We start from the raw sequence: 120,607 nt of genomic DNA, 5'->3' as shown, positions 1-120,607 counted from the left end.
TTTAACTTACTTCCTCACTTGAGCCATATTCCCTAACATGTTTCCTGTCCAAGGGGATGCACAGAGCCATTCTGCGATATCTGAGAGAAACAAGGAAATAGTGCCTTGAGAAGTGGTGACAGAAAAAAATGCGTGCACAACCACACTGGACGTTTTGGAAGTAGCTGTCAGCCTCACAGGGGTCTTCAAATGCCTGGTCAACTTGAACATGTTCTTTCAGTTTACTGGGAAAGCGTATTAATATAAACCTTTAATTTTTTCCTGTTTCTCTGCCTCACTTCTAAGCAGTCTCCTTAGACAGCAAATAGTGGATGAGATTTAGAAGCAAAAAAAGCATTTCACTTTGGAGAAAGATCCAAGAGTACTCAGAAAATTAAAGGACTTAACCTCATAGAAAAAGCTTTACACAAGTAGGATATAATCATCCTGAAAAGACTACAGTCTCTTTTTTGTATGCTCCAAAGAGATGGTTTGCAGAATAGTTCAGTCCAAAGAATTTTTTTTTTACATTGTTAAATTAATTATATGACAATTTGCTATAACGTATCATATTTCACAAGGAGTTCATTTCAGCAGCACAGAGATACTCTGACAACTTGTAGTAGGTGGTGTTAGAGGAACCCATGCTGCTGCCATTTGAGTAATTGAACTGGATGAAATATAGTCCTTCACCTTGTAGGAACAAGCTGCTCCTTGAAACACTGCAGTTTAAGATTTGACTGCTGCTGCCCTTTTTAATAGGTGCTGTGTGTTTCTGCCAAAAATTGCAGTCTAATAATTGTGGTATAGAAGTAATTTTGTCTTTGAGGGTCTTGGAATATTTTTGCTTGTTTTTCCCTTCATGTTCCACTTATCCCATTTGACAGAGAAGAATGTCTGAATTTTTAATGTTTTTACTTGCAGAACTGAGCATATGTGTAGATGTAGAGAGCTTCTTTGCAAGGCATGCTTCTATTTTCCATCATGTCTAGAATGTGCCTCCTCCTCTACTAATACCTCTTTTTCCTTAGGAAAGTGATGAAATACTTAAAAGTAACCCTCCTTTTTTCTACTAAAAACTTGAAACTTTGCTATGCTACTGGGCTGAATCTAGTGTGATGCATATAAGTCAGTTCTGACTGTTCTCTGGAAGGCTGAAAGAATTTATTTTTCAATCTGTTTCCTGCAGCTGCAAAGTTACTGTTTATTCCTCTACCTTTGAACTGTTTTTCAAAACAGAATGACAAATAAGTTCTTTGGGGAATGCTTTAAGGGACTTGTCAACGTGTATCTGTATAATCAAATTTTGGTCAGCAGATTGTTAAAACTCTTGGTTAAAAAAGAGGCTGGTTACAAGTTTGTTTAATTAAAAAACAGAACAAACTAGCCAACCAAAACTAAACCCCACAACCCACCTCACCCCAACCTTTGTAAGAATGAGGGTTAGTATAGTTCATTACTGCTTAAACACAAAGTTTCTTAGAGCAGTGACACATGACAATTTTATTTTTCAGTCTGTCGGACTTGGATATGGCTTAAGAGTTTCTCTAGTTGATGGTATATTGAAGTATAGAGAAGAAATTATTAGTTGTAAGTAATGACAGTGATGCAATTCTTTTGCCTGGCTGTGACAAGAGAACAATAAATCTCAGCCATCTGTCATATTTAAGGTACCAAAATAGCTGTATCTGTTAAGCACATATCTGCTGCTAACAGTCACTCCTGGTTTAGCTTTACTTCTTCCTGTAAAGCAATTGGTCAGCAGATGTCAATGTACACACAAACACTGGGAAAATACAGCATGCATCTCAAGAAGAGATTAAACTGTGTTGCAGTCATGTTACTCTAATGACTACAAGGTACTGTTGGATGAATATAGTGAGCAGCTTAGGAAAAACTACTGTGCTTCAACTTTGAGTTTGAGATTAATGTAAGTCCCAGTAAGTTTGCAAAGAAAGGAATTCACTTCTCTCCAGGACTGTCATTGATACATGATAGTGTTGATATGAATCATATGTAGTACCAGGGTTTAGGATTGGCAAGAGGATATTAACATGAAAGTGCTTTTAAAGGAAAAAGGAGAGGAATGTCTGTGCTTAAGAATATCAAAGAATGAATACAAATACTCAGAGGTAAAAAGCCCTGAGTTGATATATACAATACTGGGCAGTTGAGCCTATGGGAAATGAGCTCTCAGCTCTGGTTAAACTTGTGTGAAAGCAGTCCCTTAGGGTATGAGCATCCTTTGGGCCCAACCCAGAATCTGTAGCCCTAGTACACTTATGTCATTAAGATTATTCTTGCGCAACTTTCAAATAACGTTTTCCTTTTTTCTGAGCTGTCACTGGCATATATGCAGATACATAGTCCTATTAAAAAAATATATATATACACATGTAGCTATGCCATATTGAAAGAAATGCAACTGACTCATTGTCATTGGATCAACAATTGAATGTGAAACATGGTAATCTTTACATTTCAGTCACTGAGTAACAGGCTTTCAGTAACACACAGAGCAAGAAGTTTGTACATGGAGGCAGGAACCTTCAGTCTTTGGGAAAAGTAACAACTGTTACACTTTCACTCTGTTACTTAGAATTTAATTTGAAATACCTTGTATCTTCAGCAACCCTTTATTTGCAAATACCTTTTGCAAATACCATGAATGTTGAAGATAGCTGCATCTTCAGAGCAGCTTACATACTGCATCACAACTAATGGCAGTGTTATGTGTGAGACAAACTAACCCATAGTAAATTGAATAAAGTTTTTGCTGTCCCTGTTTAGAGTAAATAGTGTGAATATTTTAATCTGTGTTCTGCTGTCTCTACGATGAGTCACAGCTAGTTAATAAGACTCAATGAGATCTTGTCTGCTTTTAGCAATAGTAGTTCCTCCGTGCAGATTTGTACAGCAGTTACTCTTTGAAGGAAAGATACTGAATTTTGTGTAATGTAATCAAATCAGCAGGATAGCTTTGCCAAAAAAGTAAAAATACCAGCAGGGTACAGATTTTTTTAAGTTGACATCCAGGAATTCTGTACTTGTTAGTGGTTTGGTTATTTTTCTGTTAATGTGTGGATTGTGTGCTTGTTTTTAGAGCCTTCTGGACTTGAGATAGAGTTTAATAGGGAGCTGTTTGAAGACAGACTTTCCAGCTGCCTTTCTCCGACTCATTTATCACAGTCCAACACTTGACAAGGTTCTTTGAGATATCCCGTGGATGGAGGGTGTCATGTTTAATACCAAATTTACTTAATTGAAGATGGTTCACGTCACATGGCATTTCTGGTTTGAAGTGATATAAAGTATACTGAAAACACACACAAATATAAATTACACTTAATATAAATAGCAATTGCAGTACACAGTTCAATCCCAATACCAATGTGATTCCCATTACTAGTTCCTATGACATATATATTCCCTGTCACCATACCAGGTGTCCCCAAGTGTTGGGAAGGAATGGGAGGGCTGATGTCAGTTCAAGCCCACTGGTCTCTTTGAAATTATTTTGTCAGTTTTCTAGGTCTTATATCCTATATTTTTTGTTCTCCCCAGGCTGGTCTGGTGTTCACTTTCTAAAGAACTCTAGGACCTATACCACTGGTTGATCCACATAACTGTTAATAGCCATTTGTTTAAAACAAGGGCCAGCCTCTGGTCCCCTTTGTATTGAGATAAAATCATCTTTGCAACTGCTGTTGTCCATTACATCTGCATCAGTCCTTGAGGTTCACAAGCACATTACCCTTGTCTGTCTCCTCTTGATCTTACTCCAATTTTGGGGCTTACTGTTCAGTCAAATCCATGTGAAACCAACCTCAAAAACAGAAGTGAGAGAAAAAAATCCAAACACCTCTTTCTCAACAAACTCTTAGTGAACTAGGCTTAAAGCATGCAGTTTCTAACACTGGATTTGAGTATGTCTAAACAGTGCACCCTTCTTGCTACAGCATGTTTTTGCCTACTCTTGATAGGCTATGTAGAAACTAATGCAAAGGAGGCTAACTAAAACCAAATCAGTTATCCAGAACTACTGTAAACAGATTATTCTTGTAAATGGATTGAAGCTGGGCCACTGTTCAGTTTTTCTCTGAGTTTTAGTCCTCTGCCCTCCTCTGCCCAGTGCCAGTACACTTTAAATTGCTAATGATATGGTAGGGCTTAACTGTGTTTTCCTGTAGACACCACATGTATAAACTGATGTTTCTCCAGGCCAAACCCATCATTCACTCTCTTCAGGTAACTGTTTTGTCAGGAAAAGGTGGTTTAAACATTCATATAAGTCTAGAAAGGATCACCTTACAACGGAAGAACACAGACTTTCCAACCAGAAAAATGTATCTTTGGAGGAAGTGTAAGTTTACTTGCTTGTCAAACAGGCTTTGCTTGGTGTCTGCACATTCTGCATTTTCTAATGTAGATAATAATAATAATAAATATTTGAGTAGGTCAATAGTTTTTGCTCTTGTATTTGGATTTTTTAGGAGACTATACCACCACCACCAATGCTTATGCAAAAATAAGTGTTTCTGAAAATTTAGTTTTTACTTCTATGAAACCTTCAGTTTCATGGGAAGTATCAAACCAAATAGTATTTATAATGCAGGTTTCCAAAAATTAGTACTGTATTAGCACAGAGTAAGAAAAAAATATAGCTAGAACCCCACTGTTCATCTGACCATGCTTTTTTACTGTGTAACAATATCCCAACAATTCAAGTACAATTCCTGTTTTCTGAAGTGCATTTCCTGAGATGTAGAGCCAGAAATTCTTTATTTTTGAAATTTAAAAAGTATGTGTTTAAGAATCTGTGCTTTAATTAAAGATTTTCAGGCAACAGAGTGTGTTGTATTATTTTACAGTGTGTATGAGTCAGTCTGAGACAGATGTGATGGTTTTGTGACGGTTTTGTGACGTACTTTTTCTAGAGTGATGGAAATAAACAGAAAACAAACTTCTGATAATTTTTAATTTTACAGAATTCATGTTTACAGTTCTCCACTACTTAGTATTTTGTATAAAATCAAATGCAAAATGCAGTATTTTCAAATGAGACACAAATGCATATTGAACTAATTAATATTACAAGGTAATATGAACCTTTATCTTAAAAATACCTTCAGCAAAATAAACTTCCATTCTGTCACTCCAAGTTAAAAAAATATGATTAGAAATATACAATTTAAAAATAATCAGGATGCACAGTACTGATTAGTCAAAAAATTTTAGACTTTGATAGTCTACATGAGTTTACACAAAACAGTCTGCAAATGGTTAATATAAAAACTGCAGTGCAACAAACTGGTGAACATTTATCTTTTTCTCCCTACTTTAACACATGAGTCTCTAAAAATCTTTTCTTGTTGTTATTTTAAATCAGCAGCACTTCCTCTGCTGTCATACTGAGGCAAAAAGACAGGGTTAATATTTGAGTTAAGGTATTGATGCTATAATGGAAAGTAGCTATTTGACTGAAGATATGACAGCTTTTGAGTATGTAGCATACTTTTGGATAAGAGATAAAGGGAGAATTCATCCAGCATGTATTTGAAAGGGGAAAGAATTTGAGGAAAAACTCCTTATTGATGACAGCAGAAATAACTTCCCTCAGCTGCTCTCTGGTACAATGGTGGTGCAGCCACCACCACATTCCATTTTGGCACATAATACTTCAAAAAAGATTTAGAAACCAAGGACTCCCACTCTTCATTCTTGTACCTAAGACAACTTTGGTATGGTGTAATAAAAATTTTAGGCAAAGTACTAAAAATTCCTAACAGCAAACTAAGCAGTAAAATTAGATGGGATACAATGAGGTAATGAGGTCATTTTCCATATAAGGCTGTTTGGAAATTCAAATGTAAAATCCCTTTGACATTTATGTATTTTTCAATAAGATACTGGGTGGTGGAAGGGGTATCCTGAAATGCATTGATGCCAAACATGCAATTTTGGTTTAGCTAGAGTTGCTATTGTGTACATTTGTGCACTAGTGTGCAAATTTATTTCTGATGAACTTATAAGTGCTAATAACTCTGCTGGCTGCTTTAAAACAGGCATATTCTAGTTTGGAATTTGGAATGGGTGGGAAATAGACCCATTATTTTTAAGCTAAAAACAAAGATGCCAGAAGAAGCTCACCTGAGAGAAAGGCAAAGCCAAACACAGTAAATATTATTAAATCTCTCATTTTGATGCTCACTTCAGTAGTTTCATCCCTTCTGCCTTCCAAGATAGGAATTTTCTTCAAAAATAAACAAATATTCATATTTGCACAATATACCTGCCATTCTGGTTACCTGTACTTCAGCTCCTGGACAAGTAGCTTACTAAAAAACCCTAACCAACCAACAAAAAACCCCAAAATACAAACCTCTGAACCCCAAGAAATTTTAATTGCCTTATCAGAATGAGTCTCCCTTCTTCAAGACGCTTTTCACTAGAATAAAATGGTGGCAACTCTGAAGTTTAAGAGAAAACAAAATATTTGTAGTCTAGGCCTCAATGGTATTTTATTTTGTGCAATACTTTTTCAGTTTTCTTTATATTCATATTTGCACATTTTGACTATCCAAACAAATGGATGCTACTTGTAAGCTTATTTATGCTTCACATCCTGCTTCCTCTCCAGCTCATGATGCTCTTGCTACAAAATGCTTCCAAACCACTGTGTGATTATTCATATTGGCATTTAAAAATCACCAGCCTAACAGAAATATTTTTATCTAAAAGGATGTAGATTCGACCTAGTCATTGAACACTTACATTCAGAAAAATAAAATTCTCCCTATTGCAGAGGTAATCTTATCTTTAAAAAATTCAGTTATTCCTTCACTACATTTCAGATCTCTCAATTTCTTCTCCTTTGTACTCTAAGAGTCATTAAATGAACAGATAACTGAATCATATTTAAGGCTATATGGTAACAGTCCTCATCTGAGGGATATGCAGCTACAAACATCAGTTGGCAGACAAGGGTACATCAGTCTTGTAACCTCATAATATGAAAAAAGGTAGGAAAAACCCACTGCCAGTGTTTGAAGACTGTCTTGTAGTGGATGATAATGTCAGTCTCATAGACTCCTCTAAAAATGACACTGCTTTTTAACAGAGTTAACCTGTAGTTCTTAAAGTGTTAATTAGATGTCAACAATTCTACCTGCCCCTAAGTTCCTCTACCAATCTCAGTTGTAAGGCAAGCTTACTTTCCCTTTTTTTATGTGCTGCACTTATTAAGTGCCTCTAAGCTAAAAACGAGTGATATTCACATGTTACCAAGCATGTCAATAAAATCTGGGGGAAATTCTTACTATTTATATATAGTAATCTTAAATTTCACCTAAAAGGCTTGATGATAGGAATGGAAACAGTAATGACATTTTGATACAACAGCACTGCTTTAAATGGTAAACTGTTTTTTCTCCCCTTTAAAATCATACCAGATTTAAAGCAATTATAACTAGTTAAAAGAGTTACTGGTTGTGAACAACTAAAAATTTGTCACTATTAAAAACAAGTTAATCAGTTATAGTTAGTTTTTCCTAGGTAAACAAACCATACAACCTCTGAAAATAAAGCACTCTTTGGTAGACAATAGTTACTTAGTGTACTGAATACTGCAGCTTCATAAAAAAACTTCATACAAAATAAGAAAACAGCCAGTGAACACAAGAGAGTACCAATACTACAGTAAGAAATAAAGCTTTTGTTGTTGATTCTCAGTCTCAAGTGAAGACTTCAGCCCAGTCTGAATGGAAAATACAGATTTATGTATTCCAAAGCTCCCACTATCTTTTTGTTTCTGGTGGTCAGCAGCTAAGTGATTGCCATCACAACTTATACACATGCATCATACATACTAGCAAGCCCTCTTACAATAGAGAGCTTAGGTATTTACACCTGAGTCTAAACGTACACAGATTTTGTTGGTTTTGTTTGAGGAAGTGTTAGCATGGTAGAAAAATGTCTACCAAGCATGTTCACAGTTAATTTTATTCTACAAGTATGGAAGAGATTCTTCTATTTCATTTTTTGCTGAAAAATGGAGCCAAAGTAATCTTCCTTGAACTGCATGAAGTTCCCTCTGGTAATATCCCCCTCACTCCTGAATATCCTCTTCAACATTCGTGGCTTATTTGAAATTCAACGCCATACTGGTCTAGTCCTTTTGATGGATTGGCTGCTGAAATAAAACATGTTTGAATGAAAAAGTTAAATATTACTCACTATGTATTTCAAGCAAACATTTCTGGCAAGGTAAAATAGGCAAAGGATACTTCAAAGAAAGAAGCAGAAAGAAAAGTCACTGCATTTAAGAATATAGCAATACTGGGGTTTTCAAGAAAGCACAGACTGGTCTGATCACAGATAATACACAGACAGTTCCATTCCACAGAGAAATGCAACAGAGGATTCAAAGTACCATAATTTTATCAAATGCATTTGCTGTAAAGCATTCTTTTTCTTTCCTTCTGAGATAACAACCGTAGGAAAAGTATAAAGAACAGTAAAGAAACATTAGTATTTTTTTAAACCTAGATTTACACATTACATGTAGAAAAGCTCTGAAATGCTGCAGGTAGTTTTCAGTATTTGAAAAAAGGGTGCAGAAGGCTGCTTTTTATATAATACTGAGCAAAGCAAAAGCATATGAGATTTTTACAGTGTATTCCTCTCTGTTAGCTTTTGTGATATTCCTGTCTGGTTAAAATAAGAAATCTATACAATACAGTTTTCACATATTTTCACTCATACTCCTGATTAATTTTTTTTAGTACCTTGATTGGCATTCCCCCTTAAGCACCTTTACCCATCAAAATGCCTCTACCACTCAAGACTTCATTTCTAATCAACTACTTAATATAAATATAATCCTAAATCTGTTCGCTGTGGTTAAGATGGAAAAGATGGTTTAATTTGTGTCTTAGTATGATTCAGTTGGTTTGAATGTGAAGTATCCACCCTGTTAGAACACAAACAAGAAATCTAACTGGCAAATTTACAAGAAAGACATCTTAACTGGAGAAAAAAGGGCATTGACAGAGAAACACTGGATAACGATCTACTGATGTGATTTCCTGCAGCTCGATGACAGTATTATTTCAATCACTAGATACATATTATTCTGTCAGTACTTTCTTTCATAGTGACAGCTGACATCTAGAGATGTTCCACAAAGGAAATGCAGCCAATGTTATGAATAGGATTGAAATTCCCAAAGTTCTCTTTGCAAAGCCAGAATAGAGTGTTTAACTGTTAATAACTGCTTTAGCTGAAACTCCTTCTGGAGGCAATCCATGATAGTGTCTCCAAAAAGCTGAAGGATGAAATGCCAAAAGAATTCCCCGGTCTCTGCAGATTATACTGCATTAGGCTGGGTCACAAATGTGATCCATCTACAGAAAGCATTGACTAAAGTGATATAAAACAAGAACAAATGAGATTAATGTAAAATGGCACAAGATGACTCCACTGGAATATATCATAGAAGAAAATGAAAGAATAATGATACATAGTAATGCCAGAAGTTCAGTGAAGTAAGTGAGGTCTTGACAAAGACAGATGTTGCTTAGGGCATGATGCCAATTTTGTAATAATAATTATTCTCTACCCTGCAATCCACTTAATCTGGAAGAGGTCAATGAATGTGAGCATTATGAGGTAATGCAAACTGTACATGCTTCAAGAAATGAAAATAAATTTTGATGAAAAAAAAGGCATCTTAAAAAACCATGAGTGAGATTTTTCCAAATGCTACAGGAAAAACGAAAGGACACCTATGAGATTAACAACCAGGCACTGCATTCCAAGTCCATTAAATTGTATGGTCGTACCAAAATACCTTTTGGTGGGACCAGACCCAATTAGCCCTCTGAGATTACAAGATAATTAAGAACTCCAGAATTGTGACATAACTAAGATGAATTTGATTACTGGATGGAAGTATAAAGTGTCTGAAATTCTCTGACCTCAAAAGGTAGAAGAAAAGAAACAGTATATGGAATTAAATATTTGGGATAGCAAGTTTTAGAAAATCCATTAAAATATGAAGGAAGCAGTTTATGAACTTTGAAATAAACCTCATCCTTGCCCTCAGAGTCATAAATCTGGCAATACACCTAAAGGACTTGTTTCAAAATAAATGAAGTGTTCTGTGAACTCTTGTTTTAGAGATTTTGTTTCCTCCTCAGATAGGTAATTCTCATCTCACACAACATATAGATCAACCTGGAGAAGTGTTCTCCAGGAAAATCTCTGTCTAAATTACACATGTGCATGTATACAGCTACAAAGCCCTGCAAGCAGATTGAAACTGGGAGAGGCATCAAGAATAAAACAGCAGGCAAAATCCCATCAATTCTGTTTGGACCAAAGCTGACATGGTAAAAATTAGGCAAAATGGAGAAAAAAACCAAAAGAACCAAAAGGAAAAATATTCTTCATTTTAAATAAAACATACATTTCAGGAAAAGAGATTATTTTTTAACATATTGTTCAGTAAATCAAAGCAAAGTCACAGCTAAAAGTTGCCTGAATAGAATTTACTGCAGTCTACTATTAAGAACTATCTCCATCGTTTGACAGAGTGAATTTTTTAATAACTTCTGTTAACTTTAAGGTAACAGGATGAAGAAGGAGAAGGGAGAAAAAGCTGCAGAAGAACTTGGAATTTTCAGCAATATTTATAAACCAAGCTACATAACATAAAAAGTAAACCTTTCACTCTTCTCAACAAAAGAAAGTCTCTTTAGGACCTGACAAACCCATTCTAAACTTTTTCACTATGAGCACAAGACAAATTCCAGTCTATTGTAAACACTGGAAATTGTTTGGATAGTTTTAAGCTACACTCTCAGGCCCATTTTTGATGACCTGGAGAGTTGACACAGAGGGGCATGATCACATGGAAACACAAAGAAACACAGCAGTAGTGTGGTCATATGCTTTTGGGCCCCAAAGCACTTTCAATCTTGCATAAATCCATTTGAATTTATAATTTCATTAAGCTTTACCAAACAGGTTCTGTTCACATTATCAGCCATAATCTCAGTGAAAAACCCCATACTAGTACACACATGCATTTTATACACTTTACTTTTCTGTTACTACTGCATTTCAGTTGTCCATCAAATTTCTCATAGTTTTGACTTCATGCACTTATATTTTACTTAATGCTGTGAACTACTTTTCCATCTCTTACTCCAGACAGAGGGGTTTTCATGTTACCAGGATCCCTCATCTTCAGTAATTCTGACTCACATTAGGAATTCCAATATAATATTCTCAAAGCTGAAAGACTGAGCAACATAAATTACCTAAGATGTAAGGTTCCAGATAGGCTCTGTACATGACATAAACCATGGAATTGTTTCTCACTTCCCATTGCTAGGAGAAAGAGTTGAACTGTGGCAAAGTTACTGCCAGCAATGGAAACAGCAGTATTTGCCTGCAGAACAGTTACTGGATCTGTAAAGAGGGTAACTCTCACCTGTTTAAATTGTTTTTTCTTGCAGCAGACCTGGTAGTTCTTTTAGTAATGTCTGTACTGTCAGAAATGCTAGGTTCAGAGGTTTTATTTTTCTGAACACTGGACTGCAGAATTACTCTGTAAAGAGTAGGAAAAAAAGAAAGATTATATAACGAGAAAGTTTCTAGAAAACATTGAAAATAGGGTATTAACAGTTTCAACAGAGCTAACGAGTAGCTGGCTTTTCAAAAACCATTATGCAAAGCAAACTCTTCTGCCTGAAACACATCCTTCTCTTTTGTAACATCCCTGTTATAGTAATGTGAGTTGTTCTTATTAGGAGCATAGCAGCTTCCTTTGTTGGCTGATTTTGTTGGGTTTTTTTGCTTCTAAGGAATGGAATAAATTAATGGTTTTGAATTTCCTGTTAGATTTTTGAAAGACAAAAATTAAGAAATTGCGTTTTAAATTGCTGCATCAAATAAAAAAATCATATGAATATGTGACAAAAACAATCATTGCTTTTCAGGCTGATGCAGAATTCAGAAAAATAGTCAAGTAAGTAATTCAATTTACGAAGATCACAGTCTAAATCTGCAATTCACCATGAGATAGTCACTTCAAATGGGAAAATCATTGCGTATGTTGGCACTTTGTGCTCAGAGTGACTTACTACACCATACTCAAATCTCAGCTTTACATGCTGGTTGTGCTCAAATGCTTCTCTAGATTACTCTAGAGAACTGACTATTTCTTCGACAGGCAGATAAATCCTAGTGTTGCTTACATTAATAAGAAAGGAATTCCAGATTGTGCAATGCAAACAACTATTTTTATCCACCAGACAACTGGTTCACAAGGCAACCATGTCTTCTGTATTCCTAAATACTTGTAGTGCAAATATGATATATGGAGGAAAAAAGTGACAATTGGTCAAAGGAGTCCATGGATATCTATTTAGTGCACCACTTCATGCATCTATTTTCTAGTCATTCCATTTGTGCAAGGTTTCAAATGCAAAAGTATGCATTATTTTAGAGATTTAGAGCTAAGAGGAACTTAGCTATTATTATTTACTCCCCTGCTATTATTAGACTCTAATTTTTAGTGGCTTCAGTGAGTATAGTTGTGTCAGCAGACTATATTAGACTGGAAATCAAATTCTTCTTTAAGTTGTATAAATTACAGTCTGGTTGTTTAATACTCAGAAGAAACTATTTTCAAGGAATCCTAGATATGAACATAGAATATTAATTTCTGGAGAAAGTATGAAAGAAATGGGAGAAAATATATTTTTGTATACTCACATAACATATTCACCAGTAACAGAAATGGAACACATGCCCTATGCTTTTATTGTTTTACATGGGTTTGATTCCACAATTAGAATATGCATTGGAGATAAAACAATTTCATCTAAAATATATTCTTTATGCAGCAAAACTGATCAGCAACCTGATTTTTACCATACACTTCTTGACTGTTTAGGAAACAAATTACTATACAACCACAAAGTTGAAGTATTTTTAAATTCTACTTAAATAAGTCTGTCTCAGTATTTTAGCCTTGCAAAATATTGTCACAATGCACAATATTTCAAACTAAACAGTCAGTTCCCCTGAGATAAGATACAAGATTGAAATGGCAAGTTCTACCAAAATAAAAAGGAAACTCTACTGTAAACACAGCACATTCAAAGCTGAAGGAATTAATTATACAAGAGGCAGAAGAAAACCCAAGCCAGATACCTTCAACACCATATCATCCTACTTTAGACAACACAAATTCTTCTAATGAAAATATATCTCCCTTGCATGCCCAAGGTGAAAATGTTCAAAACCTGAAAGTTCACCTTACAATTTCTATTCTGATTGTAAAACACTTCTTTTAAGTTCCAATATTAAAATTCTGTTTTCAGTGCCACAGTCTACCACACATTCAAAAAAGCACTGAAAATTCCACCAGTGGTGAAAGAAGACTTGCATTATACCTTTCATCTGTGCTGTTAACAGCTTCTAGGAATGAATGAAAAAGTACAAAGTCAGCTTAGCCTCAAAACATTTAGTCCCTGAAATATAAGCATGGCCAAATCATGGCACATACTGGTTTACTAGTGATCATGCAGACAGAAATATGGAAAAATCATGTTTTCTCCTTAAATATATACATTTGGGGTGTCTCTGTATAAAACACATGTAATGTACATGTAAAACAAAAGTTACTCAAATATAATATTTAGAATCTTTCTCTCATAAATGCCCATTTTTTCTAGATATCAGAAACTCAGAAAACAAGTCAATATACTGATGCCAAAGGGGTATTCTGATTTTTCATCTTTATAGATTTTAGAAGTATTTGTAACTGTAGCAAACATAGTGTCATATTTGTAACAGCTTATGTTCATTGTTTATACATCCTAACCCTACCACAGATTAGTAGCTCAAATTCTTTTAGCTATTTAGGCTCTCTTCAAGGTAAAAGAGCTGAAGACTATCAGAAAGGCCTGCAAAACAAGACCAAACATAAACCAACAACCTTGAGTCTAAGAACACTGGAAAAACTCCAAAGCCCGAGGATGAAGAGAATGAAGAACAGAGGGGCCCAGTGACCCCAGCCCCAAAATCCTGGGGGATGGCACAGGGATGGGACTGGGGCTGGACTGAGAGATGTGTAAACTGGGGATTGGGTGAGCAATATTATAAAAACCATAGAAATCAGTGTTCTAGGAAGAAGGGGGCAGCACAAAGATGTCATCATGTATTCCTAAAAGCCCCAAGCCTGGCCATTAAAGAATGTACCTTTTTATCTTATCCCACATTAACTTGGCTCGGAGTCCTGTTTTTGGGGGTACTCATGGCAACATACAATGGCTTAAACTCATATACATATCTATCATGTACTGAAATATGAGCCAGCAGTGTACCCTTGTGGCCAAGGGTATCCTGGGATGCACTGCCAGAAGGTTCAGGGAGGTGATCCTGTCCCTGTACTCAGCACTACTGAGGCCACATCTGGAGTGCTGTGGCCAGTTCTGGGCTCCTCAGTACAAGAGAGACATGGAGCTCCTGGAGTGAGTCTAGTGGAGGGATATGAAGATGATTATGGGACTGAAACACTTCTCTTATGAGGGAAGGCCAAGGGAGCGGGGCCTGTTCATCAAGAGATTACTAAGAGGGCATCCTGTCAATGTACACAAGTATCTGAGGGGAGGGTGCCAAGAGGATGGAGCCAGGCTCTTCTCAGTGGGTACCAAGAAACAGGACAAGAGGCAGCATGCAAAAAGTGATGCACAGAAGTTCCACCCAAACATGAGGAAAAACCTCTTTGTTGTGTGGATGACCAAGCATTGAACAAATTGCTCAGAGAGGTTTTGGAGTCTCCGTCACTGGAGATAATAAAGAACTGTCTGGACACAATCCTGTGCAATGTGCCCTGGGATGACCCTGCTCAGAGCAGGGAGGTTGGACCAGGTGACCCAGAGTGGTCCCTTCCAACATTACTTGTTTTGTGATTCTGTGAAACACTATGAATTATTAAGATACTATTTTGCACAAATATTCATCTTTTCAACGTATCATAGGTAGGTCTTACTTCTCACAGAATTCCATTTTATCTGTTCAAAACAAAGAAAATAAAAAACATTCTAAATGGAAATATGACTTATAATAAAAACAGTTACCATAAAACCAAACCAACCACAATAACATCCTCTTAAGTTTGCAGTATTTGCCAAAGGCTAGGGAGAAAAGCAGATGGCTTATGGGATCAGTGGAGATCCAGCTGTGAGCATGGTAGAACCTGGTCTGCTCTTCATTTGATGTCATTTTTACATCTCAGATATACACAACTTCTTAGGACTACCAAAGAGTAAAGAATTGAAACCTCTGTGACTAAAACATTTGGTAAAAGATCAAACAGACACTTTTTAAATAGACTGCAATTATAGACTTCCAAGGCTCATAGCATCTCAAGGAAAACAGAGGAGGTTCCATTCACACACTCATCTGACACAGTGTTGCAAATAAACACCAACAGCTGTCTTCCAGACCCACAACTGTCAGCTTAGAAGTAATAACAATGCCATCACAGTTTTTATTAGAATGCTACTGTATACATGTTAAAGAAAAGAAATTAGTGTATGGAATTTTTACTTAGCACAATTAGACTAGCAGCCCCACTTGATAGTAGATTAAATAGATACATTTTGGAATGCATGTGAGATGAGGCCATGGTAGAAGAAATCCTCCCAAAATCTCAGCACCGAAAAACCCACTTCTCTAATATAGTTTGGGGTATAAGATGTCAGGACACCTACCTTATTGCTTCAGAAGTGTTCATGTAAAATAAATAGCACGCCATGCAACTTCCAGAAACACCATCAGAAAGCACATCTGATGTACACAAAGGTTTCCCAACTCAATGGGTATGATTTAAAATTTGGAAAAAAAAAAAAAGAAAGAACATTTTCTAAAGACTGGCTGCCAGATGCTGTAATAGCCACACTACTAAACATGCACTGTAATCATTTTTCACGTCCAGTTAGTCTATGATGTGAACATCACTGGGTAGCTCTGATCCTAAATACCCCAAATAGCAGACTAGTTTATGCACTGGTTTTTTATTCAAGATAATACATCGGCTTTCAAACAAATCAAACCCTGTTTCAATGGAACAATGTTTGGGTCAGTAGTAGCATCTTTTAAGTAATTCACATTTTTTTCCACCATTTAACTCAGAGCAAAGGTGGAACAAAGGTACATCACCAGGACACAAAAGTCCATACCACACAACCCAAGACAAAATCCACAAAACTTGAAATGCAAGCAAGGTGATACATATGGGAGAGAAATCAATCTACACAAGATATTTTAAAAGAAAAGTGATTACAATATCCTAAGGAGGGATGAGGGAAAGAGAGGGTACACAGCTGCATGCCTTCTCTGTCCTGCAACACGCATTTTAGTCTTGCCAACGCAACCAGTCTTTCAAGGTCTGTCAAGTGCAATACTGCTTTTTCCTTCATCACCTCATGACTTTTAAGAAAAAAAAAGAGAGATCTCTACCACTCTTCTAGGTCATCAACAGGCAACAAGTGACTGATACTCTTCAGCCTACAGGGCTCCAGCCAAAGGACTGCCAGGCTAGCCCAGAGAGATTCATAATCCCAACTGGTAATTCAATCCCTTAAAACACAGGGGACACTAGCTATAGAATGGAAAGTTAGCCTAGCTTTTAAGAAGCTTGAATGTTTTCTCTTCCTTGACTTAAATCAACATTGTATGACTGTTAATCCTGAATATGAAGTAGCAGCAGCAGTAAACTAATTGCTTGCATCACATTTACCAACATCAGTCTTTTCTCTTTCCCTCTGATCAAGGGAGTGTTTAGACAGAACACAGAAACAACAGAAAAAAGAAAGGATGACAGTTGAGTGAAACTGATCTTACAGTAGAGCAAAATAAAGTACAGATTGTTTCATCTCTTTAACCCGTGTTCTAAGTTTGGCTTTTAGATCTGAAGTAGGACTTTCAGAGACCACTGAGACAAGAAATAGTGCTACATTTGGTGTAAAACTTTGAAAACAAGACTCTTATTTAAGTGTGTTATTTGACAAAGTTAGGGTTGAAAAATACAGTTTAAGTGATCTTTACTTCTTTTCTTTTTTTTTTCCTCCAAAAGAGCAGATTAAGATTACCTCAACCAAGGCTAACAGAATAACTAAACTGTACACAAGTCCCCCAGTTTTCATTCTTCAGTTATTAGGTCACTTACTTTAGCAGAAAGAGTCCCACACATTTTAGACGTGCAGACAAAAAGTTGCAAAGGTAAGGATGGCAGAAATTCTGACTTCATATTCTGCCGGGAGAAAATGCCTATTCTTACTTGGTACTCTTATGTAAAACACTTTCTGACTACTTTTTTTGAGAACACCAAGATTTCAAGAAGTCATCCAAAGTAACCATTCCACTTTGAGGGTGGTGGTGACAGAAGAGCTCCAGGGAGACTCAGAAGCAGGTGAAAACTTCATTTGGGTTTCCTGGCAGTTCTGCATGCTGATGAAGTTTATGTTTGGCCAAAAGATGTAAAAGTTGTCATTTGATGAACCAAGGCACAGCAAGCACTGCAGCCACTCTGACACAAGCAGAGTGTATAAAGACTGAAAAATGTGTTCAAGGAACTGGTATGTTAGGAATGCTTTTTTTAGCTCCCAAGTAACTGAATAAAGGGATTTAAGTAGTCTCATAAAGCTCTATAAAATAACTGAGAACAAAAGTAGATGAAACCAGACTGGCTGGGAAAACAAAAGAGCCTTGACCCAACACTGCAATCTGCCCTGTCTTCTGTTACGTTAAAAGAAAAAAGAAGTCGTGTTTTATGCCATGGCATATAATGTTCAATCTCTTTGCAGAACAAAGACCTACTGACATTTCTAACGAATTTCTAATTTCTAGCACTTCATGGGAATAAAACCATCCTTTGAGAACTAATCTCCTTTGCAAGTTCACAAATTTTGAAGGAAAACTGAAGCTAACATCTTGATCTGCAATACGCAAAGGGTAGGATATATTTTAAAGCAGTATTTCTTCCTTTTTACAGATAGTTTCGCTTATGTAGTTTTGCATATTTGCAGAAGCATGCAGAGAAGAAAGCTTTCAAAATCATAGATTATTCTAAGAGTTCTGCACCTTTTTTATTGCGAGCCAGCCATAAAAATCACTCAGTTATTCCAAAAAATAAATACGAAAATGTAACAAAGCGAGAGCAGTGAAATTTACTCTTGCAACAAAGCCAGTAAGAAACATGACATGAAAACATGCATTTATGAGACATACTAGACAGAAAGTGTGAGCTGTTGTAGAGAAATGGAATGAGACACTTACACAGTGGCTCTCTCTCAGGGGGTCCTGATGGTTACTATGTTCTTAAACCATCTAGACAGAATAGCAGGCTGGGCAGAAGGGAGCCACATACAATCCACCAGATGACAATGCTACACAGTGTAGACACCAGCATAGCTAGGAGCCATCTAAAAAAGGGGTTGGAGGGGGAGGAAAAGATGAACAAAATTCAAAAGCAAAAGCTACTGGTGCATTTTAGCTTGTTTCAAGTTCCTCAAATGCATACTGCTCTACAACCTTTGCCAAGCATTTTCTTACTTACTATGAATAACAATCCATGCAGCTGTAAATTGCCAAATGTAATATCCACGTTTTTCTGGAATCAAAGTAAATCTTCTGAAATCCTCACTAAAGTCATTTATTCCAAAGGAAGTCTGTATCATTCGTGACAATACGTGCATGCAGGAGCAAATACACCTCTGATCACTTGATGTCATCACTTACGCAGTTTGATCAATGTGTATTCATATATCCTACTTCACTATCATACATTTTAGTACTAAAACATTAGATCAGAGCCAGGCAAGTTTGCAGACACAAACATTATGCAAATATTCAGATGATGGTATACTACCTTCCTGTGTTCAAAGAAGCAAAGCCAATTCTAATATATAATCCTTTTCCAAAAGTGTAGAATATTGCTAATTAGAATATATACAATGTATCCATTCATCAAAGCATAAAGAGTTTATACAAGCAACTTCAGTATACATTCTATAAATCCCTTGTGATTTCTTTTTAAGTAATGCCTCTACTTTTCAAAGACTGTAACTGTCCCAGCTTCCAATGCTCATATTTTGACCTCCATTTTTTTTCTGTCAAATAAAACTACTTAGATGATGCAGAATCCTATTTTTGTTTGCTTACATAAAAGTATTCAACTTCACTGCAAGACTAATTATTTTTAACAGTCTGAATGAAAAAGGAAAGAGACTGACATCTCTTCTAGTAGGGAAAATTGACTCAAGTAAGGTAGCCAAATATTCCTAGTGACAAAGTAACATGAAGAATGTATGAAGTTACAGATGCATTTTTCACCAAATTATTTCAGTACAAGTTGCAAACCATACAAAAAAACTCATGGGAACAGGATGAGGTAAATTCAAACTCCCTTAGCCACAATGCAGACTATAAAAAACAGCTGTAAGCTCTGGGCCAATTCTTTTAATTCTACACAAGTACAAGCTAACTAGTTTTAATCAGAGCAGCATGTTGTAGAACGCTTCATGAATGGAATAATATTTTAATAGCTGATGGCTTTTCTGCATATTAAGACAATGGCTCTGAATAGATTATCACACAGTCTACATTCATTCTATGGAACATACAATAAATAAGATCTTTCACAACCTTAATTACATGACTTAAAGTATCTTTTATATATAAAAACATCATGAAGTGTCAGCTGGGTACAGGCTTTGTTCCGAGTATGGTGTTTCTTATATGATTGCCTGTGTAAACGATAAACATGAACAAAAGAGTATTTTAGAACAAAAGCAGAAATCATACATAGTGTGAAGGTTGACAAGAAATATTCCTTTGGCTTCAGCACATCTTACTATGCACCTCTTACTTTTTCTAAAAATCTGATGATACTGGTGATCTTAAAAAGAAGACAGAAAAAAAAATGCCAGCAGGTACCAGCATCTTGCCCTACACAAGGACAGCACAACAAAAGCCAAGTTGACTGTGGTCTGTGATTCTGGTGCTGTGTCATTTGCAAAAATCTGACTGATAAGAGTCACCATTCCTATCCTAGCAATCAAATGAGATTCAGCTATGTTGTGCAAGCCTTGCATTCTCTTGCAGTTTATTTAAGAGCAGACAAAAAGTGCTTCTACTTACAGTTGTTACAAGTGACAACAGATGCACATTTTCTTTTATAGGTGGTGTTTCAGGATTTGTCTAAAATAAAGAGACTACTATACCAGGTTCCCTGACAGAAATGCACTTATTTTGAAATTATTTACTGAAACAGTGCTACTCTGCCTTCCAGATTGACCAGATATTATTCAAAAGCCCACAGGATTTGGGGGAAGTTCTTTTCCAAGAAAGAGAAAACCATGGGAAGCTAAAAATCCTTCCTTCAATTTTTCTTTAGGTGCTGACTTTACTTCAGCACATAACTTACTTGATCCGATCAAACACAACTCCACGCAATCATATTCTTCCATTTTTATACTTCTACAGGAAAGACAAGAGAATCTTTGTGATAAAACTAAAAGGAAAACATTCAGAGGTACTGTGGGAGCTCATAAAGTGCAGACTACCAGAGTCAAAATATATGCAGAAAACTAGAAATCTAGTAATGCAGTTCTTTAACCAAGCTCTCCTGCCTCCTCAGCACCAAGCCTTCAGAAAAACGATGAATCTTGTGCTTCTTTTAAGGGAGTAAAAGCAGCCTTGGCTACTAACATTTGGGGGAATGGGAAGTATGCATAAAGAAGAGAATAAAAGCTTTTCTGGCATTTTATACATTCAGAAACTGACTTACGCTAATGGAGATGCAGTTGGAGCTTTTGCTTGCCTTCTGCTTTTCAGAGCACGAAGCTTATCTCCTTGTGTTAAACAGTTTGTTTCATCATCATCACTGTACTGGATAAGTGGAGCGAAGAAAAAGGGATACACCAAGATTAAAATACAGACACCTCGATAGGTAAGAATTAACCTTATCTTAAATCTTAAAATTAACAGGAAAAAGTCAAAGGAAATTCACTCGCATAAATACAGTTCTGTTCCTTCCAGTTTCCTGTTTGCTGCTTTTGAAGCTGTAAACCATTAAGTGGTGTCATAAATTACATGCATCAGAATAGTGTCTACTTTTAAACAGTGGAAACAACATACTATCAAATCTTTGCTTAGGTACAGAGCAATCTTTGCTAAACACAGCATTTCACCTCTTCACTTGCCTTTTTAAAATAGCAGTACAATCTTTTTCAAAAGGCATTATCAAAAGGTATTACAGAAGTTCCAAACACTTAGAAACTAAAAAGAGTAAACCTCCTTTCATCCCTTCCCTTTAAACACATACATAGAAGCAACAGGCAATCCAGAACGAAATCACAGTGGTTTTGATTGCAGATTGTGAGAACTTTTTTATTATTTTTACCTAATTACTAAAAACTAAACGATAATGATGCTCTTACTTCACCTGTGTTCTGAACTTCATTTTTCATAGTTGCTGTCTATACTTTTCCCTCCCCATATCCCTTTATACAAAAAGGGTGAACAGAAAAAGAATCTGATTAACATAGTGTCAGTGTACCCGCAATAGGTTAGTTCAGAACTTGAGAGATTCTCAACAGTTCCAGCTTTTACAAGAGCACAATATTTGGATGGTTACCAGTTCAATGTCCTTTTGGATGGTTCTCCTGTTTCTCGTGTTATTAATTGAAATATCATCTACTCCTGACAGAATTCTCGTTACAGCAATTTTATGGTTTCCTTTCAACTTTGCACGGAAAATATCCCCTTCTGTCCAAAGCTCTGCCTGTTTGCTATCATAACATGGAAAAAAAGGCCCAAAACACAACAAATTAACACTGAAGATTATTAAGTATACAACAGAAGAAGAAGAAAAAGACATCTAGATTAATTTTTGGAAATAATTTACAGTCAATCTACTTACTCCATCAAGAAATGTTGTTGTGGTCCAATCACAGAACCAGGTCTATTTATTCTAATCCAGGCAATAGTTTCAGCAGCTGTCATCCGATAATGCTTCATGATATAACAGGCAATAAGTGTGCCAGTTCGTCCAAGACCAGCTGTGTAAGATAAAAGAATGGTTTCTTTTATACCACTGCCTTCATCTGGAAATCTGCTATAACTGCATACTTGTTCCTTGCCTAGTGTTTAAGCAAACCTGTACTTATTAAACTTGGTTAACTGCAACTTCCACTCTGGTATTTTTTTCATATACAAAGTTACTAACATTCTGTTTATGTTTTTTAAGTGAGATAACCTTCCAAAGCCAGCAACTTTACACATACCTATAAATCTTATCTATCTTTACTTACCTATCTATGAACATGTAGGTATGAGAATGTTTCTATACATGGGATAAAACAGCTGGCTTGTTTTTCAGAATTCTCACAGCACCTTCTTGCAAACTGAACATACATTGTACCGAAACCAGCTGCTCTTCCAGTCCCTCCTCTAATTAGCTCTCAATAAAAAGACAAATTTTGCAATAAGCAAGTTTAGGTACTAGCTGGCACAGGCAAGAAGTACTCCAGAATGAGAAACCTTCTTTGCAATGGCTCTCAAAACAGTTCTATTTACCTTGGGAAACATGACAGGAAAGGAGGACAGCTCCAGCTAAGTGGCAACTCTCCTCAATCACTTACTCTAACTGTCAAAACACATAGCAACTTCCCTCATTTAACAACTGAGTAACCACCACCAGTGTAAAATCTTTTGTATACCCCTTCAGCCATGACAACCATACAGCACTTTCCATGACTTGCCCAGCTTTAACAGGTTACATCATTCTACTCTTTCTCTGGAGCACGCTGAGGAACATAAAGTAATCTAGACACCATTAGTATATCAAAGAACACCTTAATTTGAATGAAAACAAAGCACTTGTGCCATTGATACTCAATAGTCTGGAATAACCAACTAAGTGATATGCCTGAATTTATCACCTCCATGAAGAATAAGAGTACGCACTTTTTTATCAACAGTCAAGATGCTGATTTTAACAAATCTCACTTCCCAGTATAATTCTGTTAAATGCTGCAAATGGATCTAGGAACAAAAAAGCAGTCTTTGCAGGTCCAAAGCAAACAAGTTAAGAAAAGGCCCTTCTCCTTCAATAACAGCATTATCAGGTCTGCTAGTGAGTCAAAGTTGTGAAGACGAAATGCTTGATAAGACTATGAAAGATGGTGTGGGAAGGGAAACAGACTGCCTGTAGAATCACAGAAAACTGAATGGTTACATCAGCTACATTGGGCATGCTCTGAAAATCCTGGCAGTCTAACTCTGGAGGAACAGATACTCAAGATACTCAGAGCATGCCCAATGTAACTTGTGTACAGAGTTTCTGAGGGATGCTGACTTCAGTGGTTCTGGAAGAACACTCCTAATTTTTTATGAATCTCATGAAAAAGCTGCACTGATATTTTTAAAAGTTTGTAATTTGTATACTTAATCATGTATTTTCACAAAGACCTACAAACCTTGCCCAGAATTCAAACTTCTGCTCAAAAGCATTCTTTGACAGTGCTAATGCTTTCTAGCAGGAAAAGCTGCTAATATTGGAAAGCTCACTTTCTTCAGCCTCGTATTTGGGAATGGCTGGGAAGAATTTTCTGGAACTTAAAAAATTAGATGAAGTACTAAATAGAATTGTACAAGTAATTTGTATGGAAAAGTTGCAGACTGGCAGAAATGTTAATAACCAGATGAAATAGAATTATAGTGCAAAATACCTCAGGAACAGTAACTATAAGCATCAGTTGTAATACAAATTGGTTTTTACACTATACCTTTGCAATGAACAGCTATAACACCTTCAGCATTTTCACAAATATTTAGAAATGTTTTAACTATAGTATCACTAGGTGTGCTTCCATCAGCAAAGAAGAGGTCAAAATGCTCAAATCCAGCATCTGTAAATCGTTTTGCATCATACAGTTTTTTGTTGAGGCGTATTATAGTGGTGACCTTATGTTGCCTGAAGTATGGGAAATAGGCCTCTGGAGCATGGTGCGGGTAGCCTGTTTGAGAAAAGAAGGGAAAAAAAAGAAGTGAGTAAGGCTCAAACTGCAGAAATAAAAAAAGACTAAAAAACAAGAGATGAAAACACTTTCAAAATAGAACTCATGTTCAACGTAAAGAAACAGACTAACTGAAAATGGAATTTTAACATAATCGCCTTGGTCAGACACAATTAAACCAAGCATTAAAATTTTACTGTCAGAGTTCTTATAAAAGGAAAAGAGCCAAGGAAAAAACACACTGTTTGAGGAACAATTTTTAAAGCTTGTTCTTACTGATAACAATCAACTAAGAAACAGTGGGCTTGTGTCCTCCACCTCCTTTTTTAACCATACCATTTTCAATTTTACTCCTTGAATGAGGTCCACTGAAGGCAATGAATTTGTTTGGTATTATCCAGTTAAAATCTCCATTTTCTGCTCTCTGTCAAGAGAAAATGCTTGGTTTATCATTATCCCTGTATTTTCAGGCTTTTCCTTATTGTTTCAAAATACATGCTAGATAGAATTGATGCACAATTTTTGTCAAAGGAAGCTATGTCAGTTGCCTGCTTTCTTTTTCATCATGAGGACAACTGATGCACTGAACCTCACTTTTCTTGCCTGTGGTTCTCACCTTTCTAAAGCAGAGTTTTAGAACAATACAACTGATGCCTTTCAGATGAAGGGCAACTTCCAGTTTTTAATTTTGTATAGGTTTTTAAATTATGGCATTGGTCTTACCTCTGTTCACAATTTAAATAATGATTCTTTAGGTTCTAAGAACACTTAATTTTGTCTTTACACATCACTGGAAACTTTGCACTTCTGAAACTGTATGTAATCAAGAGCTGTGGTCCTTCACTGTCACAATTGATTCCTATGCTCCACAGTGAATTTTATGTGCTTGGAGTTTCCCAGTCCTGTTTCCTTCTTTACCTCAAAGAATGTTAGTGTACCTTTGCCATGTGTTCACAGATACACACTTTGATTGGGCTCCAGCACTCATTAAGACTTGGGCTTGTACAACCTCTAGTTTTTTACCAAGATGGCTCAAGAATATGCATGACCTCTAAAAGGTGTCCAAATTCAAAATCCTGATAAATTTCCTGTCGTTAATAACAGAAAAAAATATTTACTTCCATTTTGGTTTCTGCTTTCCTCTATGACTGAGCTAACTATGCTTAAATCTGAACTTTAATATTCTCTCTGACACACACCTTTATTTAACTATCATTGTTTAAAGAGATAAAACAGAACTGAAAATTAACACTACAAAAAAAAGCACAAATTACAAACAATCATTTTAGCACTAGTAACAGCAAACACATAAAAAGATTGATAGTGAACACTTACTTCATAATGCTCATATTCATTTACATCAAATGTACTAAAATCCAGGAAACCATATTGCAAAGCCTAAAATTCAGAACACAGCTTTTAACAAAGATGGCTCTTTAATGATGACAGTTTATTACTCTTTTTGGTTACTGAAAATCTGTGAATACCCATTCTATTCCTTCAAATAGATTTCTTCATATAATTGAAGAAATACAGATCGATTCAGTCTTGGTTCAAAACAGATTTGTAAATTTCAACACAAGTGAAGTAAGATAAGTAAATCAACTTTTTTCTGTTTTCACTGAATCACTACAAAATCCCAGATTACTCAGTCTTTTTATTACTGCTAAGTGCACCAAATTAAAAATTAAGGGAAACTAATTGGCAAAGAGTATCCGTTGAAGTTAAGAATACATCCCAAAGTAAAAAAAAATGTAATCATTTGGGTAACTGATAGTTTATCCACTTGTTAAATCAGGAGGCACAAACAGATAATCCCATTATCTCCAGATATTTGAACTACTACATTATAGTCTTAACTTTCACTGCATGATCTTCTGTTGTTTTCTTTGCTGTTCAACAGCAAGAACAGCAGTGTGCCATTTGTGGCATATGAGCAGCCTTCAAAATATTCAAAAAAGCTGAAAGTCACAAATCTGCAAGAAGCTGACTTAAACAGTAGAAACTCCAGTATTTGGCAGAGATATCCATAATACAGGAGACAGTAGTAGGGTGGAGAGCTGCAGAATTTCCCATTTCACTACTCATATAGACTAAAAAGAACACATTTAGATTCCCCTGTCCTTCAATACCACGTTACTTCACCATTGCATTGCTTTAAAAAAACTAGATTATGATAATCTGTTCTTAAAGTAAGCACCTATCTCCTAGCCTTTGTTCTATTCGTGTTACTAAAGCAAAACTTGAAACCATTACCATGTGTTGCAAATGCCTAAAGCATATGATTAGCAAATTCAAAAGAACTTTCAAAGGTTATATTCAGCCTAAAACTTAACACCAGCGGGGCATGGGCATATAATAAACCTAAGACACAACTCTTAGGGATTAGAGGTGTGAATTACTGTCCTGAAAGATTATATAAACAAATTTCAAAATCTCCTCTGACATTGGTCAACTTCTGTGGATGCTGTGTCTGGTTTTGTTACAACGCATAATAAGGTTGGCAACAATCAGAAAATCTGCTACTTCACAGCTCTAACTGATCCTAAACCTTCTTCTCCTGATGGGCAATAATTTAACCTTTTGAAATATGAAAAATATTAGTTTACTGACCTTGCTTATTGCATGAAAACAGTCCAGCAATGTCAGATGAAAACTGCAAGTACCAAAGGAAGCATCCCTATAAGAAAAGATAACCAAACCACTAATTATTCCATTTTAATCCAAGTGAAAGCAACAGAAGATACTTCTCAAAAACACCTTTAAAAATTGTTTCAAGATAATGACTTATAGTGAAATAATTATGTCAAATGATTACTTCATTTCCCTCACCTTGCATCTTATAAGAATAATAAAATATAAAATCAGTTATGTTAACAGTTACTAGGGTAAGATTACTCCAGTTACAGTTTTAGTAAAGCTGACATTTTCAATTTCTGACATGAACACTGAAACTGGCATATTTTGGTATTTATTAACAACAGACAACAGAAACTCCTTGTGGCAAAAGCTAATTCTTAAATAATTACCATATGCTAACACACATTCTTTGCATATTTTCCTCCAAAGCACACTTTCAAAAAAGTAAAACTTTAATACTATGCTCCATTTAAAAGAAGAAAAAGACTGTGCACATCCATTCTTTGTATATATGAACAGCATCTTCTTACTAGAACTGCCAAGATAAACATTGGTGAAGGTACAATAAAAGACTTTCCATAAGATATATAAGTAGATGGTAATTAGACAAGAGGAGAAACTGGGTTCATTAAAATCCCTTCTTTCAACTACAACTTTTTTAAATTTTGTTGATCCAAAAATGGCATGTTCTTAGTACATGACCATCATTAGATTCTGTAAACACCTCAGAGCTAGAATTCTACAAGAATACCATAGTCAAGTAAATAAATAAATTAAACTGAATCTACATCAGATAGCATTGTATCTTGGCAGAACATGTCTTTTGAGACCATGCAGATCATATCAGGAGACAACTGCTAATGTTTCTAACAGGAAAAAAAGGTATCATTATGTTCAAATTTCAACTGAGAGGATGACAACTTTGCACTTGTTGAATGCACACAGCAATCTGCAGATACTGCCTTGTGCATAAAGTGTGGTATTTAGTATTACAAGACATTTGTGGCGAATGACAGATATTTTGATGTGTTTAACTATCAACTACTGGCACAAAATCAGACTGCCAAATGAGAAGCAATGCAGATCAAAAAGTTCAATGAGAATGCATACAAAGCAGTGTGGCTCCTTCATCTTGTGCCAGTACAGTTCAGTATCAGCTCCTAACACCACTATTCACTGAGTACTTAAAGTTCAGACAGTGAGTGTGTCCCATACAAAAACTTCAGCAGAAAAAACCTCCAACACAAAGTAATACTGGAAAATGCTACATTCTTCTTCAAAATTTTTCCTGCCAGGCTTTGTTTGGTGCTCCTTCAGCTGTCAGCAGGTGACTCAGAGGGGAGTTGGAGGTGTGGCTTGCTCGTTAGCAGGAGAGTGAGAAGGCTTTCAAAACATCTCTAGGGAGCACGAGCGACCTGGAGCGCGGCGAACAGGAGCGGGCAAACAGGGGCGTGGCACATCAGTGAGGACGTGGTACAGCAGTTTGAACAGGCAGGACATAAGCCTAGGTGGTTTTGGGGCTTTTTTGTTTGTTTGTTTTTGGCTTTTTGTTTCTCTTTTCTACCTTTCCCCACAGCTCAAGGCAGTCATGCCTCCCAAAAAAATGAAAGCTGTTGCTCCTGTTACCAGTAGAGGGGTGTCAATACAGACAGAACCCTCTAAAAAGGATGCAGCCACTCAGGCCTCTGGCTGCATAGACTGTTTGAGCCTGGACGTACTACCAGAGGACAGTGTGAGAAGCACCTGCATACGATGTCAGCAGGTGAACGATTTGCTGTGTCTGGTGGCAGACCTAAAGGAAGAGGTGGATAGGCTCAGAAATATAAGGGAGAGTGAAAGGGAAATTGACTGGTGGAGTCACACCCTTTCCACTCCTAAGGAAGCCCAGCAGGAGGTGGTGAAGCCCAGCCCCTCCTGCCATCAGGCAGACAGAACAGACCATAGGGATGGGGACGAATGGAAACAGGTGCCTGGCTGTAGAGGAAAAAACACCCCCTCTCGACCTCTTTCACCTGCCAGGGTGCCCTTAAAAAACAGGTATATGGCCCTGGACTCGGACAGTCTGTTGGAGGACAGTCAGGAGGAGGATCTGTCTACAAGGTCTTCTGGTTACCCCCAGCCTACCAGACGGGTTACAACTACAGGTAAGAGGAAAAAGAGAAGGGTTGTTGTAATCGGTGACTCCCTTTTGAGGGGAACTGAGGGCTCTATATGTCGGCCAGACCCATCCCACAGGGAAGTCTGCTGCCTTCCCGGGTGAGGGATATTACCAAAAGACTTCCTAAGCTTATCCAACCCTCAGACTATTACCCGCTGTTGGTTGTCCAGGTTGGAAGTGATGACATTAATAAAAGGAGTACCAGGGTAATTAAAAAAGATTTCAAGGCACTGACCCAACCACTTCATGGAACAGGAGCACAGGTAGTAATTGCCTCAGTTCCTGTGCTAGCTGGGATGAATGAGGAGAGGTTTAGGAAAGCCCAGCTTACCAATAGGTGGCTTAGGGGATGGTGCTACCGTCAAAATTTTGGGTTTTTTGATCATGGGGCAAACTCCGTGTTGCCCAGTCTCATCAAAGCAGATGGGCTTCACTTATCTAGGGAGGGCAAAAGAACTGTAGCCCATAAGTTGGCAGGGTTAGTTAGGAGGGCTTTAAACTAGGTTTGAAGGGGGAAGGGACGGCAACTGGGCTCTCCAGAGATAGGCCTAAGGGCCTAGAGCCCGAGTTGAGAATGAAATCAATGGCCCAGCTGAAGTGCATGTACACCAATGCACACAGTATGGGAAACAAACAAGAGGAGCTGGAAGCCATAGTGCAGCAGGAAAACTATGACATAGTTGCTGTCACAGAAACGTGGTGGGATGACTCACATGACTACAGTGCTGCTATGGGGGGCTACAAGCTCTTCAGAAAGGACAGGCAGGGAAGGAGAGGTGGAGGGGTGGCTTTATATGTTAGAGAGTCTCTTGACTCTGTTGAAGTTGAGGTCAGCAGTGACAAGGTTGAGTGCCTCTGGACCAGAATCAGGGGCAAGGCCAACAAGGCTGACACCCTTGTGGGTGTCTGTTACAGACCGCCCAACCAGGATGATGGAGATGAATTATTCTACAAGCAGCTGGTGGATGTCTCAAAATCTCCAGCCCTTGTTCTTGTGGGTGACTTTAACCTGCCAGATATCTGCTGGGAGCTTCATACTGCAGAGAAGAGGCAGTCAAGGAGGTTCCTGGAGTGTGTAGAGGACAATTTCCTTCATCAACTGGTAAATGAGCCTACCAGGGGGAAGGCCCCACTAGACCTACTGTTTACAAACAGAGAGGGGCTGGTAGATGATGTAGTGGTCGGAGGCCGCCTGGGGCACAGTGACCATGAAATAATAGAATTTTCAGTCCTCAGGGATGTAAGGAGAGCCACCATTAAACCCTCTGCTTTGAACTTCCAGAGGGCAGATTTTGGCCTATTCAAAAAACTGATTCAGAGCATACCCTGGAAAACAACCCTTAAAGGCAAGGGGGTCCAGGAGGGATGGACATCTTTTAAGAAGGAAATTTTGAGTGCACAGCAACAGGCTGTCCCAGTGTGCCCAAAGGCCAGCTGGAGGGGAAGACGGCCAGCTTGGTTAAATAGGGAGATTCTGAAAGAAATCAGGGATAAAAAGAAAGTTTGCAGACTATGGAAAAAAGGGCTGGCTACTTATGAAGAATTTACAGATAGAGCTAGGTCATGCAGGAAAAAAATTAGGGAAAGAAAAGTGGAATTTGAAGTAAATTTGGCTAATTCAGTTAGGGATAACAAATAATCCTTTTATAAATACATTAATAACAAAAGGAGGGCAAGGAAAACCTCCATTCTCTGTTGGACTTGGAGGGAAATACAGTTAAAGAAGATGAGGAGAAGGCTGAGGTACTTAACACCTACTTTGCCTCAGTTTTCACCAGTAAGACAGGTGGCCCTCAAGACAACTGGCCTCTGGAGCTGGTAGACAGGGAGAGGGAGCTGAATAGCCCTCCTGTATTCCAGGAGGTAATAGTGACTGACTTACTGAGCCAGCTGGATCCTAACAAGTCTATGGGAGCAGATAGGATCCATCCTAGGGTGATGAGGGAGATGTCAGAAGAGCTTGCCAAACTGCTCTCCATCACCTTCCAACAGTCCTGGCTCTCTGGGGAGGTCCCAGATGATTGGAGGTTGGCAAATGTCACCCCAATCCACAAAAAGGGCTGCAAGCAGGACCCAGGCAACTACAGGCCTGTCAGCCTGACCTCCGTGCCTGGCAGGGTTATGGAGCAGTTCATCCTGAGTGCAATCACACAGCACCTTCAGGGTGGACAAGGGATCAGACCCAGTCAAACAGGGGTTTAGGAGAGGCAGGTCCTGTCTGACCAACCTGATCTCTTTCTACGATCAGGTGACCCACCTGGTGGATGAGGGGAAGGTTGTGGATGTGTCTATCTGGACTTCAGCAAGGCCTTTGACACTGTCTCCCATAATATACTCCTGGAAAAGCTGGTAGCCCATGGCCTGGACAAGTGTACCCTCTCCTGGATTAAGAGCTGGCTGGAAGGTCGGGCCCAGAGAGTGCTGGTGAACGGAGCTGCATCCAGCTGGTGGCCGGTCACCAGTGGTGTTCCCCAGGGGTCTGTGTTGGGTCCAGTCCTGTTTAACATCTTTATTGATGATTTAGATGAGGGGATTGAGTCCATCATCAGCAAATTTGCTGATGACACCAAGTTGGGAGGGAGTGTTGACCTGCTGGAAGGCAGGAGGGCTCTGCAGAGGGATCTGGATAGACTTGAGAGATGGGCTGATTCCAATGGGATGAAGTTCAACAAGGCCAAGTGCCGGGTCCTGCACTTTGGCCACAACAACCCCCTGCAGCGCTCCAGGCTGGGCACAGAGTGGCTGGAGAGCAGCCAGGCAGAGGGACCTTGGAGTACTAATTGACAGGAAGCTCAACATGAGCCAACAGTGTGCTCAGGTGGACAAGGAGGCCAAAGGGATCCTGTCCTGTATCGAAAATAGTGTGGCCAGCAGGACCAGGGCAGTGACCCTTCCCCTGTACTCTGCGTTGGTGAGGCCACACCTTGAGTACTGTGTTCAGTTCTGGACCCCTCAGTTCAGAAAGGATATTGAGGTGCTGGAGCGGGGCCAGAGAAGAGCAACAAGGTTGGTGAAGGGACTGGAGCACAAGCCCTATGGGGAGAGGCTGAGGGAGCTGGGGTTGCTTAGTCTGGAGAAGAGGAGGCTCAGAGGTGACCTCATCACTGTCTAGAACTACCTGAAGGGAAGTTCTGGCCAGGTGGGGGTTGGTCTCTTCTCCCAGGCACTCAGCAATAGGACAAGGGGGCACGGGCTTAAGCTCTGCCAGGGGAAATTTAAGTTGGAGATCAGAAAAAAATTCTTTACAGAGAGAGTAATCAGGCATTGGAATGGGCTGCCCAGAGAGGTGGTAGATTCACCATCCCTAGAGATTTTTAAACACAGATTGGCTGTGGCACTGAGTGCCATGATCTGGTAAATGAACTAGAGTTGGACCAAGGGTTGGACTCCATGATCTTGGAGGTCTTTTCCAACCCAATAGATTCTATGATTCTATTCTATGAAAATATCAAGGTACAGAAGGCTCTATCAGGTGGTTATTTACCTGAAAGGAAGATATGAAACGCTTCCTGCCAATACAAGCCTGTATACATCTTCTGGGGATTCTCTCAGGTATATTATCTGATTTCGGAAAAAGATAGAAAAGGAAAAAGATTATTTTAAGACTGGTATCAGTAACTTCAACTCACTTGCCTATTACAGAAGACATAATTATCACAGAGTTCAAAAGTGCTGGAAAAGAACATCAAGAACAAATGTTTCCAAGTATGCAACAATAAAACTAACAAAAACAATATAAATCATGTCAATCTAGAGGAATATGTATTTTAAAATGAGGTTTATGGATTTGTGCAGAAGTTGTTCCACTATAGGCAACAGTGAAAATGCTTCCACCGTTCTGCATTCTTAATGTTTCTGTGCAACTCTGCTGGACTTTTTTTTTAAGATTTTAAGACGTAAATCAAAACAGAAAACCCCTGAGAGATAACAGCAAAGCTATGAATCATCTGATACACAGTCTGTACACTCATCAGACAAGACTAAAACAGTAATTTATGTATGTTTTGATCTTCCTACAGCAGAATATTTGCATTAGTCCAAATTCTTTACTTCCTCCTTTGCAGTGGTGAGGCAGTATCCAGTAATTAAATCCAGATGCCATAAAATACATTAAAAAAGTAAATAAAAAGTAAACAAAAAAGAAATCTGTAGCTTCAGAAGCAAAGGACTAAGAACTGAATGAACTAACATACTTGAGGCACTACATATCAAACTTTCTACTGTCAGAAACACTCAGAAAAGAATTCACAAAAGACCAACTTATGAGAAATATCCATATGGTCTTCCAACATAACACGTCTGATCTCTCCTGGATGGTCTTCAACACTAAGGTCTCCTTTAAGAATACCTAAACTCCTCCTTTTATATATCTCTTCTTCAAATACCACCAAATACCACCCTCAGCATAGCCAGGAGGTAACAAATGTTAATAACTAGCTGTCATTAACAGGTCAATATTCAGTAATTTGAAGTTAATACTTTCTCTTTAAAATTGTATTAACTAAGCTTTAATACACACAGAAAGTTGAAGGGCTTTTTCAATAGCCTTATTTACTTATTTTATATTAATGACCCTTTTCCTTAGTGTTTATTTGAAAGTAAAAATCCTCATGAGTATTAATTAAACATCCCTCAAAAATCTAAGTGTGGCATATTTGCTTTCTATTGCTTTGGCCATTTTTTTCTCTTAAAAGTTGCCATTGTCCTTCAAATGTCTTTGATGCTCTGCAAAGTCAGTTTGAACAAATGGCTTAGCACACCTTAAACATTCTCTCTACAAACAGACACACACACACACACACACACACACACACAGAAGACAAGAGATGGAATACACATTGCTAAAAAACTCAACAAACAAACCAATCTTGAAGCATACCCTAAAAAGAGAGCTAAAACAGACATGGCAACAGGTGACTCTCTTGATTTTCCTCTGATTCGATTATTGTGTTAAGTATTTTCTCAGCATTCTTCCTTTGAAATTAGCAAAACAAACAAACAAAAAATCTTTCTTGATAAGCAGTTAAGTAATGAGCACTCCATGGTTTGTGTGTGTGTGTGTGTGTGTGTGTGTGTGTGTGCACTTTCACTGGGGAAAGGTGACTCCTGCATTTATATTTGAAAGCATACACCCAAACCAGAAAGATTAAAACCCCCCAGATACAACTGAACCTCTAATCCTCAGACACAAAAGTTAATTTTCTATTCTGCAGGCATATTCATTGCCTGATTTGGGTATAAAGGTTATCTTCCAAGAAATTTCAAACAGTGTGCTTTAACACAATCCTAATTTGCAGCACAGTGAACACATATTGCTAGCAACCATATAAATCTAGCCCTTCTTGTTTATCAGGAAAAGAGTCCTGTCCCCAAGAAACTTAGAAACCACAGACATGAAATGGCATTAGCAAACAGATGGTAATTAAATAGCAGAAAGAGAGTTTGTAACCAGAAATGAGTCACCTGGAAAAAACTTGGGATTAAAGAATCACACAATAAACTAGCTTGGAAAAGACCTCTGAGATCACCGAGTCCAACTTTTGACCAAACACCACCTTGTCAACTACACCAAACGCCACACCCAGTCTTTCCTTGAATGCCTCCATTGAGGGTGACTCCATCGCCTTCCTGAGCAGCCCATTCAAAAGCCCAGTCCTCTCTTCTGTGAAGAAATTCATTCTAATGTCCTACTGGATTTCAGTGCTGTCAGGTTGGGTAATATATACAGTACTAGTTGTACCTCTGGCAAATAGAAATGCAACTGATAGCTAATTCTGTAAGAGCTTGTAGGCCAGAAAGGAAAGGATTTCTCCCATATCTCAGCTGAGTTTTTATCAGCTTCTTAAAGAGAACAAGATCACTACAGAAGCATTTGTTCACAAGCAAAACAGTTGCAAGAGACAAGTATTTCCACTATACGAAGTGTTGTATTAAAGTAAGTCTAAATAACGTTGCACTATACTGAAACATTTTAGTCCTCAAGCACAATCCTACTTCTGAAATTACATTACCAGTGAAGCTACTAGAAACACCACTTTAACCTGTGCATGCACATGTATATGTGCCCATGTGTATGGACTTTTCTTAACCTAGCTATATATGAAAACTTGCTACATAAAAGGCCACTTAAAAAACCTAACCTGATTTTGCAAAGTGAAAATAAATAGTACTTCCTCTACAAATGAAGGAAAATACAGTATATTTACTGAAGAAGGAAACTCTTAAATTTCTCAAAATTTTCTGAAACAAAGAGGGATGCTGCTACACTTCAGGAGTCAAATTACTACACACAAAAGATACAATATGTCAACAGTTGTAGAAACAGAAGTTGATTAAATGATCAGATGGTGTAATTGGTGAAAAGTGGTTTATAAAAAATTAGGTTAGTATGAAGATAGCTGGACATGTGCATGTGGAGTGCTTCAGAAGGAAAGAATGACATTCAGCCTCTGTGCATAATGGGAAAGACCATAAACAAATAGTTACTTCACAAGAAAAGTATGCTGGCAGTAACATAACACAAGAAGTTGTGACAGTCAAAGAGGAGACAGGATCAGTTTCTGTCACAGCCCAAGAGAGCACCCAGCTAGAAATCCTGGATGCCAGGAAGACTGGACGAAGGCTGAACATGGGTGGGGTCTGGGTTCAGGTTGCAGATGAACCAAATTCCAGATAAGGAAACAGGTAAGACTGAAGGAGGAGGGAAGGAGTAGCAGAGCTCAGAGAAACAATAGACGTCAGGGCAGCAGAGGCCATATCTGCATTAGGAAATGGTGTGCACCAGCAGAAAAGCATTTGGAGACTAAGAACCAGCACTGAAGATCTGACATCTGTGCTGTGTAATTCTAGCAGCTCTTAAGCTTTACTGCTAGTTTTAGTCTGGTCCTTTGGATTGAATGCCCATTACCAGCTGGGATTGCTCCTAGACTGCTCCATGAAGTGAATCAAAATGCAGTTGGTAGGGTTTAAGGAAAGATTCCCTTCAAAAAACTACTTCTGACACATCTTATATAAAACTACAGATAGTACTGTTTCTGATCAGCAGGAGGTCACTGAAGCCTTAAAGATTAATAATTCCACTGGAGTGATGTGGGTGAACAAATGACTAAAGAAAGATGGCAAATGGGAGAGAAAAAGTAGCAGTGATCAAAGACCTGAAGCAGACAGAAGTGTTGAAAGAGAGAACTTTCTAAGGCAGCAAGCAGAATGGAGTTTCAGAAAGGAAGAGAATGAGAATGTTCATCTGATAAACAGGAAAACAAAGAAGTATTTGTAAACTCATGAGGTATACACTGGGGGAAAGAGGGGAAATGGGAAATGACAAACTCTAGAAATCAAAATATGCAAGAGCTGAAACTAGTTTGTCCTGATGTTTCTGCTGCACTTTCTAAGATGACAAGAACTTTCACAAATAAAGTTGTTTTCTTAGGTTAATGCAAATAAAGCAATCAACATGAACTACTATTAAAAAGATAAAAATACTTAAGTGAATTTCAAGCAATGAGATAAACTGTTATTTAGCAGAAGTGGCATTCTGTGGAATACTTTTAGTCCATTTTTGTACATACAAATGAAGAAAAATCTATTAGAATTTCACACTTATTTCCCAAGTGCCTCCTTTCCTGCAGATCAGGGAAGTCTTAAAAAACAAACAAACAAACCAAGTAAAAATTAAAGACAATGTAGAAGGCCTGAAATACATCATCCACAAGTTCAATTGCTTTTAGAATTTTTCCACAATCATATATAAGTGTAGATGGGTGTACATACATATCTGCATTCACACAAATACACACAGAAAAACTGAAAATCATTTACAGATCTTCTCTTTAAGTACCTTTCAGGAAAATTGTTACTGTAAGGAACTGATGTCTTTTTAGTCAAACATCCTGTTTAATCACAATGTGTAGTCACTTCTCTATACACAGTTTAGCAATTCACTTATTTCTGCATACAATTGAGTATCTTACTGAGCTTCAAAATACAGCCAGAAATTTCATATTAGCAGTTGAACCACTAACATTGCTCTAAGTACCCTATTCATTTAGGACATCTGTTTCTAATTAAGGGACTACAGGCAGTTCTGTCAATGGTCAAGAACCATGCATGCATTCACTACTGGAAAGGTGCACTCAAGCACTCCTCCTGCTGATACTGCTGTGCAGTCAAACAGCCACTTGAAGTTCACTGAATGAAAAAGAAGGATTTTCAGGATTAGGCAACCCATTCTTTATTTGTGATCATTTAAAATCAATCACAGAATAAGAGCTTTTAACATGCCATGTTTTTGTCTGATTCATATTAGTGATTTCAAACCAGACTTATTTTTTAAGCAACTGTTTACTAGGTTAGGTTTACCATCATGAGAATGGTATTCCCAAGACCATTTGTGCTGGAAAAGAACATAAGCCTCTGGTTGAAAAAGGCATATTAACTTTCAATACATGGATTGTCAAGTGAAATAGAAAAACATGTTTGATAATAATAATCTAGGACATAACTTTTTGCCTTTTCAGGAAAATTAAATAGGCTATTGAAATATGCTTTACTGTTAGAAACTATATTAACTGAAGTCTGGAAATAGCACTTCAAATTCATGTCTGTGATGTACTCAGCATAATCAAGTTTACCCACCTGCTTACCTTCATCTACAAAATCTACTTAAGGCTGCTACCTAAAACATAGATTTTACCCACCTTAAAAGTCAGAAAATAATCAGATAATTCATTTTAAACTGCTTACAAACAAATTTTAATTGATACAGCTGTGCTTCAAAACTGTCACTCATCCAAGATAGCCTGAATTGCTGTAAACAGCAAATAACCACAACCCACCCGTTCTGAACAAATGCAAGTAACTTGTGTGTGTGATCAGACTCAAACACAAGCTCATGCAAATGTTGTTACAACTTTAAAGTACTAAATATTTTTTTCATTAAACCTCCACTGGATATACTAGTCAGTTAATATGAAAAAATTCTAGCAATATTCCTTAGGAAAAAAGCGAGATGTTGTAAAATTAAAACAGAAGTATATTAGAATAAAAAGCTTCCTGTATTCATTTGTGGTGCACATGTACACAGGATGCATGTGTCCAACAGTCCCGTCATTAGCAGAAACAGTCATTAAGCAGATAAAAGTGGCAGAGAGGGAAAAACTGCTGGTCTCTGGCAACTCTGTTTCTCATAAACAAAACCAAGCAACCTCAAATTACCTTTCAAACAGCAGAGATGAGGTATAGAAAACCCTATTAGCTCTGAACTGATTGTGTTGGGCACATCAGTACTTCACAATGGCAAAGAAAGCAAGTGAAGGACCCAAAAGAACAACTCTTCTTCTCCTATGGAGACAAGAAGTTGATTGGAATATCCTAAAGAAGAACCTACAAACAGCAGGAAAACCTGCTGCCCTGAAGACTAATCATGATTTCCCAAATACATTTCAGAGAAGGTAGATTTTCAGAGGACACCAACACAGAGACAGCCAAGACCCCAGGCAATTTAAATGAAAGGTCAGTACTTTGTCCACCTTGTCTCTGCCACTTGCTTATCGAGCACCTCTCACCAAAACGCAGCTGAGGGTGAACATGGTTTACCCACCACCTGCAATTTGAATGCTGCCACAATCACTTATTTACCACCACTCAAACTGGAATGCTGAACAGGTTTATCTCAGGCTTAGCCAAAGATAACTCTGCAAGTGCCACAGTAAGAACGGAGCAGTTCAACACCACATCCATGAGTGCCAATTGTTTCTCCAGCCTCCAGCTTCTACCCAGCACTAGGCCCACAGCTAGGAAGGACACCAACAAACTGAAAAGGCAAAAAACCAATACTGTGGATTAGAATGGATGAAGGAAACACTGCTTACCCTGAAGAAAGAAGATGAGAAAATAGACAAAGTACAGAGATGAGTCCTGGAGAAGGTGACCTGAATTACAGCAGTTCATGGGGCGGTACCCTGGGAGGGTCACCCTTCAAGTACATAATTAGTGCCAGGCCTGAGAAAAAAAACACTGTTACTAAGTCAGTGTAGCCAAGGGGAGAGGAGGGAGCTTGGGAATTGGGTGGACAGGGCACAGAAGGTACATTTTCTTTCTTAATATAGAAGGAGCAATGATGGAAGAAGCAGACTTTCCTCACCCACAGTCAAGTCCTGGCGAAAATCAAGAGAAGCCACTGTAGATACCAACTCAGAAGATCACTGCTGCTTTGGACTGTGGTAAGGCCTGAACAGTGCAGATAGCTTTCAAGGAAAAGATTTTTCTTTAAAAGGTGAAGAACAAAGGCTTCCCGCCACCCCCACCCTTCTTTCCCTTTTCCCCGTCCACCCAAACAAAGTGTAAACATTCATTCCCAACACACTGAATTCTGGCTACCCTTTGTGTGGCTGAATGTGTGGCTGCTAATTTTTTGCTAATCTACACAGAAGAATATTATTCCCATTATGCAGTATGTCATCTGTAAAAATGAAACAAAATATAGAATTAAAGTGGATGGAAGCTGAACAATAAAGGGATCAAGGTCTATTTTTTTTAAGATTTACTCTAAAAAAATATTTTATTCTGAAACTACATATGTAACAATGTATTCGTAAACTTTGCTCTTCACTTTTAAGGCCCCGTTATACTGAAAAGCTTGAGTTAGGCTGTGCTGTCGCACAAAGTACACCTGGAAGAAAGCAGCAGATGCAGGAGAGGGGAGAAAGTACATAGTGTGGAGAGTTCATAAACTATCTCTACTGAAGAGGGAAGAATGCAAGTTAGATGAAGGGGAAGAGCAGAACCATTAAAACACACCAACTTTGAAGACAAGATTCAGAACAGACTTTGCTAGAAAATGAGAACACTTATAGATTGCCCTTACTAGATTGCAGTTAATACTTTTATAATTCCCTTGGTAGTCCAAATGAGCATATCCCCTCATCAAAGATATAAACATGCATATATATTTAAACAAAAGATGTTGCATGATAAATCATGCTAATATATTCCAGTTTCTTGAAGCAGAATTTAAATAATATTCTGTTTAGGAATACAAATCTAAGGTCAACAAGCCCTTAAAATTACATATTCAGAAGCTGAATGTTTAAGAGGACATAGAAATCCCAGAGGAGAACTAGTTATATACAGTTCATTATAGTTTTATAGTTTAAGTGCTACTGTTTAAAAGAAAAAAAAAATCTCCATACCAGAAATCCCACACACTTACCATGCCTGTGCTGTTCTGAAAAACCTGGCAGTCTGTTATTCCTAACAAATAAGTTGTGGCATCAGCATCTACAGAGCTCCTTGAACTCAAACCTGCTTAAGTTCTCAAATGCCTTACAACACATGAAGACAAGCACTATGTTCATGACTAACTCTGCAAAGGCCACATTCCCTTTCTACTTTCATGCTCATCCCTGAACTAACCTGAACACCCCAAACCTAATGCACTGTCACACAGCTCCTCAATATAAGTTAAACTGTTTAAATCATAACCTACTATAAAGCTAAAACACAAGAATCAAACAAGCATACACATTCAATCCATACAAAACAAAATACAAGGTCAACCTACAACTTAGTAAGATCAGAAATTAAATTATGACAATCAGCTCAAGCAATTAAGAGCATCACCAACCTGACACAACCTGACTTAACTAAAATTTAAAAAAAAAGAGTTTTAAAGATTTGACCAATAGCTGGATGAATGTTCTTCATCAAAAAGCAAGGTATTCTGTAATGAAAAAGGTGGATGCTGAAGTCTACATATATTTTAAATAAAGAAGGCCTCAATAAGACCCTTTCAGTCAGGAAATATACTTACAGACACATTTATCATGCATTCTGAACAGATCCTGTATCATTGCTTGCCCCAGAGTCAATAATCTAATTCTCTGTAGAAAGCAGAAATATGGGACAAGTATGTTTGAACACTTGAGCAATGGGCACTGTAATTAAGCCTGCCTCTTCATGAAAGATCATCAAAGGGTGCCAAAGAAGAAGTAAGTCCCAGAGGCATAGCCTTTCTTCTGTGATCTTTCTTCAGTGGAATCCCTCCCACATGAAATTGGGAAGCAACTCAACCTTACTGTAAAGAAAAAGCAGTACCAAAGCCAAAGTCTATTGCACTGGAAAGAAAATCATCATCTAGCTAGAGCTAACTCATCATCTAAGACTCGCAAATGTGCAAGACAAACATGCCCACATTCAAAGACATGACTGATACTCTGTGCTTCACTTTGCTCTGGGCCTTCAAGGGAAGCAGCTGAAATACTCAGTGTATATAATGCAGTAACTTAAGCTGGGGGTTTTGACTAGCCTCTTTCTGCCACGTGCCATCTGTTTGCAACTAGCCTTCCCACATGCACTGGCTAGTCAGTCATGATCTCCTGTCCTACTTCAGCTGGATCTGTGTGAATATCCTTTCTTTACTCTGCAACCCTCATTTCCTTCATTGCAGTTTTCTGAAGCAAAAATTGCCTACTCCTCTATACAAGAGACTCCATTTTTAATTACTGTGCTTTGGATTCTCATACTCCATATATATTAATCCTAGAGTTTTACTCAAGTCTGCTCACGCTTTCCCCTTCAACTGCATGTTGTTATTGTAACATGGCAGGGCTACTGGATGATCAAAAGTAAGATTTGTGTTAGGTTTTTGTATACTTTTCCATAGTTAACCACAGTATTTTCTGGGTAGATTGTTTTGCTGTGAGTTAATTTTTTGTACCAAAATTCTACTCAAAATGTCATCTGCTGTGCTGCACAGTATTAGTACATATATCAGAATAGAAGTGAAAAAGGGAAAAAACAAAACCCACTTCTTTTCAAATAATGGTTGATAACTGAAGCCAGTCCTCTCTCACTTTCCGGGCCTCCATTATGATCAAGTAATTAGGAAGCAGTTTCCATAAAAGCTGCAGCTGTTTGTCTGCATAATCCTTTTAACTGCAAACAAGCTTAGTAACTCATGTTACCAGCTTCCATGTGGTTTAAGACTGCAAAGGTCTACAGCAACATTTCTAAGTACCTGTGTTTCAAATACCAAGAGTGACACATTTTGAAATCTAGTTCTCAATTTGTAATAAATGCTGTAAAATATAGACAACAGAGAAACCCCAGGGAGCAGCAAATGGACATCTTGCATGATGCAGAGAGGCAGCAAACAGACTGCCTGCATCACAGAAAGTACCAGCCTTGCATCCCAATAACAGGAATGACCTAAGGCTACATGAACTTTGACCCCCTGAATCTCCAACATCAAAAAGCACATACTGTCTCATTTCATTTTATCACTCAGCAAACAAGAGAAACAGTTACAATTAAGGTGTGTTACAAGTCAGAATGTGACTATGGTACACTACATCTTTCACTCTGAAGCATTCAGCATTTTATTCCTTGACTACACTTTTGTATACCAAACACATGTAGTCCTAATGTAAAGCCAGTCCTTTTTTCCTCTGCAACCACAGACTTGGCTTAGTACCTTTCCAGCCACCCTGTATACTCTCATGCTTCATATAAGCTCTAAGCCCATCACACATTCTCACCACTTCTGCTAGGTTAACTGAAGAGATCTTCTTATATTAAAAGAGAAGGAGCTGGGGAAGGAAACGTTTATTTAAACAAGCGTGCAGTGGCAGACGATACACTGTACTTGGTGCAAGATACTAATTTTCTATTTTAAGAAGGAATAACAGTTTGTGTGGTTGGAGGAAAGGTAAAACTTCAAGCAGCAGTCATTTTTTGGAAATGAAATTTTTTTTTCAGTGATGTTCTTATTTCTGAGGAACACAGAGAGCAGTTGGGAAGAAAAAACCTGAAATCATATAACTTCACTCACATACCTGCTGGACTTTAGGAGCTCTGTAGTACATTACTATAATATGCATTAGTAAGATGATTTTCAAGAGAAAAGAATTGTTTTTATCTTGCTGATTTAAAAATTGAGTAAGAAAAAATTAACACAGCAACTAATGTAAAAATTTAAATACTTACTGCGTAGCAGCCTATGAGGAATGCAGCATTTGCTTGCTTTTTCTGATCAAAGCCAGTATAATGAATTATTTTCTTCCTTATCAACGAAAATGACTGTATCAAGAAACAAACAAGACTATGAGTTTGCATTTTAGACCTTTTAGCCCTTCTTTTATAAAATTAGAGGAATTCAAGAGTTTGATTACCTGCTTTCAGCCACCTGTATTCAGAGAACAAACATACAGTAGACTAGGTGGCCAGAAGCTTTGGAAAAATGTCTTGCATCCCCACCTAGATTGTTCCAGTATTTTCCCAATATCCAGCCTAAAGAGTTTTTGCTACAAACTACAGTGATTTTCTCTTTTTTTCTTAAATGTATTTAGTATTTCCGACTTCAAGCCTTAGTAACAGATAGCCTATTATGAGAAGTAAATAGAAATTGGCATTCTCAAAAACATCACAGGTATATTAGTTACACTAATTTAAAAAACACAATTTAGACTTTTTCACTCTTAAAGAAAACCTTACTCTATACAAATCCACTTGTATTTATTTCAGAAACTTGCTTAGATTAAAATATTTTGAAAGTTTTTCTAAACTTTTTCATAAATAGCTTTTTAAAATATCATCTTGGTTTGGCATATAGTTTCTCCAGTTCACTTAGAAACTGGGTGGAATGCCATTTTCAATAGAACAGACAGACACATCTGTGGTCGCAGTTCTCCCCTAACTGGCCCTTGAAACAAATTCTGATCTGCTTCAAACTGCACACTTTGACCAACTGCTAAGATATCATCTCAGTTTAGGTATTTAAATAGCAACATTGCTTGCTCAGATACTATTCAATGCACTCAAGACAAAAATATCCCAGACCACTAGCAGAAATATGTTCTCAATCCTAACATGCCTGTCCAGTATCAAACCCAAGATACTGAGAAGGATTATCATACATCCTGTTGCTTCAGAGCATTCTGTAGACAAAAATCAGAGAATCTCATCTCTGGCAAACCTGTTTGCAGTATCACAGGGATGAAGCAAGATTGAATTATAAAAACTATTATCAGTGACAGCAAGCAAAGAATGAAAAAAAATACACTCACTCTATAATGTTCTGTGTATTTTCCAATTTTGACAATTCAGTGGCATCTTAAAGATCTAAGTAGTTTTGAAGAGGCAAACCATGATTCATATTAATGCAAGTAAGTTTTATCTGCCTAACGGATTTTACGCTCCAACATCTATTAGAGGTCAACTAACTTGCTGTCATTCATGTTTATTATTATTCTAGAGAGTAAGGAGTCCCTGTTTTAAAGACACCATGCTCAGTCAAGAGTCCAATCCCCAAAATTACTGATCATCCTTAAGAGAAAATAATCTGCAGTAGCAGAACAGCAGTCTCCTTCAGGAAAATGCCATCAATGCTACTGAAGATCAGTTTTGCTTCTTACTAAAGAGATGTCAGCATCAGAAGAGAAGACCAAGTCAAACAAAAACCATCTCAAATAAAACCATATTGCATTGCACCCTCAAGATCACTCAATATTGGCAGATTGCCTAGAAGACTGAATTTCAGGAGGGGAGCTTTCCATTTACACATAGAGCAACTCATCTTTTAGAAGCTTAACATTAGTTATCACCACAGTGGTGCATCTTCTGGTTCCTAAAAGTAACTGGGGTTTCCCTTCTGATCCTCCTCCTCCCTAAATTCACCTTGATAAACACTGGCATTCATATTCAGAACTCAGCTGGATTAGGAATCCAGGAAAGCACCCCAAAACTTTTGCCCATTTGTTTTTGTTCTTTAAAAAGTCAGTACCATTGAAAAAAACCCCAAGTGTTACCTTTAATTTCTTATTTAGCTTGCAGCAGTATCTGTAGACCATTGCCAGATTGAGTGGTCCAAAGTCTGCATAGAAGCTAGTAGAAGAAAAGGGAAAATTTGTATATGAACACTTTAAATGCTTTTCTTTAAAATAAAATGGAGAAAACAAGGAGTAATACACGATATATATCATTCTAAAAATAAGCATGCCTTCTTAGATACGTACATACATACAAACACATACATACTATTTTGTTGGAGGAAACAATTTTGTCATCTTTAAATATGGACTAAAACTTTGTTTTCCACACAGCAGCATTCAAAACCAAACTGGAATACTCAAGGTTCAAGGAACCTACTTCTCACTACTGTATCACTCTATGACAAAACTGTTTAAACTCTATTTTAAGAGTAACTCATAAGTTTTACTTTTTAAAAAAAGGCAATTGATAGCACTAGAGAAAGGTCAACACAGAGAATAAAGACTGATTAGTACTTTAAAAACCCTTGGTCAAAAACATTTAAAGAATCAGCAGCGTACCACATCATGTAAAAGGCAAACGCTCTTCACTACAGGGGAAATAATATATCTATTGTCAGTTCATAAAGCCTTGAATTGATCTTGCCAGTTTCTTCTTACTGTAAGAAGTTCAGACATTCCACTTTATACATGAGCAACCAAAGACATGCCCTTCAGTCTGGCAGTTTAATGTGCACTTCTGAGCGTATATGCTTGCATCTCATTCCTGTGTCTTCTGACACAATTGGGTACAATGAAAGGTCCTGCTTTGAAAATGTATTTAAATAAACTCTGATTGTAAGGCAAGAAACCATTCTAAGGCATATAAATCATCATGGCAGATAAGTCTAAGAAGACCAAACTCATGTAATTAATTCTACTATGGGAATGGTGTATTTCCCTCCGCTCAGTTTAAAAACAGAATGCCAATTACACTGGCTCCTCACTGCTGTTGTTCTGACTAATTTATTTCTGAAAAAAACATGAAAGAAATAAGTCTGTACTTACTTCTCATATACAAGTTCATCATCTATGCAGAAATAATGGGTATTTGCAGCTCCACTCTTTGGTTTTTGGCAGAGAATTGCAAAATAAAGGCGATCTGAAATACAAGAAAATTTGAAGCTTTCATAAGCACCTACTTTTCTGCTGAAAGTCTGTAGTATTATGTATCAAGAGTACTACTTTAAATGGTTTGGAATGAAGAAAATCTTCAAGTATTATCAAACTAGGTATTATTATTTCTGCAGTGTTAAACAAACAAGGCACACAAAGACTGAGGTTTTTTGCTCAGCAGTGTTCCCAGAATCCGCAGCTCTTTAGTGTTCTCTCCCAAAATATGTACTGTTTGATGACTTTGCAAAATAGCAAAGTCACAGCACCCCCATACACAGCAGAAATCTCCTTTGGCAGGTGGTTGCATTCCAAATACCAACACACACACACCTCACCCCGCTAAACTAAACCACAAATCCCTCTGCACCTCTGAGCACCTACATTAAACTAAATGATGAGGTGCACTCACACCACAACACTGCCTTCTGTGAAACCATGATTTTGACAGTAGTGGCATCCAATTAAAGGCTGCAAATGACAGACTTGGGAGGCATGTGAGGGGTCACCCCACTGCTGCACACAGGGGCACCCGTCAAGGCAAAACCCAGACATCTAGATCTGCATCCCCTTCATCTCCCCAGCTGCCCCTTCAAAGCCTGCATGCCTGCCAGCACAAGGCATCTTGCCCTGGCTTTCTTTGTTAAGCTGCAGGGGAAAAATACCAGTGGTATTCACATAGATATAAATTACTTTTATGGCCAGGGAAGCTGAAGCCCCAGTGAACTTTAAACACTGACTGTGCTGCTGCTAATAAATTCCTGTGCTTGCAGTAATTGGTCAATAAAGTTGAGGATTGCAGCACTACAGAAATACTTGCCTTCTTTCTGCTGAAAAAATATAATCATAATTGGATTAAAATTCAGACTAAAAAAGAAAGCTCTTTTTACTTTTCTTTGCCAACTAGTTGCTTAGAACAGATATATTATTTAAATATCAAAACAGATCACCTGCATGTAAATGTATTATTTCAAAAGATGACTTGTGATAAAGACTGTATCTCCTTTTTTAGACAGCAGGAAACAAAAATTACTTTAATCTTCAAAACATCCTCCATGGCCAGCACTTAGAAATCATTACTTGTATCCTGAAAACAAGTATGCCATGAGAAGGAGTTTCCATGTCTATATTTCAACAGTCATATGCTCAGTGTTCACCCATATACAGCAGTATCTCAAGGGATGAAGGCAGACAAGACCACCAAAAAGTGTATGTTTGCTAAATGCTCATTTCAATTGCCTGATATGAATGCTTTGGCCTAAACATTTACAGGTCAGGTGCAACCAGTGGGATGTGTAGTAAGGCACCTACTTCCTTACTGTCTCGGCAGAAGCAGGGCACCAAATTTGATTACTTGATTTCTAACAGTCCCACCTTGTAAGCACAGCAGCTGCTGTACTGGACTGAGAGTGCATTGCCTGTTCTGTGCCTCACAGAGTTTACCACAGCATCGCCTGAAAACAAGCTAAAGGACTAAATTTACAGTCATGCTGTGCGTTTTTAAGAAGTGAGTAAACTGAGCCACAAAGTGAAATACGCAGGGAGAAGCAAGTGCACTGATACCCCCAAAATATGCAAAATACACTGTGGTGAAAAGTGCTTCACAGCAAGGCAGTGCTGGGGGTGGGCTTTGGGGTAGAGGGAGTCCCAGCTTTCCACAACTCTCCTGCATCTGTCCCAACCACTGTGTTAATTGCTGAATCAAGGTGGATTTGCATGAATTAGAAACTGGAGCAGGTATCCATGTGCAATATTTAAAAAAAGGGAAAAAAGGGTAGAAAAACAGGAAAATAAGAACAAGAAAAAAGAAAAAAAGAAAAAAAAAGGAAAGAAGAAAAGAGGAAATAAAGGAAAAAGAAATAAAAAGCTGCTTTGCTGATTTACTTCCCTCTGGTCTGAGAGCATGAGTTTATGTGTGTGTGTGGGGGGAGAACTGAGGGCAAGGGAGGAAGCAGAAAGAACTGAAAGGATCTGGTATCTAGGGATTGTGTTTAAACTGGCATTGCTAGATTAAACACGTCATTACAGCCCCAGGCTACAATTTCACACCACTTCTAAACGGATTTAATGGCTAGCTGCCACCAGGTTTCTTACAAGGAAAAAATCTTGTGAGTTAGCTCACTAAACCAGCCTGCTGGGGGTTAACAGTTGGAATACAGAGCCAAAACTTTTCCCTTCATAGCATCTGTCTTTTAGTGCCAGTCTAATTATTGAGTAGATTGAGCTCTCCCTCTTTATGGCACACAGTCAGAGCATCAAAGTCTCGGCAGAATGGCTGTAGTACTCAAACTGACATGCTACCTTCTTACACTCCAGCTTTCTCCCAGAAGCTTTACACAGCTTGTGAAATCATAAAAGCACTACACAAAGAGTAATGCAAAATCCTCGAACACAAAGGGAGGACCAAAATGAAAATAAATTTAATTTTCACAGGTCATATATCTAAAATAATTTAGCATTTTGCTCTTAAATAGAATTTGGAATAACAGAGTCATTTGAATCCTCAGTGTTCCTACTTGTACTGAAATTCTTCTGCAGCTTCTGCAAAAATGTCCAACAAAAACAAGAATTCCCATCTTGAGCAAGGGGTGTGTATGTGGCCTTTTGAATTGCTGTTGGCATTCAGTTTCTGCAATGGTATCTCTGGATCATGTTAATATTCTTAAAACACCTGACAGAAACTTGAGTTTAATGAATTTACAGAAGTACTTCAGAAAAAGAGCAATGTGTGCCAAATGCCCACATCCTGACAAGTTGTCCGTTCTTGTGCACTGCTAACAATTGCTCCCTATTATGTAAACAGCAGGCTCCATCTTCTTAACATGTTTCCTATGGGGAGATTTTAGAAATGAGCTAGACAGAGAAGTAATTTCCTATAAGTGTATTTACCTCTCTACTGACTTACCAGTCTGGCATCTGACAAATGCTGTATTACTCACCCTCTGTTTTTACCTGCTTTTTTCCAAATGCGTTCTCAGTTCTGTTTAGTCAAGGATTAGTGTGCTGATTTTTTTAACAGGAATTAAAAGAGAAAGTAGAATTCCTTCATTAAGGATCTGATGGCAGGATTGAAGGTTTATACATAAAATACACTCCAGCACTGATGAATTGATTTCACTAGGACTCCACAAAGTTTTGGACTTCCTGAAACAAGGTTTCCTTTTTATTATGTTTATGTTTCCTTTGCTAATTTTAGCTTTTTGGTATTTCATTTACTTTTAGTGCACTTGAGGACTTCCTAATTCCTGAAAATTTCAGATAAAAAACCATCCTCTGACTATCAGACCAGAGCAGTCCTTTCTAATCATCAGTAGGGCTCACTGCCTTACAGGCAGCATCTGCACTGCAATGAGGAGATATGGCTGCAGCGTGTTACATATACTTGAAATACATTTAATTTCATTAGCCTAATAGAACAAAACAGTTAAAATACATAAATACTGATGCCACTGCTGGCAATTAATTTCAGTAAGTGTCCAATGTACAAAAAAATGAGCCTACATACCCCTAACAGAGGACTAGGTTACCACAGCTGGCACCTAAACCAGTGAGACTAAAGCTAGCACAGCGTGTCTACGTCTACACAAGCTGATTGTAGTGTAGAAAACTGAGAGATACTTCAAAATCATGCTATTCTGAAATTTAACACATAAAAATAATCTCCCCCTCCTTTTACTCTCAATTACCCTCAATTAGCAAGCTTCTCAGGTTCTGCTGCAAAGGATTTTAATAAAGACATTTCAGCTATTCAAGAATTACAGTTGGACTTGATGATCTTAAGGGTCTCTGCCAACCTAAACGACTCCATGACTAAGAGACAACTAAATACTAAACAGACACTAGTGGCAGGACAAGTCTGCATATCATCAGCAAAGATTATTTCATAAAAAAAGAAATTCTACAGCTCTACTGTTAAACAGATGACTTAGATGAAAAATTCAGAGACTGACAGTACACCAAAACCTAACATCACTCTATTATGAATTACCAGGAATGTAAACAAAGAGTTATTTACTATAGTAAGAGGAATGTATTTCTAAATCTAGAGTTGGTATATGGAATTTTGTTGTTTGACCTAAAAGTCAAGACATGAAAGAAATATGAGAAAATATGAAAGACAAAGTTCTTTAAGATGTTTCTTTTAGTCTTTCTATCTTTGAAAAGATTAATTCAATCATCACTATGACATTTCAAATTTAGGTGATGACAGAGTTGGCAATTAGAACAACTACCTGAAATCTCTGCAAAAGAAAATGAAAGTACACTGAAAAGCCAAAAGAACTTTTTATTTAACAGAAAACTAGGAAATAATTACTTTCAGGGCTATGTCATGAGTGATCAGCAACACCAACTAAAATAGTCCTTGCACTCTGATGCCTTTGACTGACACACATTCATGCACTCTCAGTTCTGCATTAGACACTAAAAGCCTTAAAACATGTATTTAAAATCCTAACTTTGAGAAAGACTCACAAGAAAGTGAGGTCATATTGATAAAAGAGTAAACAGCTTTTGTACCAAGACAGTTGCAAAATAAAAACTAACTGAATGTGTTAATAGTCAAAACATTGTAAGCCTAAAAAGACACTTGTTAGAAGTGTCCCTGGCATTCAAATGAAAAAATAGTTTTCTACGTAGTACAAAAAGTTTACAATAACATGCCAGTGATAGTGGAAAAAGAAAACTCAATGGTTTGAAAAAAACCCCAACCTACCCAACACAACACTAAAAAAAACAACTCACCTATCAATGAATATATTATAAATTGAGTGATATTTCACTGTCAGCTCCAAGTGACAGTGTAAGCAAAATGAGTCACGATGGAGAAAAAATACAGGCATATACAGTGCATCTTAGAGGATCCTTTAAGATATTAGTGCCTCACTGTAAACAAACTAGATATGCATTCAGCAGGAAGGCTAACAAATGTCAAGAAATGTCCCATGACTGTATATTACTTAAAATGTTATTCCATATGTAGTTATTGAAGTTAATTCATTTTAGAATTAGGTACTGAAAAAAGGTGAGAGAGAAACACACACCTTTTGCCTGAGGTTTATGCATTATAATTCCACCTCTTCTTTAAAATGTTATTTATAAAATCGGAGCAATAACAAAGAAAAGCAGTCAAGGAAAGGAAATGAACAGCTTTCAAGCATCTCACAGGGAGTTATTACATTTTCTTTAGATCCTATAAATTACTTCTCTCAGAGATCAGAAAGATATGGGAATACATTTCTAATAAACAGAAGAAATGTATTCAGTTCCAGCAAAGTAAATTAATACCAGAAAGCCTCATGCATTAGTTGGCAAAGAGAAAATGATAAAGCTCCCATGCAGCTTAACAGCCTAAACAATTTTTAAAATAGTAGTTTTCTTGAACTAGTCTTACTAGTAAACAAAAATATTCTGATTATTCTGATTAATAATTATTCTGATATATGGCTGACAAATACAATTGATTAGAAAATAAAGAAATGTAATAATTACTGAAAGCATTTTCACTATAAAATTCATGCAGATAATGAATTAGAAACTTTGCTGTTTATGAATGAAACACCACACAAGAGAATTTACAGCAATTGGAGTTTATGTTCTGCTCATATCTTTTGCAAAGATGAAAAGGAGGGTAGCCTGCAATGTTCTTAATAACTCTGGCTCTATTTCTGTAAGCAGATAAGCTCACACAGACCTCTCAGCCTTTACAGTGGTTCAAATATTTGCCCGTATATCCTTTTTTAAGAATAAGACCTTATGCTTTAATCGGTCTCCAGTCCACAACTATTGTCTAATTTCTCAGAACTGCATTATGAGAAGGCAAAACTGACAGTTCAAGACAAAATAAAATATTAAACATAGTAATCCAGTGCATTTTGATCACACTTGATACAACAGGCACAGCTGCACATGGTGAAATCCCACTGAAAAAACATGAGTAAAAGCCTAGGTGCTCTACTGTATTTGAATGGGTGAGCATTTCTTTGAGGGAGAAAATGCAGTAATTTAATGGGTCTGTTGATGCCAGACACACAGTATCAGAGCCAAGCAGCTGCTGCATGAGAATGGTTAGAGACCTATTGGCTGGAGATGGGAGCTGGACAGGACTGCATGGTAATCCGGGTAATGAAATTACTTGATATCACAAACTCATCCTCTGTCAAATGAGAGGTTTCTACATTCAACCTTAGAAATGTACCATCATAATTCCCTATACAAATGGTTGCTGTTACAGTAAAAAATACACATATGGAGTTATTGTAGCCTTAGATTTCTTCAAGATAAGTAAATCCTCATGCTTCTCTGTGAAGAATACACATAAAATGCTGTATTTTAGGCTGGAGTATTTAGGATTTTACTCCCCAACAGTATTAAAGCTTTTTAAACAGCAGAATTTGGTATGCTTTGGGAGTTTACATTCTTCCTACACCGCTATACCCAATTTTCAAAACAAGACCTTATGATTTTCTCAACATACTGTTACATAGGAGACATACTAGTTAATTTAAGGAACCCCATTTCTTGGCACAGAAAGAAAAGGTACACTGGTGACTTTTCTCCATGCTTGCTCTTTACATTTTTGTTTGCTCTGTCCACAGGTATTTCCCATGTCCCTCACACAGACGTACTGAGAGATTTCTTACTTTTTATACTACCATTCTCAGATCGTGCCACAGGATTAAAGAATTATTTTTTTTTGTTATTGTTGCTTTTAGACAAACTAAACTCAAGGTCATCTTTTAGCTGGGGAACTCAAATATGAATACAGATTTACGTCGGCTATGATCCAACCAGCCTCTTAAAAGAGGGAGGTTCCTGTGCCAAAACAGCACGGCTCGGCGCACAGGGTCACGAAAAGGAGGGACGACACTGAGCAAACCTTCCTGCACAAGCTGCTGGCACTCGAGTGTCACGAAGAGGTGCGACGTTCGCCCGTTATTCTACCCGTTAGCCAGCAAGCACGTCCCCAGTGCAAAGATAATACATAAATATAAATTTATATGGAACTGTACATATATATGTATTATACCCAATACACGGAAAAATGTGTTACTTTTTTTTCCACCCCACAACGTGTTGAACGGACAGAAACGTGTTTATCGTTGTTTCCCGTTTACTCTCACAGGCAGAGAAAACTGCAGCACAAGGCAATCGGCACTCGGTATGGCTCGAGGGTTCTAAGGGCACTACCAAGATTATTTATCCCGCTGGACGAGCGGCGCAGTTTTTAAGGGCAGTCCGCCGTGTGACAGGCCAGAGATCCCGGCTCGGGGACTGAGGTGGCAAACGGGAAGTTTTCCTGTCCCGCGGCCGCGCCTCCCCCCCGGGGCGGGACGGGACACTGGGACGGGACACTGGGACGGGACACTGGGACGGGACACTGGGACGGGACACTGGGACGGGACACTGGGACGGGACACTGGGACGGGACACTGGGACGGGACACTGGGACGGGACACTGGGACGGGACACTGGGACGGGACACTGGGACGCCCCCGCCCCCGCGTCCCCGGCACGCCGCCCTCACCCGCGATCCTCAGGCAGGTCTCCGGCCCGGGCGGGGGCTGCTGCCGCCGGGGAACCTCGGCCCCCGCCGCCCGCACCGCCGCGCCCCGAGTCCTCTTCAGCGCGGGCGGCGCCGGGGCTGCGCGGCGCCGCGCCTCGGCCCAGCTCTTCCGCTTCATGGCGCAGGCGGCCGCGCCGCTTCGGATGCCCTCATGCCGCCGGGGCCGGGCGGCCGAAGACAGAGCGCGGCTGCGAGGGCGGCGGCGGCTGACGCGGCCCCGCCGACACCGCCCCCTCCCGCCGCACCTCCGGTCCCCCCGGCGGCGCCCGCGCGCCCCCGGCAGCCGCCCCTGATTGGGGCCGCGCCGTGTGGCGTCACCGGCGCGGAGCGGCGGGCGGGTGACGTCATAGCGGCCGCGGGAGCAGGTGGGCCGGGGCTGCGCCCTCCCCTCGGCGCTGACGTGGCGCCGACTGTGCCCGCCGAGGGACACGCAGCTCCGGCCCGGCGGGACCTCGCCCGCGGCGTGAGCCCGGCCCCGCCCGGGTGTAAAGCTGCCGCCTCTGGGAATGAGCGTGTTCCTTGCGTTTCGTGGGGCATCGAAGCCATCCCGACTTTTATCAAGAGAGTCCCAAGGAGATGGTATTGTGTGAGGCCAACAGAAACCAGTCCAGTACATCCGGACTTCTGATGTGAACATTAAATGCATTTATCCGGAGAGTTAAAATAACCGAGTTTGAATCTGCTTCTTAGACACAGCAATACAACACACAATTATTTCAAATAGGTGTTGCAATAAATCAAGCTAGTTAGGTAGAACAACTTCTCAAAACTGCTTCCTTCCCATCTTTGTCTAATTGGCCAAGATGAAAGCCTTTGTGAAGTATTCTGCCATCCACAGAGTGTGATCAGTATTTATCGTCGACTGGTTTCCACTTTTCACTGTCACAATTTTTTGAAACATTCTTTCTAAAGAACACCAGAGACCTAACATTCTGCTGACACTTTGAAAACCAATTCTTCCAACTTTTAAGTGTGGCCATCATTGTTCCAATTCGTTAGGCATGTGAGAGTCGGTGTCTCCCAGGGGCCAGGGAACTCTGTGAAGCTGTAGCCAGATCAAAATGCAGGGCCTCTGCCCTTATTAGGGCTGCTCTTCTACTAAATCTTCCTCTCTGTCTTCCTCTCTGTTTTATCTGCCCTTTGCAAGTCTTTCTGAAGCTGTGATTTTGCTGGGATAACACACGGGCTGTGCAGGATGATTCCTGTCCGTATTGAAATGGTCAGCGTGCGTGACTTCAGCCTACAAGCTGTCAAATTACGTTCCAATCCCTTTTAATAGTCCACAGTTCTTTTAGCTATAATTTTCTTAAATGTATTTATTAGCACCAATAAAACTGTCACCATTGTGTATTATTTTAATTCTACTAAAAGCAGAACAACCAGGAAAACAAAAAGTGAAAGGATTGCAAAACAAAAGTGGAACTAGTAGAGTCAGTGCCCTTGGCTGTGATTATCAGGTGAATAAAACAGAGTGGAAGCACTACAAATAAACTGAGTATTCACTATTCATTATCTTTAAAAACACTATTTCTCTGTTTACTATCTTTGTTTTACAAACATGAGACCAGTTTACCAGCTTTCTTTCGGCTGTTGTTTAAGTAACATAGAGGCAGATGCATTCCAGAGATTCTGACATACTGAAAATACCAGTGAACTGGGGGAGTGCTGGTGGTGGGTGGGGGCAGGTCTTATTTGTGAATGTAGGAGCAGTGGGTTCATGAAAAGCGAACTTCACTCCCTTGTAAGCCTCAACTGCCTGTCCCAGTCTGTCATGTGAAGTTCTGAGGAATCCTCTGGTCAGCCCCGAAATCACGTGGGTTCAGAGTCAGCACATGACTGCCTACCTTCAGCCCTGTGCTGAATGCTGTTTGGTCAAAGCAGGGAACTGAGACAGTATTTTTTAATTTATAGTATCTTCTAAACACATTGCATTGAAATGTGCATGTAATTAATAACTTTCTAAGACATAGTACCTTTAATAAAATTGCATTGCTCAGGATCATTATTTTGTATCAGTATCAGTATTATTATTTTGAGGCAAGCTTTTTCTTTCTCATCAAGGAACACCACCTTTAATTCCAGGTACTCTTAATGGTGTAGAGCTTTCCGGAGCTTGGTCTGGGCCCGCCAGTAACTTCAGTGGATGCAGGACCAAAAACCACTTCACAGAATGCCATTTTACAATTGCATTAAAGCTTAAAAGGGAATTTTCAGTTGAGATGCGTATGCATGATAGCATTTTACAGTGAAGGCTGAAGATCAGAAACTGCAGAGGAGGATATGCTCCTCTATAAATCTCAGACAATTTTTTTTTCTTCACATTGCTAAAAAGAAGTGGGTCATGGATGAAAGGAGGTACATCTGCTTTAATGAAAGCAATCGACTCTGAACATAAACATGTCTAGAAAAATGGGTAATATGAAATCTGACAGAACTGCAAGCCAAAATGCTGCTGTCCTTAGTTCAGTTGTCTAAGACACAAACAACTAAGGACAAGTTATTCTGAGACTTCTTGCTCTGAGAGAAAGCACACACATATAAAGGGAGAACATTCTGCAGTAAATCTTCCTAGGAAAGCAAGTAATTGACTACAGCTTACTCCAAAACCAATAATCTGGTCAGATACATGTTTAAGACACCCCACCTAGTCTTACAGACCCATATTTTTGTATGACACAAAAGAATTGCAGACAATACATGATGTATTTAAAATATTTATTCAAAACGATGAAATTTATTTCATAATGTCTGCCACTGTCAGATGCAAAAGTGTGTACAAGCTTAAGTCCCAGTGTTCAAAACTGTGACATTTCAGGGTATATTTTAATACAAAATTGTCATATGGTGCTGGAAGCTTTAACACAGTGCTGAGAATGGATTGAAAGCCAGTGCTGATCTGCTGAAGGCAAGAATCCCATGTTCTTTCAGAGCAAAATTAGATTTTTTTAGTTTGGTGCACCTTGAACAATAATTTTTAAAATGCATTAGCAAGATTGTTTGAACAGACAATAACAAGCTCCAGGATTTTTTGCAATCAGCCTCAGTTGTGTTTTAGTTTTTTATTGTTTTACGCAATGGGCATAGCACTTTAGTGTCCATCTTCAGTTCCATGTGTTTTATTCCGTGCTGATTTTCTAGATTAGGTTTCAGATGTTCCAAAAAGACACAACGGTACTGATGCTTGTTGGAATTTACTGGAGAATTGTTCTTGTGGAGCACAAATTAAAAAAAGCATATATTATGTCTGCGTCATATGTCAATAATCTGGGGTTGATTTGAGAAATTCACTGTTTTAACTCCTGCCAGCTGCAAAACTGTATTAATGGGAACATGATCCAGCCTGTTTTTATCAAGGTGCAAAAAATGAACTTCACTGCCTGGAATGGAAGGAGAGTAAAATGTAAATTACTGAGTAAAATATTTATTTATTCAAAGATGTAAGTGAATCAAAGCAGCATTCTGACTTCCTCCTAGTTTTTGTACAAATGTGTGCTAGTTCTACAGACTGCAGAATATACTGTATTTTAAGTAATGACAAATGGTTTTTAAATTATGTTAAAGCAAGAAATACTGAGGCACATAACTAATTGAAATCTGCTGTAGCATGATGTTTCCTAATAAATGTGATGACTGTCATGTGGCAGCTCCCCCTTCATGCACTACTCCTCTGCTAAACAACATTAAATGCCTCGAATCAAATGGGAAAGCAGACTGCAGCTAAACACCATGATGTCAAAAAACCCCTCCAAATTTTGATGCAGTTGTGCCATCAGCACTTCAATCAATTTCTGCAGGACCGTGATGAGCTTTGTGCCTCTGTGGGAGATGGGACTACTCAATGACACTTTGCAGATTCCTTCATGAAACAAAAATCACACAATTCAATACAAGTGTGTCTTCTTGGGATCCACAGGGACAGCTGGTGAGACCGCAGCAAACAGCTGAAGGAGACAGCTGTAACTTTCACACAAAACAAAGAAGCTCACCTGGGCCTATAATCAAAGCTCCTCCCTGCTGAGCAGGGTCTCCTTGGAAATCAAAAGCCGGGCCAGTCATTGCTCTCCATACACTCCTAATGCTTCCCAGAAGTGTGTTTGATTTCACATGAGGGCTCTGCACTAAACAAAACCACAAAATACTTGTTATCTATAAATACTTAAGTGTGTAAGAGAAATAGCATTGAACAGCTGCTATAAACAGTTTAGAAATTCCTGATTACCAGTGTTTTCACGAAGTATAGCCTACAAGAGACAGTCTAGTGGGCAAATCACTTTCTATTTACATTGTGATCATACTATCTTATCAGAGTATTCATGTTTTGTTTGTGTAAATCCAAATAAGGTGAGAAAATTATTCTTACCTGATACGTTACTACCTTCGCCTCTTTTCATGCCAAGCCTTTTATAAATTTCCCTTTGTGGATCTACATACATTTCATGTGTATACCCAGTTAAAGTGCAAAAGGGCTGCAAAATATACACATATACAGACACACATACACACACACAAAAAACCAACAAAACTGTTTTTAAGGTTAAAGCAGTAACTGGTTAGGGTCTGCTGACAACAGAAAAAATACTAACACCCTGCAAGGTCCACCCTCCCCCTTCTTATTTGAAAACTGTCTATTTGTCATGTTAAATTAAAGAGTGAACATTTTTAGCTTCAAAGTTTTCATTAAAACAAAGCTTACAGTGGAATTAAGAAAAGCTGTTTTGTTATCAAGCCTGGGTGGTTTTTAAACTGAAAGTTTCAGTTATTTGCTTTACTCACATATTGTTACTAGAATTGCCTGATAAATACTATCCTTTTTTTCCTGCGGTTGCAAAAGACAATCTTTTCACTTAAGGCAAATTCCTCGATATAGACTGTTAAGACACAAGAGAGGATATCCTGTCTTTAATGAATAATTTATTTACCTTGATGTGATGGTAAGATGACTGTCCAATAACTATAAGCCTCACATTTGCTTCCTAGAACAGAACAAGGGTATTGAAGTCATAAAGTGGAACCTGATGTTTCTGCATGACTTCAAAGCATTAGCAGAATCTGGTATGCTGATTTAAGGATTACAGTGCACTGAGTTAAAATTATTTGATATTAAGATCACTAACATGTTTGGAAATGGCACCTTTGTCTATCACCCACAGTTAGCACCTACAATAATTTATTAAGTGATAAGTTATTTTTAAAGATAACGTTTAAATTACAGATGTGTAAACTTTGAGCTTCCTGTAGCATTGGTAGCATTGTCTTTTCAATTGATTGCAACACACTATGATTTTGGAATCATAGTTGCACTTACGTCTAAGGAAGCAGCACACAAATACTGGTGCCCAAACATCTGTGATTTACATACACAGACATACACTAATAGATATAACTTGCATTTGCATGTACTGCTGTCATTTGCAGGTGCAACATTAGGCCTGAGTCTAAAATAGAGGTCAAAACTTAAGTTCATTTAGAGGCCAGTAAAAACATTTAATAAAATACAAGGTTTTATTAGGCGTAATCTGGCCTTTCCCATAGAGAATCATTTCGCATATAGAATAATTTTGCTTGTTATGAAAAGAAGGCCCCCTAAAACCAAAATACACTAAGAAAAGCAAGGACAGATTTTGATTCTCTGTCTAATTAAGTCAAATTAATAAAATGTCATTCTGAGTAACACCGATTAAACAGTCCAGAAATACCTGTCCTGAGAAGGGAAGCTGCCAAAGAAATTGCCCCTTTTTATCCTCAAGTTCCTAATCCATCTCAGATGGACTTAGGTGGACTTGCTGTCTGCAATCACCTGAGCCTCTGTCATTGGCTATACTGCTGTTGGAAGTAAAATATGACAGAATTTCTATCAGCACTCTAGAAGAGACAGATAGGCCTTTCACATTTAGCAGGAGATCACTGTCTTCTCTGGTGTCTCCTACCACCCAACAAATACCTGTCCATAGCAAACCTGGTCTACTCTATTTGCTTCTGTCACTGTGTCATTCCTGTTTGTGCAGCTGCCTGGAAAACAGGTCACACTCCTAATGCAGCTTACAAGTAACCATAGAAAAAGATAGTGGTTTTAATCCAGATGAATTTTCTGATCTTATTCCACTCACAACCATCAGTCAGCCCTGCCAGCATAATGGAAAGGGCAGTAGTTAGTAGTCAGCAGAAGACAACTGTCCAGGGCACTACTAATTCCAGAAAAAATGCCTGTCAGATGTTGTCTCACTGTTCTGAACACAGCAGTAGAAAAGAGCACCAAGTTAACAGGGCAGGGAGAAATAATGCTGCTGCAACAGAGCGTGTAGTGCCATAAATCGTCTCCTGTGTCTCCTAGGCAGATTCATTATTGCTATTGTAGCGAACAATGAAAGTGCTTCTTCTGAGACATTTTTTATTCCTAGAAGCCTCATGCAAGCCTGTAGCTGGACATAACAAATCGGCTCCATTGCAGTGACCCCACATACATATTAAGGGCAGAATACTTACTTGTAAAAATGCCTTGGGGACTTTTGCCAGATCTTCTACATATTCCTTACAGGTATAACACAAAAAACTCTGCAACACAGCCAATTGGATGTGTTAGAAACACACATGATTGCACTGCAATGAAGTGACAGATTACTGGCTTCGGGGAAACCATGCTTTGGAGGTGAACGTGAAACAGGAATGGGAACGATTCCAGTTTCTTAGCTGCCACCAAATTTGAATTAGGATACTTTTTTATCCAAACCTGAACAGGGACATTGGGCCTAGGGCCTTGCTCATACTTTTATCTCTAGATATTTCAGGCATGTGATAGCTGGCTCACCAGCTGGGAATCGGTGAACACGATACTTGTTTCCTTTCTGGTAAATTGCGTATCACTTTACCAAAGCACGGGGGATGCCAGGAGCAGCACCGATCTGCTTTCAGCCCCGCCAGTGCGCCCTCCCCGCCCTCCGCGGCCCAGGAGCCGGTCGGGGCCCCCGCACGGCCCCCGCTCACCCGCACGAACACCACGATGGCTTTCTGCTCCCCGTACAGCGCCTGGAAGGGCAGGCTCCTGCCGTCCGCGTCCAGCACGGGGCAGCGGGCGGCCTCCCGCAGCTCCCCCGGCTCCGGCCGCCGCCCGCAGCCCCGCGTCCGCCCCACCTGCTGCGTGACCGGGAGCGCCGGCCCGGCCATGGGAGCAGGGGGAAAGAAAGGCGGAGCCGGGGCGGAAAGCCGCGGGGAGGGGTGTGCGACGGCCGCGAAGGAGCGTCGCGGCACTTTCTCGTTCATGGGAGCGATCCCGTGCGGGTTCAGGAGAAGCGAGAGAGTTGGGATAGAAAGTGGGAGAAACCTGCAACCCCAAACCCGCTGCGCCTCCGTCAGTCACAGCCAGAATACAGTTTGTCCCTGGAAAACACAGAAAAGTCACACGGAGCCTCCCAGGAACATTGTGACAGCAGGAGCAGTGACATAGCCATACCTCCTCGAGGTCAGGGTTCGCCTTGCGAGAGGCCGCGGCATTGCAGAGCGCTGAAAGCGACGTAGAAAACTTTCGAGGAGCTGTCGAGCTGCTGTATCAGACAAAAAACCGCACCAGACCCGGTTTCCTTATTCAAGCAAAAGCAGAACTACACGGTACTTTTGACAGCTGAATAGCAGAGGATACAGAGCAGTGCAAATGCTCATGTGCATGCATCGTGGGCATGCAGAAGTGAGTGAACAGTTCTTAAAATAAGAAAAACACTAGGTCATTGAAGAGTATCGTAGTCTCTTGGATTATTGCGTTACGTGAAAGCTTATGAGGATGACAGCACTTTTCTTAGTAGGCAGGGAAAAGTATGAATCAGAGAGAATAGGACAGAGAGAATCTCCATAAGTTTTTCGGCTTTGTGACTCTAATAGTTCCAAAGTCATTCTTGGCAAACTGTCCCAGTGTCTATATGTCAATGGTATTCAAACTGCTATCTCCTCTGCTTTGGGTTAAGCCCACTGCTTTTGTCTTACCAGGAGCACATATAACAAGGTTGAGTCTTACAGTTTAGTATGTCCTCACAAGGACTTTGATTTAAAAGGTGATGAATTCAAATTGGTAAAAAGTAGTAAAGAAGTTGTGGAAATTGTGAAAAAATTCTGCTAGATACAGTTGGATCCAATGATTTTAAAAGTCTTTTACAGCCTATATGATTCTGTGATTCTGAAAGAATTTGGGCAGTATTAATTCCCTGTTGTTTTCATCAGGCTTCTTTCTTCACTTTACAGTTATATATTATACTGTCCAACAGATTTTGTTCACTAGCAGTCCATAAACCAAACTGTGGGCTGTGCAGCAGTGCTCTGCAGGCCCTTCAGCATCACTGATGGGAATGTACTGCCTACCCTTGAGTACTGCAGGACATAGCAAAGCAGAGAGAACTGACAACTTTTGACAGTTTTTGCTCTTCATCTTGAAGCTGAAGTGAACAGGCCATAACCTCATTATGTTATGGCTGCACTAAAACTTTTCAGCAGCATTGGGCAGGGCTCAGCAGCACAGGTCAGTACTTGATCATCAGTAGACCTTGGACCAGAGCCCTTGCCATTGCAGCTGGAAACCAGAGCCTGCAGAAGAGGCAAACATACCACTGTAGGGAATCTGCTGCCAAAGCCTCTGAGTGGGAGCACAGATAGGGATGAAACTGCTGATGAAAAGAAAACTCAGAGGACACTGCCCTGGGTCAGCCTGCACATAGCTGACCTTATGCCTAGCATCTATACAGCTTGTTCTTTCTTGAGTTGATATGAAATCTCTTGCGGAGCCCAGCCTGTCTGGGGAAGCTGGTAATCATTTCCACTAAGCTAATCAAGGCTGCCTGGCGACCTTGCTTTATTTATTCTATTTGGCCTCCATAAACCAGCTGAAGCAGCATATCCTTAACACCTGGTTTCAGCTGCATACAATTGAGGAACAGCAACTTTCTGCTGAGGATATTTGTCAAAGCATTCTCTAGAACCCTCAAACAGCATGTTTCTAACTTTTTATGGAGATTGAGTTGCTACAATAAAATTTGCTGCCACCCTCAGTTTTACGGAGAAAGAATAGAGGCAAAGGCAGTTGTGCACAGACATATTCTCTTAAAGAGGAGACACTAAAAATTAGCAGTCACTTTTTGAAAGCTGAAGCTTAAAGCGTTTCATTAATATACACTTAACAGAAATAGAGATTTAAACTCCACTGACTTAAATGGGAAGAGAGAATCTATATCTGTTGATATTCTGAACAGTACTGATTGTGTAAGAGTGGAGGCTATAAAACCATGTAATTCTTCAGTATGTACTGGGAATAGGGACTCTTCCCTCTTTTCTTTATCACTCACAAATATAGAAATGTGGATAACTTAAAAACCAGACTTGTCAGAGTGATGTATTTTTCATTATCTTAAGGAGAATCAATTAGCAAATTTGCATTATTAATCATGATTTGAGATGCAGGTCACTGTCTTCAGTGAAATTTACAGTTGTAGAGTGAAACTTAGCTAATATTTAATTAATCAAGAGTTGGATTACTTTGTGCTGTGAGTAAGAAATTCAAATTCCTACCATTTCATGAAGGAGAGCAATAATTACGTAAGGATGTCAGTTAATTTATTTGTTCTGTATTGACTAGCGAAACAAAATACCAGCTGTAATTATGCAACTTTAATTCCTTTATTTACAACAGCTGACCAAAATATCTGAAAGAGCCATGTGACCTGTATCAAAACCATAAATGCTTTCTAAAGGATATGGTGTTTATTTGTAAAGCAGCACGTTATTATCAATTTACTGCACAACGTACTATTTAGGACAAGAATATTTGTTCTTCTTGTTTATCTAGGTATTGTTTAGCTAGAGATAATGTGGTTATTACTTATCAGCTAAAAATAAATTAGTGTTTACAATTCCAGGGTAAAAATAATTATGAAAGTGCTAGCTAAGAACGAGTTGTTTTCAAAGTGTTGCTGTAATTAAAAAGGATTAAAAATGTGTACTGTTCCGTAGATAAAACAGATTCTTCTCTGTGAGGGTGAGAGAAGTGTCCCAGAGAAGCTGTGGACTCTCTGTCCCTGACAGTGTTCAAGGCCAGGTTGGATGGGGCTCTGAGCAACCTGGTCTAATGGAAAATGTCCCTGCCCTTGTTAGGGGACTTGGAACTAGATGATCTTTAAGGTCTCTTCAACCCAAACCATTCTATGATTCTATAAGAGCTTTTTCTTTTATGTCTGGCTTTCATTTTTTCCTTAGTGTCACAATATTCTGGGAGTATGACAGATCTTATGCTGTACTTAGGCATAGTGTCATGACAGTGATTTTTCTGATCAGCAAGGAATGTAATTTGCAGCCTTGAAAGTAATTTTGCAGATGCTGGGTTCTCCTCCATTTTTTCTACCTAGTGTGTGTTCCCTGTGTCCTGATGTTGTTTCTCTTTATTTTTTCTTCCTTTTTTTTTTTGCTTCCTGATTTTTATTTTTGTGTGTGTTTTTGTTTTTGTTTTGTTTGATTTGGGGGTTTGTTTGTTGATTTAGGATTTTTGTTTGGTTCCTTTGGTTTTTTGTTTTTGTGTTGGTTTTTTTCCTGTAGGAGGAGATATTACCATTTCATAACATGCATCTGTTTTGCTTTTTCACTCCCTTTTAAAATTTTTCAAGATTATTTACCAGATTAAGGCTGGAATTTATCAAATCAAGACCAGCCTGGTGGCAGTATCAGAGTATCAGTATGTGTGGCACGTGGATTAACTGTTGTCTCACAACACAAATAATGGAAAGGTAATTAACAATCTATGCTAATAATTTAGAGATTATAATGACAAGTGGAGAAAAAATATTTCTCCTGTTATGTTTGACATATTTAAATTTGTAATGCAAACCCTACACAGAGAGCAGAAGTTACAAATTTTACTACACAACAAAGTAACAGTGCCTACATTTTAGTTAATACAGCCTCAAGGCAGAAAGAGAACTTCTAATGTATTCAATAAGAACTTCCTGTATCCAATCTATTTCTGTTCTGTAGCTACCTACTCTGTGTGCTGCAAATGAGAAACAGAGATGACCATCTATATCTCAGGAATAGTAAATTATATGTGAAGACACTGTTTATGTGGTCTAAGTGCCACTAGTTTGAATCTTCTTTTAAAAAAACTAAGAGGAAGCAAAAGACTACTTAAATTGATGGGGCATGGTCAAAAAACAAATAAAAGATATGCTGCAATCCAGACTGGCCAAACAGAATTGTCTTGTATCTTGTTAACAATAAGACTCTTAGAAAGTAAGCTAGTTATCATTAGTATAAACCAGATCAGAGGATTAAGAAGTAAAAGATGTGAGGAAGAGCTGAGGTGATCTCATAAATTGTCATGCTGAATTATGCCTTGTTATTCAGCATTCTTGCCCTGATGTCTTTCAAGGTAAACAAAAACTTGCTTGAAAATTTTAGATAGTGTTTCTTTTCTTTTTTTCTTTTCTTTTCTTTTCTTTTCTTTTCTTTTCTTTTCTTTTCTTTTCTTTTCTTTTCTTTTCTTTTCTTTTCTTTTCTTTTCTTTTCTTTTCTTTTCTTTTCCTCCTTTCCTTTCCTTTCCTTTCCTTTCCTTTCCTTTCCTTTCCTTTCCTTTCCTTTCCTTTCCTTTCCTTTCCTTTCCTTTCCTTTCCTTTCCTTTCCTTTCCTTTCCTTTCCTTTCCTTTCCTTTCCTTTCCTTTCCTTTCCTTTCCTTTCCTTTCCTTTCCTTTCTTTCCTTTCCTTTCCTTTCCTTTCCTTTCCTTTCCTTTCCTTTCCTTTCCTTTCCATTTCTTTTCCTTTCTTTTTATTTCTCCCTCTCCCCTCCCTCCAGTATTCCACTGGTTTTTGCCTATGCAGGAAAAGCATACTGTGAGAAGGTATAGCAGAGCAGAGCAGTTAGGAGGTATAGTAGAGCAGAGTTGTTCCCAGCTACTATTTCTATTTTATGTGTTCATAGAGGGCTTAGTTGTGGATTCAGTTCAAATGACTCTTTTATGTTGGCAACAATTAAGAATTCCCTTCCTGAAACCAGTGGATGGTGTAATATTTTTGGTGGAGACTAATAGCTTGAGTTAATTTTAGCACACACTTGAAACAGACCTCATTTATTTCCTGGTATACAATTAAGGGTAGCATCACTAACATCAGATATCTCTTGGGCCTCTTTGCTAGAGGGATCAATTAGGAACCCAGGGCAATTCTCAAAAAGTGGTAGATTTGTTTTTTTTTTTTTTTGGAAGCTTGTCTAACTGCTTGTATCCTGAGGACTACAAATCCATGTCCCATAGAATCATAGAATCGATTGGGTTGGAAAAGACCTCCAAGATCATCGAGTCCAACCCTTGGTCCAACTCCAGTCCATTTACCAGATCATGGCACCCAGCGCCACGGCCAGTCTGTGTTTAAAAATCTCTAGGGATGGTGAATCCACCACCTCTCTGGGCAGCCCATTCCAATGCCTGATTACTCTCTCTGGAAAGAATTTTTTTCTGATATCCAACTTAAATTTCCCCTGGCAGAGCTTAAGCCCATGCCCCCTTGTCCTATTGCTGAGTGCCTGCGAGAACAGACCAGCCCCCACCTGGCTATAACTTCCCTTCAGGTAGTTCTAGACAGTGCTGAGGTCACCTCTGAGCCTCCTCTTCTCCAGGCTGAACACCCCCAGCTCCCTCAGCCTCTCCCCATAGGACTTGTGCTCCAGTCCCTTCACCAGCCTTGTTGCTCTTCTCTGGACTCGCTCCAGCACCTCAATATCCTTTCTGAACTGAGGGGCCCAGAACTGAACACAGTACTCAAGGTGTGGCCTCACCAATGCAGAGTACAGGGGAAGGGTCACTGCCCTGGGCCTGCTGGCCATGCTATTTTTGATACAGGCCAGGATCCCCTTGGCCTTCTTGGCCACCTGGGCACACTGTTGGCTCATGTTGAGCTTGCTGTCAATTAGTACTCCAGGGTCCCTTTCTGCCTGGCTGCTCTCCAGCCACTCTGTGCCCAGCCTGTAGCGCTGCAGGGGGTTGTTGTGGCCAAAGTGCAGGACCCGGCACTTGGCCTTGTTGAACTTCATCCCATTGGAATCAGCCCATCTCTCAAGTCTATCCAGACCCCTCTGCAGAGCCCTCCTGCCTTCCAGCAGGTTGACATTCCCTCCCAACTTGGTGTCATCAGCAAATTTGCTGATGATGGACTCAATCCCCTCATCTAAATCATCAATAAAGATGTTAAACAGGACTGGACCCAACACAGACCCCTGGGGAACACCACTGGTGACTGGCCACCAGCTGGATGCAGCTCCATTCACCAGCACTCTCTGGGCCCGACCCTCCAGCCAGCTCTTATTCCAGGAGAGGGTACACTTGTCCAGGCCATGGGCTACCAGCTTTTCCAGGAGTATATTATGGGAGACAGTGTCAAAGGCCTTGCTGAAGTCCAGATAGACACATCCAGAGCCTTCCCCTCATCCACCAGGTGGGTCACTTGATCGTAAAAAGAGATCAGGTTGGTCAGACAGGACCTGCCCCTCCTAAACCCCTGCTGGCTGGGTCTAATCCCTCGTCCACCCTGAAGGTGCTGTGTGATTGCACTCAGGATGAACTGCTCCATAACCCTGCCAGGCACAGAGGTCAGGCTGACAGGCCTGGAGTTGCCTGGGTCCTGCTTGCAGCCCTTTTTGTGGATTGGGGTGACATTCGCCACCCTCCAATCATCTGGGACCTCCCTAAGGAGACAGGACTGTTGGAAGATGATGGAGAGCAGTTTGGCAAGCTCTTCTGCCAGCTCCCTCATCACCCTGGGATGGATCCCATCTGGTCCCATAGACTTGTGAGGATCCAGCTGGCTCAGTAAGTCAGTAACTATATCCTCCTGGAATACAGGAGGGCTATTCAGCTCCCTCTCCCTGTCCACCAGCTCCAGAGGCCAGTTGTCTTGAGGGCCACCTGTCTTACTGGTGAAAACTGAGGCAAAGTAGGTGTTAAGTACCTCAGCCTTCTCCTCATCTTCCTTAACTATAATTCCTTCCAAGTCCAACAGAAAATGGAGGTTTTCCTTGCCCCTCCTTTTGTTATTAATGTATTTATAAAAGGACTTTTTGTTATCCCTTACTGAAATAGCCAAATTTACTTCAAATTCCACTTTTCTTTCCCTAATTTTTTTCCTGCATGACCTAGCTCTATCTGTAAATTCTTCATAAGTAGCCAGCCCTTTTTTCCATAGTCTGTAAACTTTCTTTTTATCCCTGATTTCTTGCAGAATCTCCCTATTTAACCAAGCTGGCCGTCTTCCCCTCCGGCTGGCCTTTGGGCACACTGGGACAGCCTGTTGCTGTGCACTCAAAATTTCCTTCTTAAAAGATGTCCATCCCTCCTGGACCCCCTTGCCTTTAAGGGTTGTTTCCCAGGGTATGCTCTGAATCAGTTTTTTGAATAGGCCAAAATCTGCTCTCTGGAAGTCCAGAGTAGAGGTTTTAATGTTGGCTCTCCTTACATCCCTGAGGACTGAAAATTCTATTATTTCATGGTCACTATGCCCCAGGTGACCTCCAACCACTACATCATCTACCAGCCCCTCTCTGTTTGTAAACAGTAGGTCTAGTGGGGCCTTACCCCTGGTAGGCTCATTTACCAGCTGATGAAGGAAATTGTCCTCTACACATTCCAGGAACCTCCTTGACTGCCTCTTCTCTGCAGTATGAAGCTCCCAGCAGATATCTCACAGATGTCCACCCACCTGCCCTGAAAAAAAACTAAATTTTTTTTTCTAATGGTCTCTTAATACTGTGTGACTGACTGAGATGATGTATGTGCCAAACTCCAATGGAGTAAGTCAGTTTTAATTTTATGAAGACTTCCTTAAGAAATGATTCAAATAAGAAAAAGGAGTCAAAAGATAAAGTGTCTGATGTCCATCACATGAACTGTCTGTCACGAACTTTAGAGATTACATCTTCCCAGCTGGGTCTCCTAGGAAGGCCTTTAAAATTCTCTCCAGTGGAAATGGTGTGTTTGGTTTGTTGACAACAAATCTTTTACTATAGTGAGTACAATTCATGCTAGAATTGACATGGATTGTTCAGCCCTGAAAGCCTTTTGCATCTGGAGTTATTATGGATGTTGGCATGAATTCTGTGCTTGATGCTTTGAAAGATGATAATTGACTAAAAGCTCAAAAATATGGCCCCTTCTGTATCTTAAATAAGAAAGCTGTTTTTCTTCTTATGTTTGCATCATAATCATGTTATTTGCTTCAAAAAAGATGTCAATTTTCTTCAGAAGATTCTTTCTTCTTAATGTGGCTATTTATTCTTTCCTTATTTTTGATTGCTATTTTCAATTATCTTTATACATAAAATTCTAATGCTGTGCTTTGTTTATGCAAAAAAGTAGCAGCAAAAATGAAGAACAGAATAAAAGGGGGAATATAAATACATTAAATATACTTTAGTTTCAGGCAATCATAAATTAAAGTATTTTAACATATCATCTAAAACACAAGTTCTTTAACGGAAATGTCTGTAAATGCAAAAGTAGTGTTATTTTTCTTTGCATATGGATAAAATGGAATTCAAATTAGTTCAAATTTATGTACTACTGTTTCTTTACACCATCATCGTTAATGTTGTAAAGATATACAATGTCCTTCTGTCTGCTACCCCAGATTTCACACTTAAATAAAAAATGAAAATAATGGAAAAGGAATGAAAAGTGACTAATTAGATTCCTTTAAACTGTATTTCTTTTTTAATTTTCCTCACTGTTCCTCTGTAAAAGGTTTTCAAGAATTTTAACTTAGTTTTCTTGATGTTGATTTTTATACATCAACAGTTTGTTAAACACAGTTTCTGCTGTTTCTGCATAGTACAAGTCAGATTTTTTTTTTTAACTGAATGAACTTATTCTTGTGATAAACAGCCACTTTTTAAAAATTCTCATGAGGCACTTCAGCACTCAAGCTGTGGCCCAGTAATGGTTTCCAAGGTCCTGACATAAACCCTAGTGATTTCAAAACCAGTTTGGTCACACAAATAAATTAGCTATCATAACAATCAATCTGTAACATATATATGTGTTTCTGTGCTGCTGCTATTGTTAATTCTGTGAAGGGAAATTATTTAAAGAAGCAATAGTTCTTGTTTGAAAATATCAGAAGAGAGAAGAAATCTGGTTGACAGTCCAAATGGGATCAACACAGCAGCATCTAAAATTGCCAGGCCAGCAGGAATCACTTCTTGCTAATGCAATTTGATGTGTTACTTTCTGACTAGTTACAGCTGTTGTTGCTTTTCTTACATGAAAAGACCGTTAAGACAGAAAAAAAAACTAATCAGAATTGAATTTTTTATTCCTTCCTACTGCTTAGTAGACTGCTAATTGCTAAGGCAGGTGACCCTAAGCAGGGATTATGTTTGTAGGTATTTATGTATTTGTGCAGGCTGGAAGGGCACACCCATGTGGGGAGAGCCCTTCCCAAATCTTCATTCGCGAAGTCTGGCCATACATACATTTATGTATTTAAATTTACGGAATAATTTTTTATTGGCTTAGTCTGTAGACATATTTATTCTACTCTAAAAATTACTTCTTCAAGAAGTATGTTCCACTTGGAGATGCATATGTAATTATTCTTTTTTTCCGTAATACATTTTTCACATAGTTAGAGGAATAAATAGCTGCTTTGGAGTGCTGCTTCTGTGGCCTGTCCTCTGCATCATTATGAAAGGGACTTTTGATAAAAGCTTTAATAAGGTACTTTTGAAAATCATACGTTTTAGTTGTTTTTCCTTGTATATATGTGCAGCTATATTCGAAACAGATCATAGTAATTCAGCCTCTTTTTCTAATAATGTAATAAGGAGCTTGTTCACACTTGAAAATTTATTCTGATTAAAGTAGATGTAAAATTAATTTCTGCAACTATTGCTGAATAACTCCACTTGTGATTGTAGTTTTTTAACTCATCAGAAATAACTTGCAAATATGAGACTAAATCAGAATAAGGGATGATTCTACAGGAAAAGACATGTACAAACATGAAGATTTTCAGAGTATCTATACTTCTTATTGTGGACAAGATGTGAGAAGTTTCAGTGGGACACTATTTTAGCTTTCTAGAGAAATTTCAGATGATAAAAATATCTGAAATGTGTTCTTATTTGTGAGGTTACTTAGATAAGAGAGTTTTTATTTGATTTGAAACTTCTACTTTGAAAACAAAAATTGATGGCAATCTTCCAGAGTAAGTTCCTTGCTGGATTCCAGTCCCAGAAAAAAAAACGTTAAATCAAGAGCTAGCTGGCTTGCTGTGACAAATGATGGATAGACCAGTCTTTGCACAGAAAGGGTGATACAATCTGTCTGCAGACACAAATTTAAGTACTATAAGCCAAAAGAGAGGTCATACCTCCCTCAAGTTCTAAACACTTAGAGTCCTGGAAAGAGTTGTTTCGCATAAAGTGGAAGAGCTATCTGCTGTGGGTGTAAAAATTCCATTTTCTGGGGTGCACTATCTCCTCATTTGAGCATTCTTCTGCATTTTTTAAGCATTTGTGGGATCCAAATGGTGGTTTGCTTCTAAGCAAGCATGCCACAACATTTGCACTGAAAGGCTTGTAAAAGGTGGAGGGAATGGGAAAAAAGTATGTCATGAGTGCAGCAGCCTCTGATATTATCAACTATTTCAGTGATATGTCAGCGTGAAATCACAAACTTTCACTACCAATTTACTAGTTCTGCTTCTGTAACAAACAGAAGGTTGAAAATAATGATCACATATGTAAAAATTGGAATTCAACTCAAAAAGAACCCCAGATGTGACACCTTTGAAAAGATTTTGCTTTAAAGCTACCTGAACTTGAAACTGGAAATATTGAAGGTACCACTGGCCACATCTTTTTAATGTTTTCTGTAAATGCTGCAATGTCTAGCCTGTCCCACTTCAAATTAAGAGCACATGACTTGTACTTCTAGGGGAGGAATGTGGCTGTACCACATTCTGTACCACTCTTCTCAAGTCTGAGTAAAATAAAGTGCATTTCCAGTGAAGCTGTGGCATGACCTTGTCAAGCACTTCTCAACATGTGGGCTTCTAAGTGTGCACAAATGCTACACATCAGTTTAAGACAAGAGGCAAAGGAGTGTAGAGTATTTAAACAAAAATGCAATGGAAAATTTAGGTTGACAAAATGCAATTATGAAAATGTGATGTAGTCAGAACTCCAGGGATAACCTTGTCCACAGTGTAGTGGAGATCTCTGAGGACCATAAACACTTCCCATAGGTTTAATATTGTGTCCTAAAGACAGCACAGCCAATAATTCAGCCTGGCGCCATGCCAGTACATTGTTTAATACTATCTTTGGGGTAGGAGTACTACCTGTGAAGTTACCAGTGTTAATGCCAGCTATCTACCTAGAAACAGGTGCTATTTGATAGTTACTTGTTACCTTAAAAAGAATATTTTGTATGAGTTACACTTAATAAAGTTTCAGATTTAATAGTCTTTCAAAAGATTGATATAGTATATAATAACACTTAAAGGACACAAGTATTTATGAAATTCTTAGTTCCAGGCTTGAAACAGAACCATTACTGAGTGTTCAGAAAGAGATAGTGGGGGATCCACCTTTCATGTACCTCTCATATGCGCTCTTATAAGAGCATCCAAAACTGATTGGGTTACACTCAGGGACCCGTCATAAGCAAAACAGCCACAATTTGAGGAGCTGGGTTTGCTTCTTAATGTTTTCTTTCTGCCATTCATTTCTTCTTGTTTCCCTCAGCTCTTGGGTGGTTTATGCATGAGTAACAGTCCTTTTGATCTGCCTAAACAGCCAAATCTGTTTCACTTGCCTTTTGGCTTGTTTAGTCTGTGGTTATGTCTTGTGACTTGGTACCTATGAAACAACTAAAACTGAAATAGAAATCAATTGCACTTCTCCTTTGTTAGCAGAAATGTCTCTTTGAAAATCGCTCCTCCTCAACAATGTTAGAGTGTCCACTGGACATAACAACTGAAAATAGAGAAGAAAAATTAAAATAAATGGAAGGGAAACTATTCAGAAATTATATGTTGTAACAACGCATTCACACACTGACTTCCTTCAAAGAAACCGAGTGCCTTCATTTACCAGAGGTGAGACTTGCAAAGCTCTGAGCTAATAGGAAGACTGAGAAAATATTTATTTTTCATGTCTGTCTTACTATTCAGGAACTGTTTTTCTTTATCACAAGAAACTACTAACAATAAACTTTCCCTGTGATCATTACCTGAGCAAAGCTGCTGTAATGATTAATATCTGAAGCTGGTGGTGGGCACCAGCTTTATCTGATGTAGATGCTGCAGTTAATTTTCTTTTTATAAACAAATACATTACCAGAAGGTTGCTATAGTTTCCATGATTTTCCACAGTCTCTTATTTGACTTCTAGTATCCATTCAAGAGCCCTTAATCTATTCTTCCCACCCTCCTTTCTTTTACATTTAGAGATTGATGCAAAAGCTATTCTCTCAAGAGCCATAGAGTTAAAAAGCTCTGGACAGATGAGGAAGGCTCTTCAAGGAGATTGCCTGACTAGAAAGTAAGCTAATGCATAAAATAAAAATGAAGTTAAACTGCAATTTGTAGTGCTTTCCTGCTAGGAAAATCTTTTTTTTCCCCCGATATGTGTTACTGCTGACAGAATTATATTACTGGAAAAGTCAGGCATTAAAGAAATCAGTAAGAAAATGAGATTTGAACATACTTGGCTTAAATTTCCACCAGAGACACAAAATGATCAGAGTCCACTGTGAAGTGTTCATTGAATGGCCTAAAGAGTTGAAAATATGTAGGAACTGTGGTGTTAGCTGCCTTACATGAAGCAGAAATCAACATAATTGGACTCATTTTAACTGTTAATTTCACATAAAAATTTGAAAGTGGAACTTTTTTTTCCTGAATGCTGATCACACTCAGTAGGAGCAGATTTTTTTTATAACTGAGAGAGTCTAAAGACATCTGGGTGTAAACAATCATTGAAATTGAGAAAAACTTGGTCTCAACAAAATGATGACCATGCTGGCATTTTTTTGCTATTCTTCTTTTCTTCGTAGCTGGTATATTTTGTTTCTTGCCTTGCTTCTGTAATAGCAGTGGGGGAAGGGGACAAGTCTGTTCCGTGTTAGGCTTAGTATTAGTATGTGTTTCTTTTTATTTTAATGAATTCTTTTTTAAAATATATTGTGTTTAAAATATGTCGGTGCTTTACCCTCCAGAATGTGCATATGGTTTCTCTTAGATGGGATCTTTTAAAATACTTACTCTGACTTCTGAGTTGAACAGTATTTTGGGTTTGAATGAAAGAAAATTCATTTGAAAGGTAAAGGGCTGGAGTGAAATAAAAATAAAGTTTAGGTGACATTATGTGGCATTCTTGTAAGAGAGTGTCTTAGGACCTGTAACCCAACCAAGGACAGACTAAGGACCATTGTCCTCAAAAGCACCTTTGAATACAACGTCCTTTTGAAAGGGGAGGAGCAGTTCAAGTGACTGGCAGAATGCACCTCTACGGATGAACCACTTGGTGTCAGGAAAGCACAGCCCAGCACTGCTCAGACGTTGAGATGCAAGTCAGGCTGGCTGTGGCTAATGCTGTGTAGTCTTATTTTTAACATGTGGCTTCAGCAAAAGGCTGGCGCTTCTGTTGCTTTATTCTTCCTTTTTTTTTTCTTCTTTTGCTATCTTTAGGTTTACTTGACCTCCCAATCTTTATCTTAGCCTTTAGCTGCATATTTTGTTTTGCTAAAATACTGGTAAAATGAAATCCTGATGGTAAGATAAAGTCCTGCTGGAATATGTTTGGCAGGAGTTGTGTGCAAACAACACAAATCTGTGCTCAGAATTCGTTCCCAGAAATGGAGCTCGAAAGAATAAATCTTTAAAATAAGCTCTCTACCTTTAAAATTATTCAATATGGGGCAGTAAAGAAGTACGTTATGCATCTGCTCCAAAATTAACAACCCCCCCTTATTGTTTTAATTATGGAAAAGGATGCCATAAACTGAGTAAACCTCAAGGACTGCTACATAGCAATCTGCTTTTTAAAAATTAATTGGTTCTCCTGTTCTCTTTCCCCCCAGTATTGCACACCCATTCAGGAAGATACTGATGAGTCTCCCTCCATCCCTCCTACTCCATGAGCATTTTGCAAAGCCATAGCAGCAACAGCTTTGCTATCTCTGTCCTGGAAAAAAACAGTTCTTGTTGCAACCAGTTTACCTCCCACTGTGCTGCTTTGAGCATGGAAGGGTGAAGAAGAAAGTAGGAATCAGCCTATCAGTCCAGAGGAGAATGTAGAAATGTAGACACATTTCTAGCTGAGAACTTCCTCTGTAGAAATATACTGTGCTGTATTTAATGTATCTTGAAGCAGAGTCTTATTTAATAACAGGTGATTCAGAGGAATCCACTATGCAGGTGCACTGTATAGGAAAGCACACATTTATTCAGCTGAGTGTGTTAGGCTGAGCTGGCAAAATGCCAACTGCACAATACAGAGCCAGAGCCCCACCACAACCCTGAGGGAAGGGGAGGAAAAAACCCTAGAAGTAAAACTTAAAATGGCAAGGCTTTTATATTTACACAGAAGAGAGAAAATTAAAAACAAACTATGATATAACACATATATATACAAATGTAAATTCACACGAGTCACCCACCCAATAAAACAGATTCAACCACCTCAGCCAAGAAACACCCAGCAAGAAAGGAAGGGAAAAAAAAAAAAAAGAAAACCAATGGCAAAGAAATGTTTACTTCCTGAACCAAGCAGCTGTAAGGCAGTGGCAAGGCCTAACACTTCCAGCACGGTGATAGAAGGTCTGCTCAGCACCCGGCCATGAAGGAGAAAGAGGACGAGGCACCTCCTACACCTCCTTTGTATCTCAGTTTGCATCATCTGGTATGAAATATTTCTTTGGTTTTTTAAGTCCTCCTAATCTACATTACACTATCAGGGCCTACTCAAATTAAGGCCTAATGTAAGCCTAACTAAAACTAAGGGCTACCTAGGCCAAAACTACCACACTGGGGCACACATAGGGGTTAGCACTTCCATGTACGTGTCTGACGTGGCAAAATTCCAGGGGTTTTTATACGCTTTAACAAACAAGCCCTGAATTTATTTGTCACATACATTCTTCACGAGTTGGTACAAAGTTTGGTTTGTAGTCTTATCAAATATACACTTGGTTACCTATTCCTATACTTACTATTACATGGCTGTTACAGTCTTGTCATTTCAAGCAACTATCCCACCAGCCCCCTTGTAAAGTTACTGATTAGCACTGCTGTGTGCTGAAGCACTTCTCTCCAGGTTTTATTTTACCCTTTCACTTGGGTAGGTCCCTGCTTGTGAGCAGGTACATTTTGCAAAATCACACTCATGCTGAGTTCTAAAGGTTATGGTCACATTGTCAGGCCTTGGGCCCAGGCCATAGACCTTTACCTTACCCTGTTTCACAGGGTATCAAGGTACTTTAGAGTATCCACAATCTAGGTCTGTCCCCAAATTTAACATTTTGTATTTGTCTTGAAAAGTATTACAGCTTCTTAGAAGAGCAGAACTTGATTCTTCTTCAGAAGAGCAGAACTTACTTTGAAGCCAAGTAGGTTCTTCTGGATACACTTTTGTCAGGTGCTCATGTTTTTGTGCCAGTATGTTTGTCAGAGAATTTATAGTTCAGTTTTGTGCAAGTTTCCTCTAAAAAAAAAAAAAAGATTATGGCTTCCTTTTCAAGGAAGCATTCCTCACAAGATATATTTGTCCAATAATGAAGCAATTTTAGACTGGCATCTACTGAAGTGATAATTTGGGGAAGACACCCTCTGTGAGAATAGAAGCACAAAACCAGAATGTGCAGTAGATCCTTTTAACTGTAGTTGGCCACAGCTTAAGGCAAATATTTATCTGAATGCTGGTTCTTTCAAGCCACAACAAACCCTGTCAGGAAAAACAAAATGAAACAAAACAAAACCCCAAATCAACAAAACCCCAAACTAAAATAATAAAAAAACCCACAAACAAAATCCTCACACAAAAATCAATTAAAAAAAGACACTAACTCACTTTTGAGTTAGCAAGTGGAAGGTGTACTGCACTTCAGAAAGTGAAGTCCTCAGACTACTGTTGATTGATGTATGAGCTGTGGTATTTTTCAGAATACGGAAGGAAAAGGTGAGATATGCTAATGCAGATTGTATGTCATTGTGTATGTGTAAATAATTGACTGTCACATCACTTGCTTGCTATCGCCTAGCTAAGACTTGCTGATATTTTAGTGCTGTAATTCTCTGAAATCTGATGCAAATATATTTATAACGCAAGTAAGAGGTTACAAAGCATTGTGGCTGACAGGGAATTTCCGTATACCACACTTCAAATGAAACTTCCTATCCATTTTTTTATGATTCAATCGATCGCCCCAACCTTCTGGTATGTGGTAGCTTTCCCTTTTTACTAAATCAAAATTAGCCTGTGAGTGTCTTGACCATTTCGATGTGGAAACCTCATTTTCTGTCCTCCAAGGCTGTCAAAGATAGTCAATTTTGAAAAAAAGTCATGTTGAAATAAAGAAAAAGGAAAGGAATATATAAAGCTACAGTACAAATGACACTTATAATTTGCTGTATCCCTGTCACTGCCCTGATTCTTTACACATTCACTCTGAATTAGTTTAAATAGTCATTAGCATTCCACATAGTGCAGTGTATAATAGGAATTGCAGTGCTGATTCTAGGTGAGTGGAACCTGAACTTCAGGGGGTTGTTTAATATTCATTGTACACACTTTGTAAAAAGACAGAACATGTTTTTCAAACTTCACTACACATCTGTGCATTGTTGCATGTGTATTGTGAGCTCTGGAGCCCACTGAGCAAGCTAGGCTAAATCTGCCCTTGGTTACACTGTTAAAAATCTGGATAAAGTGCATTCTTTTAAAAACAGAGATACTGTCTTTACACCATTGTTGTGGAAGGCAGATCAGGTGGATTTGGCTGCTGTGATCAGTTGATGGTCTCTGCTTAATTATATTATAGGCCTACAGTCTCAATTCAATTTGCTGTTTTTAAATAAACACTTTAATCTGAGACTCTCCTTTAGAAGAAATTAAAAAAGAAGAAGAAATGAATGCCAGCATCTCTTTTTGCAGAGCCTTCTGGTCTCTATCGTCTGTTTGCACCTACAGTTCGAGTCTCAGTAGGGACCGTACCAGGCAGTTAAATACCTCCCTGCCATCCCATCCTGTCAGATCTCGGATGCTGAGCAGGGTCAGCCCCAGTTAGTACCAGGTGCTGTGACAGTCCTGAGGACTTCACTGTCACCGTCCAAGCTCGCTCAGCCGTGGCAGATGGACCTCAGGACTGAAACGGTGGGGCCAGTTCTGCGCACGCTGAGCCTCACCTAAAAAATCCACTGTGCAGGCAGGCAGGGCACACCCACAGGGGGAGAGCCCTGCCCAAATCTGCCTTCACGAAGTTTGGCCATACGTACTCTCTTAAAGAGCTTATCTTGTCCTCTGGGTCAAAGCCTTAGATCCTCTTGGATTTTCTTGGCTGTAATAATTGGTTTCTAGGTAAAGGTTTTGCACAGTTGCGTATCAGTGTACTTCCTCTTAGAAAATGGTAAGATCAACTCTTACTGTTGATATTCTGCTGTACTTCCTTGTTCTCAGGTGGCAGAAGACACCACTCATACATGCATGACAGGTAGCCCGAGAAATTGATTTTGGTTTTTATTTATCCTAATTGATATGGTTCTGGTTGCTCTTTTCTAAATTGCTTAGTTTATGTTACACAGCATTGATGTGATTGTTCCTGTAGCTATGGAAGCCTCAGGATTAACTTTATATTGAGTGGTATTCAAAGGAAACTAAGATGCGCAAGAATGTTACTGGGATAAATGATTTTTGTTTGCTCCTGTAACATATGGGAATATGTTACTGACTGTAATTATGGAGAAAACCTTTATGCCAGCTGTCACCATTAACTGGTTCACTGTATAAGTAAAATGTATGTATGGTGGTTGCAAGAGGTGCTTTGTGAGTATGACAAAGATGCTTTATTTTTAGATACATCTTTAAGAATTGGGGAAATATATTCAATCAGCTTTATACAGTGATTGGAAAAGTAAACTAAGATATTTTTCTGACCTCTGCCACCACAGTTTATAAAAATTGACATTTATAACACTTTATTCTGAATCACTGAAATAATGTGACAGTGTATTTATCCTTTCAATGATGCTGGTAACAAAACTGTTCGGCTGATAATGTAGGTCTTTGATTGTTTGTTCATTTGTTTTCTGCTATCTGCCACCCCAACTTTTGATTGCAATTCTGAACATTTTTTCCTAATTTTGTTGGGCCCATTCTGCTTCATAGCAATGATTATCTTAAAGAAGGTATATGAGAGGAAAAAATAAAATTATATGACTCCCTCCTTGGGGCAAAGGTTAAGGAAAAAACACTGTAATAAAAATTTGAGTGGAAATCATAAAATTGATAAAAGTATATCATACAAAATATTGTTGATCTGTATGGAATTGCAATCAGTGGATGCAGTTTTGGCTAGAAATTCCCTGAAAATTAAATATATTTGATGTATCAAGTACATGAAACTTACTAGCATGTACTTCTGGCCTCTCTGTGATTCCAATTCTTCTTACTTATGTGCAAACAACTGAATAAAGACTCAGTAAGAACTCATTGATGGTGGTGTTGTATGTAGCCTGGAAACTCTTCTTCACGACCATTGCTCAAGTACAATTTCATGTCAGTCCAAATCTGTGTTGCTGCTTCTGTTTACTGAAGTGATACTGATTTTGTCATTTTTACCAGCATATTGCTGCACACACTAGTAACATCCTTTCCTGACACCTCTATGACATCACCTTGCAGCAAAGGATGATTGCTTTTATTCTTTTCATTGGTGGTAGTCTACAGAAAGACCACAATCACCAATTAATCTGTTTATACTCTAGGCTGAGCAGTGCGTCCTCTGTGTCGCTCTGATTATAAGTGGGTATCTTTATCTTTGCCTAACCTTGAAGGTATCACTGAGTGAGCCCAAAGCCATCTTTTGAGGTGCAATGGATTTATCTTCACGCCTTCTCACACTGCAACCACATTTATTTGCTCAGCTAAACTAATGCTATCTGCCTAGAAATCCATTTGTCTCATTTCCATGTGGACATGACTTTCATCCTCCCTTTGATTTTAATAGTCTTGACTACACAGTGGTGGTCCATCAACTTAATTTTTTTCAGGATTCAACTTTCATCAACTCTTCAGTAAAGTGTTTATTGAAGTACTGTGTGCTGGTTTGAAGGTGAACCAGCAGGGGAAATGAACTCACCATGAGAGAGATTATAAGTCAGAGCTAAAATTTAATAATAATATTACAATAACAACACTGACACACAAGGGAAATTGCTTTCAGCTCACAATACCCCAGCAGTATAACCCAGTGTCCTGGGGCACAAACCCAAGGGGGTTTGTTTGCCCTTGTGCTGAGACCCCTGTGGTTCCCCCAAGTCCAGAGCAAAAGGAAAAGAAAAACCTGTTGGTGCAGGCGAGGGCTGTGGTCTGGGCGAGAGCGGTGATCTCCTCCTGTCGAGGTCCTGCTGCTGCTCTGGATCCGACAAGAAGTTTCCAAGGTCTTCTTACCCACCACTTATGTACCCTCAGGGAGCACCCAGTCCCTCCCCCTGGGCGGGGACTCACACAATGGGTGATTAACTCTGGGAGCCAGGGGGTGTTGAACTGTTGATGGCCCATTAGCAGCTCCGCCCCCTCAGGCTGGGTGTGAAGGTGATAATGGCTCCCTGGGCAGCTGCTGCTAATGGCCCATTGACCTTGGGGAATGAATAGAGGGGGTAGAATACACAGCTTTGATCACCCCCACACAGGGTTAGCTGGTCCCTCCTGCTGAACTAGGACATACTGTAAAATCTCTGTGAGGATAACTTTTGTAAAAAAAATGTGCAGAACATGCAATCTCTTGCACTGCTTCTGTCTTGGGCACAGCTGTAGCTTACCAGCTGTCCCAATTGACAAATTTGATTACTAAACTGCTAGAAGGGGTACTGGACTTTGTTACTTCATAGTAAAAGGCTTTAGGGCTAACAGTAGTTGACTCAGGAGAAAAAAAATTGTGAGCTTGCACCGTGGACGTTACTTAATACTCATGTCAGAGGGATAAAAATTTCCTTCATGTGTGAGTCAGCTCTACAGAAAGAAAAGAATTAAAGAAACTAAAATTGGAGTACACTAGCTGGAAATGGCTCTGAATTATGAGAATAAATAGGTACCAAGCAAATAAAAGGCCACAAAAGGAGGAGAAACCAGAAGGGCTACATTTTTTATTTCCTCAGTATTATGGTGATGTGACTCATCCTTCTGTGGCTTTGGTATTCAATAATCACTCCACAAACAACTCCCTGACTCACCTAAGCTTGTTGATAAGTATCTCAATTTCTGAAACAAATTTCATATTTGGAAACTCACCAAGCTAGCAAAATTGTACAATGTCTATATCTACAAAAATTGCTAGTTCTTAAATAGGAAAGCTTCAGACTTTTCCATGTTGGCCCACCATTCTTCAAACCTTCCCTAAAAGAAACACAATAAATGTTCAGTCACCTTGCTTGTTGAATGTGGCCTTAAATGTGAAACAGAGCACTTTATCAGTCAGGTACTTCTCATAAAATGGAACAGACAAGTCTTTTATTTATTTGGTTTACTTCTGTTTTGAAGCAGTGCTTTAAGGGTGAGAGGTTTTTTGTCTTTGCAACTAAGATATCCCAGAGGAGATTCAGCAGCCCTGAACTGTAACAGTCTCCAGTATCACAACCTGCGCATAACACTCTTGCTGCTTATGTGTCTTAGAAAACGTTTTTTTGTGTTAAACGTCAATACCAGCTCCGAACGGAGTTGTTGAGAGTAAAGCAAGCCTTCAGGTCTCTGCAGCATGCTCTGTCCAGGAGGCTCCACAAGATGGCAATGTGTATCCAGATTCTGTTTCCATCCACTTAGGGAGAACTTCCAAATGCATAAGCAGATTTTGCTGGTGGAATAAAATGTTTAAAAGTTCTGTATGATAAACCTTCGATTTAATTAAATAATCTTGATGATTTTGCTTAAATTAAAACCATCGTGTGTTTTTTTAATATTGCTAGATTAATCTGCAAAAACAGGATTTTTTTCCCAAAATGTATGTTTTCTTTCCCTGACTTATTCCATATCATAAAATTTTTCTTTACTCACATACTATTGTTTTATTGAGACAGACGACTTTGTATAGCAAATAGAAGAAATTGTGTCCATTCATAATTCAAATACCCTTTTTTAGAGATGGATTCATTGCAAGTTGATTGTGACTGATTTTGTATCACTTTCTCTGCTTGGCTCTCACTCAGTTGAAGATTGCTTTTGAGAGCATCCTGTCTCAGAGACGTAAATTGTAAACTACAAGTCAGTCCCTTACAGATTAGGGATGTCTTTGTGGGGCAAAAGGGGGAGCATGGGGGACGTTTGCCAATCAAAAGAGATAGGCAGAGAATACTTTCCTGATGATGAAAAGCACGACTCACTCCCTTTTCAGCCTGCGTAGAAGGTAATCCTTGTTCCTTTATTACTGCTGGGCTCTGGTGCCTTCCTTCTTTACATGAAGTAACGGATAAGTAGAGGCCATGGGTCCCAGGGGCTGGATGTAGTAATACACAAGGAGCAGAAGGGCTCAAAGGCTGCATTTCATCACAGAACCAAAGTTGAATGAGGGTGATACTGAGGGAAGCAGTTTTAGCAAATATTTAACAGTTCATCACAGACACACAAAAAACGAAATGCATTTGTGAAACGGTGAAAGAAGATGGAGCAGGGCTGTGGGAGAGAGAGGGAGAGAAAAACAATTCCTCCAGGAACTACAATGCTGTTAAAGACTTGGTTCGCTGTGGATGACTGTACCTTATGGAATCTAATAGGTATGAACTCCTATCTAGTTTTGGCTGGCAATTGGAATATTCAAATCTGCTGAGAAACACCAAGTTTCTCTTTCTGGGTGTATCTCAGGTGATTAATAATGTCAGAATGCATTCCTTACACTCTCCGTCTTCATTAATATGGTTTCTCTCCCTTTGTTGCCTGCCTATTTCCAAGAAACTTCCTTTTAGACCCCTTTGTCTTGTTTGGCTGAAATTGAGCATAAAGTTCAAATATTGTCAAAGGGAAAGAGACTGGCAGAAACCGAAGAGATATGGGCACACAGTAAGACTATGTATAAACAAGTTTTCATCCTTTATGATGGTGGTGGTAAAAAGAGAGTAAAAATACTCAATTTTGGTTCCTCACCTTAAACTTCTGAGGACACACAAACTCAGTGCTGCAGGAATGAGGCCAAACTGCCTCTTCTGCCACACATGAAATAATATGCATTTTAGCAATGATGTAATCATTTTGGGAGATGAATGTTTACCTAAACTGGATTCCTCATGATGAATGGAAATGCACTTTATATGCTGGTGGGCTGTTTGTATCTCTCTTTACCATTCTGGTCCCCTGAACTGACAAGAGCCTGTTCATTTTCATCAGTAGAGCATCTGAACAGTTCTTACTGGAAATAGCGACCTGGTTGCCTATAATAAAGGCAGCTCTGTAAAAACGCCCATTACTGAGAAATTGCTAGCTTCTGTGGAACCGAATCTGTGAGCTGTAAACATGCTTCTTTAAAGATCTCATTCTAGCACATAATTGAATTTGTTTTGATTAATTTACTAAAGTAAGAAACTCTTCACACAATATTGTTGCCCTGCCTCATTATCATGTGTCTTTAGAAGATACTGAGGAACTTGGCAATATATTGGAACACCCCAATTTCCAGTTTGCTTAAAACACTCAACACTTTCACAACAGTGTTTCAAAAATATATCTTTTGGTAACAGAAATGTGTATGGTAGCATGTGGGCTTGTTGTCTGAGCCATCAGTGGAAAATACCTGTTTATCCCTGCTCCTATCTGACTTATAGCACAACTGTTTTGCATATTGATATGAGACAGGCAATATGATTCTAATTTTCTTGCGCTGTGTGGCTCATGCAAGCCTAAAGTGACCCTTCTTGATTCTTGCTGTATAAACAGAAGTGAAATTTTTACTTCAGTGGAGTTACAACAATATTCTTACCTACCTCTAGAGTGGCCAGGTTTTCAGCCATACTATGTGAGAAATTTGTTCTGATGGGCTTAAACCTAACTAGGCAAAAGGAGGCATGAGACAAAGCTTGGGCCTTCCGCCCCCCTCCCCCCCACCCCCCTTGTTTGTTTGTTTGTTTGTTTGTTTGTAGCTTTTTGTTTGGTCATTTTTGGGGGGTATTTTGTTTGGGTTTTTTCCAGTCTGAAGGTGGGTAACTGAAATAAGAGGAAGCTAAGTGGTCCTTTTTAAAAAGTGCTCAGCTGATATGTCCTGCTGCCAGGGAGCTCTCAGAAATGCCCATCTGTAACACCTGTTTAACACCTTTGTTAGCAACATTGACAGTGGGATTGAGTGCGACCTCACCAAAGTGTGTGGTACAGTCTCCTCATGCTGGAGGGAAGGGAAGCCATCCAGAGGAACCTTGACAGGCTTCAGAAGTAGGTCTGTGGAAACCTCATGAAGTTCAACAAGGCAAAATGTTGTGAAAGCCCTGTGGAGAAGGACTGGGGAGTGTTGGTGGATGAGAGGCTGGTCATGACCTGGCAATGTGCACTTACAGCTCAGAAAGTCAATTGTATCATGGGCTACATCAAGAGCAGTGTGGCCAATAGGACGAGGGACGTGATTCTCCCCTTCTGCTCTGCTCTGGTGAGTCCCCACCTGGAGCACTGTGTCCACTTCGGGGGTTCACAGCACAGGAAGGATATCAGCCTGTTGGACTAGGTCTGGAGGAGCACCACAAAGATGACCTGAGAACTGAAGCACCTCTCCTGTGAAGACAGGCTGAGAGAATTGGATTTGTTCAGCCTGGAGAAGAGAGGGCTCCAAGGACACCTTCTAGCACCCTTCCTGTATATAAATGAGGACAACAAGAAAGCTGGAGAGGGAGTTTTTAAGGGCCTGTATCGACAGGACAAAGTAGAATGGTTGTGTTGAGGAATATGTTACATACCTACACAAATAACTGGTGGGCAGCCATAGTGCAAGTTGCAGGTTGAGCTTGGGTGGCTGGCGGGACCCCAAGGAAAAAGGCTGTGAAATACCAACTCTTTGTAAAATAAAGGGCACGGAAACCTGTGGCCCAAGCAGGTGACAGGACACTAAGAGACACATCAGGAGTCTCGGAATCAGGAGGAAGAGTTGAGACTTTTGCATGCTTATACTGTGAGGTTATAAAAGCCCAGAGTTTCCCTTGTTTGAGGGCCCTCCTCAGAGGCACTTGCCCATAGAAGTTGTGGATACTCCATTCCTGAATTGTGAAAGGCCAGGTTGGAATGTGGTTTTTAGCAACATAGTCTAGTGGAAGGTATTTCTGCCTGTGGCCAAAGGCTTGGAACTAGATGATCTTTATGGTCCCTTCGAAACCAAACCATTCTATGATTCTATAATGCCAAACTAAACAGGACTCTTGGCAGTCCCTCTGTGCTTTGTATACCCCTCTACTAACTCCAGTCTGGGGTAAATTGTCTGACAAAACACTGATGGAAGTAGGCATTGAGACATTTTCCACAGTCATGCCTTGACCACTGAGCTTTGCTTTCTCTTACAGTAGGATTGTAAAATGAGATACATTACTCAGAAAAGATGCCTCATTCAAAACAAAGCCTTGTGTTCTTGATGGTTGTACACTTGAAATGTTGTGAACTACATCTGAGTTCTGCCACCTAATATCCTATGACTAGTTCTGTTGTCAGTCATCAGTGCAAACTAAACATCTTATGCCTTGCATGATGCAAAACTGCAAATGAAGTCTTTGCATAAATATCAACCCCAAAATGAGACATGAACTTAAAACTGGAGATGAGGTAGATGACTACATCAGCAACATATGTTGCACAGCATATGAATAAATCCAGTCACATCGATGGCTAATGAAAGGATTTCAATATGGTTAACTCTAAATTACTTTTGATTAAAAACCTTACTGAAGAGGCAAATGTAAACTATAGCTAGGTGTTTTCACAGTAGACAGTTATGTGCTGAATCTAATTTAAAATGGATAAGTGCTAACACATTTAATTTCCTGCATACTCAGTGAGACAATGTTCACGATTTTTTTAACAGTAATTTTGAGCAAGTCTTTTAAAGTGCTTGAGTCAGCAGCACAGCAAGAGTGTTTGGAAAGATGATCATGCAAATGGAACTTCAAGTGATTTAATATGCTCACCATCACAGGTAGATAGCTTGATCTATGGCATACTTAGAATGATGGAGCAGGCTGTGTATACCAGTGGTGTATTTCAAGCTGTTAGTATTCTAGGCAAATAATATTTAATATGGGTTTACCTTTAGTCTGGAAAATTTGCCAGAAAGTGTGATAAATAGCAGAATTATGGAAGCAACAAAATAAGTGAGAGTGGATATCTGGATGTATTAGAGAGAGGAAAGAGAAAATAAGCTGTGTGGGCTGCATCATAACTACTTTTCGGCTCCTTATGCTATATCATTTCAGAGCTGTGATTTCTTATGAGTATTTCTCAGACTGGAAACTTGCAATCTAAGAGAAGTAGTATGTGTGGTACTGGACATCACATGAAGGAAAGTATGTAACTATATGGAAAGGGTGTGACACTGAGTTCAGGGTCAGTCAAAGGGAAGCAAGTACCTCACTAATAGCAGAGGTAATGGCACGACTGGAAACCAGTTACTTTGTACTAGACAAGGGTGTTTTGTAATGGAAAAAGCGTTGAGGTGGAGGAAAGAAGTGTTGTGCACTGATAAAAGCTTTTTAAAAAGGTATGGACAGTAATAATTTTCAAAAAATGTAGCCAGTTCTGCTTGTGATTGTTTTTGCCCAAAGGTAATTATATTGTATTCTAAACAAATTAGTACTCCTGTAGTCCTGTACTGGCATCCTTTTAAAACTCCCAGAAAGCAATGAATATGCTCACTCTTCACTCAGCAGTACTCCCAGAACAGTTTTTGCCCTCTGCAGCAATCAGTAAAAGCAGAGTTTTCCCCAAAAAACCTCATACCTTTTTTGGAAAAGAATGTAGTCTTTACAGCTCTGAAAGTTTGAATAGTTAGGTACTATTTGTGCACTTTTAATGACACTTAAGGTGGTTTTGAAACATGCTGATATCACTAAGTTTTTCAATGCAAAGTTATAGTTTGAACATGACTGATATTTCACCTATGACCAGACTTGTGTTACAATCTCTGGTATGGTAGCAATCTGCTACCTGGTTTGTTGTCTGCCCCATAAGCAGAAAAAGGAGCCATGAAGATTCTGGACTACAGTATGTCAGGGTGGCAGCTGAGTAAACACAGATCTATGCTGAACTGAGCAGGAGGAATACATTGGAATAGCTCCAAACACACTGGTTTGTTGTGCTTTTTGTCCCTGAGATTTCTGCTTCAAAGTAATAATAATTGTTGATGATAATTTCTTATTTGGCCTAATCTTGTAGTAAGAGAAAGAAAGAAAGAAAGAAAGAAAGAAAGAAAGAAAGAAAGAAAGAAAGAAAGAAAGAAAGAAAGAAAGAAAGAAAGAAAGAAAGAAAGAAAGAAAGAAAGAAAGAAAGAAAGAAAGAAAGAAAGAAAGAAAGAAAAGAAAGAAAAGAAAAGAAAGAAGTTGAATTCCATAGTACAGACCTTACAGAAAAGGTTACATTGGAAGGAACCTCTGGAGATCTCCTTGTCCAACCTGAGTCTCCAGTGTCCCCGTCAAGGGAGATTTCACCTCTTCCATCATTTTGTTCACACAGAATTAAAGACTGATTAAGGTGAGATGGGATCTCTGGAGGTCATCTTGTCCATCTCCCTTGCTCAAACAGGTTGCCCAGGCCTGTGTCCTCACTGTGAGGTTTTTTTTCCTATATTCAGATGGAGTTTTCGCTGAAGCAACTTGTGTGTCTTGTGTTTTCTGTTACGTGTGCATCTGCGTGCAGAGAGTGCCTTTACTGCCTCTCCATCTGCCCTTTTGCTATTAGAATATTGTCATAAGGTCTCTTCTGGCTCTCCCTTTTCTAGACTGAGCAGATCCCATTCTTCAACACCTTTCTTGCGTATCACATTCATCAGTGCTCAAATCAGCTTCGTAGATCTTTGTTGGACCCTCTTCAGTTCTTCAGTGTCATTCTTGAGCTGCAAAACAGGATGAATTATTTCAGGTGCAGCCTGACAAGTGCCAAGAAGAATAATGGCAGCCTCAAGCTGTTCAGTTACCTCTGACTGATGCAGTCCAGGGCACTGTTGGCCTTGTTGCTGTCAGGGCACTCTGTTCACACAAGTTGAGCTTGATGTCCCACGGGTCCCTTCTAGCAAGGCATTAAGTGTTTTCAGCCAAGCAGTTAAGCTCATCTGTCTGTTTGATCTGATGACTGTTCTTTATTCAAGGTGTCTTCCCAGGCTCTCCTCCACCACTCTTTACTGCCTGTGTGTGTATCTCATGTGACAGATATACAAAATGTGAGTTAAATGGTTGAATTTTTCTAGTCTGAGTCTAGTCCTCCTGCTAAAGGTTTAGAAAAAGGGATGGGTGTGTCATGTCATGATGTAGTAAGATTCGTGTCAGAGAAAAGATACCCAAAGCACAAATTGTACTTGAGCCTGGCCATTAGTGAGAAGTCAGCCTGAACACTTAACCGTTCCATCTTTGAGGAAGGCATGACACACTTTGCTTTTACTGTTCAGTGAATTATTTAATTAAATACAAACAAGTGCCTCTTAGCTACCATTTAACTAACTGCTGTATTTTTTTTTTATTTTTAAAGTGGAAAAGAAGTGAGACAAATACAAAAGAGGTACAACCGAGGGTACAAAAGGGATACAACCAGCTCTCCAACCATAGTGTCAGCCTTTGTGTCAATTTCATTTTGATTTATCTGGCTGACAAATCCCAGTCCTTCATACCAAAACTGGTTATGTCATGCCTCTTCTGTTTCTGATGCTCATGTAAGCTCTCTAGCCTACTGAGACAATTGTCTGTTTTCCCTATTTCATGACCATTACTGTACCTGTGGAAAAATGTGTACTCTTATGGTGCTGAGCACAACTTGTGGTTAAAAAGTGCAATTTTTAAAATTCCATAAATCAATAATGAACATATTAATCTTTTAATAAATCTTAGGTTAATCATGTACATATTCTTTAAACCACACTCTACATTTTCTGCAGCCCAGAGGAGAAAACTTTGTTATCAACATAATGCAAGTAGAAGTGGAGGAAACTATCATCGGTACTGCATTTGCAGAAACTTTACAAATCTGAACTCCATGCCTGATAAAAATACAAGACAAAAACTAATATTTGAAAAGGAAAAAGTAAACATAATGCATATTACATGAACATATTATAGTTGTATAAATAATTGAAATCAAATGCTTTGGAAGAAAACATGACTTGAATTTATAAAGTCTGAGCAGCATCTATTCTGCATCTATCTAAGTCAGGTCAGCATCTATTCTGTAGCTGGGTATAAGCACTCAGAAAGCTGAGCAGTGTTCAAGAGAGGTCAAGATTCAGTGTAACATCAGACACTTCAAGAAATAAGAGGTGGGAATCAGACAAAAATTTTCAGAAAGGAGTATGTACTTTGGCTTTAGCATATCATCCCTCCACATCACTTTGGTTTCCCACTTCTCACAGCCATTGAATAGTGTATGCAGGCCACCTGCACAGTACGCAGTTCTTACCAGTCATTTCTTTATCTTCTGCAGTATTGTTTGCTCAGCTCATCACTTGGGTCACAATAGTCAGTGCATTACAGGGGCTGTGTAGACTCATTTGAAATATTTTCACAGAGTTAAACCACGGATGGTACCCTCCCCTGCTCACTTTGGCATATTTGTTACAGCTCTGCTTATGGGGCTTAACAACACAGTGTAGGTGCAGCAAGATACTCTGGGAGATTGTGTGTGTGGAGCCCTGGAAGAGAACTGAGTCAAGTCTGATACAAGAGGAAGAGCTGAGATACAGAAAACAGCCTAGTTACTATAGTGACGAAGGGGCATATGTGTGTACTGAATGTGACAGTGTCCTTTTCAGCACTCGACATCAGGTACCTTTTCTAAGATAACAATATAATTTATAATAGAAAAAAAAGGCAAATGTGTAAACTGTGTATGCTGCTTTCTGTCATATGCATATTTATTTCACAAATCTGAAACAGTAAAAACCATCAAGGTTGGTAACAGAAAAAAACCCCTATGTAAATAGGTTTATATGAGGTGTTACACCCATGAACTAGCAACTTGTTCAGGCTAATGCTTTCATGTGTACACTTTGGTTACTGGCAATATGTGAAACAGAATCTGATCAGTAAAAATAGTCTTGTTCTTAAAATCACTTCCCAGTTTCTGTATTATTTGTAAACTCCTACTGTTAGCACCTTTTCTGGTACAGCTCCCACAGAGTACATAAAAAGCCGCATTATCAATTAATTTGCCTGGATTCATTTCCCAGTCGTACATCAGTGTCATGCTACGCATTGAAATGTCTGTCTTCATAGATTTTCCAGTAGGAAATAAAGCCAAAATCAGACTTTTTGAAGCCTAGGAACTAATAATATAGACATATAATATTTGCAGTACCATAAAGAGAAAACTCATGCTTCATACTGAAAAAAAATCCCTTTTGTTGAAAACTATGAACAGGCTTGCTGGTAATTTTTTCCTAAGAGGCTCAAAATTTCTGTTTCTCAGTTCTTCAGTGTTCTCTACTACAATGCATATGTTACCATTATTATTCAATTATTTTCTACTCTTTGATACATTTCAAAGGAAGGTAATTGTTATCATGTAAGTTTTTCCTCATAAAAATTATTTTCTTTCATGAAATGATTGCATGTTTTAAACTCCACTCGTCATGAGACTGTTTAATTTTGCACTCTTCTTTTTCAAGAGGATCTAAATCCTTAGTTTAGACAGCAGAGTTTTCATTACTTGAGGAACTACCATCCTCCATGGAATATTACTGCATGTACTATAAGTTGGTCTGTAAAGTTAAACCTGTATGAAGAAAGAGCTTGGAGGGTGTGTTGCAAAGCTAAGTCAAAAAAAGATAGAGGTGACTAGCTGAGAAAGTCCAGAGGTCCTTCTCCAAGGTAGTGTCTCACATGAGCATGTCCTCTCTCTATTCCCCAGCTTGGGAGACCGACTTCTACAAAGTGAAAGCTCACAAATGTGTAACCCTCATTTAATATTTGGCTGACTTACTGATACCACTGACAGAAGGGCAAGTTTGAGCTGTCTGCAGTGGTCATGTTTTGGTGGACAACTTTGCTGTAGGATCTGATCTGAGATGGCCAACTCATTTCACACAGATTACCCAACTGCCTCCAGACACAGCAGCACTGGTTGTTGCAGACCTGGGCTGGATTCAAACTGGCAGTTAAAGCATGAAAGGCTCCATATGTCAGTATCTCCCCTGAGCCATTAGGTGACATATGGTTTCATTCTCAGAAAAAATGATGCTAGGCTGATCTGAAATTATGTATGCAAAGGTTAAAGGCATTCTTTGCCATACCTCATGGGAGATTTTTACAGCAGAGAGATCCATAGTATGGAAATTATAAATCCCCTCATTCATTATGCCTACTTATGTTAAATTGAATGATCAGTGGTAACCTCAAATGACTGAAGAAGCTTTTAGGCCTTAGAGTAGTTTTTTTACTTGTTTTACCTGTTTTTTGGGTGGTTTTGTTTATTTGTTTGCTTGTTGTTCTGGAATTTTTGTGTGGTTTGTTTTGGGATTCTTATGGTTTGTTTGTTTGTTTGGGTTTTTTATGCAAGTGAGAGTAAAGGTGTTTGCATACTTATTTACTGCTTTCATCCATCTATGTTAATTGCTTATGAAAAACATTATTAATTTAGTTTCTATCTGCACAGAAACTGCCATGTCACCTGTCCATAATTCTTGTAGAACCTGGCTAACAGAACTCTTAAACCTACCTTTGTTGAACTTCTATATTTGTACTACTCCAAAACATGTCCAGAAAATCTCCTGAGAAAACTGTAGGGGGTGATTGGAATACACTATATACAACTGAAGATCATGTTGAAATTGTAATTTCCTCCAGACTATGAATAAAATTTAAAATATTCAATTTTCTTTTCTCATTTGACTGAGTCCTGGTATCTAAACAACACAGAGATTAGCTTGACCTAAATTACATTTCACACAATCCAGCAGAAAGAGAACTGGCACTGCTTTCCCCCTTCCCCATTATTTTTTATAGAAATCTACTAAAATTGGGCTTTAAGTATCTGAATATTTAATATGACCTTATGGCTAGGTCTTGACTGCCAGTCTGAAAGATACCAAATGGGGAAACCTGCCCAAGTTCTTAAAAAAAAAAAGGAAAAAAGAAAAAAAATCCATTTAAAGGCAGTAGAACTGTAGGGTGAGCTTAGACATCTCTGCTGCCTAATGTGAGGATTCAGATCTGTGACAAATTTCTTGAAAAAAACATGCAAACATTTTATGAAAAAATACAATTTTTATAAGGCAAAATACTATATAATAACATGAGAATGAGTACTCACAAAAATCTAGTCACAAATAAGTATTCCAAGACTTTTGTTAACATTAGAAACGTTTGTTAACACTGGAGAATTGCTGCTGTGCTCAATAGTTCTCATCTAAAATGATTATGTCATAATCAGTTTTCTTTGGAAATATGCCACAAAACCTGACGCAGGCCTGATGATTTCACCGAGAATTTTGTTTTAAGTGTTTTTATTCTCCTCACATTTCCTTCTCAGTAAGCAATGTAAGTGCAGATACTACAGTGGGCATAGGAGTCATGTCATTATTGTCAGATGTGAGTCTATAGCTGTTGCACCAAAGAAATGTTACATCTGATGCCCCTAAACTCTTGTTGTAAATATGTCCCCAGAAGAATGAAATATGCTTGTTAAGGGAGGGAAGCTACACATGAGGGCATGCCTCAAGAGGAAACGGAGAATGATTGAAGTTTCAAGGGAAAGCTATAGGAGAAAAATCTTTTATAAACCACAGAGAAGCCTGGAGCATACTCCGTGGGATCTGGAGAAGGAGATAAAACCAAGGAATAAAAAAATGTTCACTGACAGAGTGATCTAAGCTACCAGGAGAAAGAAGAAATGGTTGTAAGGAATGAAAATGTGCATCAGACGCCTGCTGGAAATGAAGGTGAGACAGACTAGGAACTGATTTAGAAAGTGATCCTGTCACCAGCTATCTAGACTGGTTCATAAGTAGCATGAATGGAAAAGGTGTTTTAGCCTTTGTTGCAAGAGTAAAGAGCAATTTGTTTTCATATGTCATTTTTGTATACACATTATAAAATACTGCTTGGTCAAAAATTTTGAGTCAGAAATTTTAGACCACTGAGGATGACTGAGCAGACTGGAATGTCTACCTGCTGCAACAATTCTGAAGACTAACCCTATGAAATATTCCACTCTTGGTATATTTTGCGTCACTTTGTTTCTGTGGCTAGTCACTCTTCTATTTCTTTTTCTGCACTATGCTAACATGTATAATTAACTGCAGTTTGTTCTGTGTTGGTTTTTTTCCTAGAGCAGTCTACAAAAGATCTCACTCTCTCTTTGTGTAGCTCTCTTAAGCATAACCATAAAAAAGAGCTGTCAAAGAAGCTGTCATGAGCTGGGTAGGGGTCAGTGCTAATTAACAGAAGGACTTGTAAGAGGAATAGTGTGATTCTAAGATCCAGCCTGGGAGACTGGACAGAAAAGAGCTAGGCAACACTTTTCTTTTTTTAATGTGAGAGGTCATAGAGCCACAGAGGAGGAAGCTGCAATAGTAAAGATAAGGAGGTGAAACAGATGCATTAGCATTTCAGTACTGATGCTCTTGAGGCAGTGGTACTCCCAGCCGGATGCTTTCTGGGTGGTAAGGAAAGAGAGAGGTCAGACAGCTCAAGGTTCTAAACTGGGTCAGATTTTTCAGTTGCTTAAAATTTTAGAAGTCTTATTCAGTATTAAGTGTAAATCAGCACACTTTCACTTAATGTAAGACCTGAAGGTATAGCTGGGAAGGCAGTGAGGAAAAACCCATAAACTTATCTGTTCATATGTGCCATTGCCTGAGTGTCTTCTGAACAGAAATGATGGTTGAAGATAACTTTATTAAAACTGTTCTGTCCTAAGACCAAATTGTAAGTTTTCCATGGAAGGTCAGGCTGGTTTATCTCAAGGTGACTGTTTTCCATAGGGAAAATTAATGATTTACATTCATTCTCAAACACTGCTGAACTGTATGAATCTGCAGAGTGCAAACCAAGGTCTGATATGAAATTATTTACACCAGCCATGGATTTAGAGCTTACTAAAGTTATTCAGGTTTTAGTAAATCTGCTTGTATTTTTGCTATTTTATACTGCAGGGCTATAAATCCCTATCACTTTCTAGTTTTTGGCTCCTAGAGAGGCTAATTTTTTTAAAGTTACATGCTGATCTAAATTTAATCACAATTATGAAAAGAACAGAATTACATGCATTTTAAAGCCTTTTAACTTTATATCGTTAAACCAACACTTGGGTAATAAGTAATTATTTTATGCTGGTTAACCGAGGTCTTTTTTATTTGTACATCTGTTTCCAATAGGTGATACTCCAACAATTTCTGTATCTGTTATACTGTTTGAGTCTGAACTTTGCAAAAGCCAAAGAGTGTGCAAATAATGAAAAATTGATTTGTAATTATTTTATTTTAGATATCATACAAAAATCTGCTGTGTTGATAAATTAAACACTCTAGGGTGTGTTTTGGTTTGAATACTTTGGTAAAAATCCAAGTATAAACCAAAGTGACAAAGCTCCCTCTTCCCACCCCTTCCTGAGAAAAGGGAGAGAAAAGTACTGGAAAAATTGAACTTACCTAGTTTATCTATTTACACGAAAGATGGAAAATTAAAAGATGGAAAATTAAACGTATAATATAACACACCCCTGCAAAAGTTAGAAATAACTAAGGCCTAAACTACCACAGGTGTAAAGAAAATAAACAGCAGAGGAGGAAGATAAAGAAATTTGTGGAATTGTTTGTTTATAAAATTTTGTGAAATATGTGCTATGGCAATTTTATTTTGTATTCTCCAATCATCTTCCAAAGTTACTACAGTCCTTGCCCAGATGTCTGGAGTGCTTTGCACAGAGACAGCTCTCCTGGTTGTGGTACTCTAGCATTGATTCCACAAAACAGTGATTCTTGTGGCCCTCAGAAGAGCTACTGCCAGTGAGAGAAGAAGGGAAAGAATACAATTGAAAAAGATCGGCTCATGGGAGAACACAAGAAGTAGCTCTGACCCTGGATTTAGCTAAATTCACAGTAATGGTAAGATATTCTGAGCATGTTTATGCACTTGTCCCTAAAGCTGAGCTGTCCAGCTCCATGTGGTTCTTTGGCTGATGAATACAGGTGGGGAGAAATCCTGGCAACACTGAGCGCAATGACAGAGCTCCATTAAGTTGATAGGAGTTGAGACTTTACCTCGTAACACTTATACTCCATCCACCCATACTCATCATCACTTGTGATACAGAGAAGACCAGAACTTTGGGAAAAACCATAACTTGTCCAGAATGTTCTTTAAATCTAGTTTAGCTAAGAAAACAAGTGCGTGTTCTTCACTTCACATGAAGCAAATCTGGTGAATCAGTGTGGTCCTTCTGTGTGCCAAGCAGAGGATGGGCACACAGTTCAAAAGACTGGAATGTCTCATTCCAGAAAAGCTTGATCTGCCAAGCAGCAGTAATGTTATGACTGAAAGCATATTGTGCTGCTGGTATAACGTGATAAAGTAAAAATGATGTCTGGTGACTTCTTAGTTTATGGGTGCTATTTTAGACATTCAGCCTGTCATTCTGGCAGGAATTCATCCTTCCTTCTCCCCCAGTGAGGTAAATTTGAAGGTAAATTATGTTTTTAGGTAACTTACAGTATAGTAACACACATCTAGCTCTGTCTCCTAAAGAAGTTTGGCATGGTTAATAGAGGTTGCAGACTAAAATTCCTGAACAGTAAAAGTGGTTTTTTAGCTAAACTTACTGAAATCTGGCAAGATAAAAGAAGATGTAATATTAATTAAAAAGTTTTGTTATTGAGAAGATTTAGTTTCATGTTTGCAGTTATCAGTACAGGATTTGCCTTCACTGAAAGCTTACCTGGAACACAGAGAGCTTTCATCATCATCATCATGATCATGATCATCATCATGGCTCGGCTTCGCGAACGAAGATTTGAGAAGGGCACTACCCACGCTTGCTGCAAGCTGCTGGTGGCTAAAAAGGCCGATACGGCATAGGCAGGTCCGGTCACAGAAGGCACAGGGAACGTCTCCCTGGGTGACATTGGCAAGGAACGGTTGTTTCTGCATTGTCTTTTCTCCTCCAGACTGACTCTCCATGCATTCTCAAAGGAAGCAGCAGCGTCGTGAATGGTGTGTCTCCATGAATCCCGATTGGAGGCCAGAGTGGATCAGTGGTGGCAGTCAATATGGCCAAGGCTGAGGTGTTGTTTCAGAGAGTCCTTGTATCTCTTCTTTGGGGCTCCTCTCTTGTGGCAGCCGGTGGCGAGTTCACCATAGAGCACAATCTTCGGGAGAGGGTGATCCTCCATCCTGGAGACGTGCCCTGGGCAGTGCGTGATCCTCCATCCTGGAGACGTGCCCTGCCCAGTGCAGCTGCGTTCTCATCAGCATGGCCTCGATACTGCTGACCCCTGCCTGTTCAGAACAGACACATTGGTCACGTAATCAGACCAGTGGATGTTTAGGATTGAACGGAGGCAGCGCTGATGGAAGCGTTCGAGAAGCCGCAGGTGGTGGCGATAGATGACCCATGATTCAGACCCATATAAAAGAGTAGACAGTACAATGGCTCTGTAGACACTAATCTTTGTACTTTTCTTCAGGTGTTTATTGGACCAGACTCTTTTATGGAGTTTTCCGAAGGCTCTGTATGCCTTTGCCAGCCTGTTGTCTACCTCTTTGTCAATCTTACCGTCAGAGGAAATGATACTTCCCAGATAGGTGAACTGCTGGACTGACTTAAGCTCTGAATTGCCTATGGTGATGTGGGGATGATGGAAGACTTCTTGAGGTGCAGGTTGGTAGAGAACTTCCGTCTTCTTCAGGCTGACTTCCAGCCCAAAAAGCTCAGCAGCCTCTGCAAAGCAGGATGTGAAGCGCTGCAGAGCTGCTTCTGTGTGAGCAACGAGGGCGGCATCATCAGCAAAAAGCAGCTTATGGACAAGGTGATTCAGGGTCTTGGTGTGGGCCTTCAGTCGCCTTAGGTTGAATAGGCTTCCATCGGTACGATATCGGATGTAGATGCCGTTTTCTTCACCGAGGTCTGCCGTGGCTCTTTGGAGCATCATGCTGAAGAAGATTGTGAATAGAGTTGGTGCAAGAACACAACCTTGTTTCACACCATTGATTATTGGAAAGGGCTCAGAGAGTGCATCACCATATCTGACTTGTCCACGCTGATCCTCATGTAGCAGGATGATCATTTTGAGGAACTTGGGGGGACATCCTAAATGTTCCAAGATCTGCCACAGGCCTTTTCTGCTCACAGTGTCGAAAGCTTTGGTGAGGTCAACGAAGGTTACATAGAGACCTTTGTTCTGTTCCCTACACTTCTCTTGGAGTTGTCTAAGAACGAACATCATGTCTGTGGTGCTCCTATTGGCTCTGAAACCACACTGGCTTTCAGGTAGAAGATCTTCTGCAAGTGGGTACTAATCTGTTCAGAAGTATTCTTGCAAGGATTTTACCAGCAATGGAGAGCAAAGTAATACCTTGGTAATTTGAGCAGTCTGCTTTTTCTCCTTTCTTCTTGTGATGATGACTGCATCACGGAGATCTGGTGGTGGTTCCCCTTGTTCCCAGCAACGCACAACAAGCTCGTGGAATTTGGCATGGAGTGCTTGACCTCCATGCTTCCAGATTTCAGGTGGAATTCCATCAACCCCAGCTGCCTTGCCAGTTTTCACTTGTTGTATGGCCTTGAGTATCTCTCCCATAGTAGGGGCTGCATCCAGTTCATGTTTCACCGGTTGTTGTGTAATGTGCTGAATTGCTGAGCCTTGGACTACACAGTTGGCACTGAAGAGAGTCTGAAAGTGCTCAGACCATCGGTTCAGGATGGAGGTTTTATCTGTGAGAAGCATTTGACCATCTGCACTGAGTAGGGGGCTTTGAACCTGGTGTTGTGGGTCCGTACACTGCTTTCAGGGCCTCATAGAATCCTCTTTGGTCACCCAAATCTGCACATAGTTGTGTCTTTTCTGCTAGGTTGAGCCACCATTTGTTCTGGATGTCTCAAAGTTTCTGTTGGAGCTCACTGCATGCAAGACGAAAGGCGGCTTTTTTTATATGGCAAGATGGCTGAGCAAGGTGTGCTTGGTGAGCAGTTTTCTTCTTCTTCAGCAATTCCTGGATCTCTTGATTGTTCTCATCAAACCAGTCTTTGTTTTTCTTGGAGGAGAACCCTAGGGACTCTTCAGAGGACTGCAGGATGCAATTTTTAATATGTTGCCAAAGCGCTTCAGGAGAGGGATCTATGGGATTATCTTTAAGTCTAGTTTGAAGGTTTACCTGCAAGCTGTCTCTCACTGTGGCAGTTTGAAGATTGCCGACTTGGAGCCTCCTCCTTGGAATGCCGCCTCTCTTAGGTTTGGGCTTGAAGTGGAGGTTAAGTTTGCAGCAGCACAAGGCGATGGTCTGTTTGACATTCTGCACTCGGCATCACTCGAGTATGACGGACATCACTGACATTTCTCTGTTGTACTAAGACATAGTCAATGAGGTGCCAGTGCTTGGATCGAGGATGCATCCAGGTTGTCTTCAGGCTGTCTGTCTGTTGAAAGATAGTGTTGGTGATGGTGAGCTGCCGTTCTGTGCAAAACTCTAGCAGGAGGCGTCCGTTGTCGTTGCAGTTTCCAACGCCATGCTTGCCCAGGACTCCTTTCCAGGCTTCAGAATTCTTACCTGCTCTGGTGTTGAAGTCACCAAGGATTATGATCTTATCATCTGCAGGAACATTTTGGGTGAGGCGGCGCAGGTCAGTGTTGAATTTGTCTTTTTCCGCTGTTGCAGCTTGGAGAGTTGGGGCACATACGCTAAAAAGAACAACATGTTACTTGTTGTGTAGATGGAGGCATAAGGACATAATGCAATCGGAGTGACCTGTCGGCAGATTTTCAAGTTTGGAGGCAATGGAGTTTTTAATCATGAAGGCAACTCCTGAAAGGTGTCTTTCGGTTTTGGGTTTGCCTGACCAGTAGTGTGTAGCCAGCACCATGTTCTTTAAGGCTGCCTTCCTCATGAAGATGAACTTCACTGAGAGCAGCAATGTCAATGTTGAGCCGTGACAGTTCATGGGCAATTAGAGCAGAACGACGCTCAGGGCGTCCACTATCCCCAGTATCAAGCATGGTTCTGATGTTCCAACATGCGAGTGTTAGTTTGAGCACACCTTTGCAGGCAGGTGTATGCCTTTGAAATCTCTTTGCTTTTGTTTGACCGCATGGAAGATGCCGATTGGCCGCGGTTATCCAGCCGGGTGTGGAGATGAGCTTTGTTTAGGCCACCTTTGCTAGGCCCCTCTCCGTGTGGAGCAAGCAGTGCTGTCCCTAGAAAAGGCTGCTTGGTCATTCAGGATGCTGCCGCAAGAGACTGTCATCTCCGGGGTCAAGTCTCTAATGACCCATATCCTGAACCGCCTTTCAGGGTTGGGTCTGCGGCTTCCAGCTGCTTCCTATCACCTGCCGTTTTCGACCCTCACCTGTCGCTACAGAGCTTTGCAATGTGGGTGAACCCTTCAAGCCTGTGCAATGGATTTTTTAGGTGAGGCACAGCGTGCACAGAACTGGCCCCACCCTTTACTCCTAAGGTTCATCTGCCACGGCCTAGTGAGCTTGGACGGTGACAGCGAATACCTCAGGACGTAGGTTTGGTTAGAGTATCCTTCTCTTAGATGGATGGCCTTACAGGGCCCATCTGCCCGGGTTTGGGGTTGGAGTTGTCCTTCTCCTAGGGTGGTTGCCAGAGGGCTAGCGAGCCCATCCTGCCCATGGACACACTTTGTCTGACCCTTCATCTGAGACCTGTCTGGCCTGGGAGACCCTACCGGTGGCACAAACCACCTCCAGCATAGCTCTCAACCTCATGAGGGCACGCAAGCTTCTCCCCCGCGACAAGGGGGTGTCCCCAGAGAAGACAGAGAGCTTTACTCAGTATTAATTGATATAGTCACTTATTATGCAAATTTTCTGAACATTAACTACAGTGTAGAAAGACTTGCCTTTTAGCCAGCTGCTCTTTTGTCAGATTGCTCCTTTACCATGCTCTTCAAATCATGTTTAGTCAAAGAACCTCGCTGTCTTTTTGTGTTGTCTATATTTGTGTTGATCAGTCTGTCACACCAAGTGACTGCTACACTACAGCTGGACTATGCAATATACTTTATTTTAGATTTCTGGAAAAGGTGTATGTCCTATGTAAGAGTCATGGAGGAAAGGCATCATTATGGAGGAATCCTAATTGTAAATTGAACCACATAATTTCTTCCACCCCAAATTAGCAGTATAAGTTAGGAGATTGAATTTCAAGAGCTGTGTCAGTCTTCCCTCCATTCCAGTTTACTTGTCCTTGATTTATCTGGAGTGAAAACAGACATGTTAAAAAGCAGTATAAAGCAGATAACTTCTGTGTACAAACACGCTTCTTTCACGACCATGAAGTTTTGAAAAATCCAGCTATTTATTGTGTTACATATTTGCTGATTGTTTGGTTTCACGTACCAGAGCAATGTGATCATACTTGTCAGACAGAGGAGTAAATTTCTTCCTGTGTCTTCCTGGTGCAGGGTTCAAAGCTTTAACTTTAGTCTTTTGCCTCAATTTTCATCCTCCCTGCCATCCTAAAAGGACAAAGATTTGTCTCCTTTGATAATCTACTTGTCCTAATAAATCTGAAAAATGGCTGATTGGACTGCATGGAGTAACTGACTTGGTGCTGACAAAAGTGGTTTGCACAGGTTGGCTGGCTGTGACAGCTTCAGCTGTGGATGTAAGACTCCAACAGATCAGCTATGACAGATTTAGCTACAGAAGTTTGGACATTACCACCCCCACCTACCCATTTCTCCTTTCCAGCTGCATTTCCTAGTCAGGATGACAGAATGGGTAATAACTTTTTGCTTTGTTTGTCCCAGGTCAGGGACACAAATTTCAATGCAAAACCTTCGTTCTTCACAAGCTAGTTCACCAAATTGTACCTGTATGCTTAGATGGGCTGGGAACCTGGGAGACAGAAAACTGGTACCCACAATTAGGTTTTGTAGTACTAAATCTACCAAAACATCTCTGTTTCTTGTCTAGACAACCCTAGAAAACTTCAAAAATTGGAACTTCTACCTTGTGTTGTACTAACTAAGCAGTTTTCAAGCCACAGAGCATTTATTTTTAATTTCTTAAAAAAAAAAAAGAAAACAAAACAAAACCCCTCATCACATCTGCCTGGGAATTCTGACTTTTTCTCTCTCTTTCCTTTTGATTGGAACTCACCAAAACTCACCTAAATTTAGATTTTAATTTGGCTATGAATAAATATGTGATATCTTAAGTGGACAAAACCTATATGCACAATTGCTAAAATATTTTTGCTTATTATTTACTGTATTTAATATTGAAATTTGGCACATTATTTTTAATTAATATACAGAGTGTACTTTGGTTCATTATTGCTCAGTGTTTTGCACCATTTACATATATTTATATTTTTATGACAGTCTATGGCTAAGCAAAGTTATTTTTTAACAGAAAGCATCTCTTGCATTTGGTTGTATTGAAGATACAAGCTATACAAATGTTTGTGCTGTAAAAAGAAAGGTTGGGTGTTTTTTAAGATACCCAGATTTCACAAATACAATTTGACATCAAATTTTAGGATTTTTTTTTTGTATTTTTCTAAAGAAAAAAGCGTTACAGTGCATGTTCTTGGAGTTCTGTATTATGATATAAGAAAATTTTTCTTCATGCAGTAGGTTAAATAATGTTGCTATATTCCCTGGTAGTTGGGGAAAGATGCCAATTAAATCATGATTTTGGTTACCTGTGCTTATTAGCCTATCCCTAACTAACAAGACAACAAGTTTTGGGCTCTGAGCTATATTGTGTTAAATTCTTTTCCCCTATGAGAATTGCAGAGATGCATCTTCTAATGATGCTTTCTCTCTTCGAAGACAAATAAATGTTAGATCTTGTCAGTACCCTCCTTCACAATTTCTCTTTTAGGACTGTCTGAACAACTTTCTGCTTTTACTTATTCCCTTGATGCAAATTTTATTGAAATCTCAGTTCCTTGTAAATAGGATCTCAAACTATCTTTTGAATTTTATCTAGATAAAGCATAAAGCTACTGAGAATTATTATTCCTCCCTTTTTCTCTCTTCATGTGCTCTCAGTAACTCCATAGACAGAGAATTATTATTTTACTCACCTGTGTGGCACCTTAGCTCTTATAGCTGACAAAGATATTTATGTCTTGTAGTGTGACTTGAATGTCATTAATGCTGGACTCAGAATCTGCTAGAGAAAAGAGAATTTTTAAAAGTCAGGACCCCTCGCAAGTCCTGCTTTTTTGATGAAAGGTGTAATGGTTTGACCCATGGCTTCCTCAGTAACCATTGTATCTAAGGAAGTTACAAGTATTCCACACGTGTCTTCCACGTAGCAGTGGGGGAGTGCTTTTGGTTCTTACTTGCCCTTCCTTGGCTGAGGAGCTGGAGGGAGGTGGTTGGAGTCTGGTCCCTCCGATCCCTGGTGTTTCTCTTGTCCTGGGTGAGATTGTTTCATTCTTGTTCCCCTTCCTTGAGGTTTTTAATTGTGTTTGTTTTGATTCATTCGGATTCTTTGGGTTGGGTTGGTGCCTTCCCTATTTCCCAGCTAATCAATCCCCTTTTCTCCCTTCCCCTCTCCCCTGGGGGTTGGGATCCTATGTATTGTGTATACAGTGTGGTTTGTAAATGTTAGTAAATATAATTTATTCTTTTTATTCAGTTCAGTTTCTTTAGAGTGCGTTTCTTTTCAGTTTTTTTCCTTTCCTTTGCTGGGAAGGTTCTGGGAGGGGGAAGGGGGGCCAGTCCAAGGTTGGCGACAGCCAGGCCAAACCTGCGACAAAAGGCTTAATCAGTGGATATTGATTATGACTTTGCTGGATTTTCTTTGCTGCTAGAGGTAGTCAGAGCAAGTCTCTGGGTTTTGAACCCCTGAAAAACCAGGTCTTCCCAGTCAACCTTCAAAGCTTCACCAGGACTACAACCAGAAAAAGTTAGCGAAAAGGTGGTTGCTCATCCTCAGGTCACACGACTCATTGAATGAAACAAGCAGGGGGGCAGCGTACTGTGGTTGCATGTTCACGCAGCACCATAAAGCTGAAAGTAGGGAGCTATACTTTTTGTGCATGGATTTATGACAGGTGCAATGAAATTGCTTGATGTGGGTGCATTGTATTGCCTCTGGTGAGGTGTGGCATTAGCCAATATGAATGTGAAGGTCAGTGCATACCTCTTCTCCACTGTAGTTCCATTCCCAGTTTGACTTGTGATGTTTCATTGTACTTACCCAAGGCAAGCCAGGTCTCCCTAACCCAGCAGAAGTCTCACCCAGGAAAACTCTGCCTAGGTTTCTCTGGTGCCAGAGGACTGCATTAGCATTTCTGTGTCTGTTCACAGTTAATAGTTTTCCTCATAATGAGCATTGAAAGATCTTGCCTTGACTTGAATTTCTATTTTCTGATTCTCTCTTGCTTATATGTTTCTTCTTTTGTCATAGAGCTGCTTGGGAACACTGAAGAGCAATATTGTGCCATGTGCAGTCACCAGGGTTCATCCTGTGACTGTCCTGCTGATACAGATAGTTGAATCTGGAGCTGATATGAGAAAAGCCAGCAGTTCTCAAGCAAATTCTGTCACATGCCATTTCAGGGTGATAGAGAAGAGAAAATCAGGGTGCGTTTAGATTCTTACCCTCAGAGCCCTTTTCCCATATTGCCAGTCATAGACCTAGTGGGCTGTTGCTACTACTCCCAGTAAGGAAAGGGCAGGTTGAAGTAGCTGGGAAGGCTGTGAAAAGTGGAGTTGGGAGGTAGCTTTGGCTCTCAGTCCTGCTAGCAGAGTGGCAGTTGTGGAGGTAGCTGCCCTGGATGGCCACCCCTCTTACATGACCTTCTTTGTGTCTCTCTGGCATTTGGAGATGATGGAGCATGCTCTGCCCTACTACCCAATCACTCTCAGTGACACAGAATAGAGGTGTATAACAGGTCCCGTAGGAGATGCAGAACTTGGTTCCAGCTGGGGGGAGCAGAAGCTCAGGTTGCCAGTGCTATCACAGGGATTTGAATGTCCCCTCTTGGACCTTGCTTCTCTGACAGACCTCTATACCCTGGAAAAAAAACCAGCCCATAAACAACTGAAAAACAAAACAAAAGAACTAAAATCTGCTTTGGAAGCAGTTTTATTTTCTGTTTAGGGCTTCCTAGAGCCTGTGTGCCTGAGGCTTCTTGGAATGTGCTAGATCAGTGTTTTAGATTCCCTAGCATGGTTTTCCTTTCTAATGTGTTCCTCCTGTAGCTGACAAGCACCCAGCTGAAATTGTTCAAAACACCCAGTATTAAGAAAACAAGAGATAGAGCACTCTGAGTGTGTTGCCTCCAGACTGGAGATCGGACATTATAAACTGACATTTTCCTAAAAGTGAGATTGGAATTACTGAAGCATTTAGGATAGTATGTCTGCATGTACTTCTCTTTGGAACCAAATCCCTTATCTTTAGCTTTAATTCCAGTCCTCTTTGGGGAAGGATTTAATTGTTTCAGTTATAACTGATTAAATGCTGGAAAAAACTATGCTTCCTTCAGGCAAAATTCACATATATGTGTTTAACTTGTTTACATTTTAATTGACATTATATAATTTGGAGTAATTTGGAGCATCAAAAGGCATATTTCATTGCTTTTAATTCTATCTGTTTCCAGTGATTAAAAATTATTTTTCTGACACAAGTCTGTAAAATACAAGTTTCTTGCTAGGATACAAATGTGTACATACCAGGAATTGCTCTGCAGTTTGGGAGATACAGTTTGTAGATTAAGGACAGATGGCAATTACATGCTAGATCAGAAAAAAGCTCCTGAATCATGTCACATTAATTCTAGAATACATGCTAGAAGGCCACATTTTTCCCAATTCAAATTTTGCCCTTGTTTCTTGACAACATAAGAAAAACACTGTTCAAAAATCCTGCAGCCTAGCTGTGAATTCTTCTTTCCTACTGCCAACAGAAATACCAGACTTTCTCAAGGCTAATTGAGGATTGTCAGCCAGAAGAATTTGCACTTGGATGGGAGCCTTTACAACTGAGTGTCAGAGATTCCAAAGAAGACAATAATATGTGAAAGAGATAGAACTAGGCATGTACCTGCTCAATTTTTCTGGCTTTTGTTGAAAATGATGGATCAAATCTAGCAGTACTTAGGCTAGTCAGTGTTATATTTTTCCAAACTAGCTTGTTGGAAGAAGTGCTAGTCTTATTGACAGGACTGACTGTTTTCCCTGGTGGTCCCAGGCATGTCAAAGCAGTGTTCAAGTTCAACTATATATACAGCAACTAGCTGAAGGTATAGTTACTTTCCACATCCTTAATCTTTGCAGTGATACATAACTGAGTGCTGTCAAAATCACTGCAGTAAAGCAGTGATACATCTGTGCCTACTCTGAGATGGTTTTCAAAGATGTGCCGGAATAAAAAAAGCACCCAAACAAAAAAATACCTGTTTTAGTTTTGAAGTAAAGGGGTTATTTTGAAGTGCATCCACAAATTCAAGCAATAAAATATCCCATGAGACAACAGTATTTTGTCCGAACACACTGAATTGTTACATATTAATTACTTCCATGTATTGCTCCTAATGATCAGTAGTGTGGACAAATGTAAACAAACTGAAAATAAACAAAACATGTGCAGAAATTGTCTTGAGCAAGCACATGCTACAGAATTTTGATATGGCTCCAAAGGGGCTTATTATATCATAGAAGTACTAAAATTTGCCTGTGATTTAGTCATATAACATCTCAAACCTTTGTTGATAGACTCATTCCACACAATTGTCAGCCCTGTAGTACATATAATAGAAAGGTCATTAGTTCTAGAAAAATGGAGTATTTTTCATCACTGTAGCAGATGTGTGTATATATCATAAATGGAGCCTGAAGAGATTTAGTTCCAGGTTATTAAGTGTTCATTTGAAATGGTGGATAATAACTGCTGTTTCTGATATTTTAGATTAGATGGCCCTTATTCCTTGTAGGGCTTATTTTCAGTGACTGTTAGTCTTATTATTGCAAATACATATTTAATGGCTGAGGCAGTATCAACAAAATCAGTAAACTCATGTACTGTCCAAAAGCTGCAAAGTATTGATTCAGTTACTATCACTTTATCATTAACTAAGCTCTAACAAGAACTCTGTTGCAATGATATCCAGTAATTAATGAGACTGCATTGTTATTTGAGACTTTTTACATGTAAAAATGAACAATTTTGTGCTTTTTTTTCACTTATTAAAATACAGGTAAAAGCATCATTACAAATTTCACAGAATAAATTTCTCTAAGAGAAGCTGCAGTGGAATCACCATCACCCTGGGGAAAAAAGTACTTGGGCATCACGGAAAACACAGGTAATTTTTCAAAATATTTTTCTAAAACAACACTGTTGACCACTCCAGTAATGTTGTACTTTCCTTGCCTAATTGGACTCACAGCCTGTACTGCAACCTCACATTCTGGCAAAACTAATGCAGTTGTGTCTTAGTTTGAGGGGAGAAACCAAAATGTTTACCAAAAAGCAGAGAAGATGATTCCTCCACAATAATCACGTCCCTCTTTATTAAATTTAAGAAAAGGAACTTTAATTAGAAAATGGATATAAGAAGGATAACTGTTCTTAACTACTATATATATGTACATATATATATATATATATATATATGTAGATATAGATATAACTGTAAACAGACCAGAGCAAACTACTCCCCCAACACCACAAGTAAAAACAAAAGAGAACAACCCCCAAAATGGTAGGCTACTCCTGGAGCAGCTATATTTATGGACAGAGTCACTGTCACACCTTGGCTGGCTGCTAGGTGAGTTCTCAGTCTTTTCCCAGCGAGGCAGAAATGAGCGGTGAGCACTCAGATGAATTCTCTGTCTCTCCTTGTCCTTTGTCCCAAATGAAGAAGGAAAGCTGGGTGTGGAGAGTTGCGGTGTGTCCCGAAAGGCTGCTGTGACTCCTCTTTTCTTGGGTCGCTGCCACGGTGGGGTGAGCGTCTGTGACACTGGTGGCAACGGTGAGACTGGAGCAGCGACCGGGGCCCCAATGAGAAAACCAGGAAAAACAGCAGTGGCAAGAAGAAAACTAGCTTATTCCACAGGAGCATCAAGGAGCAGGAGAAAAGGTTTCTCTCTGACAGCCAGCACACGCAGCTCCAACTTTCTCCCAGAACTGTGTGATGTCCCACCCAAAATGATCAAGAAGGAATTAGTAGTAGTTAACTACTTCTTTTGTTAGCTGATGGCATGGGGAGTTAGTGGCAGGGAGAGAATTTACATCAAAACTACAACAAGTTGTTAAATGGAATAGCACATTAGAGGGTGAAAAATAGCACTAACTAGAGCAAAATATATTTGAAAATAAATCTAATAGAATCAAGAAGTTTTCACTATTAATTCAACTTTTTGAACTGGTTGTTATGGTTGAACCCTATAAACATACATTGTGAAATTACAGTTCTGATCAAGGATAAGTAGTACAGTCAAAGTGTAAATGTAAAACAAAGGGGCTATTCTTTAAAGAATTGGTCAGAATGGCTGAAACAAATACTATCTTTCATGCTGCTGCATCTTTTTACTCCCTTTTGATTCTTGCCAGGTGATTATCCTATTATAATGTAGTTGTTTGAAATTATAGCTCTCCTTGATGCTGCTCCTGCTTGCTTTGGGTAAAATAGTGGCCCTAATTGTGAACCACTGAAGTCATATTATTGTGAGTAGACCAGTTGAGTTTGACACTGCCACTGAGTATCAGGTAAAGATCAGGCCAGTACTCTTTCATGTACCAATAGACATGAGTAGGAAATCATTATTTCCTTTAAGGAATGGCATTTGAGACACATGTAGATGATTCTGGAGGTAGCATATGATGACCTATTGTTAAGTTTGGCTTCACTGGTAATGCAGTTTTTTTCTGTTTCTTTGTCAGACTGTCATTTTTGGGGCTGGAATTTTCCCCATAAGCTTAGTGTCCACCTTAGCTTGAAATATCTTTAAACTGCTGGACAGTAAATAATGCATAGATAAACACACACAGCTGAAAGAGCTGGGAATAAGTAGTAGATTTTTGTATTGTCTGTCCTGACTACTGAATTTTTATATCCAGTTTTGTATTAAATGCATACCACCATGAAGAGATCCCATTCTTCTTTGTAAGAAATAAATAGTGTGGTAATTCTTAATTCATGAACAGAAGCATTCTCAGGAAGTATGGGATTTTCTAGAACTAAAATGTATTTCATCCTCATTTATCTACAGATGGTCTTTTCAATCCTAAAGTATTTTTATGTCATTTACTATTCCTTCTTCATACTGTGGTGCTGCGAAATGCTGTTTACTGGGCAAGGTAGAAAACAGATCTCTCAGGACACAGGCAGTTTGTAATTAGGAGGAACGTTTGGTCTAGAAAATTGGTCATTATCTTCATATTCCTATCATTTAACTGTAGAAATGAATCACATATAACTGTTTTAGGGTTCCAGAAGCCAGATCTATACAAAGTTTTGTGGGAGGAGACCAAATCCCAGCACATGCAGGTCCAGTAGTCACTTGACCAAACTGTGCTTAGTTGTGCCTGCTAGCATATCTACATGGCTGTCTAACTAAATTATAATTCCTGGGCTCAATTCTTGTATTTGCTGAGGTCCACCTTTAGATGTACGTGAAATGTATTAATGAGCTTTGCTCCCATCTATGTTGTTTTGGTTGGGTTATATCATCTACGTTAGCTAGTGACTCAGCACATTACCACCAGCTCAGTAGATCCAAGTGGCTGGTACTGGTGTCCCTACATTAGGCTAAGCATGGTTCAGAGATTACATCAGACTCAAACTGATTTGTTTAGTTGAACCAAATGTCCCCATTATGCATAATTTGAGACATAATAGTACACATCATTATTTCTCAAAACTGAAGAGCTAGTCTGAGACCCTTACAGGTAGGGTCCTTTTGTGTATGCTTGGAGTACAGCTTTTGGTCAGGTTTAGGTTCTTCTGAAAGGAATCTGTTTTGCAATACATTAAATCGGCCCCAAACCAGTGTGTGGTATGTGCAGACAATCAACAGCTTAGCTTAAAAAATGGCTCTCCTGCTCTGATTTTAAGTGCAAATCAAGTGCAGCTGCTGCCAGGCATTAAGTTGCTTCATCCTATCTATAATAGATTGTGTGACTGCTTTTCAATGATGTCTGAGTGAAGACAAACTGCAAATTAATGTGGTTTATAGTCACCTGCTTGACTGCCTTGGTTTGAGTAAGCCATACTTCAACAACTAGCCACACTCAGTTTAAGAAAGCAAACTTTGCTGTTTATCAAGCAGTAGTCATGAGTTCTGGGATGGGACACAGCATTGAGCTGTAACCATGTGAATGGCAATAGATTCTGCTCACATTGTGTGCCATGCACGTGAACTTGGGCATGCTAAGTGGGTGCTCTACAGCTGACATCAGTACGCCAGCTTAAGTGCATGATCCACACCTATTGCATCATATACCATATGGTTAAAGTCCCATGACCAAAATACTAGTCACTGACCTATCCTGTACAATTTTAGTGGCTTACTGACTTAGGAAAGTGCTGTTCTGTCTTATATGCTGATGCAAGACATGATATCTTGCTAGTTCAAAGTCAGGGTAGTACTGATTATGCAGACAAATGTTGAATTCCAGATCATTTTCTATTAGGCAATTAATAAGCTTCAAGGAAAAAAACTCGGGATAAATTGGTTTCTCTTCTCAAATAGCTAGTTCCACTTTCTGAATTTAGTTACCATAATCTAAACTTTCATTTGAATCTCCTTTTTTTTTCCATTATTATTTTTTCCCCATTTTCTTGTTTGGAAAAGGGAGAGGAACTAGGGATAAGGGAGGAAAAAAAAGTGTTGTGTTCAGTTGAAGGAGCCTACTCCCCCAACAGCTTAAACTCACTGGTGTCCTAGTTCAGCAGCCAGGAGCAGTTTTATGACTGTGTGGATGTGACCAAAGCTGTCTATTCTAAACCCTCTATATCATTTCTCATGAAATAGTAACAATGGACAATTTGCAGCAGCTGCCCAGGGCATACCTGACCCCTCAGTATGTAAGTTGGGTGTTAAAGAAGCCTGTGAGATAGGAGCTGTGATAACTCCCCTCCAGGGAGTCATTATCACCTTCACACCCACCTGAGGAGTCATGTCTGCTAACGGGCCATCAACGATTCCAAAAATACCCCATGACTCACGGAGCTGATCACCCACTGTGGAACTCCGCACCCTGGAGGACATACTGGGCATTCCCACCTGAATCTGAGGGCATATAATCTTGGGGCTGGGAGATTTCAGGGACCTCTTGTTGGATCCAGAGGAGGACCAGAACCTCAGGAGGACTGTGAACATCATGCTTGACCAGACTGACCATCACCTGCACCAACAGGTTTTCTCCTTTACTTTTACTTTGAACTCAGGGGACCCACCGAGGCTAACAAACACCATTCTGTTTGTGCTCCTGGATGGTAGGTTTTGTGGGTTAAAACCAATTTCTCCTTGTATCATTGCATTTATTGTAATATTTTTGTTAAATTGTAACTCTGACTTATAATCTCTTTTGTGTTGTGTTCATTTCTCCTGTCATTTTACCTTTAAACTAGCACAACTGGGTATCTTGTTTTATCAGTGGAGGCTGTGTATATGAACGAGACAGCTTTATAAAATATAACAACTCAAACTGATTTCTGTTGGTTTGGGGTTTTTTATTGAGAACCAGGTTTAACATTTTAAGACATGTTTGAAACACCTAAGTTCAGGCTTGAGTTTCACCAATTCAGTAAACAAAGCAAAAGGTTGAAACATTATTTGTCACCTTCCTGTCTTCCTTCAGCTTTGCAATTTATTATTTCTAGTACTTGCTACCTTTCTTGGCCTGGTTGCATGTGCAGGTAGCAGTGAAAGATGGATGAACACCCGCATTTGGAAACAGGAAGCAACTCATTTTCACTGCCATGAAGGTGTCAGGTTACTGCGGTCACGTAAAATACGTTATAGTATAGGTAAGCATGACTAATGCATATGCACTTGAGAAACTCACAAAGAGCTACTTTTTACTAAGTGTGGGGGCATTTTAGTCTTTCACACTCATGATATACACCCTCTGTGCTGCAGTGGATGCATCAGAAAACCATTCTCAACTGAAATAGGTTCCATGTACTTGAGAATGTAAACAATGCTAACAACACTCCTTCAGTCTGCGGTCAGTATGATGCTGACTGCTTGTAGTGGAAATGATTTCACATATTCCTGGATGTCCTCAGAGCTTCTCACAGAAAAACTACTCTTCAGAGACCTAAGGTTGTTTTTGGGTACTCACTGAAGAGTGCTGAAAATTGCTCTGTGTGAATTGCATCTACTTGTGTGGTCTTTTTTCCTGTATCTTATGTAACTTCATAAACAGTCAGATATACAGTCACAAAAGTGTTCTAATAATTAAAAACATTGCCATTAAATGTGAAAGAGCCATAGATAGCTTTTCTTGCATCTTCTCTTGTCACACTGACACAGAGTAGGGGCAAGCTGCATTGATGCAGGTGGCATTACAACACCATAAAGCAGTTGTTAAGTTAGCAAATCTAATAGATCTGTTTTTCAGAAGTGGGAAGTCTGATATCTCTCCATTTCAATAGCCTTGCTTGTGTCCTTTAGCTACTGCTACAGAAAGGTAAACTGCTAAGTTTTTTATACAAGGGCGGCTGGTTCAGGACCTTTTTGATTTACCTCATCAAAGAAAATATTTAACTTGGGTATCGTGGTTTAGGAATGGTATTTCTCAGTTTAGCACATCCACTAAAAAGAAAACCATGAGCTACTCCATTCCCCCCATCTAGTGAGAGAAACAAAAGGCAGAGATAAGGGCTTGAATTAAGAATAATTTACTGGAAATAGCAATGAGAAAAGAAAACTGAAGAGCAAACAGCAACAATATTCATGAGAAAAGTACATGCAAAAAAGCTCACTGAACAACACCACTTGGCACAACACTGAGACAATGAACATGATGAGTTCTCCACTCTGATGACCACTCCACAGGACACACTTGTTCCCAGCTGGAAACCATGCCCATCTCCTTCTCTGAAGCAAGAATTCCTTACTTCCAGCCTCTCACCCCACTCCCTGTCGTGACACGAGGTGGTATAGAATAATAACCTGATCAGCTTCAGGCTCCACCACTCACGGCTACTGAGAAAAATTAACTCTGTCTGAAAACCAGGACATCAGGTTACAGAAACCAACTTTTTAGAGAATAGTGGGAAATAAATGAATGCAGAGGAAAAAGACCAGTAGGCAAAGGCAAAAGCAACTACAACTTTATTATTTTCCAGCATTATTTTTCTAATTGAAAATAGCCTCTGAAAGAAACAATTGCTTTTCTGGAGGGCAATTTTTATGAAAAGAAACTGATACTACAATCCCTTCAGTTTTAAGTAACAGAATAGTCTTTTGTAAGTTTTCAGTCTTTCATGGAATAACAATATTTTGTGACAACTTGTTTTTTTCTGTGGGAGAATATCACTTTGTAAAAGTAGGATCATTTTGTAAAACTGTGTGTTTTAATGAAACATTGTTTTACAAGGATTAAAAAAGCATTTCTCTGAGGTCGAAATTTGTTTTGTTTTAAAATTTATCAGATTTATTTCTATCTTCTTTTTTAGTATAAACAAAGACTCAAGGTAAAATTCTATCTGGGCATAATATTGTTAGAGAAAAATAGTTGTTTAGAATTATGACTCTTCTCTTTCATACCAAAGATTAATTGAAGAAATAACAAATAAATGTTTTAATCCAAATTATGCAGGATTTAGATACACAGACATATAGGCAAACAGACCACACTGTTATTACCCAGTGTTTACTTATTCCTAGTTGTATTTCATATGACCTAGAAAAAGATGCACTAAGTGTTTGGACTAAGGCACACTAGGTATGGCAAGTGATACCTTCCAAAGCATTCCTGTGCTGTAATGATGAACCGATACTAGATCTTCTATTTCAAACTCTCTTTCATACTGACTCACACTTACATTTGTCAAACTGGTTCATAATATCCTCAGTAGTCTTTTCTTAACCTGCCCTAAAAAAGCCAAAGTAATTCCCTCTGCTCGTTTAAAGATTAAGTGTTCTTATATGTTCATCAGAAAAGTTCTTTTTTTTTTCTGATTCCATTAAAGAATATATTTCTCCTATCCCGCTTATCAGGCTAATCCTTAACTCCCTTCTCTGTGGCTCATCAAGACAGACGGAACATCTCATATTTGCATTAAGCCAGACTGTGAAATGGAAATGTGCAACTTTGGAGGCAGCTGTTTGAATGTATTATCTCTATTAAAAAACTGCCCTCTTTCCTAGCAAAATGTTGTTGTCACTTGGAAATGCAGTTACATAAGAGAGTCCTGAGGCCTGATGCATTACACTAATAATATATCATGGAGAATTAGAGTTGTCTGCTTCTCATCTAACCTTGTGTGCTTTTTTTTTCCTTTTTTTTTTTTTTTTGAGATTGTGTACTAAGGCACTATTCTTGCACTGAATTTCAGTAGCACTTTAATAGCAGCTCTAGTAAGTAGTCTCGAAAAGAGCCAGATTCTGACGTTTTGCTTGTTCAGCAGTGTAATTGCTCGGTTATAGGTGCATGCAGAAGGTGAAAGTTGGGCTTGAGTCTTGCCGTGTTTACACAGTAGCTTTAAGCAACAGTTTTATCTGGTGAGGGAAGAGCCTCAACAGACAGTGGCGTCATTTGTTCATCCTGTGTTTTCATGTGTGCCTGGACCTGCCTTGTTCGTCCTTCCAGCTGCAGAGTCCATTTGTGGCGAAGTCTGCAAAGAGAGTACAAATGCTCAGCAGTTATTGAGTCAAATCCTTAAAATGTATCCAGGCTTTTCAGCAGGTCTGAAGCTTTCCTCTCTTTCATCACCAGAGCACTTGTCCTGTATTTATTTACCAATTACACATCTCTCTAGCTTGCTAGATTGGGAATGCAGGGGAGAAAGGGATAGTGCTGATGCTATCAGTGGTTGACATTGCTGGATTCCAAATGAGTCAAACAACTGCTGAAATCCTGTCACTGTGAAGAACTGTTTTTTTCCTCTGGGGTATTCTCATAGCCACACAGAAGTATTGCCTGTGCAGTAAGGTCATGCAATGTGTCAATTAAAGAATATAATTTCTTCCTCCAGCCGCCAGGTTTACTGTAAAATGCTGTGGAGAAGAGCAAGCAGAACTTGAAATGCGTCATTTTGGGTTAGGAAAAAATAATCTATGGACCCTATATGTGTTTAATGAAAGAAATTTATGTCACATGCAAGAGGAGCCACATATCTTCAAGACACAAACAGAAGAGAAAATCTCTAAGAATCACTGCAAGATGTTGTTGGCTGGGTTGTTTTTGAAGGAAATGTTGTCTTGAAGCATCTGATTCAGCAATATTATAAGCTTAGATATCATATGGCAATGCCAAATTCATCATTGAATATAGAGGTTTTTATACTACATTTGGTGTGATGAAAAGAACAGCAGCCAATGATTTCATCTGAGAATAACTCAGCAGTAGCTGGTTCACATGGATGCTTGTGGTATCTTGGGTTCTGTGTTTAATTTTAGGTAATGTTTTAAACTACCTAGTGTTCACTGTTCTTTTGTGCATATAGTTAAGCCTCAAAAAAGGGTGCAGTTAGTTAGGAAAAAATTGCCATTTAAAATTGCATGTTCCTTGTCAACTAGTGTTATAGGTGTCACAAAGGGATCGCGTGCCTTTACTTAAAACCATGTAATTTTCCCAGGTGCTTCTTACGTGAAGTAGTGGACCTCTAGGTTTTGTAATGAAAGTATCTATTACCTCCTGCAAGTACCTTTTTTCGAATTAGAGAACACTTTGTGAGCAGTCTGAGCTTTGACTGAATAAGTGACTTTGAAGGAACTTGGTTGGGTCTGTTTCAGTTGTGATCAGTCAGTTAAGACATTGAATATGTAAGTTTAGACGTATTCAAAAATTTTTTGCTGCATTTTTTTCCCTTCAGGAAAGATCTTACAAAAGCTTTTAACTTTGTGAAGTTACAAATATTATCTGCACCACTAATTGCAATTTGTTTGCATTGCCTTGTTGAGGTAGTTTTTTCTGATCTAGAATTGACAAGAGTTTCCAGTGAAGCTGAACACTTTCCTAGGTATTATCATACATTTTTTCTCTCCAGCAATGTTGTGATTTGGATTTGGGAATTTTACTGACTAGATGGAGTAGGATACGGGAAGCGGGATTGTCTTTATCTGACTCTGTTGGAGCACAAGGCCTGCCCAGATTTTGATTTCCAAGTTTTTATATGATGACGGCGGCTTCCTTCTTGGACACTAAAGTACTTGGAATATTTTTAAAGAAACAGCCCTTAAACAGCACATTCCAATTTGTTAATCAAATTAATTTATGTGAATGTGCCAGTTTTGAGGAAAGTTTATGCAGAAAAACCTTTGTTAATGTCAAGAGAAAAGCACAGCAGAAACCTACAAGAGACATGGTATTGTTCTTTGTCTCTGCCCATTATTAGTGAGGGTATTCACTTAGTGTGCAGGAGACCCTGGTTCAAACTTCTGAGTTGCACAAGTTGAACAGATACTTGAAACAGTCTACACAACTTGTGTAGAGTACCTATACCATAGTCATAGCTCTTTTAGGCAATCCTGTTGTTTTATATTGTTTTGTAAAATGAAAACAAAACAAAACCAGCAGAAAAAAAATCACAATACAAAACAACAAAAAACCCACAACAAAACCCCTACTGTTTTTGCCATGAAACAGGAAAATTTTATGTTGTTTCTATCTTTGGCCTTATATTATATAAAAGGATGTTAAACATGTCAAAGGTGCCATGGTTTTTTTATAGACAGATTAAAGTAAGTAGTTGTTTTATTTATTTGTGTAGCTGTACCAGTTCCAGGTAAAATTCTTGATATTTTCTGGCTGCCACAAGCCATAATGCCAAAGTGCTTTATTTTTTCATGGCTGTGCTCCAAGGCCTTTGAAGAATGCTCATGAGGTTTAAGTGTGAGGGGTGTCTGAGTTTCCATGCAGAAGAGCCATAGTAATATGAGATAAGCAGCTGTGACAGGGAAAGTGCCAAAGATCCAGAACACAATCTGTGCTATGAATAAAGCAGGACAATAACAGGTTACCTTATTCTAAAACACGTGCTTGACACGCCTTGCTGTCTTGTGCAAATGAAAAACACCACTTACTTGTTCAGGGCACTTTTGCTTAACCTAGACTCTTCAGCTTCTTGTTGCTTAGTTTGCTCTTGGATGACATTTTCCCAGAAGTTCTTCAGCCCTTCCGCATCATGGCCACTCATCATGTGGTGTCTAAAGTTGGTATGCTTGCTCATTTTCTGAAAAGCAATTTGGAGGTCAGAGCAGTCAGAAGTCTAACCTGAGGCAGATGCTGTATTACTTAGCCCCTTGAAATGTCATTCTTGTGAAGTGCTATTAAAATAAAGTATATCACCTGAAAGGAATAGGTAACTGGTACTTATTCTGCCTTGAACTAAAATATAAGGCATTGAAACAGGCCTTGGGTGACAGTTAAATGGTACAACTATATTTTTGTTACTGAGTAATGACTACACATGGCACAATTTACTGAAATATTGCTAATACCTCAGTATATGTAAGATTTTGAGGGATTTTGGAAAACTTGGGAAAAATGCTTTCAAATATAGTGCTGTTGTCACTGAAATTCAGATCAGATGTGAAGGGCTTTCCTTTTTCCTGTCTCACATAGTTTTAAAATAGATCATAGATGGTTTTATCCAAGGGAAATGCATCTCTTAAATGATTCTTTTATTACTCCAAATGATACCATGCACAAAATCTGAAGAGGAATTATGAATCTAAACTTCAAGTACACAGAGTGCAAAACTCTGGGGAACTTGTTATGGGCTTGTTCTTAGTTTTAGCAAAATTCAGTCTGAAATACTTTTAAAAGCAGACCTTGTTAAAATACAAGGATGAGTTCCAATAAATGAGAAAAAGGACAGAAATCAAGTGAATTTTTGCTTGCAAAATGCATGTTATTCAGACATGGAGGGTTTTAAAAGTCTCATCATGTTTGATATCCTTGCTGATATTACCATATTACATTGGTTATCAGATCACAATTGTATTTTGAAAAGTTAGATCCTGTTGTCAGTTTCCTGCATCAGTCTCCTCTGCTCTCACCAACAAATGCGAGAATGCAAGAGAAAAATAAATGAAAACAGTAAGCCCATAGTCCTGAATTTTCTGTGACTAGATCAGAACTTAACGTGAGGTTTCCTATGAAATCCCTTTGCTTCCTTGTGTTCATCTGTTTTCTGCTATCCTTTGATACTTTTTGCCAATGCTCCACTCCATTACACTGATGAATTAGTGCCCGACAGACCATGATATGTACTTCTGAATCTTCTTCATGGACGATGTCATACTTTATGAGCTATCCTTGATAAACTAGAAACTCTATGCTAGTGTAGGCCAATCTGAGAAAACTCTTGCTTTGTACACTGCTGTAAGTGGAAGATCAGAGTGCAAAAAGGACAGTCAGTGTAACACCATTAAGGCAGATTTGTGTAAGGTCTTACTATCAGATACTGTATTATAAATTCCTGAAGCCTTAAAAGGGCACATAAGTAAGTTCTTGGCATCTTCCTAGATTGAATATTTTAGATTTGTCATCATTTTCACAAATCTGTTTTTTAGAAAGATCAGTAGTAACAACTAATTTTGCCAAATGTGAAAAACCTAGACTAGACTGAAAAACCTGTTTAAAAAACAGAAAAATCTCTTCCAGATGCAATATTTTCCACTGAGAAGTCCAGTTGCTTAAAGAACAGCACAGTCCAACTGGAGTGGTAAGCATGAACTGTTTAGTCCATGTAATATAGTCTCCTACATGATGTAGTTTCTTCAGGGGTTAGGATAATGGTAATCTTCACAAGGTCAGCAAGAGCTGCAATATCACCAAAACAACCAGGTACTTTTGTCTGAGGTATTAATGTTCTAAAGTTTTAAACAGCATTTTTCTGTTATTTCCCTTGCTGTGGACTGAGGATGCCATTGATGTAGCACAGCAGGATACTGGACAAATTGTTATGTTGGTATGGGTACAACAGTTCCATTAACACCTTTTGCTATACGTGCTGTGTTTATTGATGAATATGGTCTAAATGGGACTATGGGTAGTCTTAATGATCTTTCACCTCCCTCTGAGGGCCCAAAATAATAGTACTATTCAAGGTTTCATCTTGCAAATAGATATGCATGTCATGGGTGCACTGGGACATACCCTGTCTGTATCTTAATTCTATAGGCTTTGAGAAGTGTTAAAATAAGTGTTAAAATAAGTGTTCTGGTAATAGATTTTTACAGCAAGTGATGGAATCTGATTATTTCATCATTCCTGGATCAGCAGGTCACCCGGGTCTTTGCACCACTTAAAGGCTCTTCTATCAGTATCAGCTGCCCACTTGATACTCTGCAGATAATTATCCCATTGCCTCAGAAGACAAGTGCAAGTTGCTGACAGAGTTTGCCCTCCAAACCCTATGATACTTTGCCTCATGTAAGAACCTGCCATAACACATTAACCTTTCATTAGATATTAAAATTTTATGATTATTAAACTTCTAGTAGATATTCTGCAAGTGGTACCAATAAGGTCCCCAGTCTTTATCTGAGGTTTAAATTTGTAAGATTTTGAGAGGGTGCATGGGAGTTTTGGCTGCCTTAAGTCTTGGCTGCTCCACTCAGAAGAACGAGCTGTGGTCAGACAAATGCCCAAAAGATGGAGGTACTTTCTCAAAGTATGTCTGTGTGACTTTTTGCAATTCAAGAACATTTGACTGGGTAATAGTTCCTAGGAACGTCAGTGACTGAATATTTTACATGGTATTGTCATGGTCCTTGCTAAGGCAGATTCTTGATGTAAAACTTTTGAAGACAGTCTGGTATTATTGGCCAGCATCTCTCATGCTATGATGTGTGAACGCACCCTTTCTTTGAGCCTGGCATTTCAACATCCATGTGTAGAGATTAGGGATCACATGTACTGTGTTATACCTTCTTTTTGATTTCTAACTGAAAGATTCTACTTAGGAGCTTGGTTTGGATTTTTGAGTAATTCTCTAGATTTGGGGTTTTATATTAAAAAAACCCCACAACTACTGCTCTACAAAACATGCTTTGTGAATATGTGATTTTCTTCTTTCTTTTTGGGTGACCCAATAGTATAAATTAGGTTTACCCAGACAACTGAACTTAAGTCTATGAAACTTGTTCTTGATTCTTTCAATCAGACACCTCAGGGTTCAGAAACTGGATGGACAGATTTTCTCTGTAAGTAAAAAACACACTTTCTCACAGTCATTTGACCTGTTTTGTCTGGGTAGAATGTAAGCAAGGAAAAGAAGTTCTTTATCATCCCTATTTTCATTTTGGATTGCCAGATATCATTCCAGATCCATTAAAGGACAGTAAGGGAATTGTCTTTCTGCCTCCTAATGGTAGGTGGTTTTAACATGCTTATCTACTGATAAGACTGAAAAATAAGCAAATTAACACTTTTATACATTGGAAATTATTCATTCAGAAGACCTGAGTTGTTGTAAGTATCATTTATGGAGTAAAAATTTATAATACTTTCTGCAGTACATTTCCTACCAAGGGCTACTAAGATGTGCATAACAGTGGTAAAAGGCAGAGTTCCTTATTAAATCTTCAACTAAGATAATTAAGGAGAAACTATTTTTGTGTGTGTTTTGCTGCCCTACCTACCCATCTGAAGCATCGTTGGCTGCCTTTTGAAAGAGCCAAGCTGTTAAAACAACATTTAAATAAAGGTAAAATTACATCTTGGTTAAGATGGCTTATGTATTTGGTAGTTTTGAAGCTCAGCTGTCAAAATATGCATATATGTGTATAAAACAATATTTCACAGCACTCTTTTGAATAAAATTATTATTGTTAGTTACCTTTATATGAAATCAGCAAGCAAAAGAAGAAAATATTTTCTAAAGCCTCAAGGGTATTTTTTTGCCCTTTTCCAGTCTGTCTATTTAATATGTATCTTAAGCTAGCCATTGTCTTAAAAAAATCAGTATTTTACATAGAGATATTTTTATGCACAATACTTGTTCATACAATGTCAGTACATTTTTTTGGCATATTCAGTAAAACTGTTCAACTGATCATATTTTGAGAAAAATGTAAAAGTAATTTTTAACCTACATTATACATAACTTAAAAAAGCAACTGATTTGGCTAATAAAAAGACAACAACCTTATGCTTTTTGTCTTCCTGGAAAATATTTTAACCAGCAACATGAAGTAATGTTTGAACATTTCCAGAGTTTACTTCCAAAATGTTTGCTCAAAGACTTTAACAAGAATGATTTTAAAAAAATACATATCCTAAAAAATTCTTCCTTTCTAGAAGGTGGAGACTGGTTTAATTTTAACTTTTTCAATGAATTTGAGGATTCAGCCAATTTTAATGTGTAGCACAACCATGTTTCTGAAAGAATTTCCATAGTCAGTCACTTCAGAGGTTTTTGAAGATCATTGTAAACAATGGAAAGATTATCTTTGACTTCAACTAGACTCTGTCCCTTGGGTTATAAAACGACCATGAGCTATTTTATCTTTGTCAGGACACTAATTAATATCATATTC

At 38.9% G+C, this 120,607-nt stretch overlaps 3 protein-coding genes across 11 annotated transcripts in view; all 3 read right to left on the bottom strand.

Annotated features, from left to right (window-relative positions):
- Positions 1-4,949: 4,949 nt before the first annotated feature.
- On the bottom strand, positions 4,950-53,636 carry CDC14B (cell division cycle 14B). Of its 8 annotated transcripts, none has more exons than XM_071580658.1 (14): positions 53,320-53,636; positions 45,690-45,783; positions 44,682-44,757; positions 42,862-42,954; positions 32,363-32,439; positions 26,694-26,760; positions 25,416-25,478; positions 24,417-24,504; positions 23,850-24,080; positions 21,983-22,121; positions 21,698-21,851; positions 20,849-20,949; positions 11,477-11,593; positions 4,950-8,170 (listed from the first exon to the last, which is right to left on the bottom strand). In XM_071580658.1, the coding sequence occupies exons 1-14, from the start codon at positions 53,474-53,476 to the stop codon at positions 8,131-8,133; spliced, it is 1,497 nt and encodes a 498-aa protein (XP_071436759.1). In that variant the 5' UTR covers positions 53,477-53,636; the 3' UTR covers positions 4,950-8,130. The 8 variants fall into 8 exon arrangements, with proteins under 8 accessions (XP_071436759.1, XP_071436753.1, XP_071436754.1 ...); XM_071580652.1 differs by lacking the exon at positions 11,477-11,593 and adding an exon at positions 18,337-18,482 and having other exon boundaries at positions 53,320-53,567; XM_071580653.1 differs by lacking the exon at positions 11,477-11,593 and adding an exon at positions 18,337-18,482 and having other exon boundaries at positions 4,950-8,167; positions 53,320-53,567.
- Positions 53,637-56,059: 2,423 nt separating this feature from the next.
- PRXL2C (peroxiredoxin like 2C) lies at positions 56,060-60,533 on the bottom strand. Of its 2 annotated transcripts, XM_071580372.1 has the most exons (6): positions 60,340-60,533; positions 59,842-59,910; positions 58,278-58,331; positions 57,719-57,824; positions 57,345-57,476; positions 56,060-56,735 (listed from the first exon to the last, which is right to left on the bottom strand). In XM_071580372.1, exons 1-6 carry the CDS (start codon positions 60,517-60,519, stop codon positions 56,608-56,610), a joined length of 669 nt encoding a protein of 222 aa, XP_071436473.1. In that variant the 5' UTR covers positions 60,520-60,533; the 3' UTR covers positions 56,060-56,607. The 2 variants fall into 2 exon arrangements, with proteins under 2 accessions (XP_071436473.1, XP_071436474.1); XM_071580373.1 differs by lacking the exon at positions 59,842-59,910.
- A 53,067-nt stretch (positions 60,534-113,600) lies between these two features.
- Positions 113,601-120,607, bottom strand: part of LOC139685079 (protein FAM240C-like) — an 8,629-nt gene continuing 1,622 nt past the window's right edge. Inside the window, exons 2-3 of the mRNA XM_071581619.1 lie at positions 116,144-116,292; positions 113,601-113,733 (exon numbers count right to left, since the gene is read on the bottom strand). Coding sequence (XP_071437720.1) covers positions 113,601-113,733; positions 116,144-116,289 — 279 coding nt within the window. The 5' untranslated portion in view covers positions 116,290-116,292. The remainder of the gene's footprint in view (positions 113,734-116,143; positions 116,293-120,607) is intronic.

The sequence above is a fragment of the Pithys albifrons genome, chromosome Z (genome assembly GCF_047495875.1).
Source record: "Pithys albifrons albifrons isolate INPA30051 chromosome Z, PitAlb_v1, whole genome shotgun sequence".
NCBI lineage: Eukaryota > Metazoa > Chordata > Aves > Passeriformes > Thamnophilidae > Pithys > Pithys albifrons.
The sequence above is the reverse complement of the archived record's forward strand: the minus strand, read 5'-3'. Positions and strand labels throughout refer to the sequence as shown.

Bases quoted from the DNA above. Each gene is read 5' to 3' on its own strand.
- CDC14B (XM_071580658.1), bottom strand. From the start codon at position 53,476: ATGAAGCGGAAGAGCTGGGCCGAGGCGCGGCGCCGCGCAGCCCCGGCG. The intron at 32,440-42,861 runs GTAAGTATTTAA...TTCCGAAATCAG, and splicing joins TCCTCATAGGCTGCTACGCA to ATAATATACCTGAGAGAATC. The intron at 24,505-25,415 runs GTAAGTGTTCAC...TTCTCTTGACAG, and splicing joins ATGAATATGAGCATTATGAA to AGAGCAGAAAATGGAGATTT.
- PRXL2C (XM_071580372.1), bottom strand. From the start codon at position 60,519: ATGGCCGGGCCGGCGCTCCCGGTCACGCAGCAGGTGGGGCGGACGCGG. The intron at 59,911-60,339 runs GTGAGCGGGGGC...GCTGTGTTGCAG, and splicing joins CCATCGTGGTGTTCGTGCGG to AGTTTTTTGTGTTATACCTG. The intron at 56,736-57,344 runs GTGAGCTTCTTT...CTTCCATTCCAG, and splicing joins AGCTTTGATTATAGGCCCAG to GCAGTGAAGTTCATTTTTTG.